Genomic DNA, 123,460 nt, shown 5'->3' with positions numbered 1-123,460 from the left:
ACACACACACACACACACACACACACACACACACACACACACACACACACACACACACACACACACTTCTTTCTTCACAAATCCACCCTCCCTTTACAAAAAAAGAGAGAACCTGGCATTGAAAGACACCCATGCAACCCGGTTTTCAATGCAACGTTTCACTTTCACGTCACTGTCATGTGTAATATTGGACAGGAGCTGGAAAACACACCACGACACGAGATCCGTCAGGAAAACACACATTTCATCGGCTAAAAGACAACCCTCGAAAGTGAAATCAAGGAAGGAAAATTACGCGTTTGTTTGCTTGTTTCGCGGCTTCTTTTTGCTTCTCCAGCAACAAACAAATGCGGTGACAGACACTTCAAAAGCAGGAGATAAATAAATTGATATGGATGAATGAATAAATGAGCAGAGGAGGAAGCAGCGAAAGAAGCTGGAGGTTAATGTTAGAGAAACCAGATCAGATCGATGAGCTGCAGGTGGAAAAAAAAAAGTGGCTGCAGAGTGACTCTCGTTGAGTTTTTTGGATTTTTTTTTAATTATTTGGAGAAAGGGTATGAGTGCAAATATGCAAATGAAACGGTTATTATTGCATTGCTCATCAAGCAGCGCGGAGCAGACATTAATAGGCTGATGAATATGCATGTGAATTTGTTAATTAAGTTAATTATTCTGCTGAAAATGCATTCGTCTTCCAAGGACATCTTCCCCAGGATTCCAACCTGCTCTGCTCATTAGTCATGCGATATTTTAACGCCGGGACAAGCAGAGGTAGCGGAGGAGAGGGTGGCGGCGGCGGGGGGCCACCGGGGGGCCACCGGGGGGCCACCGGGGGTCGCCGTGGACGATACCGGGGCCACGAGCAGAAGCAGCAGTCGGAGCTTCAGAAGGAGGTTTAATCGTTCACAAGTGGAGGGTCAGCGCGGGAAACAAAGCGACGTCGCGGCCAGACGTTCTCCCGCCTTTTTTTTTCTTTCTCCTCCCGTCTTTTCCTCTCCAGTAATTCCCCCTCTTCGCTGCTTTTCCTCTAATTGCTTATTAAAACCCTCTTAAATGAACTTTTTGTGCCAACTTTCCAACACATTAATTAATTGTTGTAGCCAATTAAGTGTTGCTGCGCAAATGAGCTTCAGCACAAATGGTCCTGCAGGGCCCGCCCCCCCCCCCCCCCCACAACACCACCCTCCTCCTCCTCCTCCTCCCCCTCCCCCTCCCCACCTCCTCCTCCACCCCGACCAGTTTCCCAGCAGCCCCTTCTGCCCTTAAAGCTGCAGCGTCGCCACGAACACACAACCATGCTTTGAATGGAATCGGTAATGAGACCTTGAGAAAACCCTTTGGTTTGCAGAAGTGCAGCATCATGCAGAGAAGCTGATGTGACTGTGGCTCAGGTGACGTTATTTTATTAATTTATTATATTTTAAAGATATGCAGAGAGGCTGATGTGACTTTGGCTCATTGAAAATAACTGTAAAAAGGTCAGAGAAGGATTTTTTTAAAGTAATCTCCCTGTGAGTAGTTTTTTTAAAATATTGATTAAGGAATTAATGAATGAAACATTCGTGAAAGTGATTCCAGATTCTAACAGTTTCATGCCCTGAGATTTTTCATCTTTTTTTGGCTAAAAATTTACTCATACCAAGTAATCACTTGTCAGATAGTTTTCAAAGCTCAAGATGATGTTATCAAATGTCACAACCCAAAGAAATTCAGTTTCCCGTCAAAGAGGAGGAGGTGGGGTGGGGAATATTCACATTTAACAAGCTGCAGTCAGAAAAGCTTTACATTTTTAAATTAAAAAACCCTTGAATATATGCTTAAAATAGCTGATGGGTAATTATTCCACCAAGGAATGCAGTGGAGTTATGTCACGATCGACTTATGTCTGTTTGTTTGTCTGTCTTTGTGCAACATTACTCAAAAACGGACTAATGGATTTGGATGAAATTTTCAGGGAAGGTCAGAAATGACACAAGACCCAAGTAATTAGATTTTGGCAGTGATGCGGCTTATAGTCTGGATCCACGGATTTGTTAAAGATTTCTGTATCATTGCAAGATAGCACCACAGCGTCACTGTGACTATGACAACATAAACGCTACGTCAGCAGCCTGCTGATGATCACGATTATGATCCTACTACAAATCGGCCGCTGTGGACTTGCCCGTCGAAAATGATGCAACGACTGAGCAGCCTTGGCGGAATACTGCGCTCTCTGAGTGCTTTTCTTGTTTAATAGTTGACAACTTATTGATTAATCAGTTACCCAAAGTTACTCTAATAGGCAAATATATTCAGTTTACTGTTCTAGAGGAGGAAATAAACCACAAAATATTCATATTTACGAAGCTGCAATCAGAGAATTTAGACTTTTTTCATAAAAATGTGCTACTTATCAAAATAGTTGACAACTATTTGATTAATTGAATCAATATGGCAGCTCTAGGAGTACAATAATGTGTTAAACACATGTTTTTTTTTTTTCAAAGTTATCTTTTTGGTCTTTATTATGTATAGGACAGTGGAGAGAGAGACAGGAAACGTGGGTAGAAGAGTGGGGCAATGACATGCAGTAAATGGCCATGGACTAGATTCGAACCCATGACTGCTGCGTCGGGGACTATAGCCCCAGCTGAGCTATCTGGGAATCTCAGTTTTCTTGATTTATTGATTTGTTGTTCAGTGTATAAATGGTCCAAAAGTTGTAAAAAAAAAAACTTTTCTAAGACGCTGTAACCTGAATATTTTGACTTACTACTCTTTGAGGTCATAGAGGAGAAGAGAAACCATGAAATATTCAAGTTTAGAAGCTGGAAATAGAGGATTTTGACTGTTTTTGTCTTAGAAAATTTCTCAGAACAAGAAAAAAGTTATCAAAAAAATTGACTACCGATTGTTGCAGCTCTAGGAATCCTAGTTTTCTTGACTTATCAATAGTTGTTCAGTGTTTAAGTGGGCCAAAAATGCTTTTACATATGTCTTTTTAAGGAGGTGTAACCTGAAGATTTTGATTTTTCAATCTTAAAAATGATAGAGAAGAAAAGAAACCATGAAATATTCAAGTTTAGGAAGATGGAAATAGAGAATTTGGACTGTTCTTGTCTTAAAAATTCACTCAAAATGATGAACTGACTGTCAAAATAGCTGATGATTAACACAGTAGAACATCTGTATCATCTGTCTGGTCCAAAATCCTCCTAAAAACTCTGCTGCTGTTGAGGAATCGTGAAATAATAAAGCGTGTGGTGGCAGCTTCCCCGCAAAACTATAAACGGAGACGGCATTATGGCATCAATAAAGCAGCAGCAGAGCATATATCAGTCCATTTCTGAATATCACATAAATAAAGATGTCGCCATAAACCAAACGGCTGACATTAAATTCAGTTTGATAGAAGACAAAGAGAGGATCCGTTTGTTCTCTACTCAAGTAGCATTCATAATTAAACGTTTTTTCTTTCCATACTGTGAGGTGTAAATATCTTTTTAAAAAGACAACTTTGTGCTCGGCACCGTTCTTTGTTGATTCTGAGTGTTGGACGCGTCGCTGAGGGAGTCCCTGAATCCCAGCGCTGAGTTGAACATCGTGGCTGATCAAACAGCCTCAGTCGTCAAACTCAACATCAAACCGACAGACGACGGCGGCGGTGGCACAGATTCACCCCGAACAGGAGGAACCGCACACGCTAAGGCAGGAAAACACGCGTGTTCGCAGTCACGTGCACGCTTACACAACAGCGGAGTGTTTAGAGGATGAGGTGTGACTTGTTTTACTGTTTTATGTATTTGTTTTAGCTAATACGAGTGGGAAAAAACAGGATTTGTGAAGAATAAATACACTGTGAAAAAGATTGTCAAAAAATGGTGAAAAGTGCCAGAGAAAAACATGTAAAAAGCAGCGGAATACAAAAAAAAAACCCTGAAAATAGCAGCAAATATCTGTAAAATAATTATATCTTCAGCATACAACAGTGTAATTTATCGTCACACAATGTAAGAGAATGAATGACTATTTGTAAAAATATATCTTTCTCTGACTTTTTTCCCCCTTTTTTTTTTTTTTTACAGATTTGGCCTGATTTTATTAAAATTATTATTTTTAAATATTCTTTTTACATTCAACATGTACATTTTTTTTACTGTTAGAAGATATTTTCTCAAATTTAACCAAACGAGGAAAATTTGTAAAATAACACAATTATTTACTATTTTTCAGTCCTTCATTTGAGTATTTTTTGTTTTCTGTGACGGCAGTATCCACAAAATAATATTTCTAGCTGATTTAAATAAATTAAATAAAGCATTCTTTTCAAATTTGAATTTCTTTTGTAATTTAACATGTAAGAGCTGTAAAATAATAGTCTGAAGAAATATTCAATCCTTAAAAATAATAATAAATAACTTTTGTTTTAATTAATGCAAAATATCTGCAAAATAATAACAATTTAGCCAATTAAATTCCAGCCAAACAATATGATTTTATGGTCACACATTGTAAGAGAATAAATTAATATTTGCAAAAATATTTTTTTCTCTGACCTGTTTACAAATTTGTACAGATTTGTAATGGTTTTATTTAAATAATTATTTTTGAAATATATTTTTACATTCAACGTGTAATTTTTATTTTACTTTTTATTTTTTTAATTGTTAGAAGATATTTTCTTGAGGAAAATGTGTAAAACAACAGAATTATTTAGTATTTTTCATCCTTTAATGAACATATTTTTTGTTTCAAATAACGGCCATATCCATAAAATAATTTTTTTTAGCAGATTCAAATACAGTGGAACTGTGTGATCAGTAAATAAATCTTTTTTCTCAAATTTTGCAAGAAAACTTATGCATAATTTAACCAGTAAACGCTGTAAAATAATAATTTATAGAATTATTCAATCCTTCATATACGTAATCATAATAATACATAATTTTGTTTTAAATAATGTAAAATAAATGTAAAATAATCACATTTTTGCTGAATTAACTGCAGCAGAATGGTAATTTTATGGTCACACTGTAAAAGAACGATACATAAAAATACATATTTCTGATGTGGACATTATTATAGTTTTAGCCTATTTTTTGGTTGTTTTTTTGCTCTTTTTAAAGATTAACATGTAAATCAATATTAAACAAAACAGGAAAAACTTAGAAATACCATTTAAAATGACTATTTACCATTTTTTCTTATTAAATAAATTAATAGTTTTCCCTGTGATTTTACTAGTTATTGTCAGCAACTTGCCAAATCAGGGGAAATCTGTAAAATAACAATTACAGTTCAAAGCTGTTAAAAAACATACTTTTTTTTAAAGCGTAGTTGTGTTGTGTAATCATGCATTTGTTGCATCACCAGAAACTCCAAAAGCTGTGTGTTAAACAAATCATTTTTGAGGAGTCGCTTACTTTGATGAACAAAGTCGGTCGCCCTCTTTCCTTGTCCATCAGTCTTCTGCCTTCCCTCTCTTCTTTGTTTCTTTTCTCTCTTTCTTGCATCCTGAGTTTGCTGCCAAATTAAAATGTAGCACAAGTTGAGACAGATTGATGTTTCAGGCATTTTCAGATTCCTACATTTGCTCCTCTGTGGCAAGTTGATGGAAAAAAAAAAAAAATTATGACTGTTTCGACTAAGAGTTTTAGCTGCAGCAAAGGTCATGACTTTAACTCACAAAAAGACTCAACAAACCACGACCTGCGTTTTTGTCTCGCAGCTGGGCCACATTTAGGCAGAAGGATGCTCAGTCCTAAGTGCTCTTTGTTGGGCGCCAAGCAGATGTGTGATGTGAGGGGAAGCTATTTGTTCAAGGTTGCCAGATTTGACATCGTGGACAAAGGCTGGGTTATCACACCGCCGATATTATGATAAAGTGTGCTGGATTGCAAATTTACACTTTGCAGTGAAAAAATAAATTAAACACATGAATAGAATTTGGCTTGAAACAGGACTGTCAGTCATTTCACTATCCGTCTGGACGTCCACCAGAATCACTGCAGCTGACAGCGAAAGTGCCGGCATCCAAAATAGAGGCTCCATTTTGAATGCCGCCGCCGCCTGTCGCTGCCATGGCGGCTTCAGACTGGCAACGTGGCACATTTATGGGCATTCCCCATAAGGTGCCGTCCTGATTGATGGTGCGCCTCCCTCTCGTCACTGCTCGCTCCTGATTTATTCGTCTGGTCTCTGTGACTTGGCACCGGCGCTGCCCACCACTTCTCCTGAGGAAACTCCCCGCGGGCACATTCACCATTATTTGGAGTCCCGGCGGGCGAAGGCATCAGACGGAAACATGCGAGCGCACACACTCTGTGGGCCGGCGCTGGAGGGCAGGTGAGCCTCCCACCGCCTCCACTCTGAAAGGATCCTCACCCAGAGGGCTCAGCTGCTCGCTGGGCCAGAGGGGTAAGCGGCTCTGTAAAGCTGCCAAGAGACGAGCTGGTCCTGGGGATGCATGAAGCCAAACCAGCTCACGCACACACACGCACGCACGCACGCACGCACGCACACACACACACACACACACACACACACACACACACACACACACACAGACACAGACACAGACACAGACACAGACACACACACACACACACACACACACACACAGACACAGACACAGACACACACACACACACACACACACACACACACACACACAGACACAGACACACACACACACACACACACACACAGGCGCGCACACACACACACACACACACGCATATACATACGTGTGCGAAAACACACATTGGGTGTGTGCAGGAAGACACACTCAGCCGGTCCCGCATGAAACCTCGCAAGCTCGTGCCAATCTACAGTTTATGATCCTTGTCTGCCTGTCAGCATCTTCATAAAGAGATCAGCCGAAGTGGGGAAGGAACAAACATCATAAATAGGATTTATGCACAGTTATCACTTCGTACCACTGCGACTGGAATTATACACAGGATACAGGAAAAGAGCAATATCATCTAAATGTGGATTTTGCATCATCGCATATTTTCTTATTTGAATACAGTAAAGTATTTCCTCTAAAAAAACAAACGCTTTATAAAGATTATATTGGAAACTTAGGCCTCAATGCAACAAAATTCACTACACCTGTCTAACTGATTAGATTATATTGAAAATTCAGGTCTCAGTGCAGCCAAACTACATGAACATGGTTAGAAAATGAGCTGTGAATCTTTTTCCATTTTAATCCTACTGACCATGTCTATCTGCATGACTTCATCATGGCTCCGCAATAAGGTATTTGCTATTACGAACACTCAAAAACAAAAACGTAAGAAGGACTATATTGAAAATTCCGGCCCCAAAGTACAAACTCAATGCAACACAGGTGAATACATCTCTAATTTCAAATCAGTCAAACTGCATGAATATGGTTATAAAATGAGCCGTTAATACCAAAACTTTACCAGGTTAAACCTATGAGCTGCGTCAATCGTCAAGTCTGCATCATGGCTCCACAGCAGTGGAACAGTAGAGTATTTGCTCTTATGAACAATCATGAACAAATGCTTTAGAAAGACTATACTGAAAATTCAGTCCCCAAAGTAGAAGCTCAGTGCAACAAAACTGCATGAACGTGGTCATAAAATGAGCTGTAAATACCAAATCTTACTCCATTATATTCCAATGGACTGTGTCTATCGTCATGTCTGCATCACGGCTCCACAAGAGCAAACGATCAAAAACAGTTACTTTAGAAATATTATATTGAAAATTCAGGCCCCAAAGTAGAAACTCACTGCAACAAAAGTGAATCGACCTGTGTTTTTCAGTCAGTTTGGTTGTATGGGAATGGTTCTAAATTAATATGAAAACAGCAAGTCCTAGGGGTCGTTTCTATCTGCATGTCTGCATCACGGCTCCACAGGGAAAAGAACTGCCAGAGAAACTGAAATGTCTGATTGTGACACTTTACAAACATGGAAAAGGATGCATGAAGAACACACCGGAACCAAAAAAATCAGTGAAACACAGCTGCAGCAGTATTCAGGAGGTATAGAAGGAGCCATAGTACCACTAATCAGTGCTGCAGTGGTCATCCACAGACAGTGTCTAGTTCTGAAAAACAGTAATTCAGACTTGGCACAGGGGTTGTCAGTGGAAATCAGAGTTCTTGTGAAGTTCAGACAGTGTGAAAGACACTTCATAGCTTTACCGTCTATGGAGGACAAGAATAAAAATAAAATCTGCTTGCTGATTGGAAACAAAACTGCATGATGAAACTTGGCAAAAAAGAAAAAATATATGAAAAGAAACCTGGTGAGAAAACATTCTTTGGCCAGATGAAGATACATTTGTTCTGCTCAGATGGAGTCCAGCATGTTTGGTGTAAACCTGACCAGGACTACCACAGTGAATGCATAGTCCTAACAGTGAAGAACAGAGGTCTGAATGTGATGATGTGGGGTTACATGAGTTCAAAAGGTGTTGAGGAGATGACATTTATAGATGAATGTCTGGATAAACCCAAATATCGGCTAACATTATGACTCCTAGTCTGCAGAAGCTGGAAGAAGAGAAATATTCCAGCATGAGAACCTTCCAAAGAACAAAATCACACAAGGGTTTCTCAAAAATTGTGATGTGGCTAAATAGGTCACCTGACTTGAATCCAACAGAACACCTTGTATTTTGAAAAGAAAGGTAGAAAAACACAACAGCTCCAGTAAAGAGCAGCTGGAAAAATGAATAATTTCTCCAGGAATTTAGTTTCCTCCATGTTGTGGGTGATTAAATCGAAAATAATGGTGGACATTGCAGCATTTACACAAATTAAGATTTCAATCTCAGTGAATTATAATGCATCAAGTTCCTACTGTGGGGCCTGCATTTTTAACAGCATAAATCTAAAAAATATTTATTTTTTCACTTTACATCAGAGTGACTGTCATACTGTTCAATTAAGAACTAATGCAGTTATTATAAGGGGATTTCACAGAATCATTTGATATTCAAGCAATATTGCACATGGGGTGTACTCATTTTTGTTGTATGCTGTAGATTCAAAATAAATTTAAATGAAACTGAAATTATTTGTAAGTATTTAAATCTCTATTCTGGCATCATTTAGAACACTTGTTACCTTCAGGCATTAAATAAAAAAAATCTTCAATATTCAGACAAAAGAGAAAATGTAGATTTTGAAAAAAATAAACTGAAAGGGAAAAAAACTTCACAAAAAAGACGTTTTAAAATACAAAAGGGAAAATAAAAATCTGCATGCTAAAAAAAAGGGTTTAAACAGCCAACAAAACAATCAAGCTTCAAAACATTTCCATGCTTAAGATGCAACTATGCATAATTTCTTGTTATTTTGCTTTAGTTTTTCAGATTTTATGTTTGATTTTAATTCCTCTTTGCTCATTTTACTTGTGTTTTTGTGTGATCAGTGGCTTTTCTTACTTGATGTGTTTGTATCTGAAGCAACCTGAGATGTCACATAATTAGGAAAAAATAAATAAAACACACTTTTGGGTGAATAACTTGATCCATTCTGCAGGTTTCAACTTGGACTTGCTGTGGAGGTTTGACCGTGACGACTCAGAGCTAATGCTCACCATCTAGTGGACGCTTTGCACAGCAACATCCAGAAAACGTCAGGAGAGACAAATTCAGCTGGTCGCATAACTTCCTTTAATCAACTGAACCAAGAAAAACACATTTTACAAAATGCTTTGTTTTACACACACCTTTTTCTCCTCCCCTTTGTTTTTCTTTTTCCAAAGCAAAAAATGGAAACAGAACAACTGACCATCATTTTTTTAAGCTTGTTTTCTTTATGTAGAAAATAACCGCACCAAAAAAAGAAAAAAAAAAAAAAGCTGCAAAAGTTGGCGGGGAAGGCGAAAGGAGGGAGACATTTTAGACAAGGCGTTCAGGGCCCACCAGGAGAAGCCGGAAAAGTCAGTGTTTGTGTGATTCTACTTTTATATTTCACATAGCGGAGTAGCGTGTGTTACGGAGCAGTCTGGCAGAAATGTTGCGGTGTAATCAGTCGCATGAGCACGACAGGTTTAGGATTGTTACGACACAAGGCTTTGAGTCACAGTCGAGTTTAGTTGATGAATTTCAGAGCTTTTGGTGAAATAAAAAGTCCTACAGGTGCCATTCGAAACAGAAACTTGACCCAGAGATCATTGAAGGGTCACGACAGAGGCACGAGGCTGGAAACACGGGAGCTAATGTGAGGTTTGGACAGGAGAAACTCCTTCATCCTCCAAAGAAACGGGCACTGCAGTGGACAATCATTTCATTTTGGGGAAAAAAAAAAAACAAAAAACGAGGAGCTGCTTTTGAAGCCGACACTTCATTCAAATCCCTTCAGTGTAGAGGAAAGATTCTGCAGGTGGATAGTTTAAAACTCTCCCACCATAACAACATGTTCAGAGGGCAGAGATGTTCCTGACCGTACCTGAAAAATCTCTTTCAATCAGACATTCATTTTCAAAATCTTTGATGCAACTACCTGCTCATGGTCCAGTGAGACAAACTCTGAAGGTGTCCCTCTGCTTCCCCCCTGCAGGCCTGGATCCCGTGACACCCGGGTGTCTGTTGTTCTCAGCGGGCGGCTCCGTGGGAAAACCGGAGGTCCTGGTCTTTGGGGAACTGTGCGGCGGCGGTGGGAGCCTCAGCTGCAGCCGGAGGTTTGGGCGGAGAGTCGGCCACCCAGGGCGGAGGAGGCTGCCCTCGAGCCGGAGCATCCACCGCCGGAGATGGGTCTTTGCTGCGCTGCGAGGCCCCGGCGTCAGAGTCCTGCTGGGAGATGAGCTGCAGCAGGGCGGCAGCCACGGCGGGGCTGATGTCCTGGCTGGGCTGGGTCTCCGAGGAGGCCTGCTGGGAGTTTCCGAGGAGGAGGGCAGACGGAGGAGGACCGGGCGGAGAAGGTGGACGCTGGTCTACAGACAGAGCCACCTGGTTGGACCCCAGCTGCTTCTTTTTGGACACTGCACCATCTGAAGGAATGGAACAACAACACATTAGGCATCCAGGCACATTTAACATCAACATTTTTTGGAGCTACACATATTTTCATTTTTTAACACCTAAATTCCACTTAGTTGTATTTTTCATGCAGCCACACAGTGTTGACATTCCTACCTTCACCACAAGAGGGAGGGCAGAGCACTCTAAATGCATCTTCACAATTTATGTGCATTTTTGCAGTCCTGCACCGACAGTGACTGTGCAAATACAGCACAAAAACGCTAAGAACATAACTTAAAACAACGCCCCACGAGGAAAAAATGCAAACATAAACCTGTACATGTGCAGTACATCTCAAATTCTCATGCATTTTTTTATTTTCTAGTGACTTATCATTACTGTTTGCATGTTTATTACCACAGCCAAGCATTTTTGCAAAGAATACATTAATGTTTGCACAGCAGATGCAGCCAGCGTGGCAGCAAACAGCAGTAAATCAAAGGGAAAATGTGGGGATCTAGAGGCGAAAACATTAGAAACAGCTGGATGAACAGAGAGAGTGACTTATGTAGATGAGTTTTAAGTATCATAAAGGTTTAGATGAGAATTTTAAACCAGAAAAGTCTGCTTTTTTTTTTAACCCAAACTACAGCAGTGCAAAGTGAACCGAGGCCTCTCGAGGTGAAATAACCAGTTTTCATTCCAGTGTCAGCAGCACAGTCAAAGGTTTTATTCAACTTCTCACATTTTTAACTAAATAAGTGACCCAGAGTGAAGAAAACAAAAAGAACAAATGTGTGACAAAACCAAAAAGTCAAAAGAAACACATGCAGGTGAGATCTAAAGATTCAAAACATTTATTTCCACGTGATAATTTATTAGACTTTTCTTCATAAAAACGCTGACATTACAGACCGTTTAAAGCAACAAAAGCTCTCCGTGAAGAATCCATGACACCTGCTTTATGAATGAGAATGAAGTGAGGAAGAAAAAACGTGGAAAACAGGACAGAAACAAAGACTGTGAGGAAGAAACGAGGAAGAGGAGGAGGAAACGTGGGAACAATACAGTGTGAACCTTTTTTTTTTACTGAAATGAATAACACTATGCTTCTTCTGGTTTATTGTGTACCAGTGATGTACATGTGCACCAAGCAGACATTTTACCAGCTATTTGTGTATTAGAGGTGTTAGAAGGGCAAGATGGAGGGTGTGCCACCGGTATTTCAGGAATAAAAGGTCTAATTAATTTGGATAATTGGTAATTTTTTGTTGATTTCACTCTAAAATATAATTCATTTGATAGCATATATAGGAATCTTCATCCAGCTTCTTGTTCCCTTTCCTGCTCTCCATATTCCTATGATTTTCAACTGCTGTTTTCACCCCCTAAAGACTAAACCCAGACTTGCCCTTGCAATCAGTAGTAGAAGCGGACGAACCGCGCGTTAGTGCCTCCTCTGACTGAACACCGTTGCTTTCGTCGTCTTGCTCCTCGGCTTGCGGCTTCATGATGTGGCCCAGAATGAGAGCCAGCAGGTTGGCCTGGTCCTCCTGGCTGAGCGACGGCTCCCCGGACGCCGGCGAGAGCTCCTGGGGCTCCGGGGGCGGCTCCGGGGGCTGGGGCCTGCTGGCGGCCGGCTGGGCTTGGTCCTCCGACGCCCCCTGGTGGTCGGAGGCCTCGTTGAGAGCAGTCAGCAGCTGGCTGAGAGTCTCTGCATTGGAGAGGTTGAGGAGCTGGGCCACCTGGGGCATGTTGAGGTCCGTCTGGCCCTGGAGGAGGTTCAGAAGAACCGCCAGCTCTGTCTGGTTCAGCTGCTCGGCTGCCGCTCCCAAACCTGAGCCAGAAAACACGTCAAGTGAACAGTGTTTTCTACCAGAATAACACATTACAAGTCAAAGTGTGTTACGTTAAAGCCCCACTGGGGGAGTCTGTTACCTGACAACTCACTCTCTAGGTTGACGGCGGCAGGGGGTTTTCCTGGGGGAGGTGGAGGGGCTCCGGTCGGGCTGCTTTGAGGCCGACTGTTCTCTCCGCTGGAGGTTACCGTCGCGTCTTTTCGGGGCACTTTGGGCACAGGCACATCCTCGGGCAGCCCACTCTGACGTGCACGCCTTCGCTTCTTACTCCACAGCTCATGACAGTCCTGATGGTGAGGAAGACTGGACACAGGCATGACAAAGGTGAGTCAAAATTAAAATATATGCATTATATCAATTGAATACAGATGCAGGAATGCCAAGAATGTTATCTATACAGTAGAAAATTGAACTTCAAAAGTTTAATCACTAAAATTACACCATTTATCAGAGCCAGAATACACAGTAAACAGCCTTCATATAACTTTTAAATACTACTTTAAAGCTAGATTTTTTTGCCAGAATATGTCAGATAGTTTAGAATCTTTCTCTTTTTAGAAAGGATAAACTTTATACAGTATACAGTTTACAATTTTCCCTCAGATTCTGACATTAGTAAACATAAAACAGGATCTTTTAACATTGGGAATGTCCATGAACCAATCATGTGTGACTCCCGGTTCCATTGGGGAAATTAACCAAATCAAAGCCCAAAATCTTGACATTTAATCAAAAATGACTGTAGTCTACATGTCTATTTTTTACATGTCAGAAATTATTTGTAGTAACCAGATTCTAGAAAAAACAAAAAATATCTGTGCTCTGTGGTGCAAAAGCAAAAAGTCGTTGGATTTTAAATTTTCTGACGGCACAAACTACTCAACTATCATTTACTGTTCAGCAGAATGATTAAAATGTCAGTTTAACAATACTTTATAAAGTAATAAAGAAATATTTAACATATATAGAGCCACCATTTTCTCCTAGTCATGGTTGTGTCATTTCCATAGAGGTGCAGGACTTTATATTGCAGTGAAAAATGAGCCCACAGTGAGTTAAAATGTGACAGGAATAAATAAAACATCCAGAATCCACTTGGAGTTTGAGTTATTTTCATGTTTTCTACTTAACACTTCTAATAATGTCCTAGATTGGAGATGGAGGCCTCGAGCTACTGACTCTGGCGGCGGCATCCTGCTGGGCTCCACGTCACACAGGAAGTCGCTAAACAGGGCTTGTTCCGACGTGCAGCGTCGCGCAGGGTCGAGGGTCAACATTCGGTCCAGCAGGTCCAGGGCAGGAGTCGGTAAACTGAGCAGAAATAAAGAGATATTTCAGAGCCAGACATAACGGTTGATAACAGCTACTGTAAGAACAGGCTACATACAAGGCAAACTCTTCCCGTAGCCGCCGTCTGTACTGCTTCTTGGGTTTCATGGTGTTGAAGAGGGGAAGTTTAATGACGTCAGGCCAGACTGCAGGACAGGGACTCCCACACAGACGGCTGAAAGAAAGAAGGCAAGGTCAGCGGTCCAGATATAAACAAAAGAAATCATTACTAGAGCAACTCCCAAAAATGAGTAGACAGCTGAACTGCATTTTGACTTAAAATTTGAAAGAATTTCATCGAAGAAGGAAGGAGGGGAAGATGGAGGTAAAACTTCCTCCCTTCTTAAAACTCAACTTTTATACACTTGCTTTTACGTGAAATAGCTTTAATTAGTTTTAGTGTTGTGTTCTGTATTTATGTACTATTTACCCTTTTATTTTACACATTCTCTCTTGCTTTATTTTAATCAAAGCCTCATTGCAAATGCAGTGTAGATGAACTGAAACATACTTTTTAGGATGCAGGATTGACTATAGATGTGTTCGATAAGGTCGACCTACCTGATGAGCTCCAGCTGTAAAAGCTCCTGGTTCGCCTGGAAGATGGGCTTCTTGGTAAATAGCTCTCCAAGAATACACCTAAAATACAACAAGAGACGGACAAATTAGAACACAGATGAAGAAAGAAAACATGCACTCCCAGGATGTATACAATACACAGTAAAAAAGATTCAAAATAACTTTTAAATACCACTTTAAAGCTGATTTTTTTTTTTTTTTGCCAGAATGTGTCAGACAGTGTAGAATCTTTCTCTTTTTAGATAAGATAAACTTTATACAGTATGCACATGAAGATTTTCTCTCAGATTCTGACATTAGTAAACAGAAGACAGGATTGTTTTAACGTTTAATTGTCCTTAAAGTAATCATGTGTGACTTTCGGTTCCATTGTGAAAATTAACCAAATCTTAGCCCAAAATCTAGACATTTATTCTAAATTACTACATTCTACAGGTCTTATTTTAAAAACATATGTATAAAATAAGTTATCTATAAAAAACAGATTCTGTAAAAACCTAGATAAATTCTGTGCTCCTTGGTGCAAAAGCAAAAAGTCAATGGATTTAGAATTTTTCTGATGGCCCTTGAACTACTAAAATGATTAAAATTTCAGTTTAAAATCAGAATATTCCATTAAAACTCTCCTTTATAAAGTCATTTATGAAGTTCTCTATACATCAATTCAAACATTTACATGCTTCCTGCAGTAAGACTGTTAATGTGATGAACCTCTCAAGAACCTGAGTTTTACAGATTCTTATCTCATTTAAAAATTCATCAAAAACACAATCTTTGTTCCAACTAGATTGTGTAAAATGCTGCACTCTTTAACGCAACATTTAGTGACTGAGCTGTGATTGAGAGTCACACGACTAAAATTCAGGAATTATTCGGATGAATTGCAGGCTGTGTTTAGACAGAGCAGAGAGGAGCCACGTATTAGGATTTTCCATCAGATTCTGACATTAGTAAATATCAATAAAGTTAATTAAGATCTACATATGATTTTACAGACAAGTGTGAGAAGCTTTACAATTCACATTGCTTCTTAAGAAACTAATTATTTGCTTAAAATGGTCCTGAACCAAGTTAAGTTTGCCAGCACAACACACAGGTAAAGAGAAAATATCTCCTCCTGACTGAGCTGAATTTCCCCAAAGTGCCTCAGAATTAAAAAGGAAACCGACTCGTTGAGCTGCAAACAGCCACGATTCTCCAAATACTGCATTTGCTTACACAGCAGAAAGAAATACTCAACACACCTGTTCAGTATTTACTTCTTCTGTCAAGTTTTCCTCCTCGTGGCATAAAAATAACATCGCTAAGCATTTACAGTTTATTGCGGTGGGTGGGAAGCTTTTATCTCCTGCGCAAGTATTTTTAATTTAAGAATCAGTTTTTGGAAAAACAAACAATGCAGCATTTTTATATTTATTGTGTGAAGAAAATGTTAAAGCAGTCATTAAAGGTTGTTTTATTCAACACTATAGTAGTCAGAATCTACATGCATTCATATATTCACTTTAATTATATTTAAATAGCACTAATTCACAGCATATTATCTAAATTCATACAGAGTTTACAAATGAAATCTACTGCCCCCCAATCATTTAACTGGCAACAGAGCTGCAACAATTAGTCGACTAATCAAATCGTTATCAATTATTTACTTATGTTTTCTATTATTTAGACAATCAATTAATTGATTTGAGCAATTTTTCAAGATAAAGTCAAAGTTCTGATTTCAGCTTCTTAGATGTGCATATTTTCTGGTTTCTTTCTTCCTCTGTGACAGTAAACTGAATATCTTTGGTATTAGGGTGACTTTGATTAAATGATTAATCAATTATCAACTATTAAATTAATCATCAGCTATTTTGTTAATTGATTTGAGCAATTTTTTGAGGAAAATAAGAAAAATTTCTGGAGCTGAAACAAATAATCGATTAGTTAACTATATTGATCAATCACGAACACATTTTTAAGACAAAAAAAAGGTCAAAATTCTCTGATTCTAGCTTCTCAAAGTTGAATATTCCCTGTTTTCTTTACACCTCTGACAGCAAACTGAATGTTTTTGTTTGATCTTATTGTGATTTATAGATAGGCAGTAAATAATCGATTAGTTGGCAAGTATTTTAATCACAGATTAATTGGCTGAAGTGTATTTTTCAGACAAAAAAAAGCAGAAATTCTCTGATTCCAGTTTTTTATAGTTGAATATTTTCATGTTTCTTTCCTCCCAGAAATCTGTAAACTGAACATCTCATTGTGATTTCTAAAAGCTGTAGAATTAATCGACTATTTTGATCAATGATTAATTGGCTCAAGTGTATTTTTACAACAAAAAGTAGAAATTCTCTAATTCTAGCATCTTAAATGTGAATATTTTATGGTTTCTTTCCCCCTCTGTGACAGTAAACTAAACATTTTTGCATTACCCTACTATGATTTACAGATCAACAACAAATAATCGACTAGTTTTTAACTATTTTGCCAATGATTAATCGGTGTGAGCAATTTTTTTTAGGGGGAAAGGGTCAAAATTCACTTATTCCAGCTTCTTAAATGTGATTATTTTCTGGTTTCTTCTCTCTTTTGACAGTAAACTGAATTTTTTTGGGTTGGGTTGTGATGGACATTTTACACCATTTTCTGATTTTTTATAGGCCAAACTTAGCGAATCATTGAGAAAATAAAAGAATAATCGACAATGAAATTATAATGAGACAACATCAAACTTTAGGAATTCTTGGGCTTTTTTCTTTGCTTTAGGGTGAGATAATACAGCTTTAATTGGCAGACAGTTCATGTGTTCACAGACTGTTTACTCTTGTGCAAAATTAACCATAGAATAAAGAAGGAAAAATGTAAATGAAAGTGTAAATGACAGTTTTGGACTCACCCGCAGCTCCAAACATCAATGGCTGGAGAATATCTCTCCTCTCCCAGCAGAAGTTCAGGAGGTCGGTACCATAGTGTGATAACTTTATTAGTGTAAGGACGACTGCAGGGAAAAGAGGAGAAAGAAAGGAGTGAGTGAGTTCACATTCATAAAGTATTTCTGCCCCCAAGTGTCCAAACAAACACTTCAGCTGGAAATCAATGGATAACTGGTTTAATGCTAAGTCACAGCTCCATCTGGTGGAGTCCCTGCAAAACAACAAATAAAAGGGAAAATGCAAACTCATGCGGAGTTTTATTTACAATGGTCATAAACACGTTTAAACCAGTCACACCTGCAGACTCCAGCAGATAAAGCCTCCATATATATGTTTACTTTTCTCACCTTTCCTCTGAGTTGTAAAGACGGGCCAAGCCGAAGTCTGCCAGCTTGATCTGACCTCTGAAACGCAGATAAACGTGAGATTAGGAATTAGGAACAAGGCCAAGAAAACATGTCAGTTAGTGTTTAAACCACGGCTGCCACGATGAATCGGCATAATTAAGACAGTGAAAATGAGTCGACATAAATTTATTTTTTGCAAAAGTTTGTAGTTTGTTGCTCTACTTGTTCAGCTGCAGTCGGCAAAAAAGTTTCAGCCGAGTCTCCAGTGAGTCAGTTTTAAGTTTCTTAAAGTTTCCAAAGACTTAAAGTTTTGAAAACATGGGACTATTTCAAATGACCACAGAAGAAAAAAGCAGTTTGAACACTTTGCAGTTTCAATTGTGAATCTCAGTTGTGCTAACTTTAAAAGTTTTGGTCAAATGTTGCATGTATGTGCAGCACAAAAACTAAAAGCAGTTTTCCCAAAATCACTGCATGCACGCATGAATTTTTCAAGTATTAGCTAATCACTTCAGTGTTTTGAGTAAAGACTTGGGGACCAGGTTAACAAAGTTATGTTTGGTGCCTTTTAAATATAAAGAAACCAATGTCTGTCACATCTTATAGCTAACTGCTGCACCTGTTCAAAATCCTAGCGTTAGCATGTTGTGTAGCTAAGCTTTGATGATCTATTCACAGATCAGAGTTCTGTAGAAACTATAATTTAACCCTTTGATGTACAACATAGGTCAAAAGTGACCCAAATCCAATGGAAAATGGGGATTTTCTGGCCCACGGTGCACATCATAGGGTTAATCCAATCAAACAAGGACTGAGTAGGATACTGTGTTTCCATGTCTCCTGATGTGCTGCAGTTCAACCTAAACTTAGCTGCCATTTACGTCTGTTAGCTTCTCTCCTGCTCTCTGTGCTCACATAAACGGCATTTTAATACAGCTGAATTCACAATAAAGCTGGTCTCATTTACATACTTTTATTATTCTGTTGCCAGACAACAAACAAGGGTGAAATAGTGACTCAAACTAAGTTAATTAAGACTAGATGTTTGCTGCTTGGCCGCAGTCACCACACAAGAGTTAAAGATGCTGGTAGTGTTGTGAAATTATCTGTATTTTCATTAATTCCAAGCAACTATTAAGGTCAGAGAAGAAATAAAAAATAAAGAGAGAAAAGTAGTTGTTTTAGCTGCACACTGCTGTAAAATATGTCTGTTACACTTTAATATACTTATTTACTTTGTTAAGGGGTTTAATAGCAACTTGGATTTCTACTGAAGCTGCACTTTAAATAATAAGGAATAATCTGTATTACTCTTTTAAATAATGCTCCAGTTTAACTCTACAGTTTGCATTTTAACAAGTAAACCTCCACATTCTGTACTGTGGTGCATTACAGAATGACATAGAATTTGTAAAAATGAAACAATCTGATCCCTTTGCAGGACAATTACACAGTAAAACATTCAATAGATTTATGAATAGAAACAGAGTTGCCTGTTTTAACCCTAAAATACAAACTACAACTACAACAATCATCTGTTTGGGTCCAAAATGTTACTTCAAAAGCTAGTTTTCATTTCTAAATTATTTCAATTTTTCCTGTTTTATGTTGTTAAACACTGAAACCTCCGAGTATTAGTTCACTGCGTCTGTAAAAACACTTCAAGAAGGTCAAACTCAGCAGCGATTTGGTGCAAATGCTCCCATTCTGGCGACTATTTAAAGTCGTCTGTACAGTAACTGTGGCTCCAAATGCTCCATTACACAGCAAAACACACATTTAGTCTTTTCTCTTTTATTAGCATCTCAGTCCTGGCAGCTCATTTAGCTCCAGTTTCCTCATGCGTCCTGTAATGGTCACAGTTTGGATGCACGACTGCAGCGAGCAGCCATCTGCTAGGAGTCGCCGAACTCCTTCAAAGCTGTTATTTCAAGTAAATTAGCAGAAAAGCGATTAACTTTCCTGCTGATGCACCTGGAAGCACTTCGATTCTGATAATTAAAAGCAGCAGTCGATTGTTTGACTGCATTTGGAGGTATTATGGTGGATAAAACAACAGCTGATATTTTTTACTGTAATTCTATTTTGAGTGGATTAGAAGCAAAAGTAAGCAAACACAGTAATAAACAGTAGATATTAGTTGGTACAGTTGATTATGTTTTACATGTTCAGCATTTTTCCAATTTTTGGCATCGTTTTTGTTTGAGCAGATTCTAAATAAAATAAATACATTTAAAAATGTGCCACTGGCTCTGATGCAGCTGAATTTTTCAATTTGGCGTCAAAACTCTTCAATTTCAAACAACTTCCTGCAAACAGAGCTGTCTGATTAAGTAATAAAACTGAAGAATTACTGGTAAAAAAAAAATAGATTAAAAAAAACAAAAAACATGAAATTATACAGGTATTTCAGCTGAGTTGGATTACAGGTGCAAAAGTAAACAAACACAGTTATAAATATCAGATTTAATTATCTGTAAATGATTCTGAGGTAACAAAATTCAACTAAAAATAGCTATTATTGCAGATTATGGTTTGAATATTGAGCATTTTTGCAATTTTGCCATCATTTTTGTTTAAGCAGATTCCAAATGAAATAAATATGTCTAAAATTGCACTACTTTGGCTGAGTTTTTTCTTCACTGTTATTAGTTGACCAGTCCAACCAACTAATAACAGTAAAGAATTCATAAAATATGAATTAAAAAAAGGCATTTTAACTAAGTTAAATAGTAGATAAGATAACCTGAGAAAACTACATATACCTAAAAATAGTTACTACTGCAGATTATGGTTCAGATAGTCAAGATTTTTCAATTGTTGGTATTGTTTTTGTTGAAGAACACTTTAAAAATGTGCTTGTTTGACTTTGATGAAGCTGAATTTTTCAACCTGTATTAAAACTGTCCGATCAAGGACCACTAAAGAATAATTGATGAATAAAGTATGTAAAATATGAATTAAAAATATGAAATAAAAAAAGGCAGGTTCTAAATGTCATCTTTGGGTCTCTGACTTTTGATAATTGGCTCAGAAACGGGATTCTGCAGCATTTTCCTGCTAATTTCTTCTGCTTCCTACCTGTTGTTGAGCAGTATGTTGGAGCATTTGATGTCTCTGTGCAGGAAGTTGTTCTTGTGGCAATAGTCCAGACCCTCCATCAGCTGGCGCATGAAGCTGCGGATGTGTTCGTGGGAGAACTGGACCAGGCCTGACTCCAGCAGGCCCATCAGATCGTGATCCATGTACTCAAACACCAGGTAAAAAGCACCTGGAAACACAAATATTTCACACATGAACCACAGAAAACCTCAGTAAATGTCTCTAACAGTGTTGGACTGAAACTGTGGATCTGTGTTTTGCAGCAGCTAAAATACAGTTTAGCTAAAGTAAAGTTATTAAAGTGTAAATCATCACTAATCCACATTAGGACACTTTTACTTTACTGCGGTTTCAAACTTAAAAGCAGAAATCCTGAAGTGAATCACCACAGTGACCACAGCAACTTCATCTGTTGACAAATTGCCACTAATAAAACTGAACTATGAGCCCTATTTTTGTGTTTTTTCCTGCTTTTCTTATATTACTGGATATTTATACTCTGCTATACTCTTATGCTACTCAAAAATTTAAAAAAAAGCTTTGTATCTAGCGATTTTCTTTGTGCAAAAGATTAAACAGCTGCTTTAAAATCTGCAAGTTAATCCTAATGTTGCCATAAATCACATAATAATACTATATGCACATTTTTAAATAAGACTATTACTATCCTTTGCACATCTCAAGATGTTTACATGATAAACTGTGTAATTTTGCACATTCTTCGGTAAAAAATTTACTTACTGTTAGATAGTCAACGTTAAATTCCTTGCTTGTGAAAACCTACTTTGCAAATAAAACTGATTCTAATTGTCCAGATGCAATCAATTATTCTATTACAACATAAACTATTAAATTAACAACCAATTGCTTCCATAATCTATTAACCGCTTCCAGTGATTTGTAAGAAAGAAGATTTAAACTTGTTGATTCCAGATTCTTAAATGTGATTTTTTTTCTTCCTCTATGACAGCAAACTCAGTATCTTTGAGTTATCTCACCTTAATTTCTAGAGCCATGAAGATTAATCAATTAGCTGTCAACTATACTGAGCAATGATTAACTGGCTCAAGTTTATCTTTAAGACCAAAAAGGTAAAAGAATACTCAGATTCTAGCTTCTTAAAGTTGGATATTTCCAGTTTTCTTTCCACCTCTATGACAGGAAACTGAAAATCTTTGGGTTGTCTTGTGATTTCTAGATCTGCAACGATTAATTGATTAGTTGTCAACTATAATGGTCAATAATTGATTGGCTTGAGAAGATTTTTCAGACAAAAAATGTCAAAATTCTCTGATTCCAGCCTCTTAAAGTTGAATATTTCCTAGTTTCTTTCCACCTCTATGACAGTAAACTAAATACTTTAGTTTGATCTTCTTGTGATTTCTACAGTTGCAACGATTAATCGATTAGTTGTCAACTATTCCGATCAATGATTAATTCATTTAAGTTTAGGATAAAAATGATTAATTGGCCTGAGTAGATTTTTAAGATGCCAAAATAAGGATAAAAAGCTCTGATTCCAGCTTCTTGAAATTCAATATAAAATATCCTTCTAAAGTGTTTAGTTTTGTCCACAACCCAAATATATTCAGTTTATTGTCACAGAGGAGGAAAGAAACAAGAAAATATTCAGATTTACTAAACATGAATCACAGAATTTAGCCTTTTTTCTTGAAAATCAGCTATACTGTGCATAAATGTAGAAATCTGTTGCACCAAACAAGTTATGCTCATTAAAAACAAGATATTCTTACAGTTTTGTCTTTTTTCATAATAAATTTGTGTGCTGTGCAACAGAGGAGGATGAAATAAAAATTGAATCTGAGGTTACACACAAACAGAAACAGCTCTCAGTACATACATTTATCAAGTGCATTTAAAAAAATGAATCCAGAATTATCTCCACGAGGTCTGCACGATACTGGAAACAACTGGCAGCTCAATAGTTAGTTTTTCTGTCATTATGACAAGGAAAAATACAAACAGTGTGACTTTAATGGTTAGAATTTCTCATTAATACCCACTTATCACTCTGTAACTTATTTAAGGTATTTTTTATTTGACTTGATTTTCTATAAGCATCACTTTTTTGACCAAAAACATCAAGTAACATGGTAGCACACCAGAGAGTCGGTGGTAAAATATAAGTTTTCTGTCTGGTTAGCCTAACAGAAAGTTAGCGTTAGAGTTAAGCTGCAACTCAGGCTTAGCTGGACAGTTAGCCTGACAGATAGCCTAACAGTTAGCCTGACAGATAGCCTAATAGTTAGCGTGACAGTTATCCTGACACTTAGCCTGACACTTGCCTGACAGAATGACACTTAGCCTGACAGTTAGCCTGACACTTAGCCTGACAGATAGCCTGATACTTAGCCTAACACTTAGCCTGACAGCTAGCCTCACATTTAGCCTAACAGTTAGCCTTCCACTTAGCCTGACAGTTAGTCTAACACTTAGCCTGACAGCTAGCCTCACATTTAGCCTAACAGTTAGCCTTCCACTTAGCCTGACAGTTAGTCTAACACTTAGCCTGACAGTTAGCCTAACACTTAGCCTAACATTTAGCCTGACAGTTAGCCTAACATTTAGCCTGACAGTTACGATGACAGTTAGCCTGACACTTAGCCTGACAGCTAGTCACAGTTAGCCAGAAAGTTAGCCTAACATTTAGCCTGCCACTTAGCCTGCCAGTTAGTTTGACAGTTAGCCTGACACTTAGCTTGGCAGTTAGCCTGACAGTTAAACATTAGAGATGTGAAAACAAAGCCAATCTGTGGCTTTGCTTTCACCTCTCTAATGTCTCACTGAAAACCAGAAACACATCCTGCTTTTTTTCCTGCTGGAGGATTTCTATCCCTCCTTACCTTTATCCTTTTTGAAGTCCAGCGCATCCTGCTTGTCGGTGACGATTTCCTTCATGTTGACAACGCTGCGATGTTTGAGCTGCCGCAAGATCTTGATTTCTCTGATGGCTGTGATGGGAAAACCCTCCTTTTCATTGTCCAAACGCACTTTCTTCAAAGCCACGAGTTCACCTGGAGAGCACAAATCGCATTAGATCTGTGTTGTAATAATCTCATTTATACACGTTTTAATAGAAACATAGTAGAAAATAGTACAGAGATAACTTACCAGTGTCTTTGTCCTTGGCCTTATACACCTGGCCGTAGGTTCCTTCCCCTATGATGCCGATTATATCGAATTTATCTACACAGCGTTTGCCCCAGTCGCTCTGGGTGTGTTTGCGCTCACCGTATCGAGGGCAACAAATCCTGGAGACAAAAAGAAAACAAGCTTAGACTTTAACCAGGATTCCCTAAAAGACAATTTTAATTGGGTGAGTGATTAAAGAAACTGACTTTGGTCTCTTCTTTAGGGTTGTCTGGGGTAACGGAGGTGGCTGACGGATGGGGGATTGCGGCGGTGAGGAGTCGCCTCCAGGCAGGGTGGGCGGTAAAGGAAGGTCGATGAGAGAAGGCCGACTGCGAACTTCTTTGTCCTTTCTAGATGGCCTCTGAGGAGGGGTGGACTTCTTTGGACTGACAGAGCGAAATACACAAGTTTCAGACAAACTAATAACACATTTTGAAAAGCTTTTTGCACTGTATTCAAGCTGATGGGACAACTAGTAGACAAAAAACCCAAAGGTTACTGTGACTAATTATGCATTCAGTTTTAAGAAAAGTGAATGAAAACTTGTGGAAAAAAATATTAAAGAGAGGCAGGCTGAGTGTCTAAAACACAATTATTTTCCTTGTTTTTCCAATTGATTTTAACACTGAAGTAGTTTCTTAGTGTTTTTGTCACATTTTCCCTCACTGTGGGCTCATTTGCACTGCAATACAAAGTCCTGAACCTCTATGGAAACAGCACAACCATGACTAAAACAAGAGATGACACTGGTGCAATATAACACTGTTACAATGCCAAAAATCATAAAAGTACAAAGTTGAATTTATTTGATCATTTACTTTACAAAAATTGAAAAAACCTGAAATCAACATGTACAACATTTTTCCAGGTGTCCAAAGATGTTAGCAATACTCGAAAAAATATGGTGGCTCTACATAATTTGTCCATACTTGTTTAGTATCTGCTTTGTAGAAGCAGAAGAACTACACAGCCTGCAATTCAGCTGTATAATTCCACAATTTTTCTCACGTGACTGTTGGTCGCAGCTGAGTGACTAACGGCTTCACCTTTGCATGAAAGAGTGCCGTGAATTTGTAAATCAGACATAGAATAAAGTTATTTTGCTAAAATATCATGATTTTAAGGTTAAATTTGGTTACGTTTTCCAATGGGACAACATGTCACAGATTAGTACATGGAGGACTTAAATGTAACACTGCCTGCAGTTCAACCCAGCAACATTAAAAAGTTCCTGAATATTTGTCACATGACTGTTGGTCACCACAGAGTCACTAATGGCTTCACGCTTGTGTCGAGGAATGCAGAAGTTTTAGTTTTTTACCAAAACTAGTTAGAGCAACTTGGGTATTTTTTGGTAAATTTATAAATCCTATATGTCAAATTTAAAAAACATAATAAATGTGGTCATGTGTTCCAATGGAACAAAATGATAAGTAATTCAAGTAAATGTGTAAACACTGGTAAGTCCCTGAATTTTTGTCACATGACTGTTGTCAAAGCTGAATCCCTAATGGCTTCACGGCTGTGTCGAGGAATGCAGACCACTTTTTAGAAATAAGTAACACCTAACAATGCAGAAATAATAACATTTAGCCATTATTAGTTATATCTAAGGTCGGGTCTTAAAATGCTTCATTTGTTTTAATAAAATGTGATGATCTGAGTGTTTACATACAATTTGCTAATTTACTGTGTTGTGCTATGACTGCTACAAAATACAGGAGATGTACAGATACTGATTTAATTATAAAGTCTCACTCTTCTGGTTTTCTCACCTGTCCTGAGTGTTTCCCAGCAGCATAGGTGGTAAAGGCAGGAGGGGCAGCGTTGACGTCTTGTGCATCGGAGTCTGTCGGACGGGGCTCTGAGCAGGAACCGAAGCTGGAGATTTGGGCTGCGATGCGTTGGAGGCCGTGGGAGGCTGAAGATTTATTTCTGCCTGAGGTGGTGGAGGTGGAGGTGGTGGAGGAGCCTGGGTGGCTGGACTGGGTGCCACAGGAGGAGACGGCTGAGGAGGAGGAGGAGCTGGAGAGGCAGCGGAGGAAGAAAGTGGAACCGGAGTCGCCTGATCTTCAGTTCCGGCAGCGTCCTGGGGTAATGATGGCGGCTGAGGTTCTGCTGCTGAGTCTCTGTCCAGCTGTGGAACCTCAGATTTAGCCGGTCGTGAAGTTGCAGCACCGGTGGGTTTGCGTGCCGCCGGGGGAGGAGGTGATGCGCTGCCGCCACCGCCGCTAGCCCGAGCCGCCGCCTCGGCAGCCTGGCGTTCCTTTTTCCTACGGCTCAGCTCAGCTCCCAGGCTGGAGTTTAGAGGCAGACGGGAGGAAGGAGGCGATCGGCTGGCCGGTCGGCTGCTGTGGCTGCTGCCGCCGGTGACACCAGAAGAAGTGTGTCTCTTACTGCGGGAACGAGAAGAGGAGCGGCGGGAGGAAGAGTAGGGCAGCGGGGAGCGACTCCTGGAGCGTCCAGAGCGTCTGAAAAGAACAAATACAATTTTAAGAATGGAATAAACATTAACAGGCTGAGACAGAACAGGATAAAACATGCTGCAGGCTTTTTGAGAAGTGGGGCGTCACAAAACACTTCATCACATTTTAAGAAGAACTACGATTTGCTGTCTCTCAGTGCTTTGATGAAAAGTTACTGAACTTTCCTTTTAGGTTCTTGAAGACATTTTAGTAATATCTGCCAAAAAGAACCAAAAAAAGATACTCTTTTTGTTAAAGTTCTCAGAATCGGATCTAAACCTTCACAGCTGACTAAAGACAAGTTGGTAAAGGACATTTATGCAATTTTTACACAAGGACTCCATTATTCTGTCTATTTGAATCTGTTTTAATTTGCAACATGCACCTGCATTTATTCAGGCTTTGCACAAAAAAAAACAACTTAAAAAAAATCTTCTGATTCCAGCTTCTTAAATGTGAATACTCTCTGATTTCTTTTCTCCTTTTGCATGTAAAAACAAAATGGTGGAAAAAATATGATCCCTGTATTAGCATGAAAGCCCATCTTAATATCTATTAAAGAATGTTAAGTGATCTTACCACCAAGTGCCAGGCAGATCTGAATTTGCCTTTTCAGAAATCTGTTTATCTACTTTGATCCCTGACTCAGATGTAACCACAAACGTCGGCGCCTCTGATTATTAAATAGCAGCACTGCAGCGCCCTAAACTGCCTGTGGTAACCAAAGTTCAGGTGAACTGACATTTTGCTCAGCAGAAACTGAACAGCTATAGGTGACCTGTGCAATAATCTGACATTATATTACTTCCATGTTGTCATTTTTTATCACCCTCTGGCTTTTTTCTGTTGTAGGAGAAACTCCGACATGGAGAAATCCAGACTCGCTGCAGACAACTTTGTTTTAGCAGTTTGCTGAAAATGCATTATCACTAAATGTCAAAGTGCATTAGAACCATGCAAAATACCACCTAAAATGGCTTTAAGGGTAGATTCTGTTCTGTAAAACCCTCATTATGATTTCTGAAAGTCTACACTTCCCCAATCAACATGTCTGAGTGCACACTGAATCTATTTAACTTCTTAGAACATTATGACCTTATAAACACCTTACATTGGACTAAAGTCAGGCAGCAGGGATTAAGCCACACACAGATCCTCTATTTCACACATTTTCTGGCTTTTACTCGCTTTCTGGACATCTATATACAAGTAATCAGTGATCCACTAGTTGCACTTTTTGCCCTTTACCCCCAAAAAGGACAAAACTTTCGAGCCCTCATAAAGCTGCCTTTGCTTTAAATAGCAAGACGTCTGATACTTTAACTGGGTGTGTGACCTGTTGAGCTGCATTCACCTGGAAAAGATCAGGAATTTAAGAGATGGGGAAAAGATATATTAATCCTGGTTTGGAAGCTATTTATCCTCCATTTCTCATCTATCAGTGCTGCTCCTTTTAAATAATTAACTCCCTCCTTTTCATTTTCATTGCTATCATTATTTAGCCTACCCTTCATCCTTCATTGTTACTACTTTAATTTTTATATGGGTGATTGTCATGTCTCCTCTACAAGTTAACGCAGCAAGTAAAAAATAACATCATGTTCCCAAACAGGGTTCCCAGGTGCAACCAGCAGATAAAGCAAGTTAGGTGCGTTCAGGGGTGCAGATTGTAAAGACACAAGGCTTGACTCAACTTCAGTAATTCATGGCAAGAGATTTGATATAGGAGAAGTTTCTTTCAATAACTTTTATGCCTTTTAAACAGCGGTATATGTTTGGACTGCTGCTGTTTGCATTGCTGCTACACAACTTTATATGGGACAGTTCCTTTGCTGTTGTGCATGAGTTTCTGACACAGCAGGTATATTAGCATAATGCACGTTAGGTTTATTGTAGTTCTAAAATGATGCTTAATAAACATGTTTACTTTGTCTGATTGCTCATTTTCTATTTATTATCAATGTTTTCTATCAGCGGTTGCCCAGCATGCTAACACTATTTCCCGCTGTCCTTTTTAAGGTTTTGATTTCAAGATTTGTTTGCTTTAGTCTGTTCACCCATGACCTGTGGACGAAAAACGACCCGAAGGTGCCTCTTGTTTTTGTTAACTGTTTAGTTTTAGTCACTTCCTTGTTTAAAATCCATTGTGGATATTGGCAGCCTTAATCCCTGGTAGCTCTGAGGCTCAACTTCTGTGTGCTGGTTGTGTCAAAGAGTGGATTTATTTATTTTTTTTTTTTTTTTTGCAGTTCTATTCAATATGCAGTGTCATTATTTAAAGTTGTGATTTGACACCACTGCTTCTAATTTGCAATTAGGGAATTAACAGAGTACATACTTGGAATGCTGCTTTTGCTGTTTTAGATGCATCTTTCGCCATAAATATTAGCACCTATACGAATGAATCCCTTTGTCTGTGACTTATTTGATGTTTTACCTGTAGATTGAGGCTTTATATTAGAATGTAACCCCCTACATGATACTCACCGAGACATGGGGCTGGTGCTGGAAGACCTGCGGGTACCATAGGGGCTGATGGAGCGTCTCCTGGAGTACGGGCTGCTATCCCTCTCGAAGCTAGAGGACCGGTGTCTGCTGCCGTAGGGGCTCTCTGACCTCTGCCTACTGCGGTGGGACATGTCACCGTAAGGACTGGGGCTCTGCTGGGCGGTCCTCCGCCTGGAGTAGCCGTCATCCCCCTGCTGGCCGTACCCTCCACCCAGTGGACTCTCACTGCCGGCCCCTCTCCTGGGGCTGGGCGACAAAGCCGAGCCCTTCCGTCTCGGGCTGCCCCTACCTGAGGACTTGCCCTTTGGAGAAGACTTGTGGCTCTTGGAGGACTTGCGGTGGCCCCGGTCCGCTCGGTTCCTCTGGGAGGAGCTGCGGTTGCCCTCCCCCCGGCCCTCTCTGCGCTGCTGCCGGTCTTTGCGGGACTTCCCCGAGCGGCTGCTCTCCTTGCTGCGGGAGGAGGAGGTGGATGAGGTGGTGCTGCCCACGCTGGCCGCCGGCTGCACCTGGGAGGTGAGCATCAGCTCCCCGCGTTTGGAGTCGCCCTCCGGCTGCACCTGGCGCTTGGACGAGGAGCCCGATAGCGCCGTCCGGTCCTTGCTCTTCCCGGAAGCCCCCTTCTCCGGGTCTTTGCTGCTCCGCTTCTTGAAGCCCCGCTCCCCATTCCCAGAGTCTCTAACTTTATTGGGATCCTTGGACTTTTTCCGGGAGTGTCTGTGCCCCCTGCTGCCCACTTCTCTGCCAATATCGTCCCTGTCGTAGTCCGGGGAGAGCTCCAGCCGTTCCCCGCCCCCTCTCTCGGAAGGCCTGGAGGACGGCGGGTCCGAGAACGTGTCCGAATCGGAGCTGATATCATCATACTCCACCAGAGGCTTCACGGCGTTGACACCAGGCGGCGCCGTGTCGCCGAGGGTAAAATCTTCGGGTCCCGGTGCCGCCGAGGAATCGCGATTGTGTTTAGTAGATTTATGGCGCTTGCGTTTCGACGAAGAAGACATCGAAGGTTTTAACTGTACCTCTTTGCTCGTCATGACTCCCGCGTAGCTGTGAGTGGGGCCTGGGGTCTGGCTCTGCTGTGCGGCTCCGCCAATGCTAAAGTCCGGCTTCCTCTTGGTCCCATGGTGTCGGTCCGACCCAGGCATCCCTCACGGTGCCTCCCCTGCGACCGGGCCTCGGCGGTTCATTCACAGGAAAACAGTAGCGACTCCAAATGCCAAAAACAAGTGTTACAAAGCAGAAACAGGGCGAAATAAACACCACAGGCCGCTCCCGTCCAGTGCTCCCTCAGCGCCGCTTCATTCCACGCAGAAAAGCCCCGCAGCGGTTCTCCGGAGCCGCGAAGTTAGTTTGAGTCACTGAATGAAGAAAGATCCCAGATATCGGAGCATTGTGCGGCCGCCTCCGTCTCAGTTTAGCTAGCCCAGCTAGCTAACGCTCGGCAGCTAGCGAGCTGACGGGTGAAAAAGAAAAAAAGTCCCTTTGTGAGAGGTGTCCTTGTCCGGTGCCAAGTTTAGTAAACGTGTTTTATTCCACAGAATTACGCTGTTCGCTCTCAGAAACAAGCCTTCATTAGAAAGACGCTCGTTTCTCGAACAAAATGAAAACTTGACCCGGTTGGTACTGTTTACATGTTCCCTTTAATGTAAGTTTTATCCCCTATAATCTCAATGTTGCTTAGAAATCATAGTATTTTCGTGTGCAGTAGATGTTCCAGTTTATTATCAATGGCTCTGGAAGTCAACCAGGCCTATATTTAGGGCGATGCTGGTGGATTTAATATCATCCACAGCCCTATCTTAAGGAGACTACAAACGCCATTGTGGCTCCTGTGACCAGCAACTTCTGCGCACAGCGGAATTAACCGGAAGCCGGGCTGCTGTCAATCCTGAGCGTTTCCGGGCAACGACCAATCAGAGCAACGAGCCCGCCTCCCGGAAATCGTAGTGGCGCAAAATGATGAGATGTGTTCTAATCGGCGACAATTTAGTGGTTTAAACCGGTCAAATGTTGTAGGCATGAGCGTTTTTAGGGTCTTTAAAATACAGTATTTTGGGGCTCAAGTGCAGAAACTTTCAGATTTTAATCCGATACCTGCAGTTTTTAGAGTTATGTTAAAGTAAAATTAATATAAAATGTCATTAATAACAATACTACAGTGAATGCAGGCCAGCTGCACATAAAAACAACAAAAACTATGAACATTTGGAAACACTTTTTGTTGAATACATTTTCTCTCCAGCAGCTGCTTTCCACAAGTGTTCTTACTTTCATTATTTATAATCTTAATAGTGACAATAATAGTATGCTATACAAGGAAAAATTATATTATTATTCTTATGCTTAATAACAGGGATAATGACAAATGAAAGATAAGCCTTGTAATTTATGAATGTTTAAGCAGCCAAAAATTACCACAAAATTGAGAAGAATAGAAAATTTGTGTCAAATAATAATATTTTGAGGTGTTTATTGTAAATTTTTAGTAAAAGAACAAATTACTATTTATAAAAAATATAGATTTTTAATGTGATTTTTATGTGTTTTTCCTTTCTTTGCAGTTCGCACCTAAATTAATACCTTTTCTGTGTTTTCACGAGATATTATCTGCACTTTAACAAAACTGAGAAAACCCGTGAAACAATGATAATCATTAATATTGTAAACGTTTTTGTCAAGTAACAGAAAATATTTGGACATCCTCACAGCAGGATTTTAGCAGCAGTGACCTTATACAAAACATGACTTCTTCATTAAAGAAACAAAATATGGCAACGGGAAGTTGAGTAGCAATGAAAACATATTTGACTGTTTTACTGTCAGTTGCTGTAATTAGATACATTATCATCTGGCCAAACATTGACAAATTTTTCTGTATAACTTTAAAAGTGCACTTCTACACTCCATGCACTCTAAAGACAAATATGTACCCTCAACAAAACTTAATAACTGACAGCATGCACATGCAACTGTAACCTGAATCTTGTTTTACGTCAGTCAGTGTCAGTGCAAAAAATTTCTCGTTAAATTATACACATTTATGTTGCTTTAATTACTAACATTAAAGTATCAACATAGCTCATTAAAAAAATTGACACTTTAAAAGTTAATCTAAAATATATATATATATATATATAATTTTAAGAGTGTGTGTCTTGCAATAACAGGTGCAATTGTCTATTATTTTGTAACTGAATGCATGAAAAGCGTACATTGTGTTCATGATCTTTATTATCTTTTTTATTATTATTTAATTTTTGTCTTTATTCTAGTTCAACATATTGTTTTTCATTTTTGATCTATTACTCATCACTTTTCTGTCACTTTGAGCGGCTGCAATGTGTAAATCTCCCCAATGAAGGGTCAGTAAAGTTTATCTTCATTTCCAACTCATAATTTACACATACTTGACTTGAAAATCATTACAAATAAGACTGAAAACAAGACACAGTTTGAGAACCACTGGTCTAGCTGAGCTACACTCACTGTGATATTAATGAGGAACACTGGCTGAACTCAGTAAAAAAACAGGAGCCTTAGTATGATATTACTTTGTCAAGAGCACAATGTCGCACAGTCTGCATGCATTTTACTCTGAAATAAGTTAAAAATGGTGGAATTATAGGTTTAAATTCTCAGACAAGATGTGAGAAGATCCCAACCAATGTACAGTTGAATGTGGCCCTCCAGACGATATTAAACTGCTGTCAAGCTTGTGTTCCTCCAGTGTAGTTATGCACCATTGTTTTAATGTAATTTAATGTATTTAGATAAGTTATTAGTAGAGTAAAGACAGTTTTTGTCAGTTCTATAGGCACTAGGTTTTGTTTGATTATCAGTTATTTATTTGGGGGTTTGTGTTATTGAACTTCATGAATGCACCTTTTTCTTCTCGCCAGCACTTGCATCTCTTCTTCTGTACTATCCAAACGATTAGCCACACAAATTACTAGTTAATTTTAATGAAGATAATTATTTCCAAGGCACATTTTACATGTGATTCTCACCGTGAATCATTGCAAATAAAACTGACAAGTCACAGAGTCTGAGAACCACTGGCTGCTTTAATATTACTGTGGAACATAGGCTGAGCATCAAAATCTCAGACTTTTATATTAATTTTATACTGAAGTAACTAAAAAATCGTGCAAATACCAGGTTAAAATCTAACGACTGATGGACCAGATTATGCTCGCAATATGCCAAAATTCCAACAATGCCTCTGGTACTTTTACTACAAGCAAATAGATATCAATGTGGCACTGAAAACAACACTGACCTTTTGACAAGCATGTGTTACTCCCAGATTATTTAAAGGGTCGGTCATCCAAATTGCTAAATATCAAATTAAAATTGTGACATTTGCTTATGATTTTAGCTGTGAATCATATGACTGAATTCATGGCACACAGCTGCAGAACAGCTGAGTCTGCTCTTACTGTGACTGTGGAACCTGGCCTGAGCACACAAAGTCGGATGACCTCTGACACTTTATATTCATTTTATTTTGAAATAACTTGAAAATTACGCACTTATCAGGTCAACTCCCGGAGAATTCCGGGTTTGTTTGGGGCCCTGAAACTCCTCTGGTACTTTTATCACACAGACACGTTTTAATGTGGCACTCTAGACGACATGGAACTGTTGTCAAGCATGTGTTCCTCCGGCGCTGGTTACGCACCATTACGCACGGTCGGTCCTGGGCGCCAATTGGCTCCGCGAGTCCGAGTGGGCGGTGACCAAACAGAAACGAGGAAGTGGCGTTTCTCCTGCTGCAATAACAAAAAGTTGCAATGTATGTTAGTGACGGATGAGAGTAAATGAGTATTTAAACTGTTAATGTGTCACAAAAGAACGAACCAAACCGCTTTTACGCGCAGAAAGGCACATGAATGTTTAGTTTCAGGGCCTCCAAGTGGAAATAAGGAGGGAAATATCAACTCATATTAGTAGTATTTAATCTCATTTGACCTAAATTGGCTTTATTTGAGTTTGGTGTGGCTGTTTGAATACATTGTGTAGCCTTCCAGCCAGTTGTTGGTGCTACGTGTGCTGTGAAAAGGTTAACACCCCACTTTGATATTTATCTTTGCGCTGCGTTTCGCTTAAAGGAGCAGCTGGGAGGTAAGGAAGTAAAAGGGAGCGTGTTGGGTGAATTCTGAGCTTTATTCGGTGTTTTTAAGAGATGTAGGAGCAGCGGCGGCTCAGTTTTCCAGTCGGGCTTTTGTGTGGATGGATAGAAAGCTGTAGCTACAGGGGGAGGAGGAGGAGGTGAGGACGCACCGAGCAGATAAGAGACTTATTGGCTGCGCCGCCGCCGCTGGCTGCCTGAATTCTGACCCGTATTTTTATCAGAAAACAAGCGCTTTGTGTTACAGGCCCCCGGAAAAAAACGTCGCCTCACCGGGAGGACGGTAGCATGGTCAGCCTGGAGAGAAGGGCCTGTCTCTGCGTTTCTCTGCGCCCACACCGGATCCACTGAGGCGGTTTGGAGCCACCAGCGTCCGACATGGGGAAGGAGGTAAACGGCGTTTCACGGAGCCGGTTTGAGGTGAGTTGAACCGGGATGTGACAACCGGTAAAACACTCTCCACACGGCCGATTTTAGCGTCAGGATACGGGCCTGTGCGCGGACTGTCGCCGGATTTATTGCAAAAACTGCGCTCATGGTGATGCAGCTTCCGCAGTCAGTGTTTGGGATTAGGTCTGTTGTTTTTTGGGTCCAGACAGCAAACACAAGAGGCCCGTTGCGTTATTTTATTTAAAACATCTGTTAGGGTTCACCTGTTAAACTGTCTCGTTGCTATTTTGGCCAAATTTGTGTTTTTTATTGGTGCTAAACTCGGTGTCCTCGTTTCCCTTCTGCGCCGTCAAAACAAAGACAATGAGGCTACACGGAGCACGCCGCTCCAGCTCACAAAAACAAGCATTATTTTTCATAAAAACGAACATTTATGGAGTTTATTTTAACAGGAATGTATAGCCGTGTTGTTGTTCTCCCTACATGCAGGGTTGTGCTTTGTTTGGAGGCTTTTGTTGTGAGTCTCCGCAGCCGCCGCGGTGGAGGGGGGCCTCGGCTTGTGGCTGCTACCTGCCCCCGGTGGAACATCAACAAATTCCGGGCAGCTACCACCCACTAACACCCGGTACGACCTCCACACACAGCTGGACCGCCGGTACACGGACACACGGCCCGGCTACGGTGCCGTTTGTGGGTTGTGTTCACGGTAAAGTTTGTGTCGCAGCCGCCGGACGGAGCTGCCTTATTTTGGTGAACTTGTAGCTAACATGCTACACGTCCAGCCGGTGACTTTGGCCCGGGCGGCCGAGCGCCTGGTGCCGTTTAATCCCCGGCTATCGTGGGATTTGTGTGCGGTTTTATTTATTTTTAACGGAGCAACAGCTGACACTGAAGACTCGGGCCGTTACCTTCTGGCCCGACAGCTGCGGCGGAGCTGCACCGTCAAGCTAGCCAAGTTTGGGGCGGAAACAGGAACCGGACATGGCAAGAGCTGTGGTCTTTCAAAATAAAAGCGTTTTGTTTTTAGCGCTGGGAGATGTTGCTGAGCAGTAACATCAGTTATTGGTACTTTTTAACTTATTTTCTTTTAACCAAGACTAGCAGAAAATACGTTTTTAGGCGTTTTTATTCACTGAAAGCTCATTTAGTTTTCACTGTAATATAAAGTCCTTTACTTCTGAAAAAACACAACCATAAATAGAGGTAGAACCAACATGTATTTTTTTTTCCCAATGTAATAAAACTACAATGCAGTAAATCATTTAAAAAATATATTTTGGTTATGTATTTTACTGAAATTGAATGTATGTATAACATATGAATTTTCTTCAGGATTAATAAGGTTTTATCTTCTCTACATCAGAATCAGCTTTTATGTATGTTGTTGTAGATACGCAGCATACAAGGAATTTGGTTTCGTCTGTTAGTGTCACTTTAGGTCCTGTCAGAGGGAGTTTTACTTTGAAAGGCTGTAATGGAAATTGTGTCGCTCTGCAGGAAGTCGGCCTCCAACAAAAGAGCACATCAGCCTGAACTGTGGACCGAGCTTAGTGGCACCAGATTGTGTTTCCCGCAATACAAAGAACATGTAAATAAGAACAATGCAGTGATTAAAGGCTGCTCTGTGGTGACGAGTTCAGTTTTAACTGAAGGACCAAAGTCAGTTACTGGTGACAGATTGTGTTAACTGGATTTCATTTATCATTTGTCTCTGAAGATATCCACTGATGTCAGGAAGCCTACATTTAAATGACTTAGTCATAGCTACATGTCAAAGTGATTTAAAAAAAAAATAAATAATAAAATCAGCTGATAAAGTAAAAATATTTTCTAAAAGTGATATGACACAATAACAGCAAATATCTGTTTAATAATTATTTTTTTTAGCTAATTTAAAAATAGTGTAAGTTTACAGTCACATTGTGAAATAAAAGTTCTGGAATTATGTGTCATTTTTCAAGCCTTAATATGCATTATTTTACAGATTGTGTTAACCATATTTCCTTTATCATTTCTTTCTAGAGATACTCATGGATGTCTTGGAGAGAATTACCTGAAACCTACATTTTAAGTGTCTTAGTCAAAGTTACATATAGTAAAAAGATTTTCTGAAAAAATAAAATAAAAGGACAGCAAATATTTGTAAAATAATTATATATTTAGCTAAGATTTTAAAAAAATAGTGTAATTCTATGATCACATATTGTAAAACAAAAAAATTATGATTTGTAAAATTACAGATTTTTAATGTAGATATTATTAACCATTTTGGCCAGTTTTGTTTTTTTCATTTTTAAAATTTTTATTTTATTCCATAAAAGATCGGATAACTGCAAATATCTGTATAATAATCATATTTTTAGATAATTTAAAAATAGTATAATTATAGAGTTGCATATTGTGACTTTTTTTTAAACAATTAACATCTAAATTAATATTTTTTTTCTGGAATTTTCTGTCATTTTTCAATCGTTGGTGTACATTATTTTACTGTTTATGTTAACCAATAAAGTAATAATAAAATTTTCCTTTATATGGTCATTCATGAGCTCCTTTAGCTTCTCTCAAGATATTTAAGGATGTCAGGAAAGATTTAAACCTGAAACCTGAACCTTCATTTACATAGTTTAACCATAGTTCCATGTTAAACTGATTTAAACTCTCCTATTCAGGACATAATGCAAAATATTTTCCAAAAAGATAAGACAAAGTAAGATATTGGTTGTCTCCAAAATTAAATATGCTTTTGTGTATGTTTAATGCCCAAAACCACAAGATAATAAAAAAAAAAAAATAAGATAATGAACCAAAAAAAGGAGCTAATAAAATGAAAAATAAGGTAATAGAACAGGTTCCAGTTGGGATACTGTTTATCAAGCAGTGTGATGGAAGTAAAAATGGAAGACAGATGCTTGTATGTATGTATTTACTTCTACCAAAAGTAGTTTGTATCTTGAAAATACCATTTACATCCAACTATAGAATCTCTATTTATATAATGCATGTTTATTTAACTCTGCAGTAGTTTGTTTTTAGCTGCAGCTTTTATTTCCCTCCTGCGTCACCGACTATAGCTGACCACTGGAGAAAACATAATGCTCACATTCATGCAGCATCAGGTTCATTTTATGTTGGATTACAAAAGGGGGACAGTGTTTGCCCGGTGACCATGCTGCACATCTGCCTCTTTGGAAACTGCCCTGGATTATTTGACCAGAATGCAGCGCTCCTCTCTCGCTCTCGATCTGCCCCAAATCCAAAAAAACGCCAAATGCCCATCGCTTCTTTCTGCCTCAGATTTTTTTACCCCTCAGACAGACAGTTTGTGCATCTGTCGGAGGTTTTATTTAAATGTTCTGTCATTAATTTCATCTGGAACACACATCAGTTTGTTTACGCGAACTGATGAATGTGTTGCAGGAACATCTGAATTTATTGTGTGGTTTTATCTTCAGAAAACCCGCAATTAAAATAGCAGAATCCGTCCCGCTGGGGTCTGTAAATTATCCCTTTTTATATTTTTACCTGACTTAAATACATTAAAATGCTGCAGTGTTTTGGCATTTTTTTAAACAATGTATTTAAATTTTTTTCTGTGATTTTTCTAGACATTAACTAGACATTAACAAAAATGGGGAAATCTGTAAAATAATGAGATTTTTTTGGCTGTTTTACAAGCAAGGGGAAATATTATTTTGCTATTAAATGTTGTCAGAGAAAATAATATAAAAACAACTTTTCTGAATTAAAGTAAATGATCTCTTTTTTTAAATATTTTTATCAGATTTAAATACAGTGAAATACTCCAGTGTTTTAGCCTGTTTTGTTTTAGTTCTTTCAACAATATGTATATTTTCGTTTTTAAAAAAGAGCAAATGTCTGTAATGTAATCATATTTTAAGCTTGAATTTGGAAGTTATTTACAGTTTTGGCCTGTTTTTTTGTTTGTTTTTTGTTTGTTTTTTACAGTCAATATGTAAATGAATGTTTTTTTCTAGGATTTTACAAGATATTTTGTGTAATTTAACAAAACGGGTGAAATCTGTGAAGTTGCAATTTAAATAATTATTTTCTTTGCTTTTATTTTTCAATAATCAATATGATCACTTTTGGTTTCAAGAAAGGGCAAATATGTGTAAAACTACATCATTTTTTGCTAGTTAAAATAGAGTAAATATAGTGTAATTTTGCAGCCAAATGTTGTGAAAGAACAAATTACAAATTTTAAAAAGACAGTATTGATGTGGAAATTATTTACAGCTGCAACCATGTTTTTATTTCTATTTTTTATAGTTAATTAATACTTTTTTTTTCTTACTGTTGCCTGCAAATTCTTCCTTTTTGTTAGGAATAAATAAACTTTTAATTTATTTTTGGTTGGTGGTATTGTAACTTGGAAATGCCTTGTTGATCTTGTCGCAGAAGTTTGCTTCTTGTAAATAATGCAAAGCTTCCTGCTCATTAAAAATAATGTATTTGCACTCCCAGAGTCGCCCTCCGACCCCTCAGCTCCCCTCCTCTGGTTTAGATTTATCTCTAAATCTATGGAGGAAAATGGACGGAGCCAGATGTTGCTTCATTGTTGTGGCTGAGTGGATTCTCCCACGCAACATCCAACATTTCATAAGCTCGCCACCACAAATTATGGGAACGCTTCAGTGTGGGGCTTAATAGATGTTAATTTATTGACTCTTTTGTTTACTGAGGCTTTATTTTTGTATTTGTGCTCATGCGGTGTGTGGAAATCCATCAGCTGTTGGTGTGAGAGTCACTGGAGACCAGCAGAGGAGAATCTCAAGACTTGCTCAATAGTGTAAACAACACAAGATGCAAGGACAGAATAAGTGTGCACGAGAGATAACGTGAACTCAAAGGGCATTGCAGCTCCATAGCCGACCCTCCAAAGTCTTCCCCGGTGCTTTATCTTGTGTGTTTTCAAAGAATTGCCATGAAATCCATTTCTGTGATGAGATTACCGTCATTTATCCTGCTGTCGGGGCTCGTCCTTGAAGTGACGTAGCTGCCAGGACTGATTTTATCTCCTCCTTCTCCTGCAGATGTTCACGAACAGCGACGAGGCGGTCATCAACAAGAAGCTGCCCAAGGAGCTGTTGCTACGGTGAGTGATGGTTTTCAAACCCGTAAATCAGCATCTTCTGCAGAAATGCATCAAAATGCATCAGAAGGCATGTCGAGCCTTCACACAACTAGTCGCACATCATGTCGCAGCTGGTCTTGTAGCACCGTCCTGCCCCGTTAACACACAAACACACAGCTTACAATCATAGACGCTACACTGTACAAAAAGCAATAAAAACCTGTAAAAGAACAGAGAAAATCTGGTAGCAAGGACACCAGAAATAGTCCATTAAAACGTGTAATACTATGATGTTCAAAAACTGTAAAAACAGCAAATATCTTTGTGAAGTAAATAAAATAAATATGTTTTTTGCTATTTTAAATGAAGTGAAGCATTGTAGTGTTTTGGTCTTTTTTTTTTTTTTTAACTATTTTACTCAGTGTAACATTAAATATCGGTAAAATATTAATTATGAAAAAAATCATTATCATTTTGAAATCCATAATATGCAAAAAATTCAAATAATGGCAAATATCTATAAAATATAGTTTTGTTTTTTGCAGAAATAAAATCTGTTAAAATGATGCAGTTATGTGTTTACACATTGTAAAAGGGCAAATTACTGTTAATATATATAATATAAAAATACAGACCTTTAGTGTTTTTCACGGTCAACATGTAAATTATTTTTTTCTTTTATTTTACTCAATATTATTCTGTAATTGAATAAAACAAGAAAAACTGTAAAATAACTATTAAGAGTTATTTTTGGCGTGGACATTATTTATGGTATTAGCTGTTTTTTGTTTTGTCTTGTTCTCTTTTTTATTGCACAAATTTTTTTTAATCCCATAATTTTCTAGAACTTATCTGTTATTTGCGAAAACAGGGAAAATATGTAAGATAATAATAATAAATATCCACAATTTTTTATTCTTTAATGTATGTATATATATTTCTCATAAATAACAGAAAATATCCGTATGCTACTTATTTAAGGAGATTTAACTACAGTAAAACTAGAATTTTGTCTTCAAACATTCTAAAGTAGAAAATTACTGTTTGTAAAAGCAACAGATTTTAACATGTAGCATGTAAATTAGTACTTTTTCTGTGATTTTGCCAGAAAAAAAAATAAAAATTTAATATATATATATATATATATATATATATATATATATATATATATATATATATATATATGTGTGTGTGTGTGTATATAAATATATGCATGTTTTTTGTTTCAAATAATAATATTTCAAAGCAGTTTTTGTAAATATTACATTTTATTAAATCAATATTTTTTTGACTTTACTAGTTATGACCTGTTATTTAACAAAGCATGGAAAAACTAAATAAAATAAAGTTAAACTGTTAAAAAAAAAATCTTTTTTACAGTGTACGTTGGTTTGCCTGTTAACAAATATTCCAACCACCAAGATGCCAACAGTCTCCCTTCATTGCCGCCCTCCTCTGCTCTAAAAGTCTAATTAAAAACAGATGCTTGCGGTCGTAAAACATTTAAATTGATTTCAGACGAAACAAACTAAACTCTGGAGTCCTTGAACAAACAGAAAATGAAGGCTATAACTCAGTCCGGGCCTCGAGCTGCTGACTCTGGGGCTGCCAGTCCAGGTGATTTGTGAGGCTTCGACGACGCTTTGTACACTTTCTGTTGCACTGTAGGAACCTGCTTCCAGCTCTAGATTGTGCCAAACGTTATCTGGAAGCAGACGCAGTGTTGATTGGAGTTGATTTTGTTGTAAAGAGGAAGCTTCTGGCAGCAGCATCAGGGTCTCTAAACCGTCCCTGTCTGTCTTCCAGAATCTTCTCCTTTCTGGATGTGGTGACACTCTGTCGCTGTGCCCAGGTCTCACGGGTGAGTCTGTGTTCACGAGGTGTGCATGAGAGCGAGACTGTTTGTCTGTGTTTTACTGTGTGTTTTCTGTGTTTACGTGACTGTATTTGGAGAGTAAACTCAACTAAATCTTCCTCCTCCTGCTCCTTGCTCCCAGTCCTGGAATGTTCTGGCTTTGGACGGCAGCAACTGGCAGCGAATCGACCTCTTTGACTTTCAGAGGGACATCGAGGTGAGCGAATCCCATCCAACTTCCAAAAACTTTACTCTTATTACTTTAAAGGTCCCGTACTGTGACTCTTGCAAGCAAATTAATGGCTCAAAACACTGCAAAGATAGTTCATTTCACCACGCAAAACTGCATAACTTCCGGTTTGTCTGTAGCTTTAAGTGTGGCGGCCCTGCCCCATTCAGGAAGAACACTCTCTCTGTGCCTGTGATTAACACCGCATAGCAAAACGGTCACTTCTAAAGCTGTTTTGTGAATTACATGCTTTTTCGCTTTGCCTTAAGACAACTACGTAGTCTTAGAAAGTATGCACTGTTTCATGCTACGTCGTTACAATAAAGCATCTTAATCTTTGATTATCACATTCGATAATGCGAAATGAGCTTGTTTATACTTGTGTGAAACACTGCAATCCATGTGGCATAACTGCACAGAGGATTGTGGGTCAGATATTGTGACTCTTATGAGCTAATTAATGAAGATTTTGCAATTTTTGTGGCTGAAAACACTGCAAAGATGGTTAATTTCACCATGTGGGACTGCATAACTCCTGGTGTGTCTGTAGCAGCGGCCCCGCCCCATTCAGGAAGAAGACACTCTCTGTGCACATAAGAAAACAGTCGAATAAGACAAGTACTCTTAGAAAGTATGCACTGTTTCATGCAGTATTTGTGCCATTGGTATGTCGTTATAATAATGCACCTTAATCTTTGACGGTCGCATTCTCAGATCGGTGTGAGACACTGCAACCTATCTGACATAACTGCACAGAGGATTGTGGGTCACGATGGCCAGAAAACCATGTTAGCTTGTGTAGTTTAAAATCTGACCATAAGCAATAGGATACCAGGATATTTTTGGCACTGCATTATACTAAATCAGTTTCTCATGGAGGGATATTGAATGCAGCCTGCATTTCTCTCCGAGCAATCACTTTTCATGGAATTGTCACCAGTTTCACAGCATAGCTGTTGTTTTTAACTCGTGTGTTTGGTAAGTTTGTTAGACATCGTTGTGGTTTACTAAATCTGTATTTTAACGGCACAACACCACAGACTGCTGGGTAACATGTAGTCTCAATGGGCAGTCTGTAGCTTTAAATGCAGCTGTCCCCGCCTCCCTCAGGAAGAAGACTCTCTCTGTATCTCCAAATGACAGTTCAAAGCTTAAAGGACTAACACATAGTTGTAGTGGGCTGCTACAACTTTTTTGCTGTTTGACATGAAACGAAAACGTCCATGGTTCTTATTTTCTACGCCTAATCTGCAAGAGAAATTTGATTTTAAGGTTTGGTCTTGTGCACGTTCTTAGCAAAAAATAATGAAATTCTCACATTTGTACAGCTCAGAATACTGCAAAGATTTCACCATGAATGTATAACTCCTGGTCTTAGTGTTGTTCTAAATGGGCTGTTTCACTGTTTGTAGCTTTAAATGCAGCTGCCCTTGCCCCTTTCAGGAAGAAGACTCTCTCTGCATCTGTAAATGACAAGTTCAAAGCGAAACAGTTGACTGTAGGACTTTCTATCACTTTTAACTTTCTCTAGAAGCGATAGAGTGGTCATTGTACATGGAAATATTGCCAATCTCTCAGAACAGCTGTTGTTTTGTTTTGTTTTAGTGTCTGTAGCTTTAAATACAGCTGACCTGCTGCTGTCCCCGCCCCTTTCAGGAAGAAAACTCTCTACATTTGTGATTGAGAAGCTAGCAGGCTACTTGAAAACAGTACTTCACCCAATCCTTGTTTACTGGTTTGAATTAAAGTTTCCACCATCTCTGAATGTCACCCAGTGTTCCAATGTCGACATACGATCAACGCTAATAGTGACTTAGCCACTTTAGCCACACAGCATGCTAACGTTAAGGACTTTGGCCAGGTGCAGCACCTAGCAGTTTTTCATTAAGCTGGTGCCAAAATCTTTACTTAACTCGTTCAAGGAGTTCTCTAATACCGAAAAAGTCATGCACTGAATAGTTTTTGCGCTGCACACCCCTGAAATATTATACAACAATGTTAAAATTTAACACAACTGATTATTGTTCTGTTTATTCTGTTTTTATTGAGCTCTCAATTGAAAATGAAGGCAAAGGTTGAATAAATGACGGAATTTTCATATTGTTGTGGTGTCATTACAATCAAAAATTAAACTAATCCACTGGGTTCTCTGTTCCGTATATGCTGGGAGTGCATGCAGACTCTTGTGTTCACTCTTGCACGCAACAGTAGATCATTTGGTTAACTTTTAAAGACATTCTAAAGTTAGCAGAAGCAGCTCTAGAAGGTGAATAAACCTGGTGGATTGTTTTTTGTGAATATTTTACCTGGAAGCAGTGGATTATACCAAGTTTGAACTGGACGATTATTGGTTCCTCCACATTTATAACAACCATAAAACTCACTCAGAATGGATTTTCCCCATATTGGATTTTAAAGCAAGGCGTAGAGATGAGTCAACCCGGCTGAGTCGCCTGTTCTGTTGCAGGGTCGGGTGGTGGAGAACATTTCCAAGCGATGCGGGGGGTTCCTGAGGAAGCTGAGCCTACGGGGCTGCCAGGGCGTCGGTGACAGCGCCCTGAGGTGGGTTTGGCAAAGACTCGGCTTCAGAAAATCTTATTCCAGACCCTGAAGGCAGAAAGAGGCAGTTATGACATAAATGCGTTGTGGTTTTTTTGTAGGACTTTCTCACAGAACTGCAGGAACATCGAGCTGCTCAGTCTGAACGGCTGCACCAAGATCACTGACAGGTATGTGGTTAGTTTATGAGATACCAGCACTACTTGTATGTTTTAATGCACTTTTTTTCTTTAAGTTCATCGTCTTTCCTTTCTGCAGCACGTGTAACAGCCTCAGTAAGTTCTGTCCAAAGCTGAAGCACCTGGACCTCGCTTCATGTACCTCCATCACCAACCTGTCACTAAAAGCTCTAAGGTGTGTCAGCTCCACTGTATTTTATTAAGAACTCCTTTGTCCAATCATTTTTCACGTTCACCCTCTAAACTCCAAGCCGTTTCTTGCTCCTGTTACATTTTTTCCTCACTGTGGGATCATTTTTCACTGCAATATAAAGTTCTGCACCTTTATAGAAACAGAACAAGTATGACTAGAAGTAGAGAGAGTTCAGACATTTCTTCTGTGCAGTGTGATACAGTTATAATGCATTAAATCATAAAAAAGGAAAAACAAAGTTGAGTTAATTAGATTATTTACTTTGCCAAGAAAAATGGAATCAGCATGTATAACATTTATCTAAGTGCCCACAGGTGTTGCCAATACTAGGAAAAAAATGTAGGGCCTCTACATGCTATGGATTTTTTTACTTCTTCCATTTTTAATTTGTTTTCTTATTTGTTGTCTTTCTGCTTTGTGTAAACACAGCCTGTTGCGCAAATGAGCGCAGAATTTTTCGTTTGTTACAGAATCTAGTTAACGCAGACAACTACTACTTTTGCTATGTGGCTTGGGCAAATACAATATCAACATTTCCCCCAAACCGCATGCCTTCATCGTACGTTCTCTGTGTTTTCTGTATCTCGTGAACTTTGCTGCCTTCGTCTTTTGCAAGTTTTCACTTCTCACCCTCTTTGTTTTTGCGTCCTCTCAGTGAGGGTTGTCCTTTGCTGGAGCAGCTGAACATCTCCTGGTGTGATCAGGTCACCAAGGACGGCATCCAGGCCCTGGTTCGCTCCTGCCCTGGACTCAAGGGCCTTTTCCTCAAGGGCTGCACACAGGTACAGTTCAGGGTTTTGCAAAGAAAGTGCGCTGTTTTTATTGCTCAACACTGAACTGAAGAGGTGGCATAGTTTTTTTTATTAGAGTCACTTCCACTACTTCCTCTTACTTTCTTTCCAAAGAGAACACAGCTGCTACAACCGCAGAAACATAAAATGCATGATTTCCCGTGCAGCGGCAAAATGCAGGTTTGAGTAAAGCGACGCCGTCCGCTGTTTACAGCAAATGTAAAGCCTCCACATCACGCCATCCTGTTATTTTGACAGTCAACAACCACGTGTCTCTGTGGCGGCGTCACACTCCATTTATTTAAAGGAAAAAATTAATCACAACACGTCCGCTCGGCGTGCCAGAGGTGTTAATTCAGCTGCGGTTCCTGCACAGAGCAAAGCAGAATTGAATTTAATGTCAGAAACGTCAGACTTTCTTTTTTAATGTCTCCTGCAGCTAGAAGACGAAGCTCTGAAGCATATCGGGGCTCACTGTCCAGAGCTGGTCACGCTCAACCTGCAGACATGTTCAGTAAGTAGAGGTGACAGGTCAGATTAATCAGGAAAACCAATACGAGAGTCACGTTTCACTGAGTTTTAACTGAATTTCTTCCTGTGAACATTGTTAGAAAACTCCTGAATCTGAACTTCAATCACAGAAAGTACCAGAATGTGTAGTTTTTCCAGGATTTATGCTGATGTGCACCAAATATGTGTTGTGCTCTACAACTCTAATGTCCAAACAGTCCATTTATTCCATCTCTTTCATCTCGTTTCCCTGAATTTTTATTGCATGACCGTTTGTTGCAGCTGAGTCATTAATGGCTTCAGGGTTGCACTGAGGAGTGCAGAATTAAAACATTTTTACAGAATCGTGTTAATGTGAACGGTTTATTTTTGGCAAATTTTTAAATCAAACATGTGGAAAAAAGAGGCTTTGATGAAATATGATTTTTAAGCTTCGATTTGGATCATTTTGCTGAACAGCAGATGACAGGCGGGTAGTTCAAGGACTGTGGGAAAGTTTAAAAACTCAACAATACTACTTTAACTTTAACCCTGTATACCCACAAGCAGTTTCTGTGCATTAATATTATGATTTTAAGCTTAGATTTGGTTAAGTTTTCTAACAGAACAACATATCCCAGATGAGTAGTTCAAGGACCAATAAAAAGTTGAAAATCTGATGATTCACTTCTGTTTTTACAGTTTTTGGCTCTGATAAGTGGTGTTATTCTGGTGATTTTTTTTTTAAGATAGCATGCCTTTTGAAGTCAGTAACTGAGTCTTCTAAATTGAGAATAATCTAAAAAAGAAACTGGATGCTGGTGAGTTAGTTGTGCCAGCTGTGCAAAGTTGTCATGAACAATCCTTCAAACAGATGCACATGAATCTATGTAGAGTCATGTGCAACTCATTTTTTGCTTCTAATGTCATGTTTTCACATGTAATGCATGTTTAAATAATTGCATCCTGTGTGTTTCTGTGAGCAGCAGATCACAGACGACGGCCTCATCACCATTTGTCGAGGTTGCCACCGCCTGCAGTCTCTGTGTGTGTCGGGTTGTGCCAACATCACCGACGCCATCTTGCACGCTCTGGGACAGAACTGCCCTCGTCTCAGGTGAGATCACACACCTGCACACCTGGCGGCATTCAGGGTTTAACTGCGGATCTTTCACAAATCCCTTTAAGCAGTAATTATGGAAAGCTTTAACTTGGTTTCAGTTTTGTTTTTCAGTTGACTCAGTCTTTATCCTAACAGACTGAATTTTTAAACCTCTGAACCCCAAAACCTGCTCTCTGGTTTAAAAACCATGCTGCTATATCTTGCAAAATAGCCCAAATTACACCATTTATCAGAGCTAGAAACTGTAAAAACATAAACAATCATCTGATTTTTTTTTACTTTCCCTAAACACATCTTGTGTGACACATGCAGTTTAGTTGAGATGGATGGATGGATGGATGGATGGATGGATGGATGGATGGATGGATGGATGGATGGATGGATGGATGGATGGATGGATGGATGGATGGATGGATGGATGGATGGATGGATGGATGGATGGATGGATGGATGGATGGATGGATGGATAGATAGATAGATAGATAGATAGATAGATAGATAGATAGATAGATAGATAGATAGATAGATAGATAGATAGATAGATAGATAGATAGATAGATAGATAGATAGATAGATAGATAGATAGATTATTAATCTCGAGGGAAATTCAAATTAACCAAATCTTAGCTTAAAATGTGATATTTCATCAGAATAACTTAATTCAGTATGTCTCATTTGAAATAATGCAAAAAAATATATACTGTTTCCTCTAACAAGATTCTGTAAAAAACTAAAAATTCTGTACTTTGTGGTGGAACTGAGAAGCTATTTTTCACTTAGCTGTGACCAACATTCATGTGACAAAAAAAATATCAGACAGTTTTCAGGTGGAACTGCAGGCAGTGTTTACACAGAGCAGAGATTAAAAGCAAAATGAAACGTACTGGATCAAAAAAATAAATGTAGCATGGCTCAAAAATGGTAAACAGAGGAGCAAGTTGTTAGAAGATGCATTCAGCATGGTGAAACATCTTTCTACAGCTGAAGAGCAGAGTACAGAGAGAAAGACTGCCAAGACTGGAAAAATGGAAATATTAACATTTAGAATAACTCAAAATTTATCAATGGCATAAACATGTCCAAAATTATTGGAAGAAATATTCAAAATGACTCAAAATTTGCCCAAAATAACATAAACATGCCCCAAATTATCTTAAATTATCAAAAACGGCTCCAAATTTGTCAAAACTAACAAACATTTTGTTTTAACATACTCAGACTTTTTCTAAATTGCCTTAAACTTGTCCAAAATAATCATAACAGGAAAATCAAACCTACTGGATAAACAAAATAAATGCAGCATGGCTCAAAAACGGTGAACAGAGGATCAAGTAGTTGGAAGATACATTCAGCATGGTGAAACTTCTTTCATGAGCAGAGTAGAGAGAAAATGTCTGGAGAGGCTGCAAACATGGAAGTAGTTGAATCTTGACAGTATGTAAAGCCACAATTCTATTTATTTGTTTATTAATAATCACATAAATTGGATGTTTTTTGTGATTTATGGCACTATAATTGTGTCATAGTGCACAAAAAAACATGTTTAAGTTCTCTCTACTTCTAGTCATGGTTGTTCTGTTTCCATGGACATGCAGAACTTTATATTGCAGTAAAAAATAAAGCCACAGTGAATAAAAATGTAACAAAAAACATCCAGGTTCAGAAGGTTAAAAAAAGTATAAAAGGCAACATTGAGGTTCGTTTTGAGCTTTGAGGTTGCAGTTCGATTTGCTGTAATGTAGTGGAAATCATGTAGAACAACAAGGACACGCGCCTCTCTGCAGTACAGAGATCTGAAGCCTTTTTTTACTGTAGATTTGGTTACTTTAACTGTGACGGACTGTAAGCGATGCTTCCGTTGTGTAACTCTTGTGTTTGTCCTTTCAGAATATTAGAAGTTGCTCGCTGCTCTCAGCTTACAGACGTGGGCTTCACTACATTAGCAAGGGTGAGTTTCTTAGCTGCACACACATCAACCATGAGCTTTTAGTCACGTGTTTCAGCTGTCCTGGCAAAATGTCTGGAAAAATGAGCATTGTTTGTTTCCAAAACAATTGTGGATTGTGCCATTTCTCTCTGCAGAATTGTCACGAGCTTGAAAAGATGGATTTAGAAGAATGTGTGCAGGTAAGTCCACATAATATAACCAAAGCTGAGTTTCCTTGGTGTGAATTCTGCAGGCGTCACCGTTAAATATGTGATTCTTTTTGCATCAGATCACAGATGGAACGCTCATCCAGCTGTCGATCCACTGCCCTCGTTTGCAAGTCCTGGTGAGTGTGTGCCAGTCGCTTAACCCTCTGAACTCCAAACAGATTCTGGGTGTTTTTTCCACATTTTTTCTCACTGTTGGCTCATTTTTGACTGCAATATAAAGTTCTCCACCGCTACAGAAACAGAACAACCATGACTAGAAGAGAGAGAACTCAGAAGTGTCTTTGTACAGTTATAGTGCTGTAAATCATTAAAAAAGGAAAAACAAAATTTGAAATTTTTTGATTTATTTATTTTACAAAAATATTTTTAAAAATTAGAATCAATATTTCTGACATTTTTCAAGTTCTCACAGGTGTTACCAATACTGTAAAAAAAAGTCTTGGCTTTGTGTCGTAGATATTTTACAGCTTATATTTTTAGTTTCCATACTCATCCTCTCTCTGTTCTATGTGGACACAGCCTCCAGTTCAGCCAGAAATTCTCTGAATTTTTAAAATGTGCCTGTTGATCACGCTTAAGTCACTAATGCCTTTTTGGTTACCCCGAGGTGTGCAGAATTGTTTGTTTTTTATGGAATCTGGTTAATGCGAACGGCCTATTTTGGGTGAATTTTCAAACGAGACACATACAATAAAATGGTTTGATGAAATATCACTATTTTAGGCTTGGCTTTGTTTTTTTTCAGTGGAACCACATGCCACAGTTGAGTAGTTTGAGTAAACCATGAAAAAGTAGAAAATCTGATGATTCCGTTTTCATTGTTTCGGGCTCCGATAAATGCTGCAGTTGTGGTGATTTATTTTAAAAGATATTTTTATTAACCAATTTGGTGAGTGCGAAAGGTTTATTATTGAAGATTAGTTGAAAAAGATGTGGAATAAAGAGATTTTGATGAGATATCACAATCTTAAGCTTAGATTTGGTTAATTTTGCTAAACAACATATGTTTGTTGAATACTTCAAGGGCTGCTGGAAAGTTCAAAACCAACACTTCTTGAAAACTATGAGGTTTACTTTAAATTTGACACTCTGCACACGATAAGCAGTTCTATGCATTAATATCCAGATTTTTAGAACTCACATCACAGATGAATAGTTCAAGGACTGTTGGAAAAGTGAAAATCTGATGATTCTCTCTGTTTTTACAGATTTGGCATTTTTAAATGGTGCTTGTTAAAAGATGTAATGCATTTTTCTGGGAGTCACCGTGCAAAGTTGTCTAAATCTGGTCCAATCTCAGTATTTTTGTTCGAAAAGAAAGTGGATGCAGGTGAGTCAGTAAAGGCGTCAGCGTTGAACTAAGAAGCACTGAATTTTTTGCTTTTTCCAGAATCTGAGTAATGCGAACGGTGTATTTTTGGTGAATTTTTTGGTGATATGTAGAATAAAGTGATTTTTTTTTAATTACTGTTTTCAGCTTAGATTTGGGTTCATTTTAATGGAAACACAGGTCACAGATGAGTAGTTCGAGAACCATCGTGAAAGTTTGTAGCTCTTATAAATGTTTTAAATTTTTAAAAACTATGATGTCTATTAAACCTGCCAGCATATTTTTGAGCCACAGTTTGCTTCACCGGACAACTGACTAATGGAGCTATTGTGCTGATTTAATCGTTTTCCTGCAGAGTCTTTCCCACTGCGAGCTGATCACCGACGACGGCATCAGACACCTGGGCAGTGGACCGTGTGCTCACGACCGTCTGGAGGTGATCGAGCTGGACAACTGCCCCCTGATCACAGACGCCTCGCTGGAGCACCTGAAGAACTGCCACAGTCTGGATCGCATCGAGCTCTACGACTGCCAGCAGATCACCAGAGCCGGCATCAAGAGACTAAGGGTGAGTTCGCTAACGGCACTGAGTCAGAACGTACCACAAAAGATCATTTTATTAACTCAACATATGCTGCGTTTTGTCTGGCTGCATGCTGACGGATTCTGTAATACTCACCCGGTTTGTTTCTGAGTCATTCAGGCGGCTTTTAGATTGTTATTTGTTTATGTGAAGCAGAAACAGCTTCTCCCGAAACATACGTGAACTCTTTACCTTTGCAAAACCATATCTGCTCTGCAGCCACAGATGGACACAAATATCTCTCTGTCTAAAAGCTGCTATGTGGGAGAAGACGCTCGTTCCACATGTTGGTTCCTTTAAATATCCTTTAACGGAAATAAATACTCACTGTAGGGAAGGTGAACTTACAAGAAGAGGAACTTACAAGAATAGTTTGTTTCACCAAGACTTTAATGAGAATATAGTGAAGACACTTAGTTTCAAATGCACACGGTCTTCTAGTTCCATACGTGTACAATAGTTTAGCATCTATAGTTGTGAACAAAAGTTTCCATCCACTTGTAAAGTCCAGGTTACTCCTATAACTTTCAGTTTTCTATGTTGGAATCATTGAAATACATGAAGCTTTGCCACAAAACTGTATTTTGGTTCTTTCATAGGTTTGTTAAGGGTCTGCTGGAAATACGACAAAATGTTCTTGGTCAAAAATATACATACAGCAGTTGTAATATTTGGTTAAACGTCCCTTTCGGTTTCCATGTACAAGCTTCTGGTTTTATTTTGACTCCTCTGGACAGAATTGGTGCAGTTCAACTAAATTTATAGAATTTCTGACACGTTTCCTCATCAGTCCACAGATTTTTGATGGGTTAGGGGTTAGGATCAGTCGAAAACCTTCATTCTAGCCTGAATGAACCATTTCTTTTCCCCTTTTGCCATCATTGTCTCATGGAAACACCAAACTGTGTCCAAGATCATCCAAAGTTGTTTAAATCAATCCAACTGGACTTTAAGAAAGTCCAGTTGGGCTTCTTCAGTTCTGGTGGTGGTTGATGTTGCCTCGGCTTATAACCTCTGTGAGGTGTGGTCAGTGTTATTTACATTCAGACGACCATTGCCAAGGCCCGTCTGGCTCCTCAACGATGGTCATTGGGAGCCAGGGAGTGACAAAGGAGGTTGTTGAAATGCGAGTTTCACCGAGCCCTCGTATGCTAATGGTGGTCGTTAGCATGAGCTACTTCACATGAGTCATTCTGCTGAGTAGTTCTTTTGGGGAGTTTTGAAAGGACCTGATTGTAAATTGGTGAAAGATGATGTCGCAGACCACCCCCCCTGTTCAGAGATGGCTTCTCCACTTTGACATGGATAGCTTCTTTCACACCTCTCTCAAACCATCTGTCCTCCCTGTCCAAAATATGAACATTGGTGTCCTGAAATGAGTGTCCCTCTTCCTTGAGGTGAAGGAAGACCGCCGAATCCTGTCCTGAGGAACTGGCTCTTCTGTGTTGAGCCATACGCTTGTTAAGTGGCTGTTTGGTTGTTGGTTTCCCCTATGCATCCACTATCTCTACATAGGGGAAACCAAACACTTTCCAGTTTAGACAGTTTCCAGTCTAAAACCAACAGGTGTAAAGCTATGCTAAGCTAACTGATCTCATTTGAATCTCTGTAAGATAGTAAATAAGTGTATTCCGCAAATATCCAACTACTGAGTAACAAAAATCCAAGTTTCTGATGATCCCAGGCGACTACAGTTTAACCCACCCTGATCACGACGCATGGAGGGGATTCAGATGACATGAATTCAGATGCTTTGTCCAAATCAAACTCCTGAAGTGTGACTCACTGTTCCCACCCAGAACAAGTGATGAATCCAAACTAAGCTGTGAAAAACAAACTGTCTCCTCGATAGCAGCAGCGAACGCTCTGTCCAAGTTCCACTCATCATCCTTGGATCTCGTCCTGACTTTAATTTTAATGTAAATCAGTCACAGCGAGACTGCTTCACTAAACAGCAGTAATTTGCATTTAGTGACACTTCATTTGTTTTTTTCTGAAATGTGAAACTTTTAATAAGTATTGCAGCAAACTTTAGCTACTGATTTGTGTTAACCCTCATTTTTGCTCACTGTTTTTCACTGCAATATAAAGTCCTGCACCTCTGTAGAAACAGAAGAACCATAAAGGAGAGAGACAACTCAGAAATGTCTTTTGTCATGGAACGACAAAAGACTGGGAAACCTTGAAATGTCATGGTTTCCCAGTTCAGCTGATAAGTGAAGATTTTTTTTAAGAATATGGGGCAAGCTTTTTATTTTTTGACAAATATTTGAATGAGACAGAATAATGTAATTTTGATGGAAAAATCACAATTTAATTAAATGTCACAAAAGAACTGCATGTCACACAGGATTAGTTCAGTGACCATCAGAAAGCTGAAAACATGACAAATATTTCTGTTTTTACAGTTTCTGGCTCTGATATATGTTGTTGATGTGATGTAGTAAATGTGTTGAGTGCTGATTTTTATTTTTTAGTTTTATTCCAGAATGATGTTACGATATGATAGCATGGCGAAGGGAAATTCCTGCACCAGATACTGCTAAAAAATGCATAGCGATAAATACAGTGACTAATAGAACAGCAATACAATACAGTACTGAAAAGAAAACTACGCAAGCTAAAATATGACAAAAATAGAAAAGTATGAGGTAATAAAATAATATTGCCCCTGATAATGAAATATTGTGCATTGAATGAAAATATTATGGAACAATGTGGGGTTTTTTTTTTTTGGTAAATTTATATTTGTATAGTATGAAACATCACTATTTTAATTTGGTTCCTGGGGGGATATCAAGTCACAGATGAGTAGTTCATGAACCCTTCGAAAGTTGAAAACGATTATTTCTCTTATTACAGTTGTTGGCTCTGAAAGCTGTTGTTGATGTCTAAAGAAACAGCACAGCTATAGCTAGAAATGACAATATGACTGTTAGAATGTCAGAAATCAGAACAAAAAAAATTAAGTTGAATTTTTTTTTTAATGTGTTGATCATTTTGCAAAATGTACTTTTTCCCAGTTTTTGTTGTGTTTGTTTTGTACCAAAAGGCACCCACATTTCTTTTTCTGTGTTCACAGATGTCCAGTAGTAGAGGTGACTCTCGATACTTCAGATAATTTACCATATATTTTGACAATAACACTGATGTAGTAAATTAATATTACATCTGATAATGAAATATTACACACAAAATAGAAAAAATTTTTACTAATGTATATAAAAAGTCAATTTTTGTTTATTTTTAAGTGAGATATGTAGAAATGTGGAAATATAATAGTATATCACAGACGAGTAGTTCAAGGAGCGTTGTAAAGTTGAAAATCCAGCGATTTTTCTCATTTTTACAGCTTCTGGCTCTGATAAATGATGTATTTTTGGTGATTTTAAGCTACTTACAGCAGTTTTCCATGTATATTTATGAACTATTAACCCATTTCCCGTGTTTTTTTCTTCTTGTGTTTCAGACCCACCTGCCTAACATCAAAGTGCATGCGTACTTCGCTCCCGTCACTCCGCCGCCGTCCGTCGGTGGAAGCCGCCAGAGGTTTTGCCGCTGCTGTGTCCTGCTATGATGTAAAGACCCCCTTCCCCTTTTTCCTCCCCCGTCGCCCTTCGTCCACGCTCCTCCGGCTGCCCTTCCTCTCCCGTCCGTCATAGACTACATGCTGGTGTGTTTCCCCTTATGGAGCTGCAGAGAGAGGGATGAGAGCCAAACATCGCTGCAGGGTTTTGGGTAACTTTCTACCCCCAAAAAACACATCAAACTCACACATTAACTCCTGGAAGAACACATTCCTGATTTGCATCAGTATTACAAAGAGGGTAAAAAAATCAAACGCCACTGTTGAGGGATTTAAATCAAAAAGAAACCTGCATTTGAGACTTTTATCTTTATGAAGCAGCTTTGAAACCGACTAAAACATCCAGTTAAACCACTTTACTCCCTCGGTGGTGAATTAACAGCTACCTCCAGACAGCACCAGTGTTTGCTTGCAGGCTATTTATTTCAAAGTAAAAGAAAAAAAAGGGGCAGCGGTATATTCAAATAACTGCCAACATCCCTTAAACACACACAGAAAACAGCAGAAGGACTCTTTTGTGTTTTTTTTTAATACTTGCAGCTATTTGCACTTACAGTGAAGCAATGACGAGACACTTTATCTCAAAATCGAAGCATTTTACTAACAAACACACGTTAAAAAAAAATGAAACATGCATCCACTGAGCTTCAGCAGAACCCTCGCCTCTCTCTCTGTCTCTGTGTTACAATCAGAATATACTGAAGAGAAAAAAACCAATATTTTTCTAAAAAAAAAAATAAACGGAAAAAAGACGACAAGTGGGAACTCGGAGAAGATGCCAAATGTTGCATGTAACACCTCTAGTTTTTTTAAAATCTAATTGTAAATAAGGACTGCGGGAGTCGAAGCCAGTTGAGAAAAACAACAAAGTGATGAAGATATGAGATTAATGTCGAGTTTGTGGGAGATTCTGAGGAAAAATGCGATGAGAATATGTGGACTGATGCTGGTCTGAGACACTTTCTATCGACGGAAGAAACAAAAAATAATCGTCACTACATGACTTCCGAGCAGGACAACGGAAAGAAAAAGCCAACTGAAAACAATCAACTTTATTTTCAGTTCGATTTGTTGTTTTTCGACGAGGAACCCGAACGTCCCACGAGGCCTTGCAAGGCGACGGAGTGACACTTCTGGCCTGCTGATGGAATGATTTCTGGGCTACAAATGGACTTTAGCCCCTCCATCCTCCATGTTTCTGGAAGTATTTCAGCCTTTTTGGGTTTTTTTTCTTCTGGATTATCTGCACCTGCTTTATTCTGTCTTCATTTTATAAATGTGTCTCTTTTTCTTTCTCCTTTTCTGTTTTTTTTTTTTTTTTTTTTTTTTTTTTTAAATTCTGCCTGCTTTGTGTTTTGAAGTTCAGTGTCTCAGTTTGAAGCCCTTCTTCTAGTTTCCCCCATTGGATGGATTTTTCATGAAGACTTCATGTTACTAATGTTCAGCCTTTTGTCCGAGGGGATGTTTCGGCACCAGTGCAATTGTAATAAATGTTAAATGTTGGGTTTTTTTGGTTGTTGTAAATGTGAGTTGAGGAGTCCTTCGATGACATGTTTGTATGATTATTGAATGTTTCCACCAAGGAGAGGCTCTTCAGGCGTCACGTGCCGCTTTAGTAGGAAGATTTTTGCTTTCCTCTCCTTTAATTTTTATGCCTTTTTGCTCGAATGCCCAAAATGCATCAGACTATTGATCGGCTGCAGGCATGCGTCGGGATAATACGAGCCGAGATGAATCCAGTGTAATCCAGTCTGATCTGTTTTGTTTGAATGGGGGGGATTAGGGAAGAACCAAGAGTAAAAATGGCGCAGAAATGTAATGTACTCTGTCCTGAGCTCCGGGGTTAAGACGGGAAAAAAGGAAATATCAGGATCTGAGGCAACAGCGACACTTTGAATGGATTACAGTAAAACTCAACCTGCTCCCAGAGGTTTTAAAGCAAGAAATAAGTCTGTTGATGGTACAAAAATACACTACAAGGCAGTGAAACTCCGGATTTTATTTCCCCGCTCAGCATCCAACACCTGTTTGTTTTCTGCATGTTCGGTCCCAAACACTGGAGTCGAGGATTTAAGAAACAATGAGGGCAGCAGGTGAATCTACAGTGTGTTCTGGTAGATTGACTCCTGAGAAATTAAAAACAAAAAAAAAACTGTTTTGACAATGACTGTAGTTCATATAATTACTGTAAATCTTTCCTTTTTCTTTTCTTTTTCTTTCTTTTTTTTTTTACAATTAACCGATATAAATGAATATGTACGTATGAATAAATATATACCTATATTATTAAGGCTTGTCCAGTTTTCTCTCTGCTGTTGAATTTGTTTGTATTTTCTGGTTAATAATATGACAATATAATTTTCTTTGACCATCTCTGATTTGCTTGAATTTTTCTAAACATAAACCATGGACATTTCCTATGGAATCACAGGAGTGCTATAATAAAAGATAAATCTGTTTAAACAAAAAAACAAGTGTGTCAATTTAAAGAGGAATAAATAAAATAAAAAAATCTTAAAAAATAAGGAAATAAATGTGGAAATATGAAGAGGAATAAATAAAAAGAAATTAATTTAAAAATATGGAAATATAAAGGTAAATTTTGTCTTTGCTTTTCCCTTTTCCCTTTGTTTTTTCCTTTTTTCCCTCTTTCGTCATTGCTTTTTCCATTTTGCCTTTGCTCTTTTTTTGGACGGAGCTGTCAAACAGCTTTTGGCAGAGCTTTCTGTCCAGGGTGAGAAGTCAATACCTAAAAAAACAAACAAAAAAAACAAAAAACAAAGGGGAAAGCAAAGACTAAATTCACATTTGTATTTCCATATTTTTTTTTAATTAAAAAAAGTATTCCTCTTTATATTTACACATTTTCCCTTATTTTTTTGAATTTATTTTTATTTATTCTTTTATTTATTTCTCTTTATATTTACACATTTATTTCCTTTTTTGACAGATTTAGTTTTTTATTTGTTCTTCTTTATAGTTGCACATTTATTTCTTTTTTTTTAACAGATTATCTATTATTAAGGCACTGCTGTGATTCCATAATTTACAATGCTACAATGAAATTTTAGCTTTATCAAATACTTTTTTTTTAAATTACCCATCGACCCACTTTCAGCAGATTTCAAATTTCAAAGGCTGTTTGAATGATAATATCTCAGGAAATATTAAAAATAAAAAACAGAACTTTGATTTTTGATGAGGATCTCTCATAATATTTTTGTTTCTTTCGTACAACTTGCAAAATCTGCTAAATCACTTTTGAAATCTCAACAAAAATAACATGGGTTTTTTTTCATTTTGGTGACCAAGTGTTTCATATTATAAAGTATTCTACATGCTTAGTTTTGTATTATTGTGTAAAGCAGCTACATATGGTTCAGAAATTATCACTAGTGGACTTCTGCATTATTTATTATCATTATCTGCATTTTTTTGTTTTTTTACCGTTGCAGCAGTAGATGGCAGCAGCGAGCTGACTGCAAGGATCATCTGTGCTGCTCTGATTTCTGCTCTCAGCTGCTTGCATGATTCAGGATTAAATCAGCTTTTCAATGACTCTAATTGATTTGCTTTAGTTTGGGAGCAGAATTGGAAAAACCAACAGTTCTCAGACTGGAATTTTGTGTTTGCTTTTTAAGGAGGGATCAGACAAATATAACTCTGTAAGAATGGTTTGTTCTCACATGAAAATAAAACAAGTTGGTGCTGCAATTCTGCATCAAACATTTTCCAGGCACCTGAAGTAAATCTGACTGTTCTGACGAGAAAACACAGGTAAAGAGATTAACAGTTGGTGACCCAGTAAATGTGAGCCAACAGTCACAAAATCTGAATGTCAAAATTGAAGCTGCTAATTGGAATTCAGCGATCGTCCTGTGCTTTTACTGTCTGCAAAATGAATTAGTTCACTTCTTATGCAGTCTTTGTAAAGAAAGATGCTGCTACATTCCAGAGGGAAATATTGCATTTTTTCTTCCATTGTATTCATCTGACAGCTTTTTTAATGGGAATATGTGACACAAAGGAAAATATAACAAGCTTTTAAAAACCAACACATAGTTGCTGTGAGCTGGTAACACCTCCACAAAGTATTATTATTATTTTTCCCTCAAAACTTCTCACATTTCGACAAAATGATCCAGTATCTCAGTTAAAATCAAACATTAAAGAAAAAGTCCTAAATTTAAAAAAAAAAAAAAATTTGTCTTTCCTCTCCCATCAATTGTGTTTGGAATCCTCAAATGTAAGTTCTGAATCCAGAACATTCACCTTGTTGTCTTTAAAGCATTTCTGTGGAGCTTCGGCTCATCGTCTTGATGGAAAACAAATCTTCTCCAAGTCTCAGTTCTCTTCAGACTGCATCAGGTTGTCCTACAGGGTTTTTCTAGACTTTGCTGCATTCATTTTACCCTCTACCTTTACAATCCTTCCAGGACTTTAAAGCGTTCCCACATCATGGTGCCTCCACCACCGTGCTTCACATCATGATGCTGCCACCACCATGCTCCACAGTGGGGATGGTGCATTTGTGATGATGTCCACCAAACAGAACGTCAAGTCTCATGGACAAAAAGCTCCATTTTGGTCTCCTCAGACCAAATACCCTTCTTCCAAGTGACTTCAGAGTCTTTACATGTCTTCTGGTGAACTCTAGTCCAGATTTGAGGTTTTTTTTTTTTTAACAGTGTCTTTCTCTTTGTCTCCCATAAAGCTTCAACTGGTGAAGAACAGACAACAGTTGTTGTATGAACAGTCTCTCCCATCTCAGCTGCTGAAGCTTGGAACTTCTTCAGAGGAATCATAGGTGTCTTGGTGGCCTCCCTCACTAGTCTCTTTCTTGTCCTTCAGAGGAATCATAGGTGTCTTGGTGGTCTCATTTGCTCTTCTTTTTCTTGCTTGGTCACTCATTTTGAGAACGTCCTGGTTATGTTTTGGTCATGGTTCTTTACATACTCTGTGTGGTGCTTTAAAATACTAAAGGTTCTTCATTTTTATTGGACTTATTTGGTTTGGTGGCAGGTAACAAATTGTCTTTGTTTTTTTTTAATTAATTTTGTAGCCTGTTGGTCTGTCTGATCAACAGTTCCGAAATATTCAATGTATTGTACCGGAGGGCTTGACTTTTGGAGCTCATGCACACAGAGCCGAGTCTCTATATTTGCATGTGGTCATGTTCACATGTTTGCGGTGGAAAAACGGGCAAAAACGTGGCTCCTGGGGCCTACAGAAAACACCCCCATTTCATGATGATGCCACCACCGTGCTTGCTTCACAATCATGTTATGTGGGGTTTTCTTGTTATTTAGGCGATGGTGCTTTAAGGTACTGAAGGTTCTTCTTTTTTTTGGCATTATTTGGTTCGGTGGCAGTTGCATAAAATTGAAGCTGTAAATATTATCAATGAATCTGTAGATTGTTTTCTCAATGTATTATTTGTCTATAGAGTCCCAGAATATTAAATATATTGTACTGGAAGATTCAAGGTGCACTTTTGCAGTTGATGCATGCAGAGCTGAGACTGTATATTTAAGTGTAGTCACGTTCACGTCTGAGGTGGAAAAACAGGTGAAAACACGACTCCCAGGGCATGCAGAAAACATCCCTGATTTCATGATGATGCCACCACCATGCTCGCTTCACAATCTTGTTACGTTGAGTTTTGTCTTTATTGAGGCGATGTTCTTTTACTCTATGTGGTGCTTTGAAGTACTAAAGGTTCTTCATTTTTATTGGAGTTATTTGGTTTGGTGGCAGGTCCCAAAAATGAAATGTACTGTAGTGGAAAACTGGACTTTTGTGGCTCGCGCATGCAGAGCCGAGTCTGTATATTTGTGTGTGGTCACGTTCACATGTCTGAGGTGGAAAACAGGCAAACAATCAGTTTCAATTTATCCAAATGGATGAAGCTCTGGTCCTGTGGCTGCACCATGACGACCGCTGTCAGGGCTGGGATCTGTCTTCCGCCGCATGGGACTCATTTTGTTCCTCTCATCCTCCCATTGTTTTCCCCCGTCTTCTAAATCACTGGGAGATCAATGCGCTTTCGCTGCCGGTTTAATGTTCATTTTTAGCAGCAGTGTTCCCGGCACCTGGGGTATCGCATGGAGGATGAAAGGTGGGCGGCTCAGAGGGAGAAATTTAAATGCATATCTGTGTGTTTTCCCTCATTGGCTTTCTTCTCGCTGCTCCGAGTTTAAACACACTGTGCATGTGTTTATTTTTAACAGCAAAAGAAGCGACACTAGAAAACTTCTGCAGTCTTTCAGCTCTGCTTCATGCTGAGCCCCGACTCTGAGTGAAGCAATAATTAATGTGATAACAGAAGCTCCCTCTCCTTGTCTTTCTTCTGTCTGTTTTCTGCAACACACCCACGTCCAAAGTCTCTCTGACAGCTTAGAGCAAACTTTGATGTCAGGCTTAGGTGAAACGAAGCCATGCAGATAGGAAATCAGGTTAAATTTAGAAGCCATTCATCGTGTCACACTGTCAATGGTTCTGTATTAGCATATATATCACTATTATGCACCAATATTTCTTCACGTCTACCCGTATTTCACTGTCTTCATGTTAAAATGAAAACCAGCAGTTTCATGTTTCATTCCTCTATCCTCACCCTGACCAGGGAAGGCAGACGTCTGCCCTGCCTGAGCCTGGTTCTGCTGGAGGTTTTTTCCCAATAAAAGGGTCTTTTGCCCACAACTATTGCACATATACTTCACATAGGGAATTTTTGTTCAGTGAGCGAACAGTGAGAAATTCTCAATTTAATTTAAGTCTGGACTCTGACTCGGCCTCCAAAACTTTCCCCTTTTTCCCTTTTTGTCTTCAAACCATTTCTGTGTAACTTTGGATGTTTGCTTCATCTCATTGTCTTGATGGAAAACAAATCTTCTCCAAGTCTCAGTTCTCTTCAGACTGCATCAGGTTGTCCTTCAGGATTTCTCTAGACTTTGCTGCATTCATTTGCCCTCTACCTTTACAAGCCTTCCAGGATCTGCATGGTCTTTAATTGGGCAGGTAATTTGTTGAAATGTATAACATTATAGGTTCTCAGCCTTAACATTAAAGTAATTTAGGTGAATTCTGTGTTAAATATAATATTGTACAGTAAAAACAAAAAATCAAGTCCTGTTATCAAAACAGAACCAGGTGAGTTGACAACATCTAGAACAACTATCTTGAATGGGTTCCTTAAACAACCTAATTTACTGTGTTTAAAGGAAATTCATTTGATGGTTGTTTGAGGCACCTTTGGGAATTCTTTAAAGAACAGTTTGAATAAATGATGCTTTAGGAACCTCTTGCTAAAAGGTTGTTTGTGGAATTCAAAACAGTTCTTCCAGAAGAAACAATTTTGATTCCAGTCATCACCTATATTTGATCTGAATGAAGGCTTTTAGTCTGAATGTTTAAACTTGTTCCATAAATTCCTTCTTGCTCTGCTGAAAAAGTGGCTTTGGTTGAGCTGTTCTTGTTTAAATATGATTTGTCTTTTATCAGGAGTGTACATGTGTCTCTCAGAGGTGAAGATCAATAGGAATCTGCCTCAGGTGGGCGGCTGGTTGAACCGGGTAGAAAATGAGATTTCATTTGGAAGCAGAAGAACCAACACTGTGGTCTGACTGCAGCCGCTTTAAATGAATGTTCTCTGCAGGGAACATGGATGGAAGCTCCAGTGTTCAGAGGGCAGCTGGGAAAGGAGGACGGATGAATGATAACAGAATAAAAGTGTCCACTTCAACCTCTGTGGATCATTTTTTTTCTGTCTGCTGGAGGACAAAGATGTCTGTTCTGACACACAGCCCCAATAAAATCCTCCATGTGTCCTTTCTAGCCTTTGATTTTAAGGTGTTGTATGTTATTTTTCATATGCTGGCTGTGATTTAAAGCTCCCGTAGCCTTTTACTATGCAAAAGTCTTCAGAAATATCTGTGAATATCTAAAATGGCACTGGTTAGAGTAACCATTTGTGGCTGTTTTTTTAGTTGCACCAGCAGAATTAGATGTTACAGCTCCATAAAGAGGGAAACTGAGGAGCTGCACTCGGCATCTTAAGGAGAAAATCAGCTCTCCGTTTGCAAATTATGAGCTCTTCTACATTTAGGCTTTAAGTGAGCCTCCGCCCATCGCCGTGAATCCTGCTTCAGTCTAAATGAATCCTGGCAGAGTTGTAAAAATCTGCCCCAATCATGCGCCTCAGACGCACGGAAAGGCGTGCCTCGGATTGCGCTTAAATTTAAGTGTGCAGCGGCGAAGGACACACTTCGTCGTGGATTTTACACTCAGCGGGAGCCTCCGGAGCTCACGCAGCTGTTTATTCGGATCTGATTTCACCCCGCTGACATCCACACATCGACGTTTGTGCTGATTTTGAACCTTTTTTTTTCGGGCGGGAATTGTGCCACATTGGAGTTTTCCGGCGCGCGTCAGCGGACGGTCCGACAGTCAGCCCACACACGCGAGTTCAGCCTCTCCCTGAAGGCTTCTTCATGGCATGACCGAGACATAAACAGCTGGTGCGTGTGTGTGTGTGTAGCCTGTCTTTTTTTTTTTTTTTTTTTTAAACAAATCAACCGGTGTGTGGAGAGCCGGTTACCAGGAGGCAGCGCGCACAGAACCGATCCTTCTGATGCGGATGTGCCATACTTTGGCAGGTTGTTTTATGGATCAAACTGGAGCTTCTCTGTCGCATGGAGGCAGTTTGAGGAGTTAAAAGTTTTAATTGTTTGTTTCTTGATCGAGTCTTTCCCCCCGCGGCACCGATGATGACTGAGAACAACGAGATGGAGACCGAGTCGCAGCTCCAGCGCTCTCCAAGCACCATGTCCATCCAGCCCGTGTCATCCAAGGCAAGTACCCGCACTTTAGAGTTCATTACCATACACTAAATGTTTAAAATTTTGAATGAAAACACCTCAATTCAAGCAGTGAACTTTGCAGAGTGACACTGACATCAGAAATACTTCCACTCTGTACAAACATTCATTTATTTTCTCAATATGAGCTTACATTTTGCGTTTTTACGCGTTTCCCAACCTGTATTATTCCACCGGTTTATGTAATACTGATGACAACACTTCACAAATGCAGTTGTATTCATCACTGCTGCGTCACTAGGTGTAACCTCACACGTAAGGTCTGATGTCACACTGTCTCCCCCCTTGTCTCCCCACCTCTCCCTCTCCAAATCACGCACAGGCACCCACAAATACAATTTAGGATTAATTCATAATGTGCATTTTAATGGCTAGTGGGCGCAAAGAAGCCATTTCCATACAAAGAATGCTCATGATTAATTCTTTTTGGTGATATTTGCAGTTTTTGTGTCCACTCACCCCTGCTATTTCTTCTGTTCCGCACAAATGGAAGCATTATATGCATTTCGTGCCTTAATATGCAGATCCTTTCACTGCACAGTCGCCCGCCTGAGCTGCGAGTGTCTTCATGATTCCATTTAATTTGTTGACTCAACTGTATAAACAAAGATCTTTCAAGGGCTGGCCTTCACCGAGCAGCAGGAGCCGTGAGAGCGTTCTGCCTTTTTTAATGGAAAGACACTTGATTCATTAGTGCGACCCACTTGATACAACTTTGCCTGAGTCAAGTCTTTGTCTGCACCTCGTCCCTCATTTCTCGCCGCCCACGTTTCAAACACTCGCACACATTCAGGCTGGTGACATGTTTGAAGCAAAGTGACACTCCTGCTCAGCTCAGCACACTCAGATACTTCACCAGCCGGCTGCTGCTTCATCTAAATATTCCATGTCCCTGGAGAGAACTTATTTAGCACCGCTTTACCCTTTTTGGAGAATTTTTGATGGTTTTCTTTTCACAGTTGTTGCTGGAAACTCTGCAAAACTGTGCATGGCAGGATCCGTACATCTTGTCTCAAACAATATGCTGGCATCAAAGGCGTTATCCCCAAACAGTTCAAGGTATATTTGACAAACAGGAGCGTATCGATGAGTATATTCTTCAACCTTTACTTGTGGAGTCCCTCGAGGCTAGATTTTGGGCCCCATCATCTTTTCGTTGTCTGTTGCGCTTGTGGTCTACATAAGATTCAAAAATATGAACAAAAGATTCTTAAAATATATTAAATCCTGCATGGATTTCAACTTTCTCAGTCTTAATCAAAATTAGATTGAGATGTTTGGTTGACTGGACCTTTTTTGATGTTTCTGGCAGTATTTTGACTGCTTGCAGTGGAAATTTTGTGAAATACTTTGCATCTCAGGTTCCTTATATCTTGTCTCAAACAGTTGTGTTGGCATCAAAGGTATTATCCTCAAACAATTCAAGCTGTATTTGACAAGCAGGAGCTTTGCAGTTCATTGTGTTCTTCATTTGTAGCCCCAATTACTTCTAGAGTCCATCAAGGCTCCATTTTGGGCCCCATCGTCTTTTCACGAAATGCTCGACTTTGGGTTAATTTTTAAAAGAAATAAGATTCAATAGTAAACAGTAAAGATGTGTGAAAGATATTAAACCCTGCATAGGTTTAAGCTTTCTCAATGTTGTTGAAAATAAGAGTGAGATGTTGGGTCAGCTAAACCTTTTTTCACTGATTCTGCTTTGGCTGCTTGCAGTTGATATTTCAACAACTTCTTCAAATTTCTAGGACTGGCTCAAATAGCAATTTCTGGGCTCTGGATATTCGGCCTCAATTAAAACGACCGAATATTCGGATATTCGGTTCCAGCCTTGCAAATTTCACACACAGATCAGCTCAGTGGTCAAAACTAGCTTTATTCAGGTAAACTCTTTCACCAACTTGAAGGCCAATCTGTCTACTATGCAACTAGAATTGCCTGCATGTTAGCATAAAGCAGCCCTACATGATATCGTGCTACTTCATATAATTTCTTCACTTTTTTTTTTTGCGCCAAATTTTATGATGCTGAAAAACTCTGCACACAAGTTGGGCTTAAGATCAAGAGTCAGGGGTCATAGTTGGCAATAAAACGGCAAATATAACAATGCATCTGGTAAAACTTTTCATGATACTAGACTGAGGAGGCGTCTCTTCAGTTTCTGCAGCTGCTATTGCTTGACTTCCAGCAAAAAACCCAAAATGTGATCATGGAACACCAGCACTGTTGCCCCTCGACTGGCTTCTTATCCATGACGAGACTGATTTTAAAGATTTTATTGTTTGTTTTTGAGGTTTCCATGGATTGGTACCACCCTGTTTGACAGAACGCTTGCAGTATCACAACCTGGTTAGACGTTGACTTTAACAAATCTCCTCATAAAAGATTTTCTTTGGAAATCACTGCAAAGAACCATTTGTTCATCAGAGTGTGGAGCTAGAAAGTTTTACCTCATCTCTTATTGTGTTTTTACTGTTCATTCTTGGTATTTTATTGCCTTTCTGTTCAGGTTGGTCTTGTTTTTCGTTTTTTTTAATTTAAAGCACTTCGTGAATAAATAAATGTGACACTCCAGCTCTCCGCTCGTCTCCAGCTGCTAAACCAAAGAAAATCAGGTTTGATTGTGCTCCCTGCAGCCCTGATTGGTTTTCATTCACCACATCAGAGCTGCTGAAATCATGAACTCATTTGTCCGGTCTTCTGGCGCTATTTATCGAAGCTGTACCTTCAGCCTTTGTGCACCTGGAAATTCCTCTAAATAGCAAACTGCCACTCAGGGAATCAGTGCAACTTTGCAAGCACATAGCAGAAGAATGTTGCACACAGGGGTCTATTTTAAGCACCTAATCAAGATGTTTCCTAAAATATAAAATGCAGCCACGGGGCATCACATTGGATGCAATCTAATCAGACACTTGATCGTGATGTTTTTATTAATTAGTTGAAGATGGCAAGCAGAGAAAGCAGGTAGCAGATGTTCCACCAGCTGAAATCCCCTGTAGATGGAAATCAAGAATCGAGAACACAGCGAAAACAGAGGATTAGCAGCAGAGGAAGCGTCTCCCAACAGTGTTCTGTGGTTCGTCGCCAACGTTGGCAGAAACGTGGAGTGAATTGGATGCCAGAGCTGCAATCATCGGCCAGTCGCGTCCATCTTTGTTGAGGGCTGTTCGGTCCCTCGGGGCTCTTGTTGGAAGCTGCAGGTGAAGCACTTCCTCTGCAAGACGAGAACAAAATCTGAGCTTAAAATAACGAAGACTGACTCCGCCATCATCCATGTGCCCACTGTGGGTTTTCTCATCCAATCTTCTTTACTCAGTGTGAGCAGTCGAAAGCCGCTGAGTGATGAAAGCTGACGGAAAATGAGCACTTGTTGCGAATCCGAGGCTAAATTACAAATCATCTTAAAACCGCAGAGTTTTGTGGCTTTTTGTGAAGGATTTTCTTTCCCTCAAGTGTTTTTATTCTAACTCGAACATGTAAAACAGCTTCAGCAGTTTGGTGTTTTCTGCTTTGTCTGGCATTTTTATTAGAGAGCTGTCCAGGATAATGAGGATGTTTAGAGCTCAAGACAAGTTTCCCTGCAGGACAATAAAGTCAGTCTTATCTTATAGACAAGTTAACCAGCTGGAAATGAACTTGTGTTTGATATAATCAGAAAACATGTTGGAAGCTGCATTTTAAAGCAAAACTTAACAATATAATGCAAAAGCATCCTTTTCTTTAACTTTATCCCTCTGAACCTCAAACAGTTTTTCGTTCCGGCAACATTTTTCCTCACTGAGGCTCATTTTTCACCACAATATAAAGACCTGGAACTCGATGGAAACTCGAAAAACTTGAAGAAGGAGAGAGAACTCAGGATGTCACAGGAATACTGTCAGAAATAATAGAAAGCTAAGATTCAAAAATGACACAAATAGATGTGAACATGACAAGATGCAAAAATAACAGGAGAAAATAACAAGCAATGGAAGATGCAAGGCACAAAAAATGTGATAATGACACAGAAAGACACAAAAATATGCAAAAATGACAGAAAAAGACAAAAAGAAGGAGAGATAACTCAGAAGGGCCTTCTGTGCAGCACGACATAGTAATACTCTCACAAATATGCAAAGCTAAGAGGCAAAAATGACACAAAAGGAGTCAAACATGGCAGTTAAAAATAACACAGAAGACACAAGACACAAAAAATGCAACAGTGACAGAAAAAACTCCAAAAGATTGGGTACAATTACATTAAATTACACAAAAATAACAGAAAAGTGGCACAACACAAATAAAATATCAAAATGACACAAAAAGGAGGAGAGAAAAATGTCTCATGTCCAGGCTGACACAACAATAATGTCACAAAGATGCAAAACTAAATGACACAAGTAGGTGTAAAAATGCCAAGATGTGAAAATAAGTCAACAATGGCTCAAAGGGATGCAAAAATAACAGAAGAATGACAAAAAAACCCCACAAAAATGGTAAAAGATGCAGAGAGGATGCAAAAATATAATATTGTTATATCTGTTGATGTAAAGTCCTGCACAAGAGAACAACCATGAAGAAGGAGAGAGAACTCAGAATGTGCAGCATGACACAGTTAGAATGACACAAAGATGCAAAAATAGCAAGCGATGGAAGATGCCAGGCACAAAAACTATGATAATGACACGGACAGAAAAAGATGCAAACATGTTTTCTGTGCGAGATGACGCAGTAATGTATCACAAAGATGCAAAAGTAAGAGGGAAAAATGCCACAGAAAGATGCAAACAATGAAAATAACAGGCAAAAATAGTGCAGAAGGATGCAAAAATATCAGAAAAATGACAAAAGATGCAGAGAGAACTCAAAAATATAATTATGTTAAATAGAAATATCTGTAAATGTAAAGTGCTGCACAAGAGAACGACCATGAAGAAGGAGAGAGAACCCTGGAATGTCTTCTGTTAGAGTACCATAAGTCATAAAGAATCAAAAGCTGTTAAAGTTAGATTTCTATCATTATTTATTTTACAAGAAAAAAAAACCTCTAATCAACATTAGATCATCTTTACAACCTGTAAAAAAGGAAGTGTAGTTTGTTTGTCTGTCCTGTTGTCTTCACTTATGGGCACCCAAAAAATATTGTTTCCTTGTCTGAAAAAAATCCAAAAATTCAACAAAAAATTCCCCAAATTTCAGAAAATTTGCCAAACTTTCAGGAAGAAAATTCCAATGATTCCTTAAAAGTTTCCCTTAAAAGTTTTATTTAAAAAAAAAAAAAAAAAAAAAAAAAAATCCCCCAAATTTGGCAAGAAAACTCTTGTAAATATTTTTGAAATATGAGTAAAAATCTTCCAAAAAAGTTCTAAAAATATCTAAAGTGATTCCATATATATCAGTAAAACTTCTGATATTTTCTTTAAGAACATTCAGAAAAAATCAGCCAAAATCCAGCAAAATTCGCTGGATTTTGGTTGATTTTTTTGTGAATGTTCTTAAGAAACATTAAATGTTGAAAGATTTCCCAAAAATGTTAAATATGGACATCAGAAGCTTCACTGTGAAAATAAATATTTTTTCCACATTTTCAAACTTTAAAACGGGTCAGTTGTGACCTGCAGGACGACACGAGGGTTAATTGATTAAACAGTTTAATAGAATGAAAGAGATGTGTTGTCAGCATGAAAGTTTGCACCAAAGCTCATCAAAAGTCAACTTCACGGAGGCTCTTGAGGAAAATCTGTCAGGCTTTCTGTTCTACTGACCGTGAACTGGTCATCAAACTGATACTTCTGAGAGGAACCACAGACTGTGATTCATTTAAAGATCAAGGGAGGATTTTATCCAGCAACAGTCTTTTTTTTCTTTCCTGTAAGCCGAAGTGTCACTAATGATGTGATTTCTGATCTGCGATGCTTGCCAGTGGATCGATCTCCTTTGAAACCACATCTTACGTCCTCGTTAACCGGCTCAGATTTGTGAGGCCGACGTAGGTCGAGGTCTTCATTAATTAAAGTCGCACCTCCACCGCTGTGACGGGTATTGATGTGACGCGACGAGGGGAAGGTGTGAAAACCTCAGATGTTCTGTCATTATGCCTCTTATCTCGCATGGGAGCCCAATAACAACATTCAGGCAGCACAGGACGCCAAACTGAACCTCCTCGTCGCGATAAAAGCAGCAGATATCAGGATTTTTCCTGCTATTGTGCATCTCCTCCTGTAATAAAAGGTGTTTTTCAGCAACTAAGGTGTAAATAATTACATCCCCTGAATGCACCTGAAGTGTTTAGAAACCACGGTGACCTAGAATCTCATGCAGCCAGGAGACACTTCTCCCTCTTAAAGCCCAAATATCTCCACTTAGAACCAAAAAAAAGTTCAATTTGATGTTTTTCTTTCTGTGCTGCGGACGTCACGGCGTCATACGTGGGCGGGTAAAGTGGAAATTGTGCGCTGCGGGAGGTAAAATGTGGCGTTTTTAGGTCACTGCTGAATCCTGCTTTTCACTTTGATGCTGCGGTTGGATGCAGATCTGTTGCACTGTTTTTTTTTTTTACCCCAATTTCTGCAGAACGACTCGTCTTCTGTTGCTGACAGCACAGAAAAAAAACTGGCACAGCTCAGGAATGAATACAGATAGAGGGGAGAAAATAGTGACTTACTGATGAATCATGGACTGATCTGTGGAGGACTATTGTGGACATTAATGCATGTTTGAGCTGCAGCAGGTCAGTCTGTGGATCGAAGAGGGGAAATTCTGGTTTTTACGCTGCAGGAGAAGTGGTTCTGCAGGAAAGAGAAATGTTGGCATTACAAAAAGAAGAGACGGAACAAGACAGATTTTGCCAGAATGTCACTTTATCACGGTAAAAAATAAAATAAAATCTGTAAAGAAACAGAGAAAATCTTGCAGGAAATTACTACAACATTCCAAAAACATTAAAAAAATAAACACAAATGTGAAAATAACAGCTGATATATGTAAAGTAGTAAGTTTTTATCAGATTTAAATACAGTAAAATCACCTCACTGAATGATACACTGAATGAATAAATAATCATGCAAACAAAACTGTAAACATCTGGAAGCATGCCTCGAAAAAATACCTTTAAAATGGTGGAATACTTTAATATTCAAAAACTAGGAAGAAAAGAAAGGGAATTTATATCTGTAAAATAATTAGATTTTTGCTAATTTAATAAAGTAACAGAAAATTGGCATCTAATCTTGTATAAGAACAAATTAGCTTCTGCAAAAATACAGAATTTTGATGTACCTTTTGGCTTTTCTTTGACCATGTAAATGAATTTTTCTGTGATTTTACAAGTTGTTATTTGTAATTTAATAAAAGAGGAAAAATCTGTAAAATGACAAAAAAATATAGAAAATTTTTCATTACTTAATGTACTTACTTTTTTGTTCAAATAACAGTAAATATTTCTAAAAATAATGATATTTTCAGGGGATTTAAACAGCAAACATCCTGAAAATATAACTTTTTCCTCTAACAGTACTACTTACAATTTGTTAAAATACAATTTTGTGTGGACATTAGTTACAGTTTTTACCAGTTTTTTATGTTTACAATCTAAATCAATATGTGTCAGTGATTTAACTAATTTTTTTCTGTAATATTATTGAGTGTAATTTTATGGTTGGACATAGTTAAAAAATGCAAAATAAATTTAAAAAAATATAAACATAACAGTGAAAAATACAGATTTTTTGCAGTTAAGACAAAAATTCATAGTTTTTTGTGATTTTTACTAATTAATTTTTGTAATTTACCAGAAAATGAAAAATCTGTATTTAACTATAACTGTATTTGTCCTTGTTTTGTGAAATTATAAATAATAACAATCTGTAAAATAACAGTAAATAGTTTTTAAAAGTTACATTTCTTTTGTTTTTACAGTGTAATTATAACATTTGAAATATTCAATTTGGAATCCATAGTTAAAGGCAATGTACTGAATTTTATTAGATGCAGAGCTGTAAATTAACACTTTTTTCTGTGATTTTTCTTAGATATTATCTCTAATTTAAAGGACAGTGAAGTGTTATAAATAAATCAAAGTTAAACCTGTTTCCAGTGCGGGAGGGAAGCATTACTTTACAGTCTAAAACTTTTTCACTCACTGACCTTAAGTCCATTCAGTGGATGAATGACGGAGACTCAGCAGCATCTTTTCACTTCACAGCCTTTATTCTTCTTGTTGTTATTATTATATTTATTCTTATAAACCTGCAGCAGATCAAACTTCACCACATCTGTGACTCATCCATATGTGAGCTGCTGCTGTGGAGGTGACGAACCGGACGTCGGCTGGCGTCACTCCGGCCTCCATTTAGACCGATGATGCTCTCTAATGCCCAAATAGAAGCTAACGGGAAAAGCTTTTTATTCCTGCACATGATTACATTAGCTGTAATTGAGACGACTGTCTGAGCTTCCAGTGGCTATGGTTGAGAGAGGAGACAGTGATGCTGCACAGAAAACACTTTCCTACTAATGACAGGATTAAAAACGCGTGAGGCCTCGTAATGAAGAGCCTTGTTAGCATGTCCAGGTGGTGTTTTTTCTAAGTATTTCCACCTTAAAACTGCAACGAATTGATCTCAATTACACAAATTCAGATGTCTCAGGTTTCGTATATAACAAATAAATTGGTTTCTGGTTCAAAAATTGCCATTTAAAGGCAGGAAGGGGTTAAATTAATTGAAAAAACTTCTAAATGTGTAACTTTGATAAACAGAAATGAAGTTTTAGAGGTTAAATCCATAAGCAGGGAAGGACTTCACTGCTCTAGAGATCAGTAATAGGAGGAACATCTGGGTTGCCATGTTGTAAAAATGCTTTTAATGGCAGTATCACCATTATATAAAATATAACTGACTCTCGCAATTCAGTCCGTGCCATATAATTTAGGTTGAAAAAAAAGGTAAATACTGTTATTTTTTTTTTAAATGCAAAAGAAACTATGAAAATAGCATTAAATATTGGTAAAATAATGATATTTGCTGATTAAAGTATGATAAACCAGCGTAATTTTATGGTGAAACCTGGTAAAAGAACAAATAAAGAATACAGATTTTTGATGTGAACATTATATGCAGTTTTAGCCCTTTTTAAATTTTATTTATTTTTTAAATGTGTATTTTTTTTTTACAGTCAACATTAACCCAACACTAATCTATTATTTTGGTGCTTTTTACTAGATATTATGTATATTATGTAATTTACCACAACAGTAAAAATCTTTGAAAAATTTAAATTAGATTAAAAAATTGAATTAATGACAAATATATGTTAAAAATGGATATTTCTTGCAGATGAAAAATGTCAGGCATTTTAAAAATTAGAATACAGTTGTTTGATGTTGACATTATTGTTTTTTTTAACAGTCAATATGTTAAATGATAATTTTTACTGAGATTTCCCCACATATATGTGTAACTTAACAAAGTGAGAAAAATCTGTAGAATTGAATTATTAATAAAACACAATTTGTAACTTTTCAGTCTTTAATATACACATGCTTTAACGTTAGTAAATATCTGTAAAATTGTGTTTTTTACTGAAGTTAATGCAGCCTAAATAGTGTAATTTTACAGTCAAACATTGAAAAAGAACAAATATTTGTAAAGAGACAGGTATTTTTAATGTGGTCGTTATGTGCAGTTTTTGCCTGTTTTGTTTGTTTGTTTTTTTTAAAAATAAACATTGACGAATAATTGTAATTAATGCTTACCCCCAAGTGATTTTCTTTCAAATAATGGCAGTAATGTTCACATATTGTAATAATTTTTTTAAAGTATTTGATGTGGACATTGTTTACAGTTTTGGCCTGGTGGCTTTTTTGTTTAGTCATGTAAACTATTACAAATTTTTTCCATAATTTTTGAATCCTTAATATATACAACTCTTCTCAGAAATATTCATAAATATACATAAAATAATAATAATCCCTCTAATTTGAATACAGTTAAAAAAAGAGATATTTTACACTCAATCATTATTTTTTAAAAAAAGGAATAAATACTGTTTCTTGATTTTACGATATATTGTGTGTAGGAAAAATCCTCAAAATAACAGTTAAAAACAATTTACAATTTTTCAGTACTTGATTTGCAGAATTTTTGTTCAAAATCATCTGTCATATATCATACATTCAGCGGATTTAAATGCAATAAAAGCATAATTTCACTGTCAAACAGCAAATACTGAACAGCTAGCATGTAATTGTATGCTTTATTCTGTAGTTTTCCAACATATTGTCTCGTAGTTTAACAAAACGGGTGAAATAACTAAATTTTGCAACATGTTACACTTTATTTACTTTTTTTATTTTACAGTGCATGCTGTAGTTTGCACACTGGATAAAAGAACTAGAAACACAGCGAACATTCACATCTATTTATCAGTTAAATATTCAGCAGCAGTAGACTATAGACCTCAACATTCCAGCAGAACTGGATCAGATCTCAGTGTTCTGCACGGATTAATGAAGAGAAGCGGCTGCAGCTTTTTATTATAGAGCGTCTGCTTCAGTCTGCAGCATCTCCATGCGTGTAATCTGATGAAGACACATTTGACAGATTTACAGCAGCTCCTCTGGTCCCTCCTCCAGCAGACAGACTGTCCTCGTGTTATTCGGGCTGTAAACATCACGTCTGTGTGAAGTGATTGTGTTTGCAGACAGACGGAGAGCGTTCACTTCTCCATCTGCACTGATTATCTGTCAGCGATGATCCACTGCATCAGGACCACGCCCTCACGCCGACCCACGCTGAGAGAATCCTCCAGGAAACGGAGGCACAAAGTCAGGAAACAACCCGCCTTCAAGCAGCCAATCGGTGCAGCCGAGGTGACGTGACGTGTTGTCGTCCGATCGTTGGACTTTAAAACGCAGCAGCCGTCAGTCATTTAAGTTGTGGGTCGATACTGAAGCTGCTGATGTCAATTCAACACTGTGGCATGTTCGCACTGTAAAAAAAAAAAAAAAAGTTTTTAAACTGTTTTTTTTTTTACTGTAATTTTTTTTCAACAATGTACTATTATTTCAGATTTTCCCTGCTTTGTTAAATCACAGATAAATCACAGAAATATGTGTTAATTTACACATTAACTGTAAAAATTTTAGGTTACAAATGGTAACTCGTATTTGTTACTGTATTTAAATCAGCTAAAAAATATGACAGAATTTCTTTTCAAAATCATAGAAAACAGGGAATTAATTTACTTGCGAATCATAAAAGAAACAGGATAATGTCCACATCCAAAATCTGTATTTTTTACAAATAGTAATTAGTTCTTTGTACATCATTTAACTGTGAAATTCAACAAATTAGAATTTATGTTAATCGGCCAAAAAATGTTTTATAGGTATTATTCATTATTTGAAAGGGAAATTATGTAACTAACTGTTATTTTTTGCTGATTTTAGCTGTATCATTAGATTACAGATGATATCTAACAAAATCACTGAAAGTAAAAATCTATTTACACTTTTACTCTATGAAAAAAACCAATACAATTGTCCACACCATTATATATAGTTTTTTGTTCTTTTACAACATTTGACTGTCAAATTACTTCTTTTTTTCACTATATTAAGCTAAAATCTACTTATTTTACAGAAATTACAACATGTTTACTGTATTTAAATCAAGAACAATATGTTTTTAACAGCCATTTGCCATGTGTTGAAAAGAAAAATTATATATATTGCAGATTTACAACAGTACTGATCTGTTATTGTTCAGATTGTCCTTGTTTTGTTAAATTACACATGATATCTGGTAAAGTCACAGAAAAAAAATGACACATTGACTGTAAATGAAAAACAACACTTTAAAAAAAATCAGTAATTTTATTTCAGAGTTTGACCATGAAATTACAATGTTTTTACTCATTTAAATCAGCAAAAAATAACAAAAAACAACAGCATTATTTTTGCCGGTATTTGCGCTAATTTTTGGCTTTTTTACCTTTTTTTTCCACAGCTGTTTTGTAACAGATTTAGTTTTTACAGTGTATATGTGTTCACTCAGTGCAAACCTGTGGCTCAATCAATAGGCCCTTCAGAATAAAAGCCCAGAGGAGCGGCTGCTGATGGATGATAAGACTGTGTAAACTCCTGTTTCATCCCCTGTAAAGAAAGCAGCGTTTACTCTCTGTGGGCGTCTTTAAAGAGAGAAGCTTTATCTCGTTTCACCGTCGGCCAAATGCACGAGAAGCTGTTAAATAAAAGAAACATGCAGGTTTGCTCTGTGGTTAATGTGCTTCCTTATGAGGTGATATTGTATTTCATGACTCAGCCTCGGCGGTGGTGTTCCTGGATATTGGCTGAGCTGTCCTCGGGGTGTGCTGGACGTTCTGTTATTGCTTCTTGCTTATCTTCTGTTTATTCTTTATTTCTGCAGCTGCAGAGGCTGAAGCGCTCGCTGTCCTTTAAGACGATGATGCGCAGTAAGAGCGTGGAGAACTTCTTCCAGAGGTCCTACAGCGACGCCCGGCTGCCTCCAGACTTCATCACCGACCCGCCGCCTCCGTCCCCTCCTCTGCTGCCCGGTTCTCCCGTCGTCGGAGAACGTTCTCCGTCCATCTCGCCGTCCCTCAGCCCCAACCCGTCCATCGCCTCCCACTCTCCGTCCCTCAGTCTGTCCCCGTCACTGCCCTCCAAACCGGCCCGGCCTCAGGTCAACCACTGCTTCCAGGACCACGTGTTCAGGAAGCCCACCAACTGCCAGCACTGCAAGCACATGATAGTGGGTAAGGTTCTCCAGGTTCTCCAGGTTCTCCCAGGGTTTAAGTTTGCAGGAAACATTCCCGAAACATTGGCTAGCATTGCCTACAAGTTCTATATTATATAAGTTTTAATCTAATGCTCACAGAGCATTTTTATGAGGTGAACTAAGACTTTCAGCTGCAACATTCAGAGGTTGTTTGGAGAACGTTATCGAGAACACATGAGAGCAAAGAAAAATGTTCTCAAACCAACATCCACAAAGTGTTTTAAAGATGTTATCAAGACCTCAGATGACAGAAAGACCTTTATAGGCCGTTCCTGTAGGGTAATATGTTAAAGACAGAACATTTAGCCTCATTGTTGAGGGAACCTGCAATAGAATGTTCTGCTATGAAACATTTCTCCAATAAAAACAAAGCAAGGATGTTCTCCATGCAACATTAGAAAATGCTTTTGAGATGTTATCAAGACCTCAGCATTTGGTCACTGCAAGCCCATGATAGTGGGCAAGGTTCTCAATGTTCTCCCAGGGTTCAAGATTAGCAGGGAACATTCCCAAAACATTGCCCACAAGTTCTCTAATATTTTAAACTAATGTACAAGGAACATTTTTGTGAGGTTTTAAGTGAATTAAGACTTTCAGCTGCAACATTCAGAGGATGTTTGGAGAACGTTATCAAGAACACAGGTTATGTTCCATGAGAACAAACGTAAAACATTCTCAAACCAACATCCACAAAATGTTATTCAGCTGTTATTAAGGAATACTTTTTATACTAAACATTTTATAATGTTCCTGTAATGTGACATGTTAAAGGTAGAACATTTAGCTTCATTGTTGATGGAACCTACAATAGAACGTTCGAGTATTAATAATTTCTCCAATGAAAACAAAGAAAGGATGTTCTCCTGGTCATATTTAGAAAAAAAACTTAGGTGTTATCAAGACCTCAGATGACAGAACGTTCTCTGTAGGATGTTCCTGTCATAGTAATAGGCCAAACTGAAGACGCATGTTGACATGTAGAACAAACCGAAAACCATTTTACAGAGAAAAAAACTGCTTTTTTAGAACAATATTAAAACCTACAACTTCTTAAATCTGTAGTTTGACAGCGAAACTAACCTGATGCCTGTATGGATAAAAGAGTGATATCAGTCTTCTGACAGAGTATCATTATGAGTATTACTTCTTTTTTAATTCATTATTTTTCAACTATTTATTCCTCAAAAATTAAAAAAAAGGAATCAACACATAGAACACTTTCCCAAGTGCACACACGTTACCAACACTATGCATACTACAGATATTTTACTGCTTACATTTTTAATTTGTTTCTAAACTTGTCTCTCAGTTACTTTGTGGGAACGCAGCCTGTGTTCAGTCCAAAGGTTCAGCCAAAAAGTCCCAGAATTTTTGTTGGATCACTCTTGATTGCCACTGAGTCACTGCTGGCTTCACATTGGTGACGAGGAGTGCAGAATTTTGTCTTTTTTACGGAATCTACTTAATGCAAATTGATTCTTTTTATTGTTTTTTTTTTTTTAAAGAATGAGACAGAGTACAGTGAGTTCCATTAAATAACCTAATTTTAAACTTAAATTTGGCTTCCTAATGTAATGGCATGGCATGGATGAGTAGTTCAAGGACCATCGGAAAGTTGAAAATCTGACGATTCTCTTTTTCTTGCTCTGATTAATCATGAAAAATTAGCATTTTTAAAAAGATGCCTTGCCTTTAAGTTCTGCTGCCAGGTTTTTTTGTCTACTCTGGGCTTCCACTTTGCACTGCTAACAGTTATTTCTCTTGTCTTTGCTACCTGTTCTGAATTTCATTGACATTCGATGATCTCAAACTCAAATCTAAACATAATAAAGTCCCTTGAAGATTCTTTCAGTGAGCTCACCTCATTGCCTGACTTATCTTCTCTCCTCCGTTTGAGCAGCATTTGATTAAAACCTGCTGCATGTCTTTGGGTGCAGATGTGTGGCTGCTGTTATCTTTAATTTGCCGCCTCTTTGAGCTAGTTGCTGCTTGTGTTTCTGCTAAATCTCCCCGCTGTCATTGTGACTGATCACAGACTCCAACCTGCTGCTCTGCGTTGTTTTTTTTCTTCTTTTTTTGCATGCGTTGTGGGTTTATTTGTGTATCGTTGTGCAGTAGAAGTGTAATCTTTTTTTTTATCCTCAGTAAAAACAGCATTTTCATTAATCCATTCAATCTGTCTGTTTCTGCTCATCGTCTCTAAGAATATTTTAAAAAGTGGCTCAAAACATGATGAACAGAGGATTTCTCGTCACAAAGCTAATTGCAACGTCTGCAGGTGAAGCTCCCCGTGTGAGGTGCGCTTGATTTCTGCAGCCTGCTGGGTTTCTTTTTCTTCCTTTTCTTGCTTCCTGGTCTGCTTTCATTCTCTGATCGCCGTTTCTTCTCTGCAGGAAACTCCAAACAAGCTCTGCGCTGTAAAACCTGCAAGATGGCGGCTCACCTGTGGTGCACCTCCGAGCTGTCGCAGCAGCTGTGTCACGGGAAGGTGAGGATAAAACCAAGAGTTTCATGTCGTCTTCATTCAGAACGCTGAACGTCTTGGTTTGGCTTTTATCTGCAATCTGTGAATGGACTGTCTCCTGAATTTGGCAGCGTCTTGAAGCATCACAGCTGTTGCGTTTTTGCTCTGATTTCAAGCTGTTTTAACGTTTGTCGTGGAAATATCACTAAACCTTGTTCCTTGGACAGAGCAGCTTCCTAGAGATGAGATTAAAGCATCTAGAAAGAAATGTGGCCACTTTTACGAGTCATAAGTCGAACAAAAAGCATCTTCAGGCTGAAATCTCTGCTTTGACTCTTGTTGTCTCACAACACTATAAGCGGCATCTGTGAACACATAAACACGTAGATTCTTTGAAAATGACTGAAGACACACCGATCAGGCATAGCATGATGACCACTAACATGTGACATGAATAACACTGATTATCTCTTCAACATGATGCCTCTTAGTGGGTTGGATATATTAGGCAGCAAGTGAACATTTGAATTATTAATTTACTTGCTGTCCACATGAAACAAATTGTTTTTTTCATCAAATGTTATTTTATAGATTTTTCCCCATTTTTTGTAAAATTACAGATATTATCTAGTAAAATCACTAAAAATATATATACATAAATATTACATGCTAACCAAAAAACAATGGAGAAAACTAAATAATGTTCACATCTATGTCTTTTACAAATAATAATTGGTTATTTTACCATGTGCGATCATAAAATTCAGTTCAATTTTTGTATTTAAATCAGAAAGAAGATGTTATTTTACAGATATTTTCCATTACTTATTAGAAAAAATATATCAAACATTCAAAATTACAAAATGCTTTTTAAGCTGTCATTTTAAAGATTTCCCTTTTTTGTTAAACTACAGATAATATCTATTAAAATTACAGAAAAAAGTATTAATTTACATTTGAATCATAAAAGAATAACCCAAAACTGTAAAAAGAAATGCCCACGTCATAAAATTATATAATGTGGCAACCGGATCACAAAACCCCGGACTGGTCGGACGTTAGAATTTCACCTGCAGATAGAGATTCATTTTCAGTGGGATAGCTGGAAGCGTTCATTTTCACACATATTGGAAGCAGCAGCAGCACCATATGTGCAGTTTCAGTTAAATCGCTGATGCATATGTTCAAAAGCAAAACAGAATGAAGTGCTGATGCTGCCAAAGCAAAGCCATTAATCACATTAGCTCCCCTTAGAGCCCCAAAAATCTCCACATTTGTAGCCAACTTGACTCTAAAATCACTTTCGCCTCAGGAGCTATTTTTGCACAGTGCAATGTTTTTTTTAGCCAGAAAAAAAATGATACAAATATTTAAAGAGAAAAAAAATAATGAAATAATTGTGAAATATTGAGTTTCAGTGCACCAGCTGTGATTTCCAATCAGCCTAACTGCATGAACATGGTTATAAAATGAGCTGTGAACATCAGAACCATGGGCTGTGTTCATCTGTATGCATTCATCATGGCTCCACATGGAAAACTGAACTGAAATGAAAAATCTGATTGCAAAGATGGAAAAAGGACACAAGAACATCAGTTGGCAACTAAAATCAGTGGAAACACAATTGCAATAGATCAGGAGGTATAGAAGGAGCCATAGTAGCACTAATCAGGGCTGCAGTGGTCGTCCTCCTAAAATGATTCCACAGACAGTGAACTACTTTCATATTCTAGCTGTGAATAACAGAAAGAAGCTTTTTTTAGACTTGGAAATAAGTGTTTTTGTCTCAACTTTCACTGTTTTGGACCTAGGGGCTATGTCTACCACCATGTCTGCATCATGGCTCCACAAGTAAAGCTAAAAGGAACTGAAAAAATCAGATTTTGAGACTTCTCAAAGATGGAAAAAGATCTGGGACGATCAACTAAAATTCAGTGGAAACTAAATTCCAGCAGTAATCAGGAGGTACAGAATGAGCCATAATACCACTAATCAGGGCTGCAGTGGTCGTCCTCCTGAAATGACTCCACAGACGGTGAACTGCTTTCACAATCTAGCTGTGAAAAACAGACAGGCAAGTGATGCAAATGTTTTTTTAAAAAAAAGTGTTTTTTGTGCACCAGAGTGTTTCAGTGTTTCAGTGTACCAGACGGCAAACGGGGAGTGATTTCAGCCACAGCTTTTGTGTTTATCCTCTAGCGTGGTGCAGAGAACATTAGCATGCAGCGAGAGCCGAGACCTTCTGAGAGCCGGTTGGAAAATTTTAAGAGCAGCGTGTCGAGGAGAGCTTGGTTTGACAGCGGTGCACAAACACTAGAGAGGAGGGAATGATGAGGGCAGCGAGAGGTAAAATATCAGCAGACCACAGACGGCTGCACTCATTAGCTCTGATCCACTGTTTCCGTCTGATGGGGACAAAGTGAGCTACTCATTTGCAAGTGGAGCCAAAGACAAACCCGATATCTGGCCCGAAACACTTACGGCGCTTAATTCAGTGTGAAATTGCAGCCGTGCAGGATCGTGTCCGAGCACGAGTGCAAGTACGACGGTCGAGTGGATTCATTCTTCATGATTAGCAGCAACGCACGAGAGAGAAAATTTGACTTCAGTTTACTGGAAATGAGTATTTTTCCTGCAGCAGGTGCTTCACACTGTAAAAAAAACAAGTCTTTTAATGGGTTTTAGCTGTAATTTTTTTACAATTTTGTGCTTATTTTATTAAATTTCCCTGTTTTATTAAATTACAGATAAAAACAGGCAAAATCACTGCAAAAAATATAAATTTAAATGTTATCTTGGAAAAAACATGAAAAAAACTGTAAATGTCCACATCAAAAAAAAGTCTGTGGTTCACTTTTGCTCGATTTTTGATGTCTGACTATAAAATAACACTTTATTTACTGTATTTAAATCACAAAATGATGTTATTTTACACATATTTGCTGTTATTGAAAGAAAATTATGTATGTTAAGGAATGGAAACTGATAAATTAATTTTCTTAAACTGTGATTTTACAGATATTCCATGTTTTGTCTTGAGAAAAGTATTATTACATGTTAACTGTAAAAAAAAAATAAAATAAAAGCACAATGTCCACATCAAAAATCTGTATTTTCACAAATAGTAATTCATTCCTGTTCAATGGTTGATCTTTGGCTATATAATTCTGCATTATTTACTGTATTTAAATTATAAAATAAAGTTATTTTACAAATATTTGCCATTATTTGAAAAAAAAATTCTGTACATTAATCACCGAAAAATTGTAAATACTTATTTTACAAATTTTTTATAGGTAAAATCTTGCAAAATTACTGAAAAAATATTATGCTAGCAATAAAATATATCAGAAAAACAGACCAAAACTGTAAAAAAAAAAAAATAAAAAAAAAATCCACATTAAAAATGTTAATTTTGCAAATAACATTTTGTTCTTTTAGACTGGGTGACGTTAAAATGATATTTTTTTTACAGTATTTAATTCAGAAAAAAATGCTATTTGTCAGATATTGTCCATTGTTTGAAAGAGAAATTATGTGTATTAAGGACTGCAAAAATGTTAAATAACTTTTAAAAGTTCTATTTTACAGATTTTCCTTGTTTTGGTTAAATTATAGATAATATATACCAAAATTGAAATAAAAAAAAATTGAATTTACATGTTGACTATTAAAAAAACAGGCCAACTCTGTGTATTTTTAGTATGTATTTTTAATAAGCATTAATTTACATCAATCATCAAAGAAACAGGACAAAACTATAAATAATGTCCACATTTTTACAATGTGCGACATTAACATTACACTGTTTTTACTGTATTTAAATCAGCAAAAGTATCTTTATTAACCCTCCTGTTGTCTTCATTTATGGACACCAAAAGAATATTGTTTCTTTGTCTGAAAAAATTAAAAAATTCAGTAAAAAGCTCCCCAAATTTCGGAAAGTTTGCAAAACCTTCAGGAAGAAAATTCCAATAATTCCTTAAAAGTTTCTTTTATATATATTTCTTTTCTTTTATATATATGTGTGTGTGTGTGTGTGTGTGTGTGTGTGTGTGTGTGTGTGTGTGTGTGTGTGTGTGTGTGTGTGTATATATAAAAAAGAAGAAGAAAATTCTTGTAAATATTTTCAAAAAAGTGAGTAAAAATCTTCCAAAAAATGCAAAAAATATCCAAAATGATTGCATATGTATCAGTAAAACTTGTAATATTTTCTTTAAGAACATTCACATAAAGCAAGCAAACAAGCAAAATCCAGCGAAATTCGCTGGATTTTGGTTGATTTTTATATGAATGTTCTTAAACAAACATTTTTTTTAAACGTTTTTTTTCCACCAAAAAAAATGTTCAAAAATTTCCCAAAAATTTTGAAACGTGGACATCAGAAGTTTCACTGTGAAAATACATTTTTTTCCACATTTTTAAACTTTAAAGCGGGTCAATTTGACCCGCAGGACGACACGAGGGTTAAAGATATTTCCAGTTATTTCAACAGTTTTTACAGCTTTTAAATGTCACAGTATTCCACTGTGTTAAAAACATTTTTCTGGCACCTTTACTGCCAGCTTCCTCTGTTTTTTTCACAGGTTATTTCTTCCAGCGCTCACATGTGTCTGTTCCTGGTGCAGTAATATTCGTACGACTCCATTAACGTCCTCAGAGCCCTACAAAAAGCCATTTTCCTGTCAGTTAAGCCTCTAAACATGAAGTAATGGGAATCCTTCTCTGTGTTCTCCTCCATTAGTCTGGAGCGTTCAAGCGAAACTTCAGCTCGCCGATGCTCGTCAACGAACAATTGGCCGTCGTCAAGGAAGTTCAGCCGATCCAAGGTGAGCTGGGTGTACGCCTACACGGCCTGTTTGTGCTTTTGTTTTGTCGTGTCGGTCTTGTCTGGGCTTTAGGTTTATTTTTAGACTTCTGTGTGCGGTAATAAAACCACAACTGTCTGCTTCCCACCTGACAACCGAGGAGCATGAAGTGGAAAAAGATAAAGGGGGGAAGAACAAATTCAGCTTCTCTTGGAGGCTGACGGATGGCCTGCACCCTGAAAGTATGTGAATAAATATTTATAAGTTCGAATGTTTATGTTGTTCTCTGTCTGCGCTGTATATCCCTGGGCGGGTGGACGGTATTAACTTATTGTCAGCCGCCGCAGTTTGCATGTTTAACAGCTTCATAAACATTGAAATGCGGCCTACTTACCGGCTGTTCTGAGCCCCGAGTAGCTCTCTGTGGCCCAACATCCATCTCCAGTATACAGCAGCAGTGAGTAAACCTCTGTGCAATGTCACCTCAATGTCAAATGATTCAAAATTACGTCACCTCTCCATAACTCCACCTTTGAAAAATGAAAAACAAACACTTTATAAAGACAATGTTGCCAATTCCGTCTCCAAAAAAGGAACTCAATGCATCAAAAGTGAATAAACCTGAGTCCACTTGTTATTTCCAATCGGCTTAACTGCATGAACATGGTTAGAAAATGACCTGTGAACATCAGAACTATGAACTGCGTCAATTTGCATGCATTCATCATGGCTCCACATGGAAAATTGAACTGAAAAATCTAATTCTGAAACTTTATAAAGATGGAAAAGGTTACAGGAAAGTCAATTAAAACTCAGTGAAAACGCAGTTCCAGCCATAATCAGGAGGTACAGAATGAGCCATAGTAGCACTAATCAGGGCTGCAGTGGTCCTCCTGAAATAACTCAACAGACAGTGAACTACTTTCATAATCTAGCTGTGAAAAACAGACAGAAGCTTTTCCAGACTTGGAAATCAGAGTTTTTGTCACAACTTTCTCAGTTTTGGGCGTATAGGCTATATCTATCAGCATGTCTGCATCATGGCTCCACACGTAAAGCTAAACTGAACTGAAAAAATCTGATTGTGAGACTTTTCAAAGATGGAAAAAGATCTGGGAAGATCAACTAAAATTCAGTGGAAACTAAATTGCAGCAGTAATGAGAAGGTATAGAAGGCGCCATAATACCACTAATCAGGGCTGCAGTGATCGTCCTCTTGAAGTGACTCCACAGACAGTGAACTACTTTCACAATCCAGCTTTGAAAAAGAAATGGGAGTTTCAGACAGGATTATCAATGGAAATCTGAGTTTCTGTGAAGCTCAGACAGTGTGAAGGACAGTTAATAACATCAACCTCTATGGATGATACTCAAGAAAAAAGCCCTTGCTTACTGTTCGGAACAAAACTTTTACCATATTTGGTGTGAACCTGAATGCATCGTCCTGACAGTGAAGCACGGAGGTGGGAGTATGATGATATGGGGCTGCATGAGTGTAAAAAGTGTTGATGAGATGACATTTATAGATAGATTAACAATGAATACTGTCAGACTAGATGACTTCCAGTCTGTAGAAGCTTGAAGAAGAATTTTCCAGCATGAGAAGCATCCAAAGAACAAAATCAGACAAGAGTTTCTACAAAAGGACAAAGTGAAAACTATGTACTGGAATTTGAGTTTTATTTGGCGATCGTTATGTAGATGAGGCCCGGATAAATTAGTTCAGATGGAGTCCAGCATGTCTGGTATGAACCTGACCAGGACTACCACAGTGAATGAAGAGTCCTGACAGTGAAGCACGGAGGTCAGAGTGTGATTTTATTTGGCTTTCAGAGTGCAAAAGGTGTTGAAATTCTGTAGATAAACCAAAATACTGTCTGACAAGATGACTCCCAGTCTGCAGAAACTTGAATAGGAGAAGTATTGGGGGTGCAATAAACACCTTTGGGGTATTTTACAGAGAAAAGTAGAGCAAGACAAGCCCTCCAGCAAACAGCAGCTGAAAAAAATAGCATGTGAAGAATGACAGAACATCTCTGCAGAAATTTGAGTCTAAAATAAAGGTGAACATATAAAATATTGACAAAATAAACATTAAAATCTAAGCAGTGGAAGGTGCACTGACTCAGTTCCTACTGTATTTTTAATACGGTAGATTTAAACAGTTTGTTTTGGGTTTTCCATCAGGGGAAACATTCTTCTCTTCAACCTAAAAGTGATGCAGTTACTGTGAGGTGATGCAGTGTTGAACCATTTGAGATTTATTGCACAGTATTTTTGTTGTATATTGTATATTTCACATGGAATAAAGCTACCGGAGGCTAAGACATCAGATTCTAGACCCACCGGCCTAAAAGAACCCGAATTTGTTCTCCCCTCATCATTATTTCTGAACATTTGTGTAACTGGTTGCCTTCTGCTGAGGATAATTCCTCAATGGGAGCTTGTTCTAACGTCCCCAGTAATGCATGCCTCTGTGAATCAGGGTTAGCGCCTCACGCTGTCACTTCCTTGTACTATCCACGAATCAGAGCACTATTAACCTGCAGCTCCATCATCACCCCGAGCTGAGCGCCATGACGCCTGGGACCGAGCCAAACTCGCCGTCAGACAGCGTCATCGTGACTATTCCGACAAAAGGCTCGCTGGAACACTGAGCTAATGTTTATCGGATACCAATTCTCCTGATGTATTCACTCACGGAGGCTGTAATTTCTCCACCAAACCACCTCTCGGCAACAGTTTATTGTCTCATATTAAACCTCTTTCATGAGGCTGAGAGTGGAGCACCCTCCGGAGAGAGCAGTTAGTGGCTCCAGTCCTGCAGTGACAATTAAAACCTGATTACAGAGCAGCTGAACAAGAGTTTATGTCTCTGTTTGGATGAGAACAACAACCACATCAGGTTATACATTAGGTTAAAGCATCAAAACAGGATCTACACTGTGAAAAACCTATGTTGTTTAAGTGTTAACTTATTGCTATTTTACAGATTTTCCATGTTTTTGTTAAATCACAGATAATATCAAGTAAAATCACAGGGTACAAGTGTTAATTTACATATTAACCTTTAAAAAACAAGCAAAAACTGTTAATAATGTACACATTAAACACACACAATAATAATTTGTTCTTTTATGTTGTGTGGCCATAAAATGACCCATTTTTACTGTATTTAAATCAGCAACACTATTGTTTTTTTGCCGATATTTATCAAAATATTAAAGACCGAAAAATTTTAAATCAATTTTTAAAGTACGATGTTCTGTTTTGTTAAATTACAGATGATATCTAGTGAAATCACAGAAAACTGTTCAATTTACATGTTTTATCACATTATAATATTGTAGTATTTTTTTATGAATCTAAAATTACTCTTTTACTGAATTTAAATTGGCAAAAATATTGCTGTTACGGATATTTGCCATTATTAGAAAGAAAAATTAGGTTTATTAAAAATGAAAAATTGGTCAGATATCTAATGATTAAAATTGAAAACAAAATTCACTAAATATCTAGAGAAATTACAGGAAAAAATTATTTACACAAAAAATCTGCAAGTAGCATAAAACATTACAAATAGTAAGTTGTTCTTAAATTGTTGTACTGTATTAAAGTTAGCATCACATACATTTCTTTACAGATATTTATCATTATTTGAAATACAAATTATCTATAATAACGACCGAAAAATTTTCCCCATTTGATAAATTCTGGATAAATTCCAGTAAAATTTCAGAAAAAATGCATTATTTTTCATGTTGAATATAAAAATTACATGCCAAAACTGTAAATTGAATTGAAAATCGGAATTTTTACAAATAGTAAATTAAGCAGTTTTTACTGTACTTAAATGAGCAACAATGTAGATTATTTTACAGATATGTTATTTATAATAAAAAATGTGTATATTCAAGACTAAAAAAACTGATAAAATTGTTAGTTTACAATTTTAAAAAGTAAGGCCAAACTGTAAATAACATCGGAAGTCAGAATTTTTACAAATGTGAGACAAAATTACAAAACTTACACTGTTTACACAGTTCAAAATGGTATAAAATATATTTATTTTACAGATATTTGTTGTGATTCAAAATAAAAATCAGGTATATTAAAGACTGAAAAATTGAAAGTCGTATTTTAAACTAGTAATTTACAGATTAACCGTAACCATATTAATTTACATGTTAACTGTAAAAAAAAAAAAAAAAAAAGTGAACAAAACTGTAAGGAACATCAAAAAGCTGAATTTTTCCAAATACTATTTTGCTTTTTTACAGGGTGTGACTGTAAAATTACACTTTACTGTGTTTAAATTATCTAAAAAATAGAATTATTCTACAGATATTTGATTTTATTTTCAATGTTTTTACAGTTTTGAACATATTTTTCTCTCATCCTTGCAGTCAGATTTTCACAGATTTTTTCACAGATTTATTATTTTTTTAACAGTTTAGGTCTCACTAATGTTTACTCTGCTGGAAAAGTTCTACTGAAGATAAAGATAAATCTGAAACCACAACACATGAAGAAGTCAAAGAATTGCTCTTTTTTTCTGCTCTGAATTGAAACCCAAAGATCGATTTAATGAGTTTTTTCACCTCCACATTCTTCAACTAATCACACCGAAGAAGCTGTTTTCAGGAACAGAAGCAAAACTTCAGTGTGAAAATAATTCCGGCTTCTTACAGCCCTGCAGAAATAAAAGTCTGCCCTCGATTCCAGCAGAAAATCTAATTTGGAACTTGGGAAATATAGCGATAGCACGATGAGGACTTTGGGAGGATTCCCATATTTTAAATCTCGTCTTGTATTCTATACTCGGCTGCAGCTGCGGATACGTTACCGCTTTTAAAACCGCATCTGCTGCCAATAAGTTAAATGTACGCATAAATCAAAGTGAGCAGATTCATTAGAATGTCTTCTTAAGTTCTGGCGGCCGTCCTGCCTTCAGATCTTAACTGGGTCACTCCGGTGCAGGACTGGATGTTATATTTAGATGCTTTGGCTCGGTTCTCCCGCTGTAGTTTGTAATCTGATTGTCTGCGGTGAATAATTAACGTCTAACACCAGCGTTGTGCTTCCAGAGGCGGTGCAGAGGCGGGTCGACCCGGTCTACGCCGCCCTGCGATACGGGACGTCCTTGGCACAGATGAGCCGCTCCAGTTTTGGCAGTTTGTCAGAATCGCCGACCCGCAGCCTGGTAGGACGTCATCATCATCATCACCGTCATCATCATCATTGTCATGGGGTGCTTTTACAGCAGTAGAACTAGTATTGAGACTACCAGAAAGAGATCTGACCCGGCTAGTAGGCAACATTCCCAATAGAGTTCCATTCATTTTTTAAACCCTCCTGTTGTCCTCATTTATGAGCACCAAAAAATATTGTTTCCTTGTCTGACAAAAATCCAAAAAATTCAGCAAAAAAATTCCCCAAATTTCTGAAAATTTGCAAAACCTTCAGGAAGAAAATTCCAATAATTCCTTAAAAGTTTTCCTTGAAATTTTTATTTTAAAAAATCCCCCAAATTTGGCAAGAAAATTCTTGTAAATATTTTCAAAAAGTTAATAAAAATCTTCCAAAAAAATCTAAAATGATGACATATATCAGTAAAACTTCTAATATTTTCTTTAAGAACATTCACAAAAAAATCAACCAAAATCCAGCGAATTTCAAATAACAGAACTTTTTTTTTCTTTATACAGAACTTTTTTTTTTTTTTTGGTTATAATTTGTACATTTTTGTCCTGTAAGTTGAACAATTTTTTGTGCTTTTGCTGCAATGTTCTCAGGATGTTTAGGGAATGTTGTTGAGGAACGTTCTTCTTTTGAACATTCTTACAATGTTCCGTGATTACAAAGGAAGAAGGTTCTCAAACCAACATTCACAACATGTTTTCCAGATGTTATCAAGGCCTCAGATGGCAGAACTCTTTTTTAAACTTACAGAACATTTCATAACGTTCCTGTCATGTGATATATTAAAGATAGAACGTTTTTGTTGAGGGAACACATTTTAGAACGTTCTTGATAACTCGTTTCCACAATGAAGAACGTTCTCAAACCAACACTCACGACATGTTTTCCAGATGTTACCAAGACTTCAGAGGATTTTTATAGAACGTTCCTGGACTTTGATATATTAACAAAGGTGGAACATTCAGCCTGTAATTTTGTGCTGTTGAGGGAACATGTTATAGGATCTATAAATGTTCCAGAATGAAAAGAACAGTTTCAGTGGGTCATAACAGTGCAGTAATGTTATTGCCAAACATTTTCTCAGAATCTTTTTGGAACAGAAAATTTTTATCTTTGTTTCTGCTTTAATTAGCAGCACGCAATCGATTGAAGTTTATCCATATTTAGTTAATTTAAGTTCGTGAAATTCCATGTTAATCAAAGGTTTTTTCATTTGTGTCATCACTTTTCTTCTTTCCAAATCGGATCGGAGTCTTTAAATATGTAGCATTTGGAGATACCCAACATGTGTTTCCTCAATAATCAATAATACACACTTCAGGTATTGTCAATCAGCTGTACTACCTGGTTGTTCCAACAGGTGGAGCCTCTTACTATTTAGCACTGAACTGCAGTGACCAATGGAGGCGAGTGTTCAGGGGTTAGCCAGTGAATGGGCACCATGACAAAGTCTTCTGAGATGCTCAATGACCTCAGGTGTCAAATTAAATTAGGATGAGCTACAACAATTTCCTGAAATCCCAATGAAATATTGGATGTTTGCTTCTGTGGCTTTATTGCTTTATTTGCGTTTCCGTTTTGAGTGTTCTCCAAATATACATCTGATATAACTAAACTGCATTCTAAAAAACTTATTTATTCCCAGCTTGTATTTGTTTGTGACGTATAACAAATACATTTCAAATCAATCTTTGACAAATCAGACATTCATTTTATCACTTCACTGTCACTCCTTTTCACCCAACCAATAAGAAAACTGAGAAAACATCTAACATGTTGCAAAAGTCTTCTGTTTCAACCCAAACCGTGCTGTTTTCCTGAAGTAATTTTGGTGCCTAAACTTACACAAGTAGTTAAAATGTCAGTCAAGGTTTGATATTTACCTCAACTTAACCAGGAAGTGAGTAAAAATGAAAGTAAACGTCTACGAACAGTGTTCCTACACAGAACACTAACCTCATGCTGTCTTGGAAAAACTACTTTGACTCTCATGACCTTTGAAAATAAACAAACAGTGGTTGTTGGTAAATGTGGATCTGTCGCTATAAGAGGAATCAGCCAAAGAGAAAAACGGGAGTAACTGTTTATTTATAGCATGATCTTTTTCCACTGGCTGATTATTCATAGTTCTGTAAGTTTAACCTATGGTCAGTTTCCACAGCATGTAAGAAATACTCATTTTTAAAGACGTGGACCTTTCTTCTTTTGACCTTTATTCCTGGATTCTAATTTAACACGAACACGTGGTAAAGCAGCATTTTGTCCCTCTGAAAATGAAAAAGATGATTAAGATGTTCATAAATCCTAACAATTAAGCGAATGTTGTGGCTTTCTGAAAGTGGAAACTCTTCATATAGTGTTGTATTCTTACTTCATGTAGTAAAATTGAGTTTCTTTAAAAAAAAAAAAAAAAAAACGGACATGAAAATGCAATTTAGTTGTAAGTAATTTTTGGTGAAGCACAGCAGGCAGGTCTAAATGTTTGCCAGAAATGTCTGGATAACATGACAGAGGATTTAGCTTCAAAGGAACAGTGGGGTAATGATAAGATCTGCACACATCATAGAGCAAATATGAAGCTTCAGCACAGAGATGGTTTACTTTAACTAACCTCCTACTGTTATCAAGGTTCTAAAATCCAACTATCCTCACCTTTAAGGCTCATTGATCAACACATTGAAGCTCATTTGTTTTCTCACCATGAAGTGAATGGTGTTCCCGACTTAAATTGCACTTTTAAGGTGAAGTGCACTGTAAAAAAGTGGGGAAACATTGCTTATTTGACTTATTTGAATACCCAGTAACATTCCAGACAAAAAAGTATTAATTTACATGCTAAGGCTTAAAAAGAGGCCAAAATTAGCCATATTTTTATAATGTTCATGTGTTCTTATACATTGTTTGGCCATAACATTACAGTATTTTCACTGTATTTAGATCGCTCCCCCCAAAAAAATTAAATCAAAAATATATTTTGAAAAATTTATTTATTAAAATGCCTTCAATTTATCTTACAATATTTGAAAAAATAAATTATTTTACAGGTGTTTGCCTGCCATGAGAAAGAACGAAATAATAAGACAGAAAAGAAAAAAGAATTAAGGATAAAAAAAACCTCTAAATAATTGTTAAACTGTTAGGAATAAAATTAGACAATGTTTACTGTTTGCAGATCATCAATATAATTAATGAAATATAATTATTTTACATATATTCACCATTATTTGAAAGAAAACATGTTTATTAAAGGCTGAAAATGTAAAATAGTTTATGGATTTTTATTGTTGTGTTAAATTACAGATAATACTACATAAAATGAGAGACAAATTATTAATTTATTACTGACTAAAAAAACAATAAAAAATATCCATGTAAAATATTTGTTTTTTGAAATAAAAATGCACAATTTTTACTGTTTTTATTCTTGCAATCATTTTTCAGACATTTGCAATTGTTTTTATTGTTATTTGTTTATTTATTATTTGCATGCATGACCTGCCAGCAAGGGTTTAATTTAAATACTGGAGAGACAGACACATTAGACACTTCATTTACTGCTTTCTGGGCATTTCTTATGTACCAGTTTGTGCCTCCTGTGCATCAGTTTATGGTGGAAATTTTTTTTTTTTTTTTATGTAAAGCAACATAAAATTCAGACATGGTTCAAAAGTTAATGGTATATTAATGAATTTAATTACATTTTCCACAAAAAATCTGCACATAATTCAGGAAAACAGGATTCATTGCTAAAAAAAAAAAAAAACTTTGTTGTGTCTGTCATGTTTTTATTAGAGGGGTAAAACACACTGGAAGGGATGAATCTCCTGACAAACAGGATCAAACATCTGAGTTCCACCAACATCTGGATTCTAAATTAGAATCGAAAACAAATGAAATAACAGCAAAACGAATGTTAAAATCGGGAAACATCCAGTCTTCAATCCCTCACACGGATCTGACCGAGCAGAAGGAAAGTGAAAGCAGGACTGAAAGCTCCTCATCTGTCAAATGCATCCCGTCTGACAGGCCGCTGTTTCTCTGCTTTAAAGGGGGAGGCGGGTGAGGAGAGGCCGCCGAGGCAGAGCAGCATGGACGAGGAGATAAGTCACGAACCGGGAGGTAAAAACCACAACGGCGTGTCGACCTGCAACACGGAGATTTGCCGTGTCTGCTTGTAAAAAAATAAATAAATAAGAAGAGAGCACATGTGTGGAGGCTCGCCTTCTGAATAAATTTCCTCTCTGTTTCCAGAGCTTCCTGCAGCCGAGACGGAGATGGAAAAGGAGGAAGAGGAGGCCGCAGAGCAAAGTCTTCCTCCTGCAGACGAGAACAGTGTGAAGGTAGATGGAAGAAATCACGTTTGCAGCAGTTTGCATCCATCTTTTATCTTTTAAATCAAATTGAGTTCAGGGAATTAGCTTTTCTTCTTCAATCAAAATTATTTTTAAGTTTATTCTATTTCAAATGTTCAGGTTCCTTTAGCTCCATTGACTCTGATTTGCTTGAAATTTTTTTTTATCATAAATTTTAAATTCTATCTGTGATTGTAGGTTAATGTGTCAAGCACTGAGATAAATTTTTCTTTTTTTAAATTATCTGTCAATTTTGTACACAATGTCCACTTAAAACAATATGAATTTTTGCAGTAACAATTATGTTTTTTGCTGTTTTTTATTTCTTGATCTGGTCAGAATTATTTAATATTCACACCAAAATAGTTCTTGGAAAAAAAGCTAAACTGTCCACCTTAAATACCAGTATTTTTGAAAAATTTTATGGGCAAACAATCTTTGCCCATAAAATTACTCTGTTTCTACTGCGTTCATTCAGCATAGAATATCATTATTTTACACATTTTTTCCTTTCTTTTTCTATTTTCTAGTTTCTTGCTCTGTTCAAAATTATTTATTATTCATCCCAAAAGGTGTGAATGAAAAAGGAATTTTTGACTGTATTGTTATGAACAATTTACTGTTATTTTACAATTTTTCCCAGTAGAATAAAATACATTCAACTACAAAAAATACAAACAAAAAACAAGCTGAACTGTTCACATTAAATATCAATATTTTTGAAAATGGTTGTTTATTATTGTACAATCTTTGCCCATAAAATTACTCTGTTTATACTGTGTTCAATCAGCATAAAATATCATTATTTTACAGATAATTGCTGTCATTTTTTTTAAAAAAGCATTGATTATTTTTTCTTCTCAATCTGGTCAGAGTTATTTAATATTCACACCAATAGGAATTTTTATCTGTATTTTTATGAACATTTTACTATTATTTTACAATTTTTTTCTCCATTACAGATTTCATCACATAAAGTCAGAGAAAACAATCTTAATTTACACTAAACTGTTTTTAAAAAGGATAAAACTGTCCAATTTAAATATCAGTATTTTTGAAAATGGTTGTTTTTTATTTTTGTCTATGAAATTACTCTGTTTATCTTATATTTACATCATCAAAAAAATCACTATTCTACAGATATTTTAAATTTATTGAAATATATATATATATATATATATATATATATATATATATATATATATATATATATATATATATAAAATTAAAAAAAAATTTTTAAGCTAAAGTAAATATTTTACACTGTTTTACTGTATTTAAATTATCTAAAAACATAATTTTACAGATATGTGTTGTTATTTTGCACATTATAGTATTCCACTTTTCAGCAGGGTATTTTTGGTACCTTGGAAGTCAGATTTTCATTTTCTTTACTGGTCATCCAACAATTTTAACCATAGGTAGCCATCAAGCTAATTTAATGAAGTTACTTTGAGTTTAAATTACTCACAATATTAAGTTGAGGCAATTACCAGCATTATTGTGTCAACGCAGCCCATCAGAATAATGTCTACAACTGTCAAAGCTTCTCTAAATTCAAGTTCTTGTCTCGTGTTGGTGGAAATAAGTGACCTGAGTGGCTTTTCATAGCTTGTTTATGCCATCACCTGTTGTTCTGCTGCTGCTGCTGCTGCTTGTATTTCTGCCTCACTGCTTCATCTTCCTCACGTTCAGGTCCCAAAGAGGATTGAAGTCCACTCCATCCACACCTATGTGGCGCTCTACAGGTTCCTGCCTCAGGAGCAGAACGACCTGGAACTGCAGTGAGTAAAAACCTTTTGTTTTGTCTGCATCCCCCTTTTTTTTCATTTTTTTTTGTTGTTGTTCCTGCAGGATGAAACCGTCCCCACCATCTGTAGAGGTCGGCTAATTTTAAACCCGTCACTGTCCCCACGTAGAGCTGAGCCGTTTCTCCCAGCAGGGCGGGAGGATAAAGACATGAGAGGAAATATTACAGATTATTACGGCAGGAACGGATAGAGAAAGTGCAAAAAGCTCTTAAAGATGAAGGACAAGGAAGGAGAAGCAGGACGGAGGAATAAAACGAGGGCAGGTTGGATGTGTGGAGGTATTTTTGGAGCCTATAGATGGTTAGAGGACAGATTTCACTGACGTACATCCATGGGAATGTTAGCAGCCATCTGTGCTGGGAGACAGTAGACTCTGCTTCTGACAGGGTTGGACTAGTAGGAACTAAAAATCCACCTATATGGCTTTTCCAAGGCCAATATCCATTATTAGTAATCAATAATGATGTCCAGATTAAGTTATTTTACTCCCAGAGTCATTTATTATTCAGAATCTGATGATAAACTGTAAAAAAAAAAGTTTTTAGCTTTTATTTTATAATTAATTTGTGTTCCTTTACAGCTTTTCCCTGTTTTATTAAATTGCACATAATAACCAGAAAAAAAATCTATTTACCTTTTGATAGAGCTATTCCCTAATTCATTGCTTTAGTGGAATTTAGTTGTAAAAAAAAAAAAAAAATCAAAAACTCACCTTGAAATGCCCTTTTTTTAAAATTATACTTGTTTAGCCTACGATGTAAAAAAATATATATATACGTTTTTACAGTTTTTTGCTGTAATTTTTTTCTGAAAAGAACTGGTATTTTTCAGATTTTTCCGTTTTGTTAAATTACAGATGATATCTAGTAAAATCACAGATTTAAAAAGGTGCAAATTTACATGTTGAATGTAAACAACTAAAAACTGTAAATAATGTCCAAATCAAAAATTATTTTTAAAACATTTGACCAATAAAAGTACATCATTTTTATCATATTTAAAATGAAAGCAAAATGTTACATTTCAATTTACAGATGTAATACTTTAATGATTTTTTTAAAGAAAAATGGTAAATCATGTTTTTTTTTTAACTATTTACACATTTTATATTTTGTTGAATTATACATAATTATTTGTAAAATCACTGAAAAAATTTAACTTTGAAAACATTACAAAATTCATTGCTTTAGTGGAATTTAGTTGTCAAAAAAACTCAAAAACTCACCTTGAAATGCCCTTTAAGAAATCATATATGTTTAGCCTACACTGTAAAAAAAATCTTTTTTTCAGGGTTCTGAGGATGTCTTTAAGATGTTCTTGAGGGAACATTTTAGAATATTTTTCTACAAAATATTTCCACAATGACAACAGAGGAAGAATGTTCTTAAACCAACAAAAATGTTTTCTAGATGTTATGGAGGCCTCAGGTGATGGAACGTTCTTCATAAGATGTTCCTGTACTGTGAAATATCAACAAAGGTGGAACATTCTGGCAGTTGAGTTCTGAGGATGTTCTTTAGGGGACATTATAGAATATTCTTCTGTACAACATTTCCACATTGATAACAAAGGAAGAATGTTCTCAAATCAGCTTTCAAAAAATGTTTTCCAGATGTTACCAAGGCCTCAGATGACAGAACGTTATTTATACAGAAGCTTTTATAATGTTCTTGTAATGTGATATTAAAAGAGGGACATTTTGCCTTTTTGTCAAGGGAACATTATAAAGTAGAACGTTATTCTGTGAGATGTTTCCACAATGGTAACAACGTAAGGATGTTCTCAATGCAACACTCCAAAAAACTAATGAACATTTTCACGATGTTATCAAAACCTCGGATTACGTTCTTTATTAGACGTTCCTGTAATCTGATATATGGACAAAAGGTGGAATATTCTGAGGTTGTTTTTGGGACGCTGTTGAGGGAACCTTATGGAACATTTTTTCCCCAATGATAACAAAGGAAGAATGTTCTCAAACCAACATTAAAAAATGTTTTCTAGATGTTATGGACACCTCAGGTGATGGAACGTTCTGTATTAGATGTTCCTGCACTGTGAAATATCAACAAAGGTGGAACATTCTTGCTGCAACATTCTGATGACGACATTGTTGAAGGAACTCATTATAGAATCTCTAAAATGTTCCCTCAAGGTTCCACAATGAGAAGAACACTCCAGTTTGGAGAACGTTGCAGCTTAACGGTCTACCGATGTCCTCACCTATCTGTCATTCCATCCTGAAGAACATTCTGTGAACTAAAAGAAAACTTTTGAGAACGTTGTCCGTTAAGCTTTTGCAGAACTTTCTCAGGAACGTTTCAGGAACAATAGAACTCGCAGCGAGCAGACGGCGATCATATAGGGCAGCCGTGGTGGCAGACACCCAGGAGACGGAACGTACAGAACTGGAACAGCGTTCTGAGTATGTAGGACACTTTGAAGCAGAACAGTCTCTTCAAACGGCGTTAGCATCATTAGCATGCAGGCTACAGAGTGGTTTTTCCTGCAGAGCTCACAACTCCGTCTTCGGTTCCTGAGACCTCTGCAGAGGAACACAAAGACTCGTTGACATTTTGACCTTCACGACTTTAGAACCGAGGCAGCTTTCCTCCACATAATGTGACCTTTTTGTGCTACTTGTCTTCATGCTAACCTCGATCTCCTCTTGTCTCCTGCAGCCCCGGCGACCGGGTTCAGGTCACTGACGACTCTAATGAAGAATGGTGGAAGGTGGGTAAATAAAAAATAAAATCAGCCTGTTGTTCTGCGCGTCTGCAAATCACCTGCTCCAGTTTCCCACAAACACAGACAGGAATAGAACATAATTTCCCCAGAAAATTAGCAACAGAGCTTGAACATAATGATGAGCGGGTTTTTATTGAGTCTGTGATGAGCTTCAGAGGCTCCCAGTGGAAGGAAATGTGCAGAAAAGGAGAATTAAAGTGAATCTTCTAGCGGGATTTACTGAAACTCACTAAAGCGAAGAAGCAGCATTTAAACACCTCCATCCACTCCTGCAGACCTTTAAATTATGGATAACGTGAATCATCTGTTCATTACTAATGTATAAGCTGTGAATCATTTCGGTAAACACATCAACACCTGAGGCGGATGAGCAGTCAAATGTTGCTGCATAATGTGGTTCTACTACTCACAAAACATGAAACTGTAAATAAACAACTCATGTTTTGGTTTGAATACGTGCAAATAATTTCTAATTTGCAGTCAGAAACGTAAGATTAGTCCATTAATTTGTGTAACTGGAGTCTTCAGTACTGATTAATATTAATATTTGGAATAATGTTCCTATGAGGTAAAAAAAATTCAGAGGATGTTTTGAGAACGTTTTCAGAACCAGAGATTCTGTTCCATGATAAGAAAACAAGAATGTTGTAAGACCAACATTTAAAGAATGTTCTAGACGTTATTGAAGCCGATTTCAATAAACGTTCCTGTAATGTGATATATTAAAGGTAGAACATTTTACTGCAACATTCTGAGGATGTTTTGGAGACGTTGTTGAGGGAACACGATATAGAACGTTATTCCATAAACATTCTTACAGTGATAGAAGGTAGGAAGAAAGTTAGGAACATGTTGAGAACATCTTTAGAGAACTCAATCCTTTCTCTGACAACAACTTTCTGGGAACTTAAAAACAACTTCCTGTTGAAAACATCTCCAGAACTTTGCAGAACTTTCTCAGAATGTCTTAGGAACAAAAAATAAAATGTTCTCTCAACTTTGGCTAATATTACCCACAAGTTCTAACAATGATATCAAAGAATGTTCCTAAGCCAGCATTCTAAAAATGGTTCTCAGATGGTGTAAAATGTTCTTGTACAGTGATATGTTTACAAAAATGGCAGGAAGGACGTTTCAATGCATCCATCAAAATGAAACCTCAGATGACAGAACATTCTTTGTAAAACGTTACTATAATGTGATACTTTAATAATTCTGTTATTTTTTTGTGTCATTTTAAGCGTTTCTCTCCATACGTCTCTGCAGCCACACTGATTTTCCTGCAGCATTTGACAGAAATGTAATGAAAAATGTCGTTTCTCTCATTGATATTCATGTCGGGAGTGAAAACGAAACAAAACGTTCGGCCTCTGTTGACGATGAAGAATATCTGGATAAATATGAGTGGACAAACTAAACCCATCAGTGACAATAAAACGGTCTTTGAATATGAAATAATGAAATAGATGTTTGTGGCTCTGACTGATCTGATCTCTTGTTTCTCTTCAGGGTAAAAGTGGAGACAGAGTCGGCTTCTTTCCAGCTAACTTTGTTCAGAGAGTCCGACCAGGAGAAAGAGTGTGGAGGGTGATCCAGGGGGTTTCTGGTAGCCGAGGCAGAGGTCACATGGCTGTCAGGGAATCACAGGTACATTAGTATTAACACGCAGATTTAAAAATCCTTTCTGGATGTTGATTAAAGCCCTAAAAAAAATCAAACGTAGATGATAAAGGATAAATGCTCTCAATAATATTCCAGAATCAAGTCGCCGCTCCGAACATTGTTTTGTTTAATTTGTTTATTTTATATCGTCCGATTTTACAGTGATTCTGGTTTTTAGCCCCCCAAAAACTTAAGATTTCAGAGTTTTTAACCATATTGTGGGCAGAACAGCAAAATGTTGTTCGAATTTAGCTACATTTTTACATTGTAGTAAAGTAAAAAAAAGGAAAAAATTTTATGACCTATTTTAATCTTTTTATATTTCATGTTGTTTTTTTTCTTTTTAAATATCTAAAACCCTAAGAAGACTATTGTGTAAAAGTTAAAGGATTGTTTTAAAAAAAACGGGGAACAAATCTGTCAGGATTGGTGATAGAAAAATACTGTTACATTCAAAAACTGTAAAAACAGGAAAATGTAACACCAAATATCTGCTAATAGCGATATTTTAGATGAAGACTGTACTTCTGAGAGCACTATTTACAATTTTGGCCTGTTTTCTTACAGTTGACCTGTAAAATAATACTTTGTAATGTGATTTTAATAGATATTATCTGTAATTAACCCTGTAAAGCCCACTGTTGCAAAAATACAACATCAGTTTTACATATATATTCCTGCTGTATATTTTCTTTCAAATAATTGCAAAGATCTGTAAAATAATTATATTTTTGTTGATTTACATACATTTTTTTTTTTTTAAAAAGATAATTTTGCAGTCAAACATTATGAAAGAACAAATAACCATTTATAAAAATACAGGTTAAAATGTAAATTGATACTTCTTTTGTGTGATTTTTAAATTTCAAACCCAAGGCTTCAAAACAGGTGACATGACGGTTTCTACATCTATGTTTTATACAGTTTATACACTTTAAGGAAGTAGTTTATGTCCAGTTTTTGTCTCGCACGGTTCTGAAAGCCTTTTATCTTAAAAAACATTCAGAATAAATGCAGAGAAATTAATTTTCTATTTGTTTTTTGGAAAAATAAACTGCAGCTGATGTGACTAATGAGGCTTTGCATAAATTACTGGCATTAAACCGTCGACATTAACTGCTGGCAGAGACGAACATATTAGTCATTTTATGCAAAACTGAAACTCTCTCCTCCAAGATGAGCCAGATTATTATGTTTTTCTAAGTTTAAAAATCGTCTCTGACAGGTAAAACTGCTCCTACAGAACCCAGAGCGGCTCATTATTCTGTCTTTTTTCAGATTTGTGTGGGGAAACGGGAGGATGGTGAAGTGTTTCTGAAGCTGAGCAGCGGGAAGAAGAGAGGCCTGGTCCCTGCCGACTCCATAGAGGAGATCTGAGTGTTTGATTTCATCCCAGAGGATGCAGGAATCTTCGGAAAACCACCACCAAAACGTCAACTTCCTGACAGCCACCGCTGCTCCAGATGATCATACGAACCAGTCGGTTGTTTAATAGAGTGTACAGTCCTGCTTTTTAGAGAGAGCTGGTCAGTTTTATCTTTTCAGACTCGGTAAATCGATGTTTAGATAGGGAAACAAAAGGTGAAGATGCGTCAAAACGCGTCACTGGATTGAGTTTTTCCTCTTCAAAAAGACGTCTGCCAGCATGGGAGGAGGTTGAATCCTGTCAGCGTCCTTCTTTTTTCTTGTTTTCTACCCGTATCGGCTCACTTTCAGGGCCTCTGCCCGGAGGACTGATATCAGCTCCATGTGGATTCGCTGTGCAACAAGAGGCTCTTTGCCAAGAACAAGCACTGCCAGCCGAGGAAAAGCTGAAATCACATGAAAGACGTTCGTGAAAGACGGGATTTTTCTGGTCCTTGCCGTCTTTTTCCTGTGTAAAATAAGCTTCTAATTCTGGAGGAAACTTTGCTTCACACACAGACTCGACCAATCAAACTTTTGAACTCCCAGGGATTGCTTGAATTTTTTTCTCTGTTTTAAAGAAACATCGTAGTCGATTAAATTTCAGTGTGAGTTGTGTGTTTAAAATGCAGCGGTGATTGTTTAGGGTTTTGTATTTTGTCGTGTTGTTGTCTCACCGGAAGGAAAACTGGGAGATTTGTTCATGAAAAATCAATCAGTGCCTCCAGTCGGACTCCTCGGAATCAGAGGATTTTTTTACGTGCAGTAATTTTAGTAGATTTAATGAAGACATGCAAAGTTTTACCTTCATAGTATTAATATTTTCAGAGTTAAAGGCTGAAATTTTGCACATTTAAATGGACTTTTCCCCTCATTACTTCATCAGTACAGCAGATAGACACTTGAAACTTTCAGGGCTGAAAAACACATTTAAATTCTGGTAAAAACTGCAGCTAAATCAATTTTATATCCATCCAGGTGTCTCTGCCTAAACACTATATTATTTTTTTTTTACAAACAACTTTGAGCATCAATATTATGGGATATATTATGGTTTCATGTCAGAAAAAGACACGGAAAACTATCTAGACACAAAGCAATAAAACCAAAACACAAAACAAGAAAACTGAGACAGAATTAGACACATAACACCAAAAATTAAACAGAAAACAAGAAAAATGAGACACAAAATGACAAAAACAACAAACAAAATGACCACGACAAGATGACGAGCACAAAGCAACAAAAAACTACACAAAATGAAAGAAGGAAGAAAGAAAAAGGTCCGACAGTAGTGTCTGACTGCAAAATTATACAAATTTATTGTACTTAAATCAGCGAAAAATATAATTTTACAGATATTTGCCATTATTTTTACATTTTTTAAAAACATTTTTCTGTCTCCTTTTCTTCTAGATTTTGACCATTTTTGTTTTAATGGGATTTTCTTTTAGTGAGCAAAATCTTCAGTGATATTAATGCTCAAAATTGGCACAAACAACAGATTTAGTTTTCAGATTGTGACACCTGGAGTGGATTTACAACTGATCTGGTTGCAGTTTTTAACAGAACTCAAATGTGTTTCTCAGCCCTGGAAATCAAATGTACTTCTAGACTCTAAAATGGTGAAAAAAATAATTAAAAAACATCACATTTCTGACTACCTTTATGTACTTTAAGGGTCTGTAAGTCTGAAAATATTCATAGCACAAAGGTAAAAATTTCCACGGTTTCATTAAATCTGCTAATGTTGTGGGTAAGAAACCAGCTGATTCTGAGGGAAAGCTTTTTAGATTTGGTTGATTTTTAGGAGGCTCTTGCGAGGAAAAACTGTCAGCTTGTTACAAGTAAAAGAAGCTGTTCTCCTGTTTTCTTTGTAAAGTGACTGATTTCTGCAGACATCCGCTGAAGTGAAGCTGAAACAGCGGGAAACAAAGTGCAGCCTGGAAAACAACAACACCGTGGGGGAGGATTCGGACCATGACCAGGATTTTAAGTTCCGCCGACAGCTTCAGGAGGGAGACGAGGAGGAAGAGGAAGATGAGCAGCGAGAGCATTGCGGTTCATGCAGGTACGAGTCGGCATCGATCACATGCCGTCTTTTACTCCGTTTGGCCTTCCTTGTCCTCTTGTTATCCATGTGGCTGGCCGGCTCTGACAGGAACTGAAGACTTTTTTATCCTTGTGTATCTCCTGACTCACTCCTTCATTAATTCTAATAAATTTGAAGCATTATTTTTATTTAAAAGTAAAGGGGGATGCATGCATTTCTGCAGAAAGCATCGTTAGAGTGATAAATTATATAATTAATTAAGTTAGACTGATAAGCTTCCCTTCTTATTACAACAAGAACAGCACTTATTTTCTGTCATCTTGAGTAAGTTGTAGTTTTCTTGAGGTAGCTCCTTCCTAATGACGATAATAAAAACAAGAATAAACGAGCAGAACTGGATTTACTCAGCTTGTCATCTTGCGTCGTGCCTGGTTTTTATGTAGCATCACATGTTCACACAGTAGAGGTTTTAAAATGTAAAGTCTGTGCTTTGGATGTTTCCAGAGTCTTTGTTTGGCCACATACCTCAATAAAAACATCTTTACAAAACTCTGTGAGCTCATTTGATGGATGCAGGAGTCTGTGTGGATGAAGACATGCAGCTTTAGGCGTCATGTTCTCTCCTGATGTCTCACCTGGTGGCACAAACATGAACTCAAGGATGAAATGATTAGATGATGAGAATATCTGGCCTTAAGGGTGCCAGAATATATGTTACAAAACGGTGGAATGCTGTAGGGTTCACAAAATGGAAGAAATGGTGAAAATTACAGCAAATATATGTCAAAAACAGAACTTTTTTTTCCTGTCATTTTTCAGGTATTTGAAATTTTAAAAAGACTGGAAAATTTAGATTAATTATTAAATTAAAATGATGAAAGTATTAAAATTATGTTGAATTTTTCAGTTTTTAACTTTCATGTTTTTCTCTCAAGAAATTGCAAATATCTGAAATATTAATTTAAATTTAATATTAAATTATAATTATTTTTAAAAATAACTGCAAATAACTAAAATAATCATATTTTTGTAAATTTAATATGGAAAATATAGCAAAATTTCATGGTTAAATGCAGTAAAATGTAAAAAAAAAACAAAAAACAAAACATCTGTAAAAAATATAGATTTTTGATGTGGACGTTATTTACAATTTCTTGGTGTTTTTGTTTTTATAATTACCGTGTTAAAAAAATGTATATTTTTTTTCCTGTGGTTTATTTTATATGTATATATGTATATATATATATATATATATATATATATATATATATATATATATATATATATATATATATATATATATATATATATATATATATATAAAAATAAAAATCTGTAACTTAACAAAACGGAAATATATAAAATAACAGTTACATGTTTTATTTTTTAAACCATTTTCAGTCTTCAATATACATACATTTTCTTACAATCATGCAAAGCATTTGTAAAATACAGATTTTTGATTTTTTTATTTACTTACTTTAAATTTTTGCTGATCTAAGTACAGGAAAGATAAATCAATTTTTATCATTATTTGTTTCTTGCCTCTTTTTTTATGGCTACCGTGTTAATTAATATTATTTTTTTCTGTGATTTTGCTAGATTTTATCAGTAATTTAACAAAACAAGAAAACATTTAAGACAGTGTGGATGTTTTTTTTTTGTTTGGTTTGTTTTTTTTTTTTACAATTTTTGCCTTTTTTTACCATTACATGTGCATTTTTAAATATTTTGTCTTTAGTAAGTCAACAAAACTGGGATTTTTTTGTTAAAATTTGTAAAACAATAGCAAATAGTTTTAAAACAATTACAGTTGAAAACAATTTAGATCTATTTTTTACAGTGCAGACGAAGTAAGTCTTGGGTCAAAGACACAACTCAAGAATTTATTGGCTAATTCTGACTAAATTTACGACTAACATTAAATAATAATGTTCTGCTGGGACACCAATGATCCTAGCATTTAATTTTTGTTAATTATGACAACTCTGAATTATTATGTTCAACCATCAACCGCACCGAGTTTGGAGATATTTTAATGACATAATGATTAATAGCGTAAACACAAGTTTTTCAACCATTTCAGGTCGTTCCAAATAGAATTTCCATGTTATTTCAAGCATTCTTTAAGTAGTAATGAACTACACAGAATATGAAACTGATGCAACATTAATCTGTCAACACAACGTACCAAAATAATCCTTGCTGCTTTCTAGTACAGCCTTCAGTGTTGCGTAAATGTGTGTGACATGAACCATGCCCAGGTAAGATGTGGGAGTTAATATCATCCTTTTCCTGTCCAGCTGCCAGCAATTTGGAGCTAAATATGGAGATGAATTAATTGCTGTGTTGATTTGTGGCCTTTTCCATAAAGACAGGCAGAACAACAGCTACAGAGGAGACAATCCAAGCTAGAAAACAGGAGAAAAGCTGCTCTGGATCAAAAGCAAAGTAAAAGCTGGTGGAATATGAGTTCAAAATGTGTGTGGAACCTCCAGTATTTTGAATTTCTTTGCACCATTTGACACATTGGGTGTTCAGCTTTATACATTTGGCTCCTTTTCTGTCTCTAAATGAGCTTATATGCTTCAGAGATATATGAGTCTGGACAGACATGGATGTAAATTGCAGCTTTACTGGTTGCCAAAAGGATAAAACAAGCAGCTCCATTTCTGTATCTATGATCATTCGCAGCCCGTTTGGCTCCTAAAAGAGGCCACTTTAATGCAAGTTTCAGTGGCGTCCATGCATAATGCACCACCCTGCAGCCGCAAGAGGTACGACAACATGACGCTCCGAACATATAAATAGCACAGAATGACTGCTGCAGGGAGTAATTCAGGCCTGTTTGCTTTACGACGAGATCCGAGGCAACGTGAGGACATTCACAGAACAAGCACACCAGCAGAGGAGTCGAGGGAACGAATGCAGATTGGTTTTATTGATTTAGATTAATTAAGGACAGAAATAGCAAGGCAATTTTGGTGTTAGCCGAGCAACTGTTGGGTCAAGCTCCTGAGAGAGAGCGTCTGGATTCATGTTGGGGTCACTGTGATTACCAGTAAATAGAATCCTGTCAATGTCCTTAACATACACTGTTAAAAAAAGATGTTAAAAAGAACGTAATGTGTAAATATACAGTCAAAATGTGGCTGCAAAGGTGCCCAGGAAATCTGTTAAAAATGGTGAAATGCTGTGAATTTTTAAAAAATGTGAAAAAATACAGATTTTTTTTGCAGGTAACATGCAAATTTATGTAAGTTTTCTGTAATTATGCTAGTTATCATCTGTAATTTCACAAAGCAAGTACAATTACAGTGAACTGTTTTTAAAAATACAGTTCATTTAATTTTTAACAGTGTAATTAAAAAGTGAACACAGATCTCATATATTCTGTTTGGAATCCATAGCTAAAGGCCAGGCACTGAATTTTATTAGATACAAACACAGTATTGTAAAGCCTCACAGAAATGGAGCTCCTGCATCGAGGTCATTATTGGTGTTTTTACCAAACACCTGAATGTTCCTGTGACTAATATTTGTGACACCAGTTGTTGTATGAACAGTCTCTCCCATCTCAGCTGCTGAAGCTTGGAACTCCTTCAACTTTCCACAGAGTTTCTTGGAGTGTTCTTTAGTCTTCATGGTGTAGTTCTATCCAGGAGTCTGATCCACCAGTGACTGGACCTTCCAGATACAGGAGTCTTTATACTACAATCACTGAGACACATTCACTGACCTCAGATCATCTTTAATTGTGTGACTTCAAGCACAAATTAGCAGCACGGTTGTTGAATTAGTTGCATCATTTATGCAGATATTTACTTTACATTGTATATTTTTAATGAATTGACTTTACCTTGTAGAAATCTGTATTCACTTGGACACAAAAAAGTTTTTTGGGGGGATTTTTTTATTTAACAAGCCAAATTAAATAAACCCAGATTCAATGTTGAAAAGCAACAAATGAGAAAAAATGCCAGTTCTTGCTGTTATTTCACTTTAGTCTCTTGCTTTGTTTCTCTTTTTTCTGCACATCTTCCCATTAACTTAAGTCAATATTTTCTCCCAGCTGCTCTTTAATGTTGTTGCATCTAATTACATCCTTTAATGGACTAATAGAAAGATTTCTTTCTTCTTCATTTGAGAGTGAGTTCAGCAACACTTTGGACTCAGTCTTTTGCATTTTAAGTCACATTTGGAGCATTTTTTTGCATTTCGTAAGCTCCTGATTCAGAGGCTAAATACTCCCATGTAAAGTCATTATTCTCAGCCTCGGAGTTCAGTCACAAACTTCTTCCAAAACTGCTTTTAAACCCAGAAGATATGATCGTTTTTGATGCTTTAAAGTCCACATTTTGACTTGGAGCTGCTCTTGCTAACAGTTTGACATTACACTGAATAAACATTGGAAACATTTCCATTTCTGGCTTAACTTTTTGCTTTGAAGGCCGACGCTGAAATCCCACCATAATCTCCCAGTGTTCTGAGGCTTAAACTGTGATAAATGCATTCAAGGAAGAAAGTAAAAAATGTCTCTTTTATAAAGACCAAACAGGATTTTCTCCATCTGATGCATTTATTGCATATTTCCCTCATTATCAGACAGTGTCACACCTAAATGCACTTTTTCAATATCATGTTTGAATACATTTTAATGTTTTAGAGCTCCAATGTGCACCTTTGATTTTTGTTATCTATGCCTGTTTTTTGTGTGCTTACCATGTAAATTAATGCATTTCTTCAGTAATTCATTCACTATTTTCTGTAATTTAGCAAAAGAAAAAGACAAAAATCTGTAAAATACCAGTTATAAAAATTGTATTTTGGACTTTAATTTAACCTTTATTTATACAACTCGTATATCATATTTCAGTCCTTAATATTCAGAATTTATTTTTCAAATAACAGCAAATATCTGTAAAATAATTATATTTTTGTGGATTTAAATGTAGTAATAAAAGTGTAATTTTATGGTCAAATGTGGCAAAAGATGACATTTACATGTATAAAAATACAAACGTTATTGCTGTTGTGCAGAAAAGGGGTCAAAAGATCCACCAATTGGCTCATTTTGTGGGAATGTATTGAGAGTTTAAGCCAAAGAGAATCTCTAATTGGGATTTAGGTTTAGCGAACACAAATAAAGCCTGGTTTTGTTAATTTTCCCTCCTTGTTCATCAGTTTGTACTTCTGGCCTCCTGACCACAACAATAGCTGGTGTTGGGACAGAAGGACTCTTGAGTTTTCCGCCGTCAGCTGCTCTATTAGCACTCGACAGTGTTTCCCATCTGCTGTGACTCAGAGCACAGCCAGTCCTCTCCAGCTGATGAAACTTTGCCATCTTCCTCTCCGTCCTCTAATCCTCTCGTTTCTTTCTTCTTTCTTTCCTGCTATGATCTGCTCTCACTGTCCAGACGCCGACACAGTCCTTCACACCGTCTTTCACTGTCAGCTCCCCTCTCCAATCACTTTCTGTCACTTCACGTCTCTTTTTCTTTCTTGCATCAGTCTGGATTTCAGTTACAAAGCAGCGACTATCTTCTATTCCTCTGTTCTTTGCAGCTCCTGTTTTGACGGGACTTCATTTATTGTGAGGAGCCTCTATCTGCTGACACCTCATTGAATTATACACTGGAAAGAAAAATCCCATAAAGAACGGTGAAAATCTGATGGCATGGGTGGAAAAAAAAGTGGAATGTTATTTAAAAACTGTAAAATATTGTGGAAATGAAAGATCTGTAATATAATGATGTATTTAGCAGATTTAAAAAGAGTAAAATAATGTGATTTGTCATGAAATGGTGTAAAAGAGCAAATAACTAATTTTAAAAATACATAGTTTATGGTTAATATGCGAATTAATGTGTCTTTCTATGATTTTATTGCATATTTTCTGTAATTCAACCAACATGGAATCTGCTCAATAACCGTTCTGCCATTTTTTCAGTCCTTGATATTCTTTTTTCCCCAAATAACACCAAATATCATTAAAATAAATTTTGAAAAATAGATATTTTTTTCTCATTTAAATACAGCAAAAAAAAAAAAAAAAAATAGATGCAGAAAAAATACAAATACTATTTGTCAAAGTACAGATTTTTAATGTTTACATTATTAACAGTTTTGGCCTGTTTACGCAACATATGATTAATACTAGTTTTCTATTTTTGCTAGTTATTATCTATAATTTAACAAAACAGTGGAAAACTTGAAAAATAACATTTGAAAAAAATTATTTCCAATTTTTCAATCCTTATTGTATGTAATATGTCTTTCATATAATCGCAAATATGGGTAAAAAAAATTTTTCTCATTTAAATATAATAAAAACGATTTTGTCTGTAAAATAACAGTAAATATTTTTTATTATTACAATCAAAAGCCGTTAAAATTAAATGTAATCAAAAAAAAGGATTATACTTGAGGAGTGAGGAGAAAAATGTTACATTTTTTCTCCTCATTATGCATAATTTGGTTTTCAAAAAATAGCAAAAATTATTTTCATAAATTTTTTTTGTTGATTTTAATACAGTTAAAAAATTATTTTATTGTCAGATGTAGAAGAATAAATTACTATTTGTGAAAATACTGATTTTTAGTGAATTAATACTTTTTTCCTGTAATCTTACTAAATATCATCTATAATTAACTAAACTGTGAACATCTAGGAAATAATAGTTAAAAATACTTTTTCATTTTATCATTTTCAATCCTTAAAATGCAAAACTTCCTTTCAAATAATGAGAAATAATTATAAAATAAAGATTTTTTTCTGATGTAAATGCAGTGAAAATATTGACATTTTAAAGTCAAACACTGTAACAATTTAATATTTGTCATAATTAGGATTTTTGGACATTATTTACTGTTTTGCCCCATTTTTCATTAATTTTTTTGTTTTGTAAACAAAGTAAATAAAATGTAAATTCATACTATTTGCTTTGATTTTACTAGATAGTGTCTGTGATTTAACAAAACAGCAATAATCTGTAAAATAACAGTAACAGTATAATTTACAGTTAAAATGTTCTTTTTTTTTTTACAGTACATGCACAGAAACCTGAGGAAGCTTCTTGAAGGTAAATTGCCTGTAAAGAACACTTTATTCCACCTGGCTGCTGCTGAGGCTCATTGTGGCCGTAATGTTGACGTTCTACAGCAGGAGGTGAATAATTAGGGCCTGTGGTGTAAATTTGGTTATTTTTGTTGCCACCCTGCAGGGACTCGTGCTCCCGTAGAATAAATGTCCAGAGTCATTATTCACAGCGTCCCCCGCTGCTTTTATTACGGCCGCTGACCTTTCGAGGTGCCTCCGAGCCAAATGTCAGGACCAGCAGCCGGGTTCAGGTGACGGCGGAGAGCATCAGCTGCTGGCCTGAACGCCATGTTCCTCAGTCTCCATCCACAGGATTACATTAAAACTTCCTGATTCATCAGTAACCAGGCCTGTAGACGGCAGATGGTCTTACTGGTGTACTCTGTTTTTTTATGTATTTTTGCTGCAAGCAGAGCTGTAAAGCAACACAGTGGTGAATGTGGAGGACAAAATATTACACTGGCAAAAAATAAATAATAAAAAAAAATGAGCAGGAAAATCGAAAGCCATTTATTTCTCATCTCCAAACAGAAAAAAAACAACAGCAAAATAACAAAGGAAAGCAATAAAAGCACAGTACTGCATTGTGCTGCCACTTCTCTCCAAGTGTACTCATATATTTCTACTCAAAAATATATTTTAATGGATTTCAAACTGACCAATCAGATCACACCTTGCGATTTTATAAAGATTTTCAAAACAAAAACCCTTAATTTATAATTTATAATCAATCCTGAACACTCAAAATGAGCAAATATTTGTGTTGTCTTCTATATTTGCCTGAAATACTTAAAACGTCATCTCACTTCTGTCGTCCAATCAGATTTGAGACCCCCCCCCCCTTCTCCTCTACCAAAATAAAAGACTTGATTTTGAGGCGTGTTTCCTGTTTAAGCTCCGAACAAGATGGTTTCCACAACTCTGACAGGTGAGGAATAGAAAACCTAATTTCATTTTGACAGGCTGTTTGTTTCAATTTAACAATTAGACTGAACTTTAAGAAGAAGTTTAGTTGTGTGTGCAGCTGCTGGAAGTTTCAATTTACTGAATATTGTGTGATTTATGTTCACATTTCTGCACAAAATGTTTGCATGCAGTCAAGCAGGAAGCTTTGTTTGCTTGTTTGTTGCATTGTTTTCATTTTATATATGTTTTTTATATGTTTGCTGCTTGCTTTTTTCTCCATTTTTTTACAGTCAAACTGAGCGCAGAAAGGTGGTGTTTAATGAAGCTATGATTGTTCTATACTGATGAATTCTGCCACTAGCCTCTTTTAAATTAATATTAAATAACATTATACAGTAGATGTTGGTCCATTTTTAGGTTGTTGCCTTGTTGTTACATTAGCTTGGTTGTTCTTCATGATTGATGTGGGCTGTAGTTGGATACTGTGGAGTTTTGTGTTATTTTTGTCGGTTTAATCACTGGTTTGTTGGTTTTCAGGTGTAATTGCACCTTGAATGGCTCTAAAGGATCTTTTGCTGCAATATTTGGTTGCTTTCACAATGTCGTTTATGATACTTCTTTGCTTGGAGGTGCTCTGGATGTCCTTTTTAAAAAAAAAAGTTCTTGTTTTTGTTGCATGTTGGAAATCTTTTGTTTTCTAATTTGGCATTTTTTTGTTGTAAAGCACTTTTATTTAGAAAAAATGGTTTAAAAATAGATATTATTTTTGCAGTAGCAACTTCCTCATTCTTCCTCTTTCTGTCACATGTTCTTCCTCTGTTGATATTTTCCATAAAAACCTCAGGACAAATATGTTTTCAATGACTTTAGCTGCTTCTAATGGTCTGAAGATTTCTTATTTATCATAATATTAGAACTTGATCTTCCTCCTTTTGCTGGCTTGCTTTCATATTTAATGCTATTGTATGTTCTTTTGTACATTTTATATTGTCTGTTGACTGTCTATCATATTTTTAAAGAGTTTATCTGCTTTCGCTGCCTTGTTTAAACACATACATTGTTTTGAAATGTGTTTTATGAACATATTTGATTGATTTTATCATTGCAGTGTTTAATTATTGCATGCCTGCACTACATTTTTCTGCTTTAACAACCTGCAGGAAAAATAGAAGTTGTTGGTTTCTGGTTCCTTTATTTTGAGGCTCGATGGTTGAAAAGTTTGATTCAGATTTAATGTTCAATAATAAGATTGACCCCCCAAAAAAGTGAAATATAATCACTGCACAAAAATACCAGGTTTAATTTAGGATTTAATAGTTTCCTGCAGAAAAAATATATTAATCTACATGTTAATGATGAAAAAAGCAACAAAACAGGCCAAGAATGTCCTATTTCCTTCTGCAAATTCTGAGTAAAACAGATCTAAATGCTCTCTCTATATATAAACAGTACATACGTGTACATGTGCAATTTTCCTGCTTTCTAATTCCAGAGAGAAGCAGCAAAGCAACTATAGACAAAAGCAGCCGTCAGGGGAAACCGGTTTCAGAAATAGAGCTGATGACATGAATAGCAGGTAATCACAGGCTGTAGAAACACTCTCAGGCCTGTCGGTGGTTCAGGACGACAGCAGCAGGAAGAATTATTTCTGAGGCTGAGATTACAACGTCCCAAACACACCATTAGTGAGGAATGCGTCGGTGAATAAACACACAAACAAACAAAAAGCAATTTATAAAGTATGTGGTATAAACAGCAGCAGGGCTGAAAGTTATTGTCTAGTTCTTACTTCTGCTTCTATTCAGGTTTTCCTTCCATGTGCAGAAGGGAAAAATAAAATGTCAACCAGGAGAAATAAACAACACCAACACTGAGCAGTTCTGTTTAAAAAAATGAAACACAAGTTGATAAGCCACATAGTAAAATAATAACAAACTAAAGATTAATGTGTGTGGTAACCTCCTTGCTGGTCAGCGACCCCAAGCATGTCCATCAGGCGATGCTGCGACTGAGACTGTATTTAGGCCCATGAATGTGACGAAGGCTGGATTCTGAGCACACGTTAAGTTTCAGGCAGATTGTAACATGTACAGGCTCTTTATGCAGCACTTCCTGTCCATCCAGCAGGTGGCGCTATCACTGTGACTGTATATTGGTCTATGGAATTTATCAGGACCGGACTCTGATCACGTAAAGTTTGAGACAGATTGCAGAATGTACATTGGATTTACATAATAGTTCCTGACTTTTGGCGAAGCATCAAAGTTCAGTCAGCCGCCATGGCCACGCCCTTTGAGTATCGTGTCAATTTTCACATTTTTTTAAACCTGATGGCATGTTGTATATATTGTCCCAATTTCAGGTGTTTTGAAATTACTACACGTGAGCAATTAATTGCAGAAAATGACCAAAAACACAAAAAATCTGACATTTAATTCAAAATGGTGGAGTCCCTGTTGGGTTTAGAGGATGAGTCCAAATGATCTTTTTGTTTGCACTGACGTGTTACATACAGGTGGTTCTTGTGTGATTTCTGACCTTCCTTGAAGACTTTATCCAAATCTGTTGGTCCGTTTTTGAGAAGTGTGACAGACAGACAGACAGACAGACAGACAGACAGACAGACAGACAGACAGACAGACAGACAGACAGACAGACAGACAGACAGACAGACAGACAGACAGACAGACAGACAGACAGACAGACAGACAGACAGACAGACAGAGCAATGCTGATCATCACATGACTCCTCCACGTTTCTTGGTGGAGTAAAAAGTTGTAGTTTGCATGTTAACTGAAAAAAAAATACAGTTAAACAAATCGTGAAAACAATGGAAAAAACATCATCTTGGCCACATCAAAAATCTGTGTTTTTGTGCAAGTCATAATTTTGCTGTATTTAAACTTGCCAGGAATATAATTATTTTTATAAATATAAGGTGCTATTTTCACCTTTTTAAAAATGTTATTAGATTTTTTTCAGTTGTTGAACATATTCCATAATTCAGCATATTTTCTGGCACTCTTGCTGTCAGAGTTCAACCTTTATTTACAGATTTTTCTTCTACAGAGTAGCGGGCGACGTGCATCGAGTGCACCGTCCAACAGGAACATATTTGGAAATAAAAATCTAATCCAGCCCTACTGAGACGCTCAGCTCTTCAGAGGACACGATGCTGTTCCTCTGGAAAAAATCATGTATTAAGTTTTGTTAGACTGGACCTTTTTATTGTCATTTTAACTTTTAGATGAGAAGAAGAACATCAACACCATCAGTCATGTTTTCAGATGTTTATTCTGGCGCTGAGGCTGTTTACAGATGAGAATATATCAAAGTGAGACGCTGCCGGGAACTAATTCAAAATAAAATTATACAGGAGATTTAAAATTGAGAAGCCCTCAAGCTAAAGGTTAATATCACAGCTCTGCTCAGTTCTTTTATTCTGCTCAGACACAGATTGAAGTTTCCTGACAATGATTCACAAAAAGATTTAAAGATCACACATTTAGTTGTGTCATTTTAGTTGTTTGTTTTGTTTTTACTCACATTTTTACTTTGTCCTTTTCAGCTGCAAATAAGAGTCACTTTGCATTTTCTCTACTTGAATAAATAACCAATAATTGCTGATTATTTCACTGCTTCTCACTGAGATTTTTACTTCAGCTCTATATTTTTTTTATTAAAGGATCTGCTGCAAACAGCCTTTTTTGGCAATAGTTTCTGAATAATACATGCAGAATAAAGCGATTTTGACAAAATGTGATAAATTTCAGCTGGGATTTGATTCAGTTTTTCAGTAGAATGGCAGATCAGAGACGAGTAGTTCAAGGACTGTTGTGTTTTTCAGCTTCTTGCTCTGTAAATGGTGTTTTTGTAGTCATTAAAAAAAAAAAGACAACATGGTGTTAAACTTTCTAGGTTTGTGAAAGTCTTAAAATTTGGTAATTTTTCCTGATAGAGCCACTTGATGTGTTCATGGACCATCAGAAAGTACAAAATCTGATCATTCTTTCTATTTTTACAGGTTATGGCTCTGATACATTCTGTAATATTGTTGATTTTAAAAAATAAAACATGTTTTTTCAAAAAACACAATAAAACACACATTAACACACACTAAAACACAATAAAACACATTAACACACAATAAAACACACACTAAAACACAATAAAACACACATTAACACAAAACACAATAAAACACAATAAAACGCACATTAAGACACACTGAAACACACATTAACACATACTAAAACACAATAAAATGCACATTAACGCACAATAAAACACATTAACGCACTAAAACACAATAGAACACACATTAACAAACACTAAAACACAATAAAACACATTAACACACTAAAAACACAGTAGAACACACATTAACAAACACTAAAACACAATAAAACACATTAAAACACATTAAAACACACATTAACACACTAAAACACAATAGAACACACATTAACACACTAAAACACAATAGAACACACATTAACACACTAAAACACAATAGAACACACATTAACAAACACTAAAACACAATAAAACACACATTAACACACTAAAACACAATAGAACACACATTAACAAACACTAAAACACAATAAAACACACATTAACAAACACTAAAACACAATAAAACACACATTAACAAACACTAAAACACAATAAAACACACATTAACACACTAAAACACAATAAAACACACATTAACACACTAAAACACAATAAAATGCACACTAAAACATACACATTAATGCACATTAAAACACACACATGAACACAGTAAAACACACACAACCATGTTAACACACACTAACATTCACACCAAAACACACAAAAACGCACTAAAATGCAATAAAGCACGCACCAACACGTATACAGAAAAACACAGTGAAACAAACATAAAAAAACACACACTAATATGTGCTTTTTCAAACAATCTGGCATCGTTTTGTTATTCAGATGGATAAATAATTCCAAATGAAACCTTTACAGTCATTCATGCTTCTTCTGTCTACAACATAAATGCTGCTGTTAGTGTGGAGCATCATTTAACAATAATCTAACTGCAGCATTCGTGGTTTTGGTGCGTTTATTGCTCAGCAGGTAACTTTAGAACCATTTGCCTAAACGTTACACTTTACTGTACCTCGCTTTATCCTGCCTTTCAGAAGAACATTGTGGGAGGAAAAAAACTTCTGATAGTATTTTGAAGTAAAATCAATGTAATTTATTGCTCCTGACTCACCAGTCGTCAGCAGATCGGCTCTAACTAGAGGTGGACTAACCAGTGATTGACCTACATTTGTTCAACACCTTCTGCCTCTGATTAAAGCCGCTGTGACCCTGAATCCTCCTTCTCTGAATAATATTCTGCATTAATAAAACATGAGCCTCACCGAGTTTTATCTCTGTTGCTGCTTTCTGTCTGAGAGTTTTGCAGCCGGAGGCGTCGCTGGTGGTGAGTCTGGTCCACGAGGTGGAACCTGAGCAGAAAACACACTAAAACACACACACACTCAAGCACATTACAACACACTACAGCACACACATAAACACACTAAAACGCACTAAAAATACACACAAACTCACAAAAACACACACATAAACACACTAAAACACACACACAAACACACTGAAGTACATTACTACACACTACAGCACATTAAAACACACCAAAATCCACACATAAACTCACAAAAACACACAAACACACTGAAGCACATTACAACACACTACAGCACACACATAAACACATTAAAACACATTAAAATGCACTAAAAATACACACAAACTCACAAAAACACACACATAAACACACTAAAACACACACACAAACACACTGAAGTACATTACTACACACTACAGCACATTAAAACACACCAAAATCCACACATAAACTCACAAAAACACACAAACACACTGAAGCACATTACTACACAATAAAACACATTAAAACAAATCAAAATCCACACATAAACTCACAAAAACACACAAACACACTGAAGCACATTACAACACACTACAGCACACACATAAACACATTAAAACACATTAAAATGCACTAAAAATACACACAAACTCACAAAAACACACACATAAACACACTAAAACACACACACAAACACACTGAAGCACATTACAACACACTAAAACACACCAAAATCCACACATAAACTCACTAAAACACACAAACACACTAAAGCTCATTACAACACACTACAACACACACACAAACACACTAAAACACATTAAAATACACTGAACCACACACACAAACACACTGAAGCACATTACAACACATTAAAACAAATCAAAATCCACACATAAACTCACAAAAACACACAAACACACTGAAGCACATTACAACACACTACAGCACACACATAAACACACTAAAACACATTAAAACGCACTAAAAATACACACAAACTCACAAAAACACACACATAAACACACTAAAACACACACACAAACACACTGAAGTACATTACTACACACTACAGCACATTAAAACACACCAAAATCCACACATAAACTCACAAAAACACACAAACACACTGAAGCACATTACAACACACTACAGCACACACATAAACACATTAAAACACATTAAAATGCACTAAAAATACACACAAACTCACAAAAACACACACATAAACACACTAAAACACACACACAAACACACTGAAGCACATTACAACACACTAAAACACACCAAAATCCACACATAAACTCACAAAAACACACAAACACACTGAAGCACATTACTACGCAATAAAACACATTAAAACACACCAAAATCCACACATAAACTCACAAAAACACACAAACACACTGAAGCACATTACAACACACTAAAACACATTAAAACACACCAAAATCCACACATAAACTCACAAAAACACACAAACACACTGAAGCACATTACAACACACTAAAACACATTAAAACACACCAAAATCCACACATAAACTCACAAAAACACACAAACACACTGAAGCACATTACAACACACTAAAACACATTAAAACACACCAAAATCCACACATAAACTCACAAAAACACACAAACACACTGAAGCACATTACTACACAATAAAACACATTAAAACACACCAAAATCCACACATAAACTCACAAAAACACACAAACACACTGAAGCACCTTACAACACACTACAGCACACACATAAACACACTAAAACACATTAAAACGCACTAAAAATACACACAAACTCACAAAAACACACACATAAACACACTAAAACACACACACAAACACACTGAAGCACATTACTACACAATAAAACACATTAAAACACACCAAAATCCACACATAAACTCACAAAAACACACAAACACACTGAAGCACATTACAACACACTACAGCACACACATAAACACATTAAAACACATTAAAATGCACTAAAAATACACACAAACTCACAAAAACACACACATGAACACACTAAAACACACACACAAACACACTGAAGCACATTACAACACACTAAAACACACCAAAATCCACACATAAACTCACTAAAACACACAAACACACTGAAGCACATTACAACACACTACAGCACACACACAAACACACTAAAACACATTAAAATACACTGAAACACACACACAAACACACTGAAGCACATTACAACACACTACAGCACACACATAAACACACTAAAACACATTAAAACGCACTAAAAATACACACAAACTCACAAAAACACACACATAAACACACTAAAACACACACACAAACACACTGAAGTACATTACTACACACTACAGCACATTAAAACACACCAAAATCCACACATAAACTCACAAAAACACACAAACACACTGAAGCACATTACAACACACTACAGCACACACATAAACACATTAAAACACATTAAAATGCACTAAAAATACACACAAACTCACAAAAACACACACATAAACACACTAAAACACACACACAAACACACTGAAGCACATTACAACACACTAAAACACACCAAAATCCACACATAAACTCACAAAAACACACAAACACACTGAAGCACATTACTACGCAATAAAACACATTAAAACACACCAAAATCCACACATAAACTCACAAAAACACACAAACACACTGAAGCACATTACAACACACTAAAACACATTAAAACACACCAAAATCCACACATAAACTCACAAAAACACACAAACACACTGAAGCACATTACAACACACTAAAACACATTAAAACACACCAAAATCCACACATAAACTCACAAAAACACACAAACACACTGAAGCACATTACTACACAATAAAACACATTAAAACACACCAAAATCCACACATAAACTCACAAAAACACACAAACACACTGAAGCACCTTACAACACACTACAGCACACACATAAACACACTAAAACACATTAAAACGCACTAAAAATACACACAAACTCACAAAAACACACACATAAACACACTAAAACACACACACAAACACACTGAAGTACATTACTACACACTACAGCACATTAAAACACACCAAAATCCACACATAAACTCACAAAAACACACAAACACACTGAAGCACATTACAACACACTACAGCACACACATAAACACATTAAAACACATTAAAATGCACTAAAAATACACACAAACTCACAAAAACACACACATGAACACACTAAAACACACACACAAACACACTGAAGCACATTACAACACACTAAAACACACCAAAATCCACACATAAACTCACTAAAACACACAAACACACTGAAGCACATTACAACACACTACAGCACACACACAAACACACTAAAACACATTAAAATACACTGAAACACACACACAAACACACTGAAGCACATTACAACACACTACAGCACACACATAAACACACTAAAACACATTAAAACGCACTAAAAATACACACAAACTCACAAAAACACACACATAAACACACTAAAACACACACACAAACACACTGAAGTACATTACAACACACTGCTGCACACACAGACAGACTATAACACACTAAAACACACACACAAACACACTGAAGCACATTAAAACACACTAAAATACATTACAAAACACTAAAATACACACCTAAACTCACTAAAACACACAGACACTGAAACACACAAATAAACACACTAAAACACACACATAAACTCACATAAACACACTAAAACACATTAAAACACACTAAAATACATACATTAACTCACACAAACACACACACAAACACACACAAACACACATGAACACATGAAAACACACATATAAACACACTAAAAACAGTTTTTTAGTTGGATTAGAAAATGTATTGTATTGAAGCTGAATGTAACAATTTAATCTATCAGATGAAAAGAAAATATTTATGAAATTGTAATTATAAATTTGGAAAATAAATTCAAAACGGTTTTCTCTAAAAAAAAAAAGAATAAATACAAATTCCCATTTATTTACAGTTGCAATTGTTGGATGAATAAATTTCAAGTCTGATTTGTAAAATTTTACGTTTTTCTTATACTTCAAAAATGCAGAGAAACAACATATAATTAATAAAACTGTTTACATTTTTACATTTATTTATTTATGAATAATTTTTACAGTGCATGTGATTTTAAATGTTGTGTTTTTTGTAAATTTAGCTACATTCTTTATATAAAGACAGAAAAAATGGCAAAACAAGCAGCATGGTTTTGTCTGAAGGTTTCAAAATGAGCTGAGAACCAAACTGTAAACTCACATCGTGTCACAGATTAATCAGATGAGAAAACATGATAATTAATGAGACTTAGAGGCACTGATGGTCAGATTTTATTAGCAGTGGACAGAACCAGGAGCTGTTTCCTATTTCTCTGCAAAGATAAACATCTGAGCTTCATGTGGCATCAATCACCTCATAATATGTCACAATTTTTATTTTTAGCCTCCTTATTTCATTTAAAAAAAATTATTTTTTCTTTTACATTCATTTGCTGGATTTAATTCTGTTTCTTTTGATGTCTGCTGAATCACTTCTGCTGCTAATAGAACTAATTCCCCCCAATAAGAGTTTCTTTCATGCTAAAAAAATTTAAAAACTGCACATGAAGCAGGTTTTGTGTCACAGCCCTGGTTCATGTCAGCTCAACCTTTTCCTCGTGTAAACTAATCACTTGGAATTACACGGCTGTTAATTGAAAACCGGCCCACCCGCTGCTCTCACTGCATTTTCCTTTATAATGATTAAACAGCAGGAGAAAATCAATCAGCAACTCTGAGACACACAAGTCGAATGAGAAATGAATAAAGCCGGAATCTGGAGCACGTCAAGGTCGCTTTAATCAGCCTGGATGGATGATTACAACCACCAGAGTTCTTTCTTCTTCTGTCTGAAGATGTTGTAAAACACGCCGACTGTCACTTCCACTGATTTGATCGCTTTTAATTGCTGCTGCAGCTCGACTGGGCCACTCGCCGGAAGCTCTGATTGATGAATATGAGGGAATGAGGATGATGTGAGGCCAAGATGTCAACAAAAGGAAGTGTAATCAAAGCTAAACTGGTGTCTCTGCTAATCAGGCTGCAGGAATCACAGCTGATCTGATCAAAAAGGCCTCTGATAAGTCTGACAACAAACATCGTGTCAGGATCAGATTCTCGTTGTTGCATCCAGGACTGTATTGTGTAAACGGTTTCTGCAGATCTGAACCTGCAGCAGGAAACACAATAATAATAATAATAAGAAAAGCACTCAGAGAGCGTAGTACTCCACCAAGGCGGCTCAGTCGTCGTATCATTTCCGACGGATAAGTCTTGAAAAGTCCGCAGTGGTTGATTTGCAGTAGGATCGCAATAGTCATAGTTGCAGTGACGCAGTGCCGCTGTCTCGCAATGATACAGAAATCTTTAACAAATCTGTGGATCCAGACTATAAGCCGCATCACTGCCAAAATCTAATCAGGTGGTCCTTGTGTCATTTCTGACCTTCCCTGAAAATTTCACCTAAATCCGTTGGTCTGTTTTTGAGTAAGGTTGCTAACAGACAGACAGACAGACGCTGATTGTAGCATAACTCCACCGCGTTCCTTGGCGGAGTAATAATAATGATCTGCAGAGTCATTTGTTCTGCAGAAAAGATAAGTAACTGCTGTCACTGCGCTGCCCTTATTAAGTCCTCCTCATGTGTTCGTCTTCATGCGCAATTTGTCATGAGGACACAAAGTGGAACTGCAGGGACTGTAAATTATGCACACAAAAAAACGCTGAGAAATTTGCAAGAGCATATTTCTTCATTTAAAAAAAAACGCACAGCAAATATCTGTAAAATAATGTGTTTTTTTTCATTTAATATGAAAAAAATTATACTTTTTCTGTCATTGCACTAGTTATTTCTAATTTAACCAAAAAAAAGTAAAATTACAGTACAGTCAAGAGTTAAAATACAAATTTTTTACAGTGTAGCCATCGACAGACAAACCCTGAACAGCAGTGAGGCAGAACACAACCTTGATTTATGATTTGACTCGACTTAATGATGGAGAAAAGACGGCAAACAGCCTCTGATGATGATAAAGTCACTGAAGAGACGACGAAGGAAACATAAAACCCTCTGTGGACCCAAAGTGAAGGACGAAGCAGTCGGTGATCCGAAATCTGAGAACAAACGCTGTGAATCAGCTTCCTTTAAACTCAGACCTCCTGCCTCCACAACCAATCTGTCCATTCAAATTCTCACTTTATCACTATTTATGATTGTATGTTGCTTCAAAAAGCTCATTTTTATGAGTTTGTGTAGCTCCTAAAGGTAAATCTGCTTCTTTATGACGTCCAAACGTAAAAAACTCAACATCGGACTGATTTTTGGCTCTAAAGGTAAACGAAGAGCATGAAGGGTTAATCTGCAGGACTTTCGTACGGATTCAATTTGCTGTTCAAATGAAACTGAACCTCAGGTGTCTCATTTGTGTGCAAGTAAACAGTTTGATCAGTGGAGTGGATGAATTTTTTATGTCCATGCAGACATCATGGCTCAGGAGAAGTCAGACTGTCCATCAGTTTAGTCCAGAGTGAAATATCTGAGCAGGAGTTGGTGGATTTACGTGAAGTTTTGCACAAACGTGACACATTTTTGGTCCTTAGAATGAGTTTGGGGATCCTCTGAGTTTTATTTTGGTCAACAACGTGGTTTTTAATAGAATTCATATTAATGTAATGAAATCTGGTGCGCATGTTCCCAAAATAAACTCTAAATGCATGGATGCAAGAAAAAGAACAATCCAATTTATTGATTTATATCATCTTTTAAAGTGTCAGTCGTTGCTTTAACCGTCCTGTTGTCTTCACTTATTGGGCACCCAAAAAAACATTGTTTCTTTGTCTGAAAAAAAATCCAAAAATT

At 37.0% G+C, this 123,460-nt stretch overlaps 3 protein-coding genes across 7 annotated transcripts; 2 read left to right on the top strand and 1 right to left on the bottom strand.

Moving 5' to 3' along the window:
• Positions 1-9,625: 9,625 nt before the first annotated feature.
• Positions 9,626-31,007, bottom strand: cdk12 (cyclin-dependent kinase 12). Of its 3 annotated transcripts, none has more exons than XM_023293660.3 (14): positions 29,184-31,007; positions 26,007-26,702; positions 24,438-24,617; positions 24,211-24,350; positions 23,943-24,113; positions 21,058-21,247; positions 17,977-18,033; positions 17,593-17,694; positions 14,688-14,765; positions 14,185-14,301; positions 13,977-14,108; positions 12,889-13,100; positions 12,350-12,775; positions 9,626-10,967 (listed from the first exon to the last, which is right to left on the bottom strand). In XM_023293660.3, the coding sequence occupies exons 1-14, from the start codon at positions 30,344-30,346 to the stop codon at positions 10,573-10,575; spliced, it is 4,059 nt and encodes a 1,352-aa protein (XP_023149428.2). In that variant the 5' UTR covers positions 30,347-31,007; the 3' UTR covers positions 9,626-10,572. The 3 variants fall into 3 exon arrangements, with proteins under 3 accessions (XP_023149428.2, XP_023149427.2, XP_023149429.2); XM_023293659.3 differs by having other exon boundaries at positions 12,877-13,100; positions 29,184-31,006; XM_023293661.3 differs by having other exon boundaries at positions 12,380-12,775; positions 12,877-13,100; positions 29,184-31,006.
• Positions 31,008-31,186: 179 nt separating this feature from the next.
• fbxl20 (F-box and leucine-rich repeat protein 20) lies at positions 31,187-57,184 on the top strand. Of its 3 annotated transcripts, none has more exons than XM_023293667.3 (16): positions 31,187-34,325; positions 34,580-34,752; positions 39,780-39,841; positions 41,627-41,681; positions 41,818-41,892; positions 44,372-44,466; positions 44,565-44,633; positions 44,722-44,817; positions 45,491-45,617; positions 46,066-46,140; positions 47,102-47,232; positions 49,126-49,186; positions 49,321-49,365; positions 49,455-49,511; positions 51,081-51,293; positions 54,778-57,184. In XM_023293667.3, exons 2-16 carry the CDS (start codon positions 34,711-34,713, stop codon positions 54,883-54,885), a joined length of 1,311 nt encoding a protein of 436 aa, XP_023149435.2. In that variant the 5' UTR covers positions 31,187-34,325; positions 34,580-34,710; the 3' UTR covers positions 54,886-57,184. The 3 variants fall into 3 exon arrangements, with proteins under 3 accessions (XP_023149435.2, XP_023149434.2, XP_035796599.2); XM_023293666.3 differs by lacking the exon at positions 31,187-34,325 and adding an exon at positions 34,333-34,472; XM_035940706.2 differs by lacking the exon at positions 31,187-34,325 and adding an exon at positions 35,212-35,347 and having other exon boundaries at positions 34,335-34,752.
• Positions 57,185-63,090: 5,906 nt separating this feature from the next.
• Positions 63,091-103,455, top strand: LOC111584513 (SH3 and cysteine-rich domain-containing protein 2-like). The gene is made up of 11 exons (XM_023293671.3): positions 63,091-63,746; positions 76,181-76,529; positions 78,946-79,040; positions 83,761-83,845; positions 88,912-89,027; positions 93,076-93,145; positions 93,278-93,366; positions 95,074-95,162; positions 97,871-97,922; positions 99,447-99,584; positions 100,878-103,455. Exons 1-11 carry the CDS (start codon positions 63,660-63,662, stop codon positions 100,974-100,976), a joined length of 1,269 nt encoding a protein of 422 aa, XP_023149439.1. The 5' UTR covers positions 63,091-63,659; the 3' UTR covers positions 100,977-103,455.
• Positions 103,456-123,460: the final 20,005 nt, after the last annotated feature.

This window comes from Amphiprion ocellaris, chromosome 19 (assembly GCF_022539595.1).
Source record: "Amphiprion ocellaris isolate individual 3 ecotype Okinawa chromosome 19, ASM2253959v1, whole genome shotgun sequence".
Lineage (NCBI taxonomy): Eukaryota > Metazoa > Chordata > Actinopteri > Pomacentridae > Amphiprion > Amphiprion ocellaris.
Note: the sequence above shows the minus strand (reverse complement) of the source record. Positions and strands in the feature narration are given on the sequence as shown.

Coding starts and splice junctions, on each gene's coding strand:
- cdk12 (XM_023293659.3), bottom strand. CDS start 30,346: ATGCCTGGGTCGGACCGACACCATGGGACCAAGAGGAAGCCGGACTTT. Junction 14,766..17,592: donor ATTGATGTTTGGAGCTGCGG/GTGAGTCCAAAA, acceptor GTTGTATTTTAG/GTGTATTCTTGGAGAGCTAT. Junction 12,776..12,876: donor CCTAGAGAGTGAGTTGTCAG/GTAACAGACTCC, acceptor TTTCTGGCTCAG/GTTTGGGAGCGGCAGCCGAG.
- fbxl20 (XM_023293667.3), top strand. CDS start 34,711: ATGGGGAAGGAGGTAAACGGCGTTTCACGGAGCCGGTTTGAG. Junction 44,818..45,490: donor CTGTCACTAAAAGCTCTAAG/GTGTGTCAGCTC, acceptor GCGTCCTCTCAG/TGAGGGTTGTCCTTTGCTGG. Junction 49,187..49,320: donor GCTTCACTACATTAGCAAGG/GTGAGTTTCTTA, acceptor TTCTCTCTGCAG/AATTGTCACGAGCTTGAAAA.
- LOC111584513 (XM_023293671.3), top strand. CDS start 63,660: ATGATGACTGAGAACAACGAGATGGAGACCGAGTCGCAGCTCCAGCGC. Junction 63,747..76,180: donor TCCAGCCCGTGTCATCCAAG/GCAAGTACCCGC, acceptor TTATTTCTGCAG/CTGCAGAGGCTGAAGCGCTC. Junction 95,163..97,870: donor CAGAACGACCTGGAACTGCA/GTGAGTAAAAAC, acceptor TGTCTCCTGCAG/CCCCGGCGACCGGGTTCAGG.